Source organism: Miscanthus floridulus, chromosome 2, assembly GCF_019320115.1.
Source record: "Miscanthus floridulus cultivar M001 chromosome 2, ASM1932011v1, whole genome shotgun sequence".
NCBI lineage: Eukaryota > Viridiplantae > Streptophyta > Magnoliopsida > Poales > Poaceae > Miscanthus > Miscanthus floridulus.
This window is the reverse complement of record NC_089581.1, coordinates 166,341,947-166,482,943: the sequence shown is the minus strand read 5'-3', so window position 1 is coordinate 166,482,943 and position 140,997 is coordinate 166,341,947. Positions and strand designations below refer to the sequence as shown.

Below are 140,997 nucleotides of genomic sequence, written 5' to 3'. Positions count from 1 at the left end.
TTTGAAATAAAGAGCATTTAGCTACCCTTATGTTAAGTCTATTCTAAAGCTACAAAAATTACAGTGAACACATAATAATACTATGAAGCTACTGTAAAATTTTCAAAGCTAAAGCTATCACCATTTTGTCACAAAAATTCCTACAATAATTAACCTTATAATATTAAGCACTCTCAAATAATTTAATAGCTCCTGATATCGACAAGTATATATATGAACTAAATACACTAACAAATAGAGCATAATTTTAGAAATTTAACAAAATTGGTTTCATAATTTTTGGATACCTACATGATTTTATATGATTTATCAAAGATCAGCTAAAAAATACAAATGAAAAACTATTTCTATTCTCCACGAAAAAGCTAAACTGATTTCGGGCCAACGTGGCCCACACGCGACACAGCATGCGCGCGCAAGCGCATGGCGGCCCGCGTTGTGGCCCACGCGGCACCGGCCCACGCACGCAAGGCAGCCTACGGCGAGGAAGCCTGCACGCGCTGGTACATTAGCAAAAATGCCCCTAGACTATGAGCAAAACATCCCGTAGTCCACATTACTATTTCTATAGACAACGACTTTGCAATGAAACCCTTGAAACTTTCTCCTCTTACAACGGCAAGGTCCTCGACCATCCCCGCATGTGCCAGCGTGGTGAGCCATGGCACTAGCCCTTACACCGGCCACACGAGACCCACGCTGACCTATCTACGAGGCCGACGCTCACCTAGGGTTTGATGTGGGATGATGGGCGGTGGTTGCATGAGCCGGGACACCGTAGAAGGACCTCTCCACGATGGTGGGCACCTTACGGCAATGGCAACGATGTTCTGGTGAGTCATAGCAACAACAAGGTGGTAGGGGTAGCGGGTGAGCAATAATAACTCACCAGTGACCTTATCGAGAAGCCGGCTCGGCCGGAGATGACCTAAGCGAGGCTGACCATGTGCGCGTTGTGAGGTGAATGACGGACCACAAAGGCATGGCACTAGAGCTGTGACTAGCGTGCGCACGACGAAGAGGTAGCCAAGACGAGCAAGTGGTGCAGAGGAATTGGCACGGGTGAAGTTGTGGAGGCTGGCCACGATGTGGGCGGTGATGGGCCTTAATGGCACGGTGGTGGGCAAAGCTCCAAAATTGGGTTCAGCCGAGCCACAATCAAGGTGGGGTGGGGTCAGCTGGAGAGGGGGCGTGAAGGCGGAGACGCGAGCACAAGGAATTGATGAGAGGTGCTCGCTCTCTGACTCACCGTGATGCGACACGACGGCGGTGGAAATAGAGGGAGAAAGAAGGAAAGAGAGAGATGGTGCAACAAGTGGGCTTGGCTCGTCCACGCCTTGGCGGGACACGAGTGGTAGGACCAGGAGGCCCACGCGCTGGTGCTAGCCTGATAGGTGCGCGTGCCCTACTAGCGTGGCCCGCGCGGCCACTATGCCTTAAATGACAAGGCAACGGTGGCTCACCCACGTGCGCACGGTAGAGGCGACATGCACAGGGCTGGCAACAGCACAGAGATGCAGCGGACTAGCGCGGACGCGACGACGATGCGACGATAGCGGCAGCGTCATGACGCGAGGAGTAGTGCTAACGCGATAGCAGCGCAGCGTGGGACAGGGCAGGTGGCAGCAGCGGCGGCTCCACACGGAGGGCCAGCGGTAGCCGAGCCATGGCTTGGCCAGAGGCGCCCACGGCCGGCCGCGCATGGCAGTGCGTGCAAGCGTATGCGAACGCATGACCAACGCGGTGACACTGAGCGCCCAAGCACGATGATCACAGCCACGCGACCAACCAGCCCAAAACCGGTAACGCGCATGAATTTTAAAACGCTCAACACGACCAAACGGTTGCTCTTAAACCTAAACCATCTTCACCATGCTCAAGATGGCACGTGAGACTACCAAATCGAGCTATTATACTACACCACTTCTTAACCCAATCCCTCACAATAAATTGCTAAACATAGCAGTGTCTAACTGTTGACAGACTTAAAAATTTCTAAGTTTTTGAGCTGAATTTGGTTTCCATTTGCGATTTCTAAGCTAGTGAAAATATTAGCTAGTAATATCATTTTTTGATCACAAGTATTTTATTATCATCTACAAAGTTTATACTTTAAACTTTATTTGAGTACCACATACATGTTCTATAGCATTTTTGTTTAATAAAAATTGGTTTTAAACCCTAAGTGATATAACATGACTATTGAATCAACTTTTGTTTTGTATTTTTGTTGATCGTTTTGAGTTATAGAAATTGATCTACACACTTTATTCCATGCATTAACACATAAACATGATGCTCATGACATATTTTAGTAAATAATTTATGGTGTAACACCGAGGGTGTTATAAGCTACATCATCCACTAACATGCATTTAGTTGTCCACGTTAGCGTGGTACACCATCCGCTAACATGAACTATGATATTATTTGTTTATACAAGTAAATATAAGTAGTACTACCTCCGTTCTGAAAAGAATGCAATTATGAGTTACGTGCCACGAAAAGTAATTCACATTTGACCAAGCTTTTAGTGAATAATATTCACATTTATGGCTTTCAATTAATTTATTAAAAAAATACATTTCATAATTAATCTGATGATATTTATTTCGTATCATAAATATGAAAACTTTTTTTTATCTATAATTAGTCATACTTAAGGTAGTAAAACATGACACTGTGCTAGAATTGCATTCTTTTAGGGAGAGAGGTAATATAATTTTATTTAAAATCATCTACTATTCTTGCAGCAACACATTGGATCATCTTAATCCCATGGAAAAACAAGAAGATCCCATGGAGTATACTCTGTCTACAAAAAAAACTTGAATAGGATGTCAGATCAACTCATGTGATCTCTGTGTATCCTCTCTTATTGATAGAACAATTTTGGGTCGCGCCTAGAAAAGACCTTCGCGAGGCAGATGGCTAGCGCACCTGTTCTCCTTTGGTAAGTGAGAAAGCCAAGACAGAGAATACTGATTTTGAAGATCGGATTGAAGATTCCGTTGGAGGGATTCACGGCCCAAAATTGTTCTATAAATAAGAGAGAATACATAGAGATCACATGAGTTGCTCTGACATCCTATTCAAGTTTTTTGTGTAGACAGAGTATACTCCATGGGATCTTCTTGTTTTTCCATGGGATTAAGATGTCGACGGACTCCCTCCATTCTAAAAGGAATGTGGATCCAGCGTAGCACTAAATTGAACCATTATGAATTTGATCAACTTTATATATAAAAAATATACCAAATTAGTGAGATCAGATTTATTATGAAATATACCTTTTATATATTTTATGTCATAAATGTTACTCCATTTGTTCTAATTTATAAGTCGTTTTGGCTTTTTAAGATTCTAAGTGCATAATAAAAACTATGTATCTAGGAAACTAAAACATTTTATAATTTGGAACGGAGGGAGTAATATTATTTTTTTATAAATTTTATTAACTTTAGATAATTTGATTAAAGGTAGGTGCAGAACCGTATTCTTTTGTCCTACAACTAAAAAGAAAGAAAGTAAGACCACCGTTTCGTGCGACAATCGTCGCTCTGTCGGTCCGCCCCTCCCCTTGCGATACCCTGCCGCTCACCCATGACCGCGAGTCCACCGACGCGCAAGCGAGGAAACAAAGGAAAGGAAAGGCAACACAATCACCGCAAGGAATTTGGCTCTCATCCAATCCGCCATCCATTCCCTCCGATCAGGCTCCATCCCCTCCCGTGATCCCGCTCAATCATGCTCCCTCATGCGCACGCCCACACAGCCGCCTCCTCTCGCACCTATCCTCACCCTCATGCTTGCGCTCGCCAGGAGGAAGGGGCGTAGGGCACAAATATGCTCGGAGGCGACAGCGTGCGGGCGTGGCTTTGGGCGTTCGGCGGTGTGCGTGGGCGCGATGGCCGGCATGCGAGCTACGGCAGGCAATGGCTCTCCTCCACTCCTCCGAGATCCCGGTAGGTAGCGGGCGGTGGGCGGCCACCGATGAGTGGCTGCGTTGCACTGTGTGCCTGCACTTGTCCACGGGCCCGCGCTCAGGGCATCAGGCGGAACCTGAGTGGTGGACGGCAGCAGCCGCGTGCGGTGCCCCTGGCCCCTGCTGCCAGCGGTCGACTGTTGGCCTACCCCTGCTGTGGGGGTTTTCTTTTCCTTTTTTTGGGGGATTTTTGTCTTTTTTGGTCAATCAGTGAATCTGAATTATCACTTTGTGACTGGTGATGGGTGGGGAAGGAGATGAAGCCGTTTGTTGATCTCATCCAAACGCATCTCCTTTCCCTTTCCTGTTTGTTGATCTGCTAGGGTTTCACTCGCATCTCCATTGTTCCTTGTAGATCTTGGAGCTACCGATCCGTAAGCTTGGACGCTGATACCGCTACCCTTGTCCTGCCGCGAGCAACACCGATGCTGCCGGTGATATGACACCACCATCTCTACCCTCTGCTTGTGGCAGAATCGCCTAATCTAATGCCTCACAGCAGTGCTTGTCTTCCATTAGACACTAAGCACTCGAGGGAGAACACTAAATTACTCAGTTCCGTCGGGCACACCCTAGGGGAGAACACTAAATTATAACAACAGAATGTAATTATATTATAAGAGTTATGAATAACTTAAGTTACAGCGGAATATAAACATGTTATCAGAATTACAGTGGAACTAAATATCTATTCATGACATGTTGAAGTATTGATATATATAAAAATTATGACAATAGATTATAAACTTTCATTTATAAAAAACATTTGGTGAGAGTTGTAAATAAAAACTACGATCGCAGCGTAAAGGAAATCCTCTCTGAGCCCACCAAGAGGTATCCACACACAAGGGTCAGCTCTAGCATCCACCTATCACCTGCAACAGGGGGAATAAAACCCTGAGTACTCAATTGTACTCAGCAAGACTTACCCGACAGAAGAAAAGAAAAAGACTCCAAGGATATGCAAGGCTATCTGGCTTGCGGGTTTATTGCATTTGCAGGAAGCATTACTAAACGTGCGTCCTTATATTCGATTTTTATTAATAGCCGCATTGGCTCATTAACTAACCATTCTACGTAAGCACAAGTGCTACTTTCAAGCAGGTGGTAAGCAATCAGATTTCCTTTGTCCATCTTCCATCTTTCAGTTCTTACTACGATGCTAAACCGTAGACAAGCCATACCAAATTTCCCGGTGATTCGTGAATCAATGCCCTTAGCTGGGTACCCCAAAAATACATGCCCCGCTTATACCCCAGGCACAAGCAGGACCAACCCATCACTCTCCTGTCCCAAGTGTCCATATCCCTGTCCAAACTGGGACTCCAAGCCCTCGCCCCTGAGTCCTGGACTCAGTGCGGTGCAAGGACCTCCTCTACCAAAATAAAATCCTAACAGTTGGTCCAGAAAGAGCCGGATCCGCGATAAGAGAGTAACAAGTCTTCCAAGCGCCCATACACAAGTATGTGCTCGGGATAATAAGTTTTAGACCTGCCTAGAGCCTTATGCAACGATCGGTCCTTAACCGACCAGACAGGGAAAGCAGTGTAACCAAGCCATGCCCCGCATCCATGGCAACACAACCTCTTACACCCACCAATATCCAAATCATATCCCTGCTCGGTCACCATTTTCCTTTCCACCATTTATATTTTCCTAGTGATAGTAATATATTTCCTATCTCTCGCGAGTGACAGGCAATCACTAGAATTCTACCGGAGTCCTATAGCATAGTATTCTACACGATCCTGTCATACTAGTAAGACTCATACAACAAAGATATATATGCACATGGGTTTCATTCAACTCCTTAAAACTTAATACACAAATATAATTTAAACTGCAGAAAAGTAGGGGTTATGCACCGGGGCTTGCCTGGGTAAGATATATTAAAAAGTTAGTGTCTACATCTTCAGATCATCCACCATCAACTGGATAGAAGCCCATTGCATCATCTCCTAAAGAGAATACCCTTACACCATATTCGGATTCCCAATCATCCTTCGATCAATCTGTTGATCCATCATCGTGCCTATATGATATGCATGCGATGCAATGCAAAGATGTAATTAGGCAACTATAACCGTGCCTCATAAAATATGACATACGCCACTCGAGTTAACGGGCTAGTTCTAACGATGGCCGTACTTAGGCTACATATACACATTGTCGGATAAGGCGTTATTTCCCAACGATTAATTTAGTTATATAAACCCAAGTTGCTTCTTTATTTCATTTTGTCAATTTAATCTTTATTCGAAATAGAGCATTATTATTTATTTAGCAACTAATTATTCTAGAGCTATAAAAATTATGGTGAGCAGCTAATATTGCTAGGAACCTACTGTAAAGATTTCAGATCCAATACTATTACTAATTTATCACAGGAGTTCCTACGAGTTTATATTTTGCAATATTAAGTATCTTGGATTAATTATATAGCTCCCAAAAATATTATCGAACTATGTGAACAAAATATACTAATAGTTAGATCCTGATTTTAGAGACTCAACAAAACTAGTTTCATAATTTTTGAACAACTACACAAATATATATTGATTTTACAATTTTATTCCCGAACTAAATTAGCTACTTGTTTTAGAAAACCAAGGGACAAGTAGGCACCAATCGGCCCAGTGGAGACCGGCGGTACCAGGCCGGCCTAGCTGGCGAGCGCAACCGGCGGCCTAGGCGGCTGAGCGGCCAGCCCACGTGCGGAAGCAAGCTGGCCCAGCGGGGCGCGGCCGGCGGCCCAGCGCGCGGCAGTGGCGCGGACGGCCTAGGGGCGCAGTGACGCGGCCCAAGCGGGGACAAGGCGCGGCACATATGCGAAATGGCCACTGAACTTTCCTTAAATTATGACAAGGTCCAACTACTATTTCGTACACCCACTGACAAGTTCATCTACCCCCCTAGCTTCCACCTAAATCATGTTTTCTCATCTTCTCTTTCTTTCCCCAAAAGCAGAGGACGACCAGGGCAGTAGTAGACGCGGCGGCTCGGGCGCACTGCGCTGGAACAGCGGGGCAACACGGGGCTAAGGGGCGTGCACTGGCAGGAGGGCTCCCCGGGACGGTGTGGCGAGGATGATGTGGAGCCACGCACAGACGTTAGCGGGGCAACCTGGTGCAGCAGCGCTCGCATGCGGTCACGCGGGAAGGGGCGCGGACACGTTCTTTGATTTAGAGTTATTGTCGTAACGTGTATATATATACATATATATATATTTATATAATGGTTTACTACTTTAGTCAACTTGCAACGTCTAGGCTGTTACCACTTTTGTTCCCAGACAATTACTACAACTATAGTACGTCGCTGGCAGTTGTAAATTACCGAGAAGGAAAGATACAAAGTAGTAGGCGCAATCAGTCTCGCACGCTCTCTGCGACTTTTAACACGTGGAGGTTTGCAACCTGCCTACTCCTGTAGTGAACAAAACCACATTGTCGAAAGGCGACGGACGCCTAGAATGGCCGATGCGAGAGTGGTCAAAACAAAGACGGCAAGCTCGCGAGTTACAGTGCGTATCGTATTTTGTTTATAAAAATTGTTTTTCATGTTGAATCCATTAAACACGCCGTTCCCTATTTAGTTGCTAGAATCATCGTTCGACATTCCTAAATATTCCTACGCATGGCGTAATTTAACTTGGCATTGATTCGAGTCCATAAAACTAAGTCACACATGATTCACTTATCGCCTTAAGCACATTTAAATTAAAAATTCTGAGGAACTCGTTTTGAAAATCTGACTTAGGCCTAAATCATGATACTAAACGAGCTCGTAACACCAGGGGTGTTACAACCAACCCCCCTTAAAAAGAATCTCGTCCCAAGATTTGAAGCAAAATTCAGAAGGGGAAAACACGATTACATTTCGTAGATCAGGGATTACATAAAAGATTACATGACTTTGAATACTAAACCACACGGGGATTTAGGGATATATGGTTAAGAGCAACTTGATACAACCGAGACCTACTCCAGAAGTCAGGTTAGATGAGGGCAATGGAGAAACAATAGGAAGATGATTGTCCAAAACATGGCATAGCACCAACAGATCCAAAAATAGTTGACTGAGAAGTAAAACATCATGAACCCTAAGATTGACTACCAAAAAGGGAACTCAAACTTCTTCGACGAACTAGATCCTTCCTTCTTCTCAGATCACACAATCACCTTAGATTGATGAACCTAGCTTCACAACGTCGACTCGATTTCGTAGCTCTGCTGTGAATGTGAGAGGAATGGGGATGAAGAAGAAGAGCAAGGACCAAGGGGATTTTATAGAGGTGAACGGAGGTGGGGCGCAATACACTGGAAGTAGTTGCGGCGGGGATGGGAGACACAGACGGTGCATGCTGTGGAGATAAGGTTGGAGACATGGTGCGCTTCCTGTGCGAGCAACAGAGGGGCAAATAAAGGAGAGGAGAGGGGGGAAGTCCGCTCGACGAGGCAGGCGTGCGAGCGATCGTGTCCACAAAAAGAAGGAAATGGGGGGGTCTGGTACGAGGGATGAGGCATGAGAGTCGAGAGCCGACCGGATGCTGGGAAAAGGAGAAACACATAGTGCACAAAGACGGCGAGCATTGCACGATGCCGCGGCCACATGAAAACGGGGTGCTACAGATCCCGACACAGGCGGCGTTCGCAGGGCACGTAGTGAAATGACCCAGCATACACAGCGTGGTCAACTAAGCACAGGGCTTGGGATAAGACGTCCACTCAGACTTTTTAATTACTCCTGACTATCCACTGCTAACTTTCCTTACTAGTCTTTTTTTGCTTTCCTTTACTCGACCACATCCGTCTTTCACATAAACCAAACCATGTCATACTTTCTTTCTCCAAAACCATCTCTTGTTTACCCTGAGAGAACACTTCTGTATCAACCCATTGTGGATTTCCCGTTTGAACACCAGAACATTTCCAAGGAGAAAATTTTTAAAACCAAACGGTACGGCGGTGTAACCTAGTACAGGTACTTGGTCAACAACCTTGATACCAGCGTGTGCCGAGCAGCGTCACCATGTGACAACTGTTCCACAGGGATCCCTTAGTGTTGTCACAGCACCATAAGCTATTAACCAGGCAACTCCTACCAACTTACACGCCATGAAGGTGGTGGGGTCATAGACCACAGAGTAAGGGGAGTATTGCAAGGGAAAATTCAAACAACAAAGGTTCCCTTCACAACAAGGGACAAGGAATTCAAATCCAACAGTGGATTTGTTTTAAAGTGATTCAAATGTTCTGTTAGGACATCCACAATTAGTCGACATAGTGTCCTATATTATCCAATCATGGCTGATCTACTGGTATCTGAATGTCAACTTCTCTTGCAATCTGCTTAATATCGCCCCAAAAACTCTTAAGCACATCTAACGAACTTAAGGTAGATGAACGCAGTAAACACAATGAACTAAATAAAATGCATGTTTCAATGGTCTTATATGGGTACATCCTATAGGCATTTAGGCTCTCATTGACGATACAACATTTACCTTCCCTACTGGCAAACGATCTCAACAACTATGGATGAACAACAACGACAAGAATACAATACCGGAGGACAGCAATGAAAAACACTACCACTATGGGTACATCATCCTAAGGCACTAATCTACATCTTCTTGGGGCAATGGCTGAGTGAGAGGAATCAAGGGCTCTTCTTCTGACACTTCCGAGGGTGGGGGTGCTGGCGGTGCTGCAACACTAGTTCTTCTTCTTTCTAGTAGGTGGATAGGGATCCCTTCCAAGACCGGGGCATCCTACCTTTCAGCAACCAACGCCCTCCGCTCGACCCTGGTGAGAAGATAGGCCACCCGCAACTGATGGACATGCCGATCTTTAGCCTCCTTTAGAGCTTCCTCCATGGCAGCCTCCTGGCTCTCAGCAGCTACAGCGTTGGCATGCGCTTCGACGAGCTACACCTATAGCATCCGGTTGAAGATCTCGGCTTCCTTGGCTCAATGGAGGTAGCTCCTCAGTTCCAAGGCTTGCTAGCCATACTGCTCATCTAGAGTAAGCAGGTACATGGTCAAGTGCACCATGGTTGGACTGTCTTCTTGCACATCCCGCTCTTACAAAGCCTCCATACGAGCCCTAAATGCCCACTGATTCCTGTCCAAAGGTGGAAAGAACCGCATGGGGGTATGGGCAATGGGCTCCTCATAGATCTGACAGAGATACCGCAAGGCTTTGTGAGCCACAACCTAGTAGGTATCGGTGAAGCTAAACCCGATTGCGGTCATACTCTAGGCTTTAGTGAGGTCGGGGAACTCTTCACTCTTCTCGATGTAGATGGCAACCTCACACCGCTCAGTGCCATGCTCCTCATACTCATGGCCCTCATACTCAGGACGATCTTTGACTCTAAGCTTTTGTAGGGTGGCATGCAGGATTCTGGGAAAACCCTCAACGTTTAGGTAGTAAGTACTAACCTAGGCTCCTACCATCTCTGGCGGTGGTTGCAAGGAAGGCTAAGTGAAAAGCTGGCTCAAAGGAAAAGCTAAGCGAGCTAAAGTGCACCGAGTGGTGATACCAATAGCTAAATCAGGCTCTGCTTATAAAGGCAGAGCGTTTAGTGGTCTTGGCGCGGTCCACCAGGGTTCCCGCGCGAGATCACTACGGTGAATCGACCAAATTCTGCACGTTCGAGGTGAGCGATGTGCGATGCCACTACTGACTAGTATGACTGCAGGGCAAGGGTTCGACAAGAGCGCAGAAAAGGGGTACGGAGAGATGTGGGTCACGACCAACATGAACCACGAGCAAACGTGGAGCACGAAGCCGTAGCGCAGACCTAGCTCTAGAACAGGAACGAAGCAGTCGTGCACAATCCGACACGCGTGACACCTATGGGTAGCGTATCTGCAAGCAATACTGCACTAAGATGCACAAACAGGATATGCATGAATGCATGTCCTATACGTCCTTCCATTGTTGCCAACATATAGGGCAACCGTTCTCAGCTTTATGGCACATCGTTCTCTCCCTGTAGCTAGTCGATACTATCGAACTATGCTCGAGTCAGTGTACCTGCAGAAAACTTGATTAAGCCTATCTAAGTCAGCAGAGTGCCATCTATCCTGGATACATAACCATAGTAATACGGCTACTTATATAACTTTGCATAAAGACGCCCTAACTTTTTGAAAAAATGAGTTGTCAAATTTTAGTTTAGAAAAAGTTTTAGAAGCTTTATTTCCTCAATTGTGCTCTGATACCACCTGTGGCAGAACCGCCTAATCTAATACCTCATAGGAGTGCTTGTCTTCCATTAGACACTAAGCACTCGAGGGAGAACACTAAATTACTCGGTTTCATCGGGCACACCCTAGGGAAGAACCCAAAAATCCATATTTTTGCCATCAGGATCACAAATGAGAGAATAAAGCTTACATCATTCTTAACCATTTTCTTACATCACTTTACATGTACATCAAAGTATAACATTTATTATAACAGCGGAATATAATTATATTATAAGAATTATGAATAACTTAAGTTATAGCAGAATATAAACATGCTATTAGAATTACAGTGAAACTAAATATCTATTCATGACATGTTGAAGTATTGATATATATAAAAATTATGACAACAGATTATAAACTTTCATTTATAAAAATATTTGGTGAGAGTTGTAAATAAAAACTACGATCGCGGCGTAAAGGAAAACCTCTCTAAGCCCACCAGAGGTATCCACACACAAGGGTCAGCTCTAGCATCCACCTGTCACCTGCAACAGGGGGAATAAAACCCTGAGTACTCAATTATACTTAGCAAGACTTACCCGACAGAAAAAAAGAAAAGACTTCAAGGATATGCAAGGCTATCTGGCTTGTGGGTTTATTGCATTTGCAGGAAGCATTACTAAAAATGCATCCTTATATTCAATTTTTATTAATAGCCACATTGGTTCAATAACTAACCATTCTATGTAAGCACATGTGCTACTTTCAAGCAGGTGGTAAGCAAACAAATTTTCTTTGTCCATCTTCCATCTTTCAGTTCTTACTACGATGCTAAACCATAGACAAACCATACTGGATTTCCTGGCAATTCGTGAATCAATGCCCCTAGCTAGGTACCCCGAAAACACATGCCCCACTTGTACCCTAGGCACAAGCAGGACCAACCCATCACTCTCCTGTCCCAGGTGTCTAGGTCCCCGTCCAAACTGGGACTCCAAGCCCCCGCCCCTGAGTCCCGGACTCAGTGCGGTGCAAGGACCTCCTCCACCAAAATAAAATCCTAAGAGTCGGTCTGAAAAGAGCCGGATCCACGATAAGAGAACAACAAGTCTTCCAAGCGCCCATACACAAGTATGTGCTTGGGAGTCTGTGACCTGCCTAGAGCCTTATGCAATGATCGGTCCTTAACTGACCAGACAGGGAAAGCAGTGTAACCAAGCCATACCCCGCATCCATGGCGACACAACCTTTTACACCCACCAATACCCAAATCATATTCCTTCCTGGTCACCATTTTTCTTTCCACCATTTATATTTTCCAAGTGATAGTAATATATTTCCTATCTCTCGCGAGTGACAGGCAATCACTCGACTTCTACCGGAGTCTTGTAGCATAGCATTCTACACGATCCTGTCATACTAGTAAGACTCATAGGATAAAGATATATATGCAAGTGGGTTTCATTCAACTCCTTAAAACTTAATGCACAAATATAATTTAAACTGCAAAAAAGTAGGGGTTATGCACCGGGGCTTGTCTAGGTAAGATATATTAAAAAGTTAGTGTCTACATCTTCAGATCATCCACCATCAACTGGATAGAAGCCCATTGCATCATCTCCTGGAGAGAATACCCTTACACCATCTTCGGATTCCCAATCATCCTTCGATCGATCCGTTGATCCATCATCGTGCCTATATGATATGCTTGCGATGCAATGCAAAGATGTAATTAGGCAACTGTAACCGTGACTCATAAAATACAACATACGCCGCTCGAGTTATTAGGCTAGTTCTAATGATGGCTGTACTTAGGCTACATATACACATTGTCGGATAAGGCGTTATTTCCCAACGATTAATTTAGTTATATAAACCCAAGTTGCTTCTTTATTTCATTTTGTCAATTTAATCTTTATTCGAAATAGAGCATTATTATTTATTTAGCTACTAATTATTCTAGAGCTACAAAAATTATGGTGAGCAGCTAATATTGCTAGGAACCTACTGTAAAGATTTCAGATCCAATACTATTACCAATTTATCACGTGAGTTCCTACAAGTTTATATTTTGTAATATTAAGTATCTTAGATTAATTATATAGCTCCCAAAAATTATGACAATAGATTATAAACTTTCATTTATAAAAAAACATTTGGTGAGAGTTGTAAATAAAAACTACGATCGCAGCGTAAAGGAAATCCTCTCTGAGCCCACCAAGAGGTATCCACACACAAGGGTCAGCTCTAGCATCCACCTATCACCTGCAACAGGGGGAATAAAACCCTGAGTACTCAATTGTACTCAGCAAGACTTACCCGACAGAAGAAAAGAAAAAGACTCCAAGGATATGCAAGGCTATCTGGCTTGTGGGTTTATTGCATTTGCAGGAAGCATTACTAAACGTGCGTCCTTATATTCGATTTTTATTAATAGCCGCATTGGCTCATTAACTAACCATTCTACATAAGCACATGTGCTACTTTCAAGCAGGTGGTAAGCAATCAGATTTTCTTTGTCCATCTTCCATCTTTTAGTTCTTACTACGATGCTAAATCGTAGACAAGCCATACCAAATTTCCCGGTGATTCGTGAATCAATGCCCTTAGCTGGGTACCCCAAAAATACATGCCCCGCTTGTACCCTAGGCACAAGCAGGACCAACCCATCACTCTCCTGTCCCAAGTGTCCATATCCCTATCCAAACTAGGACTCCAAGCCCTCGCCCCTGAGTCCTGGACTCAGTGCGGTGCAAGGACCTCCTCTACCAAAATAAAATCCTAACAGTCGGTCCGGAAAGAGCCAGATCCGCGATAAGAGAGTAACAAGTCTTCCAAGCGCCCATACACAAGTATGTGCTCGGGATAATAAGTTTTAGACCTGCCTAGAGCCTTATGCAACGATCGGTCCTTAACCGACCAGACAGGGAAAGCAGTGTAACCAAGCCATGCCCCGCATCTACGGCAACACAACCTCTTACACCCACCAATATCCAAATCATATCCCTGCTCGGTCACCATTTTCCTTTCCACCATTTATATTTTCCTAGTGATAGTAATATATTTCCTATCTCTCGCGAGTGACAGGCAATCACTAGAATTCTGCCGGATTCCTATAGCATAGTATTCTACACGATCCTGTCATACTAGTAAGACTCATACGACAAAGATATATATGCACATGGGTTTCATTCAACTCCTTAAAACTTAATACACAAATATAATTTAAACTGCAGAAAAGTAGGGGTTATGCACCGGGGCTTGCCTGGGTAAGATATATTAAAAAGTTAGTGTCTACATCTTCAGATCATCCACCATCAACTGGATAGAAGCCCATTGCATCATCTCCTAAAGAGAATACCCTTACACCATCTTCGGATTCCCAATCATCCTTCGATCAATCCGTTGATCCATCATCGTGCCTATATGATATGCATGCGATGCAATGCAAAGATGTAATTAGGCAACTATAACCGTGACTCATAAAATATGACGTACGCCACTCGAGTTAACGGGCTAGTTCTAACGATGGCCGTACTTAGGCTACATATACACATTGTCGGATAAGGCGTTATTTCCCAACGATTAATTTAGTTATATAAACCCAAGTTGCTTCTTTATTTCATTTTGTCAATTTAATCTTTATTCGAAATAGAGCATTATTATTTATTTAGCAACTAATTATTCTAGAGCTACAAAAATTATGGTGAGCAGCTAATATTGCTAGGAACCTACTGTAAAGATTTCAGATCCAATACTATTACTAATTTATCACGGGAGTTCCTACGAGTTTATATTTTGCAATATTAAGTATCTTGGATTAATTATATAGCTCCCAAAAATATTATCGAACTATGTGAACAAAATATACTAATAGTTAGATCCTGATTTTAGAGACTCAACAAAACTAGTTTCATAATTTTTGAACAACTACACAAATATATATTGATTTTACAATTTTATTCCCGAACTAAATTAGCTACTTGTTTTAGAAAACCAAGGGACAAGTAGGCACCAATCGGCCCAGTGGAGACCGGCGGTACCAGGCCGGCCTAGCTGGCGAGCGCAACCGGCGGCCTAGGCGGCTGAGCGGCCAGCCCACGTGCGGAAGCAAGCTGGCCCAGCGGGGCGCGGCCGGCGGCCCAGCGCGCGGCAGTGGCGCGGACGGCCTAGGGGCGCAGTGACGCGGCCCAAGCGGGGACAAGGCGCGGCACATATGCGAAATGGCCACTGAACTTTCCTTAAATTATGACAAGGTCCAACTACTATTTCGTACACCCACTGACAAGTTCATCTACCCCCCTAGCTTCCACCTAAATCATGTTTTCTCATCTTCTCTTTCTTTCCCCAAAAGCAGAGGACGACCAGGGCAGTAGTAGACGCGGCGGCTCGGGCGCACTGCGCTGGAACAGCGGGGCAACACGGGGCTAAGGGGCGTGCACTGGCAGGAGGGCTCCCCGGGACGGTGTGGCGAGGATGATGCGGAGCCACGCACAGACGTTAGCGGGGCAACCTGGTGCAGCAGCGCTCGCATGCGGTCACGCGGGAAGGGGCGCGGACACGTTCTTTGATTTAGAGTTATTGTCGTAACGTGTATATATATACATATATATATATTTATATAATGGTTTACTACTTTAGTCAACTTGCAACGTCTAGGCTGTTACCACTTTTGTTCCCAGACAATTACTACAACTATAGTACGTCGCTGGCAGTTGTAAATTACCGAGAAGGAAAGATACAAAGTAGTAGGCGCAATCAGTCTCGCACGCTCTCTGCGACTTTTAACACGTGGAGGTTTGCAACCTGCCTACTCCTGTAGTGAACAAAACCACATTGTCGAAAGGCGACGGACGCCTAGAATGGCCGATGCGAGAGTGGTCAAAACAAAGACGGCAAGCTCGCGAGTTACAGTGCGTATCGTATTTTGTTTATAAAAATTGTTTTTCATGTTGAATCCATTAAACACGCCGTTCCCTATTTAGTTGCTAGAATCATCGTTCGACATTCCTAAATATTCCTACGCATGGCGTAATTTAACTTGGCATTGATTCGAGTCCATAAAACTAAGTCACACATGATTCACTTATCGCCTTAAGCACATTTAAATTAAAAATTCTGAGGAACTCGTTTTGAAAATCTGACTTAGGCCTAAATCATGATGCTAAACGAGCTCGTAACACCAGGGGTGTTACAACCAACCCCCCTTAAAAAGAATCTCGTCCCAAGATTTGAAGCAAAATTCAGAAGGGGAAAACACGATTACATTTCGTAGATCAGGGATTACATAAAAGATTACATGACTTTGAATACTAAACCACACGGGGATTTAGGGATACATGGTTAAGAGCAACTTGATACAACCGAGACCTACTCCAGAAGTCAGGTTAGATGAGGGCAATGGAGAAACAATAGGAAGATGATTGTCCAAAACATGGCATAGCACCAACAGATCCAAAAATAGTTGACTGAGAAGTAAAACATCATGAACCCTAAGATTGACTACCAAAAAGGGAACTCAAACTTCTTCGACGAACTGGATCCTTCCTTCTTCTCAGATCACACAATCACCTTAGATTGATGAACCTAGCTTCACAACGTCGACTCGATTTCGTAGCTCTGCTGTGAATGTGAGAGGAATGGGGATGAAGAAGAAGAGCAAGGACCAAGGGGATTTTATAGAGGTGAACGGAGGTGGGGCGCAACACACTGGAAGCAGATGCGGCGGGGATGGGAGACACAGACGGTGCATGCTGTGGAGATAAGGTTGGAGACATGGTGCGCTTCCTGTGCGAGCAACAGAGGGGCAAATAAAGGAGAGGAGAGGGGGGAAGTCCGCTCGACGAGGCAGGCGTGCGAGCGATCGTGTCCACAAAAAGAAGGAAATGGGGGGGGGTCTGGTACGAGGGATGAGGCATGAGAGTCGAGAGCCGACCGGATGCTGGGAAAAGGAGAAACGCATAGTGCACAAAGACGGCGAGCATTGCACGATGCCGCGGCCACATGAAAACGGGGTGCTACAGATCCCGACACAGGCGGCGTTCGCAGGGCACGTAGTGAAATGACCCAGCATACACAGCGCGGTCAACTAAGCACAGGGCTTGGGATAAGACGTCCACTCAGACTTTTTAATTACTCCTGACTATCCACTGCTAACTTTCCTTACTAGTCTTTTTTTGCTTTCCTTTACTCGACCACATCCGTCTTTCACATAAACCAAACCATGTCATACTTTCTTTCTCCAAAACCATCTCTTGTTTACCCTGAGAGAACACTTCTGTATCAACCCATTGTGGATTTCCCGTTTGAACACCAGAACATTTCCAAGGAGAAAATTTTTAAAACCAAACGGTACGGCGGTGTAACCTAGTACAGGTACTTGGTCAACAACCTCGATACCAGCGTGTGCCGAGCAGCGTCACCATGTGACAACTGTTCCACAGGGATCCCTTAGTGTTGTCACATCACCATAAGCTATTAACCAGGCAACTCCTACCAACTTACACGCCATGAAGGCGGTGGGGTCATAGACCACAGAGTAAGGGGAGTATTGCAAGGGAAAATTCAAACAACAAAGGTTCCCTTCACAACAAGGGACAAGGAATTCAAATCCAACAGTGGATTTGTTTTAAAGTGATTCAAATGTTCTGTTAGGACATCCACAATTAGTCGACATAGTGTCCTATATTATCCAATCATGGCTGATCTACTGGTATCTGAATGTCAACTTCTCTTGCAATCTGCTTAATATCGCCCCAAAAACTCTTAAGCACATCTAACGAACTTAAGGTAGATGAACGCAGTAAACACAATGAACTAAATAAAATGCATGTTTCAATGGTCTTATATGGGTACATCCTATAGGCATTTAGGCTCTCATTGACGATACAACATTTACCTTCCCTACTGGCGAACGATCTCAACAACTACGGACGAACAACAACGACAAGAATACAATACCGGAGGACAGCAATGAAAAACACTACCACTATGGGTACATCATCCTAAGGCACTAATCTACATCTTCTCGGGGCAATGGCTGAGTGAGAGGAATCAAGGGCTCTTCTTCTGACACTTCCGAGGGTGGGGGTGCTGGCGGTGCTGCAACACTAGTTCTTCTTCTTTCTAGTAGGTGGATAGGGATCCCTTCCAAGACCGGGGCATCCTACCTTTCAGCAACCAACGCCCTCCGCTCGACCCTGGTGAGAAGATAGGCCACCCGCAACTGATGGACATGCCGATCTTTAGCCTCCTTTAGAGCTTCCTCCATGGCAGCCTCCTGGCTCTCAGCAGCTACAGCGTTGGCATGCGCTTCGACGAGCTACACCTATAGCATCCGGTTGAAGATCTCGGCTTCCTTGGCTCAATGGAGGTAGCTCCTCAGTTCCAAGGCTTGCTAGCCATACTGCTCATCTAGAGTAAGCAGGTACATGGTCAAGTGCACCATGGTTGGACTGTCTTCTTGCACATCCCGCTCTTACAAAGCCTCCATACGAGCCCTAAATGCCCACTGATTCCTGTCCAAAGGTGGAAAGAACCGCATGGGGGTATGGGCAATGGGCTCCTCATAGATCTGACAGAGGTACCGCAAGGCTTTGTGAGCCACAACCTAGTAGGTATCGGTGAAGCTAAACCCGATTGCGGTCATACTCTAGGCTTTAGTGAGGTCGGGGAACTCTTCACTCTTCTCGATGTAGACGGCAACCTCACACCGCTCAGTGCCATGCTCCTCATACTCATGGCCCTCATACTCAGGACGATCTTTGACTCTAAGCTTTTGTAGGGTGGCATGCAGGATTCTAGGAAAACCCTCAACGTTTAGGTAGTAAGTACTAACCCAGGCTCCTACCATCTCTGGCGGTGGTTGCAAGGAAGGCTAAGCGAAAAGCTGGCTCAAAGGAAAAGCTAAGCGAGCTAAAGTGCACCGAGTGGTGATACCAATAGCTAAATCAGGCTCTGCTTATAAAGGCGGAGCGTTTAGTGGTCTTGGCGCGGTCCACCAGGGTTCCCGCGCGAGATCACTATGGCGAATCGACCAAATTCTGCAAGTTCGAGGTGAGCGATGTGCGATGCCACTACTGACTAGTATGACTGCAGGGCAAGGGTTCGACAAGAGCGCAGAAAAGGGGTACGGAGAGATGTGGGTCACGACCAACATGAACCACGAGCAAACGTGGAGCACGAAGCCGTAGCGCAGACCTAGCTCTAGAACAGGAATGAAGCAGTCGTGCACAATCCGACACGCGTGACACCTATGGGTAGCGTATCTGCAAGCAATACTGCACTAAGATGCACAAACAGGATATGCATGAATGCATGTCCTATACGTCCTTCCATTGTTGCCAACATATAGGGCAACCGTTCTCAGCTTTATGGCACATCGTTCTCTCCCTGTAGCTAGTCGATACTATCGAACTATGCTCGAGTCAGTGTACCTGCAGAAAACTTGATTAAGCCTATCTAAGTCAGCAGAGTGCCATCTATCCTGGATACATAACCATAGTAATACGGCTACTTATATAACTTTGCATAAAGACGCCCTAACTTTTTGAAAAAATGGGTTGTCAAATTTTAGTTTAGAAAAAGTTTTAGAAGCTTTATTTCCTCAATTGTGCTCTGATACCACCTGTGGCAGAACCGCCTAATCTAATACCTCATAGGAGTGCTTGTCTTCCATTAGACACTAAGCACTCGAGGAAGAACACTAAATTACTCGGTTTCATCGGGCACACCCTAGGGAAGAACCCAAAAATCCACATTTTTGCCATCAGGATCACAAATGAGAGAATAAAGCTTACATCATTCTTAACCATTTTCTTACATCACTTTACATGTACATCAAAGTATAGCATTTATTATAACAGCGGAATATAATTATATTATAAGAATTATGAATAACTTAAGTTATAGCAGAATATAAACATGCTATTAGAATTACAGTGAAACTAAATATCTATTCATGACATGTTGAAGTATTGATATATATAAAAATTATGACAACAGATTATAAACTTTCATTTATAAAAATATTTGGTGAGAGTTGTAAATAAAAACTACGATCGCGGCGTAAAGGAAAACCTCTCTAAGCCCACCAGAGGTATCCACACACAAGGGTCAGCTCTAGCATCCACCTGTCACCTGCAACAGGGGGAATAAAACCCTGAGTACTCAATTATACTTAGCCAGACTTACCCGACAGAAAAAAAGAAAAGACTTCAAGGATATGCAAGGCTATCTGGCTTGTGGGTTTATTGCATTTGCAGGAAGCATTACTAAAAATGCATCCTTATATTCAATTTTTATTAATAGCCACATTGGTTCAATAACTAACCATTCTATGTAAGCACATGTGCTACTTTCAAGCAGGTGGTAAGCAAACAAATTTTCTTTGTCCATCTTTCATCTTTCAGTTCTTACTACGATGCTAAACCATAGACAAACCGTACTGGATTTCCTGGCAATTCGTGAATCAATGCCCCTAGCTAGGTACCCCGAAAACACATGCCCCACTTGTACCCTAGGCACAAGCAGGACCAACCCATCACTCTCCTGTCCCAGGTGTCTAGGTCCCCGTCCAAACTGGGACTCCAAGCCCCCGCCCCTGAGTCCCGGACTCAGTGCGGTGCAAGGACCTCCTCCACCAAAATAAAATCCTAAGAGTCGGTCTGAAAAGAGCCGGATCCACGATAAGAGAACAACAAGTCTTCCAAGCGCCCATACACAAGTATGTGCTTGGGAGTCTGTGACCTGCCTAGAGCCTTATGCAATGATCGGTCCTTAACTGACCAGACAGGGAAAGCAGTGTAACCAAGCCATGCCCCGCATCCATGGCGACACAACCTTTTACACCCACCAATACCCAAATCATATTCCTTCCCGGTCACCATTTTTCTTTCCACCATTTATATTTTCCAAGTGATAGTAATATATTTCCTATCTCTCGCGAGTGACAGGCAATCACTCGACTTCTACCGGAGTCTTGTAGCATAGCATTCTACACGATCCTGTCATACTAGTAAGACTCATAGGATAAAGATATATATGCAAGTGGGTTTCATTCAACTCCTTAAAACTTAATGCACAAATATAATTTAAACTGCAAAAAAGTAGGGGTTATGCACCGGGGCTTGTCTAGGTAAGATATATTAAAAAGTTAGTGTCTACATCTTCAGATCATCCACCATCAACTGGATAGAAGCCCATTGCATCATCTCCTGGAGAGAATACCCTTACACCATCTTCGGATTCCCAATCATCCTTCGATCGATCCGTTGATCCATCATCGTGCCTATATGATATGCTTGTGATGCAATGCAAAGATGTAATTAGGCAACTGTAACCGTGACTCATAAAATACAACGTATGCCGCTCGAGTTAATGGGCTAGTTCTAATGATGGCTGTACTTAGGCTACATATACACATTGTCGGATAAGGCGTTATTTCCCAACGATTAATTTAGTTATATAAACCCAAGTTGCTTCTTTATTTCATTTTGTCAATTTAATCTTTATTCGAAATAGAGCATTATTATTTATTTAGCTACTAATTATTCTAGAGCTACAAAAATTATGGTGAGCAGCTAATATTGCTAGGAACCTACTGTAAAGATTTCAGATCCAATACTATTACCAATTTATCACGTGAGTTCCTACAAGTTTATATTTTGCAATATTAAGTATCTTAGATTAATTATATAGCTCCCAAAAATATTATCGAACTATGTGAACAAAATATACTAATGGGTAGATCCTAATTTTAGAGACTCAACAAAACTGGTTTCATAATTTTTGGACAACTACACAAATATATATTGATTTTACAATTTTATTCCCGAACTAAATTAGCTACTTGTTTTAGAAAACCAAGGGACCAGCAGGCACCAATCGGCCTAGTGGAGCCCGGCGGTACCAGGCCGGCCCAGCTGGCGAGCGCAACCGGCGGCCCAGGCGGCTGAGCGGCCAACCCACGTGCGGAAGTAGGCCGGCCCAGCGGGGCACGGCCGGCGGCTCAGCGGGCTGCAGTGGCGCGGATGTCCCAGGGGCGCAGTGACGTGGCCCAAGCAGGGACAAGGCGCGACACATATGCGAAATGGCCACTGAACTTTCCTTAAATTATGACAAGGTCCAACTACTATTTCGTACACCCACTGACAAGTTCATCTACCCCCTGGCTTCCTCCTAAATCATGTTTTCTCACCTTCTCTTTCTTTCCCTAAAAGCAGAGGACGACCGGGGCAACAGTAGCCGCGGTGGCTTGGGCGCGCTGCGCTGGAATGGCAGGGCAGCGCGGGGCCAAGGGGCGCGCACTGGCAGGAGGGCTCCCCGGGATGGCATGGCGAGGATGATACGGAGCCGCGCACGGACGTCAGCGGGGCGACCTGGTGCAGCGACGCTCGCGCGCGGTCACACGGGGAGGGGCGTGGACACCGGCGAGGCGCTGCGGCCCGACAACAGCGGCGCAGGCGCGATGTGAACGCGGGAAGTAGGCCACTGCGACGCGGCATTGCCACGGCGATTCCCAGCGTGGATGGGGAGGCAGTGCGAGGAGCGAAGTGGAGACGCGCACGGACGCCAAGGTACCGAGCGGGCTCGGCACGGTGCGGTGGAGGACTTCACGCACGCGCCCGCGAGGATCGGCGACGGACGGCAGGGAGGCGCTTCGTAGCTCGAGAGAGCACGCGCGCGGGAGAGAGCCGCGGGTCACGGTGCGCCTGGCCACGGCGGTGGACCAAGGCAGAGGGGGAAGGAGAGGGATGGCACCGTGGGTCTCGCGCGTGGTAGTGGAGCGGGTCGTGGGGCGGCATGGTGAGCTGCGGTGGTGAGGAGCAGCAGGGCGCGAGGCAGCGTCGTGGGGGGAGCAGGAGCTGGACCGTGGCTCCAGCGTGGGAAGAGGTGCGGCCCGTGCGCTCGCGTAGGTGGAGGGCTGGCATCGATGGGGAGAGAGGAGGCAAGCCTAGGCCAGCCGGATGTGGATGAGGGCACGCTACAGCGCAGCGGTCCGGCTGGGAGGCAAACGAGGAAAGGAAAAGCCAGTGGAAAGGACGAGCAAGAGCTGGGCTCCTCGCTGCAGAAAAAGAAAGGGGGAGGGAGAAACGACACTGCCGACATGGAGGTGACCCGGCTTGACTTTGCTTGGCACGATGTGACTGAATGACAGCAAATGTGCAGGCGCAGACACTTTAGTGGCACGGCTCGGACAGAGGCAGACAGCGTTGCAGCGGAGAAAAGGCACGCAAGAGAGGAGCAGGTCAATGAGCACAGTCTTGCAGGGAGCACGGATAGGGACGTGCTATAGCTGCACTAGCGCCATGGTTACACGTTCTTTGATTTAGAGTTATTGTCGTAATGTGTGTATATATATACATATATATTTATATAACGGTTTACTACTTTAGTCAACTTGCAACGTCTAGGCTGTTACCACTTTTGTTCACAGACAATTACTACAACTATAGTACGTCGCTGGCAGCTGTAAATTACCGAGAAGGAAAGATAAAAAGTAGTAGGCGCAGTCAGTCTCGCACGCTCTCTGCGACTTTTAACACGTGGAGGTTTGCAACCTGCCTACTCCTGTAGTGAACAAAACCACACTGTCGAAAGGCAACGGACGCCTGGAATGGCCGATGCGAGAACGGCCAAAACGAAGACGGCAAGCTCGCGAGTTACAGTGCGTATCGTATTTTGTTTATAAAAATTATTTTTCGTGTTGAATCCATTAAACACGCCGTTCCCTATTTAGTTGCTAGAATCATCGTTCGACATTCCTAAATATTCCTACGCATGGCGTAATTTAACTTGGCGTTGATTCGAGTCCACAAAACTAAGTCACACATGATTTGCTTATCGCCTCAAGCACATTTAAATTAAAAATTCTGAGAAAATCATTTTGAAAATCTGACTTAGGCCTAAATCGTGGTGCTAAACGAGCTCGTAACACCAGGGGTGTTACACTGCTCTAGCTAAGGTTTCTCCCTCTCTTCTCTTCTCACATCGTTTCTTGTTTGATCTGGTAGCATCTCTGTTTTTGCCATATTACCATTGTTATGGTTAGGATGGCATGGAGCTACTGTATGCACATCACCATAGAACTGGTGTTCATGGATGTCGAAATGTTTCTATTATTTCTGCTCATGCTTCACAGTAAGGAATAGATGTGTAGGCATTGATTTAGTTTGTTTGCCTCCTGTCACTCCTTTTGCATTGTCTTGTCCCTGGTCAGCTATAAGCAAAAGTTGACATGTGATACTGAATATGACGTTCTATCCGATTTGCATGAGCAATTTGGATGGGCATTTTTGTAAAATTCTCATGCATATGCTTGAAACATGTGGTCGCTCACCATTTGAGCATGTATGGCCCACTGTTTTTTATCCATGATGTCAGATCAATATATTTGCAATATAATGAGTTATATCACTGGTTCCACTTGCCATGCTGTTTCTTCTAAAATTTTGTACTAATGATGAAGTTCACAGTGTCAGCACATGTGCAATATTTAAATCTGCTATAATTGATTACGTGCACACAACAATTATGAAAATTGTGAATATTTAAGTTTGTGGAATTTTCTAACCTACATGTGCACTGGGTATGTGTTATGTACCGGAAGCTAGCATATCTGAAATTGTTTATGATTCTTGTTAGAAGTTCGTTCTGGCTTATGTGATAGGACCACTGAATCTTTAAGATTTAAAATTCCCAAATTCTCATGGATATTGTTGCCTTGATATTCCAATATCTAACTTACATGATTTCTTTCCTGTAGATTCAACCTGACTAGAGGCAGGCCATATCCTTGAAGAAGGCAATCTCTCTTATACAACTAAAACATTTGTAAGGGAATCGTCGACCCGGCGTCGCACACTCGCTCGCTCGCATGCCCGCCCAGTCCTTCATCGGTTCCTTCGTCAGATCTTCGTAAGGGCACCCAGCAAGTATGTCCACCCCTTCTCTTCTCTTTACTTCTCTTTTATACGGATCTTGTTGGAAAGCACTAACCAGTTTCAATTTGACTTACCTGTGATAAATTTTGAAAAACTAGATGTGCCGCCTGTGTCCTATATCATTTCAGAAACTGCGGCATAACGGGAGCACCATTTCTTTTCTCCAATTCAGTTCTGCGCTGTAACAACAGCTTCCCTGTCTTGTCTGAATGCCTGCTTCAGTTTTTAAGCCCTGTCTAACGTTTCAGATCAGAGCATCAGCAGCCCATTATCAACTTTGTAAATATTTGGAACTGAATTTTGTAATACTGAGTCATTGTTAATATGCTGTTAGTTGATGATTTATTGCTGCTACTTACTGCTTCTGTGGTCAGGTCTGGGTAAATGAGATTGATTAAAAATTTGTAATTAAAAATGAGATTGATCCATAATTAATGAAAAATTTATCAATTGCTGCTTTCATCAATTCCTCATGTTTATTTTCCTTGGATTACTGTCAAAAGGCAATCGTTTGTGCATGCTTAATTCATGTGACTGAGACAAGTAGTTTTTGTACTGATTTTTTCCCCATTATTGTCATCCACCGAATTCAACATTCCATATTTTGTGAAAAAACCTTAGTAATCTATACTACATGTTTAGGCTATTGATCATATTATCAATTCAGCTGCCAAGTCAAACTATATGTCAGCTGGTCAGATATCTGTTCCTATTGCTTTTAGAGGACCAAATGGAGCTGCTGCTGGAGTTGGTGCTCAACACTCACAGGTTTGTCAGATGGAATTGCTCATATAGTTATGTACTTATGTGTCTGATTATCATCCTTCTACTTCCTAATTTTTAATTTTTATGTTATTGCCATCCTTTTAGGTGGCTTGCAACAGAAATAGTAAGTTCTTTTTTATTCGTCACACATTTGTTTCATAGTTGATTCATTAGTAATGATTTTACCAGTGCAGTTTTTTTATTCGTCACACTGTAGATGAGCTCAGGGAAGTATTTGCGATACTGCCTCATGGTTTTATTTTATTGATTTGATTGATCATGCTGTTAGGAGAATGTTTCAGAGTACAACCAAAATAAATTTTGTAGACAAAAGATTTTGATTTCCAGTAAATCGAGTAAGCAATTGTGAACTTAAAAAGGTTTAATTGTGCATGGTTTCAATTTGAATCATTTGGATCAACCGTATCAAGGTTTTTGTACTAAAGTAACTGTTCTGATAATTCATGTTACCTGAATGAGAGACTAGGACAGAAACTCTGAAACATAGTGAAACTTTCAGTAGTCACTTGGTAGGTTCTGATGATTTTTTAGTAGCTTGGCCCTGTAGTTGCAGACACTTTACTATTCTTCTTGAGTGCTTGGCATATATTGTAAATAAATTGGTATATGCACAGGCTGATAGCATGCTTTTCTTAGCAATGTGTCATTCCACATTTTCTGAATTTATACATGACATGTACTATGAAAATGTGAACATGCTATCTTGGAAGGATAATTGTGAATGCAGTTTGAAATCAAGATTCATTTTTTATATGTGCACTTTGAATACATTGATGACAATCTATGTGGCCTATTGGTCTGGGTGATCCGTTCATGACCATCTTTTTCATTGTGTATACTCCAGCTTTATTCGTAGTGTTATTCAGTTTGTTCAGGTTGCATATTATCGGCCTATTTAACTTTTTTTGGTAATAATGAGATTTATTGGACATATTATTTCACAGGCACAACATTGCTAAAAGTGACAGGTAGTGTTATGGACACGCCAAGGTCAACCGGTGATCGGGTACCTTTGGAGACCTTACAAATACAACACTTAAAATAGAACATATGATGGCCATTCTGTTTGCAAATAAAATATGATTGAAGCCTGTTTTGCTGATTCATATGTTTATTTGTAGAACATGTGATTAATGAAATGTTTGGACAAGAGCAAATGACCATTAACCAAAGATGCATGTATAATTTCTTAGTTATATCGTAGAAAACTTGTGGCCATCATATACTCATGGTTGTAATTTGGAAGCTATGTCTTAGCGAAAGGCAAAGCATTGATACTTCTTCGTTTGGTTGTTTCCTACTTATATCTTCATCAATTGGTTGAAGATTTAGGAGTTCTAAGAACTATTTGATGAAGTGTCATAACAAGATTTACTTATATTTTTTTGACACTGCTGTACAGGCAGGCATGCTATGTGGGGCTGCGCTTAAGACACTAAGTTTGCTCATGGTCATTTGGAAAGCTGATTGGGAGGCTGAAGTAAGTGGACCACTCTAGAATGAACACTTATAGGAAACTTCATAGGAAGCGGAGTTGAGCCGATATTGATTGTTTCCAAGTAAAATCGTCTGTAGAATGAGCTTGTGAGGGACATCTACAATCACCCAACTATATTATTTTCTTGCTTATCCGCCAGTTCCTAGGATGACATCCGGTTATTCCACATGCTAAAGTTAATATTGGTGTTCATGACTTATTTTATGTATATGAACGGACGCCCTAAAACATACGGAGAGGAATCGTCAACACGGCGGTTTCACACGCTCGTTCGTACATCGCTCGGCTGGCGTTTCCCTCACTCGCACGCGCGTGCGGTGGACCTGGCCCGCGCAATAATCACTGCGCACCCTCCACTGCGCCAGAATGCATACAAGAGCAAGGAAACTACTCTATCAATAAATCAAATATTATAAAAAGCGAAATTGTTTTCATCCAACGGTTGTGATTGTCCTTGCATGTAAAAGAACCGAGCATGATTATCTACCACATTGGTTGAGATTTTCTTTTTTCCCTTTCATTTTATGTAAAAGAACTGAACGTGATTACGTACCTTGCATGCGTGTGAGCCAATCTTGCATGTAAGAGCAAGAAGGAAACTTCGTATCCATGATTAGTTGATTGCCCCTCATTGCTGTTGTTATCAGAAGGCAGTGCCTGTGTAGTGCATCATTTGTGGCCGGCTTGCCACAGATCACGTCCGTAGTCCACAAATAAGGGCAATAACAAAGCATCGGTCTTCCATGTGGTGCCGCGCTGCCGTGCCCATTCGTCATCTCGCACGTGCGATCGGAACTTGGACGACGCCGCGACGACAGGAGCGCTGCGGCTGCGGGCACGGCCACCGGCATCTGCGACTTGTGAGCTACCACCAGCGACCAGTGTTTGCTACCTGTGAGTGGCCGAAACCTGAGCCACCGAGCAGCGGTGGAATAGACTAGCGGGCAGGTACATTTATTTCATCGTCTCCAACTACAGTTAGTAAAATAATAAGCTAATCAAAATCAAGCAATCACTCAATCAACCTGCTGCCCTTAATCACGGTTCCTTTCTTCAGCTTCTTCGCTGTGATCTTAATCTGTTTCTTATTAAGCAAATTAGATTCTATCACGATGCCGCCGGTGTTGAAATCTGTAACTGAAGGAGGCACCGATGATAGGGAAGCAGCTACTGGTGGAGAACTGACCCAGGAAGCAATTCAATCGACAAGGCCCAAGAGGAAGGTCCAGCCCAACAGCAGGTACTTCAGCCCAAGTTGGACAAAGCCATAGGAGAGACGTTATCTGGAAGAAGGGGGAGAGCAGAGGGGGAAAAACGGGAGAGAACGAACTGGCCGGCTGTGTCTGGATTGATGGCGAGCGCTGCTCGATGTATCCCTAAACCCACTCACTTGTCATGTGGATCCAATCTAAACTAGTGAAATTACTAGTCATGTCGTAACAATTGGTATCGGAGGTCACTCGATTCCGCGGGCGTCCGGCGGCGGCGATCTCGTTCTCGCTTCCAGGTGCGTCTCCGTTCTTGGTTTGTTTGTCTCGATCTGGACTCATGATCCCTGACGGTAGGCTCTCCTCTATGATTTGCTTTCGTAGCATTGATCGCGAGGATCCATAGGTCCATGCCGAGGTTGAATTGGTCAGCATTCGTTCCCTGAACGAGCACACAGATTTCCTTGAGTTAGCCCTATTCGAGTGTTTCCTGTTTCTAGATCCATTCTGGCGGTAGTCCTAGATTACTTGCTTCACCCTCAGTATCAAACTCGAGACCAGAAGTGCATCATCCAGATGGAATCTCAACTCAGTGACCTGACCCAGATGCTGAAGGAGTTGCAAGTTTAGAACACTTCAATTCAGCGCACACTCAACGATAATCTCACGGTACTTTAGGATGTGGGCGTGTGGCGTCCGCAGATCGATGCCAAGGTTGACGAGCTTCATCACTCGGTCGTCAATCTGTAGCACAAGGTGGACCAGCTTGTGGAACAACCTCCACCAACCTTGACAACTTCTCGCGTCTACGACATGGAGACCATTGACCTCACGAAGTCCACGGCTCATCGTCAGCATACAGCTCCTTCTAGGGCCACACAACAGCCTATTGGCGTCGGCGTCGAAACCAGTCACCAGGGCATTGGCAATGGGGTGGTCACCACCTTCATGCCTACCCCGGTTGAAGGTGCGCATAATTTCCCTCATCCGTATGTTGGTTCATCCGAATCTCAGTTACACTTTGACATGACCAAAGCTATACCTCAGATTGAGTTTCCTAAGTTTGATGGCAAAAACCCAAAGCTCTGGCAAAAATAATGTGAATCCTATTTTGATGTTTATGCCATTCATCCTAACATGTGGGTCAAGCTAGCCATCATGAATTTTGTGGGTTCTGCGGCCTTTTGGTCCCAATCGTAGAAACCATTCTTCAGCGTGCTACTTGGCCTGAACTATGTGCCACCATTTGTCAACGCTTTGAACGAGATCAGCAAAGCCACTTAAACCATCAATTCTTTAGGCTCAAACAAACCCCCACAATTTCCTTATATATTGAGCAATTTGATGATCTTATCCACCAAATACTTGCTCATGACCCTAATTTCAGCCCTCATGTCATCATTAGTCATTTCATTGATGGGTTGCAAGATAATATTCGTTCTGTAGTACTTGTACATTGTCCTACTAGTTTGGATGCTGCTTGTTCTCTTGCTCTGTTATAGGAAGAGGTGTTGCTGGATATTCCTTCCAAGGATGGCAAACGACAAGATGGGGGATCATCTATTCAAAGTTCTTATGCAAGAGTGTCTTATTCACCAATGTCTCCTCCAAGAGCTCTGGCTGCAACACATACACCTGGCGCTCCAAAACCTGTTGAGCCAGCTAAACCATCAGGGTTGGAAGATAAACTTCAGAACATCAAATCCTATAGAAGAGCCAAAGGATTGTGTTTCAAATGTGGTGATAAGTGGAATCCAGCACATAAATGTGCTACTACTGTTGCTCTAAATCTTGTGGAAGAGTTATGGTAGCTCTTACCTAAAGAAGATGCCATTTCTCAGAGTGAGCCTGATAAGCTTAGTTCTGACTCCAGTGAAGATTTGATGGAATTGTCTTTGTCTGCTGTGCAAGGTACTGATTGTCATCAAACTATCCGGCTAGCAGGCACTCTGTCTCAACATGCTGTAGTACTCTTAGTGGATTCTAGTAGTACTAGTAACTTCATCAGTCACACTTTGGCTAGTTGTCTTCCCAATTGGACTCCATTGCTTGATCCTATTCAAATCAGAGTGGCTAATAGTACCTTATTACAGTGCACTCATGAGTTGGTTAATTGTCCAGTGATCATCCAGGGTCATAATTTTGTGGTCAATCTGAAGATATTACCCTTACAGTGTTATGACATCATATTTGGTATGGATTGGTTGATCAAACACAGTCCTATGGAAATTCATTGGAGAAACAAGTGGCTTTCCTTCAATCATGCTGGTCAGAAGATTCAGTTGACTGGATTGCAGCCCAATTTGCAACAATGTCCCACTATTACTGCATCTGAAGTTATGGAGCTGTGTTCAAATGATCAACTGTGGTGTATTTTGGAAATGTTCCAATTAGAGCCTCAGTCTATATCTAGCAGTTGGCCTGCTGACCTCCATGCCTTAATAACTCAGTATGAAGAGTTGTTTGCTAAACCTATGGGCTTGCCACCAAAATGACACATCAATCACACAATTCCATTAGTTCCTAGAGCTCAACCTTTTCGGTTAAGGCCCTATCGTTGTAATCTAGCACAGAAGGATGAAATAGAAAAGCAAGTTCAAGAACTGTTGCAGAATGGTTTAATTCGGGAGAGTAACAGTCCTTTTACTTCTCCAGTGCTGCTAGTTAAGAAGAAAACTAGAGATTGGCGCATGTGTGTGGACTACAGAAAACTGAATGCCTTGACAGTCAAAAACAAGTTTCCTTTACCTGTAATTGATGAAATTCTAGATGAATTGACTAGAGCCAAGTGGTTCATTAGTCTGGATATGACAGCTGGGTATCATCAGATACTGATGGAAGAATCTGATCAATATAAGACAGTGTTTCAGACGCACCACGGCCATTACGAGTATACAGTTATGCCATATGGAGTCACAGGGGGCCAGCCACATTTCAACAGACCATGAATTATATCTTGGCACCATTACTCAGGAAAGGTGTAGTTGTCTTTATTGATGACATATTGGTCTATGCATCTACTTGGGATAGTCATCTCTAGATCCTTCACAAAGTGTTTCAGCTTTTGCAGCAGCATGGCATTCGAATAAAACTGTCCAAATGCTCATTTGCCCAGCAACAGCTCAAGTATTTGGGACACATTATTAGTGGTGATGGTGTTGCTACAGATCCCAAGAAAATCCAAGATGTTCAACAATGGCCTGTGCCTACAAATGTGAAAGATGTCAGAGGTTTTCTAGGATTGGCTGGGTATTACAGGAAATTTGTGCAACATTTTGGTGCTATTGCAAAGCCATTGACTGACCTGTTAAAAAAGGGCACTGTTTTTGTGTGGTCTTCTATCCATCAAACTGCCTTTGATCAGCTCAAGCAAGCCTTAACTACTGCTCCTGTTCTTCAATTGCCAGACTTCTCTAAGGTGTTTACTATAGAGACCAATGCTTCAGCTAAAGGAATTGGGGCTGTCTTACAGCAAGAGGGTCACCCTATAGCATATATCAGTAAAGCTTTGGGACCTAAAAATCAAGGTTTATCAACATATGAGAAGGAATGTTTGGCTATCTTGATGGCTGTAGATCATTGGAGATCTTATCTTCAACATGCCCCATTTCATATCAAAATTGATCAGAAGAGTCTTGAGAATCTCACTGATCAAAGATTGACCACACCTTGGCAGTTGAAGGCTTATACTAAATTGCTAGGACTGAATTATAAAATCATTTATAAGAAAGGTTCAGAGAATTCTGTAGCTGATGCTCTTTCTAGATTACCATCAGCCACTCACCATGTGCCCCAAGACTTCTATGCTCTGTCCACCTCTCAACCTGTCTGGGTTCAACAGTTAACTGCAACTTATGGGACTCACCCTGCCACTTCTAAGCTGTTGACCTCACTAGTTATTTCTTCTCCTCAAGGTCATTTTTCTTTGGACAGTGGCATTATTAAGTACAAATCTAAGATCTAGGTTGCTAGCAGTCTGCAGTTGCAACAACAGATTATTTTAGCCTTACATTCTTTAGCTATTGGGGGTCACTCAGGGTTTCTGGTTACATACATGAAGATCAAGAAGATGTTTGCTTGGCCCGGCCTCAAATCAATGGTGAAGGCTTTCATATCTCAGTGTTTAGTCTGTCAACAAGCTAAATCTGAAAGAGTCAAATATCCTAGACTTCTTCAGCTTCTTCCTGTGCCTTCACATGCTTGGCAAGTGGTGAGTCTAGATTTTGTGGAAGGTTTACCTCTATCTAAAGGTTGCAACAACATTCTTGTAGTGGTGGACAAGTTTTCCAAATATGCCCACTTTATTGCCTTGACTCATCCTTTCACTGCACTGCAAATAGCTAAGGTCTATTTAGATCATATCTATCGATTGCATGGATTGCCAACTGCTCTAATCTCGGATAGGGACAAAATCTTTACTAGTGCTATCTGGAAGGAACTTTTTCATCTATCTCAAACTGAGTTATAGATGAGCACTGCTTATCATCTGCAAATGGATGGGCAAACTGAGCGTGTCAATCAATGCTTAGAAGGCTATTTGAGATGTGATGTTCATGCTTGTCCCACTAAATGGAAGGATTGGTTACCTTTGGCTGAATTTTGGTAGAACACCAGCTATCATTCATCCTTGAATCGTACCCCTTTTGAAGTATTGTATGGACATGAGCCTAAGCATTTTGGTATAGATCATATTCAGGATTGTGCTATTCCTGATTTAGAGAAATGGCTGTCTGATCGTCGGTTGATGGAGCAAGTTTTGCAGCAGCACCTGATCCGAGTCCAACAACACCAGAAACATTAGGCTGATAAAAACCGTACTGAAAGGAGCTATGCTGTTGGTCAGTCAGTGTTCGTTAAGCTACAGCCTTACATTCAAACTTCTTTGGCTCATCGTCACAATCAGAAATTATCCTTTAGATATTTTGGTCCATTCAAGATTCTCCAGAAAATTGGCAATGTGGCTTATAAGTTGGACTTACCAGCAACATCAAGTGTGCATCCTGTCTTTCATGTATCTCAGCTCAAGCTCGCTGTCACTTCTCCTGATCAGGTCTGTACTGAGATACCTGAAACCCTTGTTGCATTTCAATATCCATTGAAAATCTTGCAACGCTGTCGTCATCATCATAACAACACTATCATTGATCAAATTTTGGTGCAATGGTCGATGTGGCCTGCTCATCTGGCTACCTGGGAGGATGAACAAGCGTTGAAGCTGATCTTTCCGGCGGCCCCGGCTTGGGGACAAGCCGGTTCTCAATGAGGGAGGAATGTCACGATGCCGCCAGTGTTGAAATCTGTAACTGAAGGAGGCACCGATGATAGGGAAGCAGCTACTGGTGGAGAACTGACCCAGGAAGCAATTCAATCGACAAGGCCCAAGAGGAAGGTCCAGCCCAACAGCAGGTACTTCGGCCCAAGTTGGACGAAGCCGTAGGAGAGACGTTATCTGGAAGAAGGGGGAGAGCAGAGGGGGGAAACGGGAGAGAACGAACTGGCCGGCTGTGTCCAGATTGATGGCGAGCGCCGCTCGATGTATCCCTAAACCCACTCACTTGCCGTGTGGATCCATTCTAAACCAGTGAAATTACTAGTCGTGTCGTAACAGATTCAAGCATAGGCAATAGATTATACGCTGCTAGCTGCCGGTGATCGCCAATAGAAACATACAGCAAAAGTGCACAAGTCATGGGATATGTAAATTGAACTGATTTAGGTTTTAGACATCTAGAAAGACATTGGGTTATTGGAAAAAAAAATTGTGCAACGCTGGATTATTTTATTTTAAGTGTAGTATTTTTTTTGCAGCATTGTATTATTGGTATGGTATATAATCTTTTAATTTTACATTACACAAGCTAGGCTTGTCTATTTTATATTATGATGTTTGTTTGTCCTATTTACCTTAATCTATTCGTGCATGGAGTTGTGTACCAACGTATTTTATTTATAGAGGTTTAAAAAATTAAACAATGAACCACCCTACTTATAAATCCTGGCTATGCCACTGCTGCTGAATGCTTAGATCGATTTGAGAACCAGCTGCTCTGCTCGTAGTTGGTTCTGTTACAGTAATCTGTGACCTAAGGCACTGTAGCTAGATGGCAGAGATGCTTGAGCTTCACCTTCAGGTTGGATAACTTTTAGGAACAAGCTGCTTAGGATGCTATCAAATATTCATGCAAGTGCCTGATAGTGTTTCATCATCCAGCTCTTTGATAGTGATTACCGAAAAATTGTTGCGACTGTTTTTTTCATTGAATATGAGTTGCTAACTTGCTATGCTAATGCTACAATTTATTTTCTTTGATCCCTGAGCTGGTATATTTTTTAGTTGTACATAGATAGAGGGTCAGGGGAACAAGTTACCACGTGCCTTAGTGCCACCCTCCCTCTCTATTGTTCATGATCCGGCAACGCCTTACTGGCTTGGGTCCTGCTGCGCGGGGAGTGCCGCCGGCCAGCATGCCAAATAGCCTAAGTGACATTATCATGCTTGGCTCTCTCTCTATGGCTAGGGGGCGCATCATTTTCCTAATAGCCCAATTAGCCAGAACGCCTCGTCCTGTCTACCATGATCTCATCTCTATCTATGCCCCGATCAACTGTGAAGTCACCAAAAGCAACCGAAGATCGAATGGGATGAGAACTTAACCTTGCTTTTTTGAACTTATCGTCGCTACCTATGTCTTGACGGAAGGCTCTGTGTGTTAGTGTAATCTAGAGAGATCGCGGGGGAAAATGCATTAATTTCAAAATTGATCACCATTCGGCTGTTTACGTCACCCTGTGCACATTTTCTTCCTTGTTTCATGCAGATTAGTGATTTTTCAGTCAGTTCAGTCCCGCTTATTAGGTGGTTTCACTGTTTGGAAGTTTCTCTGCTGCAGTTTGGTGTTGCTGTGTTATTACTGTTAACTTATGTTTTAGTCTGGAAGTTTCTCTGTTGCATCACAGGGTCGTTGTTCCACCCCACCTTCAAGTTTGTCACTGCACCATCATCGATTCAAGGCCGCTCTTTCCATCTCGTGCCTCGAACTACAGGTGAGTTCATCATCCTTCTCTATTCTCGGTTCGCATCAAGAATATGAAATGACTTCATGATCCAACTATTAGTATACAAAGGAAATTCTAGAAAAAATTTAATTCCTAAAGAAGTGCAGTAGACATGAAGTAATACAATGGGTTCTTACAATATGAACTTGATGTTTCAGTTTCTCATCAAAATTTGGAGTTATATTATAATTATCTATATTTTTTAAAGATTTGTGTAATATTGATGTTCCAAACATCACAATTATAGTATCTTTTTATATAACAGTATAACACGCCCATACATATATTATCGTGATATTATGTGTAACCATTGCAACGCACGGGCATCAAATTTGCGGTCATGTATGCTAACAAATTAACAATATAGGTGTTGTAGTTATTTCAAAGGCCTCATGTGACATCATCAAGATAACAGGACAGAAGCACAGAGCACGCGGACAACTTTAAATCTTTAATTGCTTGCGGATCTCCATAGAATAATAGTATATTATGTTCAGACTTACTAATGTCATCCTATATATTTTTTATGATTTTGGTTTCTCAGTTGCCGATATGGGTTTTGGCTGTCGGTCGCTCAAAAGAAAGAGGGTGTACGCTGATCCGTTGCCTGCAATCACCGATACACACATCTATAGCTAACTACGTTACATTTATCTTATAATTGGTTGAGGCAATCATTTTCTGTCAACATAGGTTTACTTGTGTGTTTTATCATTTTGATTGACACGGACGGGATTGTAGATAGTTGAATTCCATAAAGTGGGAATGGAACACATATCTTCCATATGGGATGTGAGTGCCATGGTTCTTTGGAAAGGCAACGTACACCATGGTGATACATATTTGCGTGTAATTTTGAAGGATGAGCAGGTGCATTTTGAGCTCATCTTTTTGGACCATGTCTACTTTTTTTTCTACAGACCATTATTATCTATCTATTGGATCTATTATTCTTACAGGGAACCAAAATGGAAGCGGTTGCGTACGGCGACCAAACCATGAGGTTCGACCATTTGCTTCGTGTAGAAGAATGTTATGACTTTATGAGAGTTGGCTTCGCGCGCTACTCATGTTGGTTCTTTGGGCTACATCTTCCGTTTATGTGCCGACTACTTTGTGGTTTTATCTCCACAAAGTATGGCTAATGCACCACCGAGAGAGCTATGGATTTATCAGTGTCCTCGTACCTTTATGGAATTCGAGGATTTATACGCTTAAGCTGAGTACTTTTTTGCAGGTATACCTCATACACCTATATTTAAAAATACATAGGTAACTATTCATGCTCCTATTCCATCAATAACTATTGTTTGTGTTTGTAGATGTCATTAGTATAGTTGTGCATGTGTCTAATATTCGAGGAAGGGATGACGTGCGGATGCGACCGTACAGATATGTGGTGCTGATGAATGAAAGGTACTTAGATTGAAAATTTTATCATTGCTCCATGCTATTAATTTTTTATTGTTTGATGCTAATCAATTTTGTAACTCGTAGGTACCACTGCATCATAATAACCGTCAAGTATACACATATGCCGTCACTTATCGGAATGGCGGCGAGCAGCATCAGAGTTGCGCATTTTAGCTGGTCTCCATGTACAAATGAATAGAAAGAGAGGTATTGTATCACTTATGTCCTCATATGTATTGACTAAATAAAGTATTAGTTATTATATTTTTTTGCTTGTGCATGATAGGTGTAGTGACCACTACTGACGATTTCAACTAATTGGTATTCAGTCCTATTTGTAATCAGACGCATGATTTTCAAAGTGAGGTTTTTTTGGGTAATTCATTGATTTAATTTATTGACTATAACACTGACCCAAAAGTTTTTTATTTGTTTATAGGCCTACGCAATCGTCTGTTTGTTGATAAAGCCAGACGTCACTGAGTTCAAGAATTTGCTAAGGACACTGTGTCGCGTCTCATAGATTTAGAGAACTAAATAATATTGAAATTTGACACACTTGTGACATGCACTTTGAATAGATGATGAATATGAATTTAGTTTAATATAATAGTCATTTTGTGCATTTTCATTGATCAAACAGGTTCAAAATATGTAGAATGAGTAATGTTTGTCTGACATATTTGATTGTTTTATTTAGTTTGTAATATCGGAGACTTCTTGTCGATATAAAACATTATTTTAGTCGTATCACGGAAATGTCTATATAGTAGGGTTTGTGAGCCTACGGTGACGTGCTCTTAGTGACTGTTAATTTCATGAACTTTGCTTTTTGGATTAAATATCAGTTTAATGTCTTACATTATTGTTATCTTATCGTGCGATCCGTGTGTTTTTAGTACAAAAGTTTAGTTGTCCCGTAGCAACGTACGGACACGCTACTGGATAAAAGTAGCAACATAATCATTCATGGTCATCTTGGAATTTGACGTTTCCATCGTATTTAAAAAAAGAAATTTTTTACAATAATTGGGGAAAAATTCGATGGCTGACATCGACCGAGAGCGGCCAATCCGACGGCAACAAAGGTAGGAGGCAACGGGAGGCAATGGGACGGAGGCAACGGAAGGCGATTGCTATGTCTATGATCGGTGGGCCATATGCGCAAAAATCGTCTTCCATTGCCTCCGCAAATGTGGGAATTAGGACTGGGCGGTAATTCCATTCTCGTAGTTTTTTTTTGATAAAGGGTAAAACGGTAACTATATAAATGCAAAAATAATATTTTGAGTAGTATAGTTAGGATGGATAATACAATTAGTATAGTTAATTAAATGAATATGTCGTTTACTTCTTCTAGCTTCCACCGCCGCCGTCCTGCGAGCCGCCGCCGCCTCCGATGGGAGGAGGCCGGGTGCAGGGCAACGGGCCACCCCTACCCCTTGTTCCTCCTCGCCGTCATCCTCTCGGGCGTCGCCCTCCTCCTCGCCGTACTCCGCTCGGGCGCCGCCCTCGGCGTTCGTCCATGGTGGAGCAAGAGGAGGCAGGAGAGGATTGGGGCCATGAAACCTAGATCCAAGCGCGCCATGGTAACAACGCTGCTTGACAGGGAGGCTTCCACGCCGTCGCCGCTGCCAGCCTGCCACCATGAGATTATGCACAGCGACCCTGATCCAGATCCAGTTGCATCAAATTGGTCCAAAGGGACAAAAAAATGTAGAAAAGGTTAGAAAAATTGAGCTATCCTATTGTGAATTTGTATTAGAAATCATGAAATGGGTACGTCCATTCACAGGCACAGATTGATTTCATCTACTTTTAGTTACCATCATCTATTAAATTTTTATGTATGATATTGGACATCTTTAGGGCTAGAATATATTGTTATTTTGCCACATAATTATGTATTGTTTCTATATAGTTGCCACATTATTATGTGGCAAGAGATTGTTAAGTTTAAATACATCAAAGAGGATTCTATCTGTACTGTGAAACACAGACAGTCAGATTCTCCCATTTGGGCTGACTTACTCAAGGTCAGGAAAATTTACTTGCAGGTAGGAAGTTAAAAATCATGAATGGGCAAAAGACACTCTTTTGGAAAGATATTTGGCTGTATGATCAACCTTTGTGTGTGCTTTTTCCTGATTTATTTGCCATGTGTCAACAGCTTGATATTGCTGTATCTCAAGTTAAATTCAATCCCCAGTCATTAACTTTCTCTAGGTGGCTGGTAGATGAATGGAGAGTGAATTGGGAGAAAATTCTTTTAGATGTTGCCAATGTTCAACTTTGTGAAGGTGCTGATATAACTACCTGGAAATTTGTGTGTCATGGGAATTTTACTGTTAAATCTGTTTACAATGCTCTAACTGTTAATGATACTGGTCTCTATCATAAAAAAGTGTGGAAAGGGAAAATCCCTGCTAAGATTAAAATCTTTCTGTGGATGATCTTAAACAATGCCATTCTGACTAAGGACAACATGATAAAGAGAAATTGGCAGGGTGATCCCTCATGCTACTTCTGTAATCAAACTGAAACTGCCAATCATCTTTTATTCCAATGTAGTGTTGCAAAAGCAGTTTGGGCAATCATTGCCATTAGTTTGGGGGTTAACAATGATCCTAGATCTCTGGAACAATGCTGGGTTTAGTGTGAACATTGGCTTCCTTTTGGTAAAAAAGGCTATCTGGAAAACTCGTAATAAAATGTATTTCAAAGACATATGTTCAGGATCCTGCCTATATAGTATGCTATGCATGTGCCCTCATGAGTGACTCGGCAGGTCTCTATCTGAATGATGATAAAGAAGCATTGGTGGCTGGCGTTAATACGATGCTGAAGATTGCTATGCAGCTGACAAAGAAGCAGCAGAAATCTGATGATCAGAAGTTATTGGAAGACAACGGTGGGAGCAGTGGTGCAACCTGAAGGGTAAAAAGCTAATCTGTGCCGAGGCTTTTTTTCATGGCATCGACCTTCTTTTGTGAAGTAGTTGATCTACGCTTTTCACGACTCGAGAGATGACTACAAAGATAGCGAACGTTAGAGCTCCAAGATGCTTATGTTATCCTTTAATTAGCAACGGCTTCTGAACTTGTAGGATAAGTACTGTTCCCCCACAGCATATCCATGGTCTCACCAGCTTTGGATTGTTGTTTAGTCAAAAATCAAAACATGACCTTTGTTTTTTTTTTGAAATCTTTGCTTTTTTATATTAATAATAAGAAGAAAGGGAGTCTAAGAAGAGTATAAGACTTATACAAGCCCATTGGGGCAGGGTTAAATACATGGACCATGCCAAGTAAACAAAAAGGAAAACGACCACCAACTTATACATGCAAATGCCACTGCTGTATTAGCTTCCATACTCCACAAGATGGTCTCATCCCTTGTATCTTGCATAATGACATTGAAATTAGGAGAGGTCACCTCACAGAAGCATCCATTACTGTGCTTCCATAACCACCAAGCAACCAAAATTACTAATGAGTTGAAGCCTTTGCAGTAGGGTCCTTTTGCAGTATTGCTTTACACTTAGCACGAAGGTTGAAGCCACCACTCAGTTAAAATAACATCATCTGGCCGTGGTGTTTGTTTCTGAAATGTGAAATGATACCAAGGTCTTCTTGAAACTGAAAATCCCTGTTCTTTATCACTACATTACGTTTGAAATCTGAAACCGCGTGCTTAATCCAAGTAACATTGAAGTTGAAGATAGATGTGTTACCTTGACAGGAAGGAAGTTAAAATACAAGAAGAGCATGTGATTATTTGCACCTACTTCTCGCACCACCGGACTTGATACTCAGAGATTTTTTCTGTTATTATCATTAAACTCTATTCCTCCACCGACGGAAATACATCTGATCATATATCATAGCAAGTATTGACGTAAAAATCTATTGGCGTAAAATCTATATATAGCATTCCTCATTAAAAAACATCAAATGAGTTCAGTACAACAATGCGATTCTAGATCCTGAACTACGCCTTTGAGGTGAATAACTTACACAATGATCAGAAACTACCGATGAAATCTTTTTGGCTCTACAGCATCTAATGTTCCTCGACACCCTACGTAGCCTCATCTTTTGGTCGTCAAATAAAAACTGGGAAAATTTCAGCAACCAAAATTTATCCTCAAACTGCCTTCTTGTAGTATATGCGTAATGCATCTTTCCGACCTGTTTCTATGGATTCTGGTACTCACAACTCGTCATGAGATTCAGGTTCTGAATCGCTAGTGTTGGCTGATGCAGACTGATCCTCTTAGATTCCTGAGACGTTTCGGTGTATTCACCCTCGTTGGGTGCAGATTTCGAAGAGGTGGTTTTCTCCTTGCTAGCAGGTTCTTCCTCCTTTGCTGTTGTCTTCTCAACCTTGGGTTTTGGTTTTGGAATCCTATTGACACTTGAGACCTGCACAATGAAAGAGCACACATTATACTTACTACCATGAGTAGTATGCATAACTTTTTATAGGGCGCTCTACCAAATTACTAACCTTATCTTGCAAGTCCAGAACTTTCTCATAAACTTCTTCAGATATGAAAACTGGTGGGCTATAGATAGGGGTACTGCAAAATTTTCAACGGGAGTTAGCCACCTTTTACAAGACAATAAAAAAAAGCAAGCTGACTCGAAAGGTATACTTTTCCTGCAGGTTTTCCTTCTCCTCCAACCAAGCTTTCACTTTCTCTGCTTCACTTACAACCTAGAACCAGAGCATTACACGACCAACAAAATGAGCATTACACATAATCACAAAGTCAACTTCATTAAGCTCACAGGTTTACCTCATCTACTCTCTTTTTGGGGAGCCATGGTTTGTTTGTGTCCCAGTTCTTGACAATCTGAAAAACCAAACGTGCACTGAATTAGAACAGAATAACACATCAACCATGCATTACATCGGTCGAACAGTTATACTGAGCAGTTCACAACATGGATAAAATGGATGTAAAACAACGGTTTTGTCCCCTGCTGTGGAATTCAGTGTATAGTAAATTTAGCCTTTTTCCTGCTTCCACGAAATTTTTGATCAATCCTTTTTCGTGCAAGAAGATACCTGGTGGTCTGACACGTCCTCCTCATCACTCCAGTCCTGACACCCATTCAAGCATCTACGGATCTCATGGCTCCAGCAGTTGCAGCACCACGCCAATAGGTCGTCGATGCCACCGACAGGATTTAGGCACGGAGAGACATTGTTCTTGCAGTTGCGGCACAGATACTTATTGCATCGGCCGTCGTCAGGGCAGAATTCATGATTGCACACCTGAAATATAATGGATCATATAAAAGAGCCAATGCATCTATCCCTCGTGGAACCAGACCAAACACTCATTAGCACTTGAAAAAAAATTGCATAGAAATATGCATGCATGAGCTATGGACTCGATTGCATAGAAACAAACAGGCATAGGTGTTTCCAATTCAACTACAAACGGATCTCTAAAAATTTGTCATTCCACAGACATACCTCGTTGGGTGACCTGGGCCTTTTGATAGGAAGATCACATCCTCCGTTCACGCAAGCATTGCGACGACCGTGATTCCAGTTCCAGCAGTTGCAGCAGCTGAAGCCGTCTCTCCCTCTCGGGGAGAGGCATGGAGAGACTCCATTCACGCAGTTCACGCAGTCAGGGGCCAAGCACCTTTCGGCGCTCTTCTTCAGAGCCGTGGATTTTCCCGTCTTCATCTTCTTTTCAGCCGATGATTTTCCTGGATTCATCTCTAGACGGCGTGGATGTGGCCGGCGATGCGGTGAAGGCGGAGATCAGCGGCGGCGGCGTGTCGAGCTCCGGCCGGCGGTGGGCTAGGGCTAGGGCTAAGGCTACGGCTCCGAGCGGCCCCTTTAGGGTTCTAAGGTGACGGCGCGGTGCTCTGGGCATACTGTTTATAGGGGCGGGCGCGGGGAACCTCGGGGGCCACGATCGAGGGGATCGAGCGGCGGTGGCTATGCCCGGTTGATGCGGCGCAGCGGGGCACGTTCGATGGAGGGGAGGGGTAGTTGGCTTTGGCCCAGAGGCATATCGCCGGGAGTTGGGGAGAAGTTGCCGCTCTGTGTTCGTCTCCAGGGAAGGAGGCGACATGGTGCGTGAAGCCGCTGACACGCGGGCCCTGCAAGGCAGCGACAGGGGCGCGGGCACAGGGCGCTGGGCCACGTCGCCTGTTGTTGCGGGGCTTGGCTGTTGTTGCTGAGGACTACGGTTGGTTTGCTGGGCCGGGTAGTGGGCTGTGGCCCAGAACGAAAATAGAGGGGAGTGCGAGAGCGGTGGAGAAGGAAGTCAGCTACATGCCTGGTTTAGTCCCACCTCGCTTGCATATCATTTAAAAGCACAGCTTAAAAGCGCAGGCAAACTAGCCAGTTCGAACACATGTACTACACTGCCTATGCTCTTAAACGCTTGTTACCTGTGCTAATTGGGCCGGCGCTGCCTGGTTGGGCTCCCTTGGAGGTCGAGCTTGACCTAGCCGTGGCTGGCCCTTAGCACCAATTTTTTTTCAAACCTTTTTTTGCAATTGAAGTCCCTCTTGAAAACCTTTTTTTTCAAACCATTTATTTTGTAATTGAATTTTTTTTGTATCCTCCATTACTGATTTGTAATATAAAGCCGGACCTTAAAATAAAGAAACTCGGATTCACACATAAAAAACACGTGGATAGAGTGATCGGTTCAACCTACAAGTGCACTCGGATGACACATCAGAGTGATCGGTTCACTTCCTATCATGTTAGGTTAACGGTCTATCAGTCCACTGATCAAACGAGCCGCGAGAATGTAGGTTCAGTACTTGTCATCCTACGAGCACTAGTCTAGCTACTCAGAGGAGACATGAGAGTGATCGGTTGACTTTGTTATCGTTCTATTAGTCTGTTAGTCCACTCGGACGACACGTGATATTGACGGATTAGTTTGTATCATGTTAAGGCTAGTGGTTCACTCTGTCGAGACATGAGAGTGATTGACCTAGCCGTTGCCTGGCCCTTAGCACAATTTTTTTCTTCAAACCATCCATTTTGCAATTGAAGTCCCTCTTGAAAACCTTTTTTTTCAAACCATTTATTTTGTAATTGAATTTTTTTTTGTATCTTCCAGTACTAATTTGTAATATAAAGCCGGACCTTAAAATAAAGAAACTCGGATTCACACATAAAAAACACGTGGATAGAGTGATCGGTTCAACCTATAAGTGCACTCGGATGACACATAAGAGTGATCGGTTCACTTCCTATCATGTTAGGTTAACAGTCTATCAGTACACTGATCAAACGAGCTACAAGAATGTAGGTTCAGTACTTGTCGTCCTACGAGCACTAGTCTAGCTACTCAGAGGAGACATGAGAGTGATCGGTTGACTTTGTTATCGTGCTATTAGCCTGTTAGTCCACTCGGACGACACGTGATAGTGACGGATTAATTTGTATCATGTTAAGGCTAGTGGTTCACTCTGTCGAGACATGAGAGTGATTGACCTAGCCGTTGCCTGCCCCTTAGCACAATTTTTTTTCAAACCATCCATTTTGCAATTGAAGTCCCTCTTGAAAACCTTTTTTTCAAACCATTTATTTTGTAATTGAATTTTTTTTGTATCCTCCATTACTGATTTGTAATATAAAGCCGGACCTTAAAATAAAGAAACTCGGATTCACACATAAAATACACGTGGATAGAGTGATCGGTTCAACCTACAAGTGCACTCGGATGACACATAAGAGTGATCGGTTCACTTCCTTTCATGTTAGGTTAACGGTCTATCAGTCCACTGATCAAACGAGCCGCGAGAATGTAGGTTCAGTACCATTTATTTTGTAATTGATTTTTTTTGTTAAGGCTAGTGGTTCACTCTGTCGAGACATGAGAGTGATTGATTCACTTCCATTCACTTTAGGCCTTTTACTCCACTCAGTCAGTACGTGCAAACTACAATGGTTTGCAAAAAAAAAATTAAAATCAATGGTTTGCAACAAAAAAAAATTGGTGCCATGGGCCAGCGACAGCTAGGTCAGGTTCGACCACAAATAGGGCCCTACCAGGCTGCGCCGGCCCAATTAGCCCGTTATATAGCTGACTCCCCGGTCAAGCCCGAGCGCGTGGCCCAAGGCCCACTATGCCCTCGCGCCCAGTTGCGCCGCTCGGCTGCCAAACATGGGGGTAACTGGAAACAGGGTTTGAAGCCACGATCTCCGCGCGTAATTATAGGATCGTAGCCGCCACGTTCCCAGCGTAGTTGCTCTTTCTCTACATCCTTGATTTCTGTCTCGATTTCTCCGGCGAACAACGACAACATCACCCGGAATCGGCACTGGCACCATGGACACGGCAGGAGATGGAGAGCAGTCCCCACGTACTCCGATCAACATGGGTACAGGTGAATGATACATCCCTCCTTCAGTTTAATGAGCACAGGGTTTTTGTACGGCCAAGCTTCACCAGTGCGTCGTGCACGTTGGCCATGGTCGGGACGAGCTGCCCGCTCAGGTTCTTGGCCTCCTCGAACACCTCATTCCCCACGGCCACGCCGTGGATCCGCGTCGCCGGGTAGTACGCCGCCACGTTTCTCTGCACCCACCGTGGCGCAGTCGATACTTCCGCGACTATAGCTGCGTCGCGGGGTAGTACGCCGCCACGTTTCTTGCACCACCAAAGCCATGTCAGGCAGGTCATTCCCCAACCGGCCGTAGCTCACGCCCACCATGCCGGCATCTACATTGTACACAGTAAAAAACAGTTAGCATAGCGCTAGATTGGACCTGGAAAAATAAACAACAGTCTGAGCTGAACGCGGTTACCTGCAGGGGATATACTTTCTTTTTCTCTTAACAGGAGGGGTCAGCACGCTGCTTTGGGAAATAACATTAGGAACATCACCATGAGTCCTGCTCTAGGAACGCACACCTCCAGCAGCATCTCCAATTATTTTAGTCTTCTTTTGTGGCCTTCCCTCCTCTAGTACCTGCAAGTTCTAATAGGTTATTAAGCATGAATTTTTTTCAGTTTACAACATAAGCAATGGTTCAGTTCACATCACTTTGATAGTATATTGGTACTTGCCTCTTTGCCTTTCTCCATAATGCTTCTCTCCATAATCAGTACAAAATTAAAAAAATGCCTGCATCAGTACAAAATTGTAAGAGTAGCCGGTAGCCACCTTGCCTTGTCTTAGTTTCAAATCTTTTGAGAGGTCAGAATGAAGCTTATACTAAAAGATTTCTTATGCACAAAATCTGATGTAGATGGCAATCATAGAAGGAGTACTACTACAGGGAAGCGAGATCTGACCAGCAACAAGGTAATCTCAGTATCCAGTTTTAGTTCTTGTGTATGTTGCCTATTCATTTTTACCAACTTATCATCACCAACTGGCTGCTGCAGAAAGTTGATATGCATGTAACACACTCGCCTACGAGACTATTTAACGTCATAGCAGCCTTAAAGGCATCGCAACCACACATTGACGCTATTGAGGCTATGGGATTTGGGGGTCTGATTCGAATGCCAAATATTAGTCTTAGGAAAGGCATGATACAGGACATTGCAGACACATACCAAGTTAGCAACCGAGGATTCAATTTATGTGGTCAAGTAGTTACTATTCATCCAGATGATGTCCAAAATATAATGGCACTCCGGATTACAGGCATTGATGTAGATGAATATATAAATGAAAATATGAAGAGTAAAGATGGAAGTAGGCAGAGTGAATTATTCAATAGGTATGCCAATGATAAACACAAGCTCGACCTAACATGGCTGGAAAAGATGCTTGATAAAGAACGACCTGCGGATGATGACTTTAAAAGAGGCTTCGTCTTGTTCATGATTGGTTGCATCCTAGCATCACCTACAGGGAACGACATCCATTGGAGCTATATCGAAGTTGTTCGAGATGTATCAAAGATTCCGCAATTCAATTGGGGTCAATTTACTCTAAACCACTTGTTGAACTCATGCCTTAGTTACAAGAATAAGAAAGAAAGAACCATAAAGGGAAATTTGGTTCTGCTACAGGTCAGTTCTATATGGTACGATCAAAACCTATAAACATTGTTTATTTTTGGTCTTACATATTTTCTTCGTTTTGTTTATAGTGTTGGTACTGGGAGCGCGTCAGAGTGCCCAGCCATTATCAGATCGACTACACCAAAAGGACATACCAACCACCGTTGATGGTGTTTTGGGATAAACAGAATGCCGAACGTCGAACGACTGCTTATAATAATGATGGGATATATGGAGGAACTATAAGTTTCCAAACATAGCACCATTATGGGGTTGTTCTTACGCGTACAATTAATCTAACTATCTAGATTGTTTGCAGCTTCATGTGCCCCTTGTTTCCCACACCACCCAACAAAAAAAAGAAGCAACAGAAGCGCCAATGTCACAAGCGCGACAAGCAAAATGTGCACACGACGGTCAAAGCAACCAAGAAGTAAGTATGACATCTTTTTATGAGTTGTACATCACTTGTGTGCTTATTCATTTTTTCCTATTTTGGTAGGTGCAAAGCCTTCCACATTGGAAGAGAGAAACCAAAATGGAGCTTGCAATAGAGGTGGAAAGCAAATTTCTTGATATGAGCTACAAACTTGATCGGCAATTTGTGGAACAGAAGAAGGAGTTTGCTAAATTTACAATCGACAGAAGCCTGGAAGATAGGATCAGTAAGCTCGAAGCTAAGGTAGAGGATTATCATGAACGAATGAGTATGGAGATCCAGGTAACCAGCGTGGTAGTACTCATTTTAGTTACTCCCATGCTTCAATCTCTAACAATGTCTCGAAAAGCAGGAAATCCGAAAGCTAGTGCAGATTCTAATTGAGCAAACTACTTGTACAACTGCACATGTTCAGCCACATATGCCGTCATCTGCACAAGTTCACCCACACATGCCTACATCTGCACATTTTCAGGTATTGCATCTTCACAAAGTTCAGTTATCAGTAGTTCCTGTCTGATGCTAGAATTGATACTTTCGAATCTAACAAAACAACACCAATTGTAGGAACCGCCGCTCAAACGTTTCCACCAGGCGCAGGATAGAATAAACGCTGAACCACCCACTGCAAGAAATGATACGATGGAAAATACCATGGAGCAGCAAGGCGACCCCCCTACAACGCATATCAAACCAAGAGAGCCAATTATCAACCAAGATTACGCTACCGCTCCAATTGACTTAGAAGCTGCCTTGTTCGTAATACAAAGTTACGAGGACGCTCGGGTTGTAGACATAGATGGCATTATTCTTACAGCAGGACAACTTCGCCGAAATGTCTCGGAGGAATTTATAACAGACGAGGTAATATTGTTTCAGATCCATGTCGTCAGTGTAAACATGTGCACACCTACTATGTACTAACTCAACCCTTTGCAGGTCATAAATGCCTATGTCCATTTGAGCAATGTTGAGACTGATTCAACCTCATTTATAACAACGTTCGAGGTCCAAAGGTTGGTAGACTCAAATTGGAAGCAAGGCGATACTTTCAAGAAGGAAATTTCTGAGAAATGTAAAGGAAGGCATTTGGTACGTAATATTGATTTTGTTTTGTCACATTTTCTGGGTTGCTATCTCGTGATTTACTATGAATTTTAGAAACGTCACCTGTCTGGATTCAATTCATGCATTCAATAGTTTGTCAATACTTAACTTTCCAGGTATTCGTGCCAATGCATATTAACGGCAACCATTGGGGTCTCTTGGTGCTAAACTTTATAAAGAAAGAGGTACAGATCCTTGAATCTCTAGGAACACGAGACGAAGACCTAGAGAAGGCATTGGTAAGTACAGATCCTCTGTGCATCATGTCCCAACTATTGTGTGTACATCTCTAAAAACATGTTCCCTATAGGTGAAAGCCATACAGTCTTGCATCGACTTTTCTGTCAACAATGACTTGGTTAAATTTGAAAAACCATTTAACATGCGCGACTGGGAAATAGTTCCCTATGTGGAAGGCATACCGAGACAAGAAAACAGGTAATCTTTTTCCTTTTGTATATTAATGTTGTAATTCAGTTACTAATGTTTATGCTACCTTGCAGTTTTTCATGTGCTGCGTTTGTAATACAATATATTCTGGCATGGGATGGAGAAAAAATGGCTCATGATTTCACAAGTGTGAGTCTTAGAATTATTGTGAATTCCAAATTTGTACAGAATGAAATGAAAACTGCTATGTGACGACATGCACTACATTTCTCTTGTACAGGAGGCAATGGAGAGTTTTTGCTACAAGATATGCACGAGGCTGCTACATTCTGATCGCAATAAAAATCGCTTGGAATCATACAAAAAACCTATCACGGTATATGCTTTTATTGCATTTTGAAATCTTTCGGTTGAGACAGCTTGTTTCAGACTGCACAAAATAATCGGGTTTAACATTTTCTGCTGATGATACTTAGAAGGAAGCGTACTTGGCGGCAAATCCGGATGAACGAGAGGGGAATGGACAGGATGAAGAAGCAGACGATGTTCAGATAATACCGCCACCAACGGGAACTCCAACCACCGATGCGGCTAGCAACAAAGGAACTCCAGCATCCTCTGCGCCGCCCAGCATGAAAGAAAGCAATGCAAGGAAAGAAGGGGAAGCAAATACAATATCGGGATCGGTAATAACGAAAAGAGGACGAGGACGACCACGAAAGATTCAGGATGAAGAAAATTCAGCAACTGGAGGATCTGCAAAAGTTACAGGACCTGCAGCTAGGAAAGGAGGACGACCCCCAAAGAGAAATGTTGACACTGCTCCTCGTACTGTCGTAGATGATTTCCGTATCGAATCTATCACTAAGCGAATTAAACGGAATACGCATCCAGGAAAATATCTAACCAGCCCATATAAGCCTAGTTAGAACTATGTGCTGTCTATTTTGTAATCTGTAATAAGGTTTAGTTCCGCACCAAGCATGGCTATAAATTTGCCGATGCACTCCTGCTGAAAGCAACAGCTTGTCTCCCAACCACATGTCTTATCAAGACATACACAAACAGTTACTACTAACTACTTCCAAAATCAGGCACAATACCAAACAGTTACTACTAACTACTTCCAAAATCAAGACATACACAACCAAACAATTTTACCCATGAAAAATATCAGTGAACTCACCAATGCCCTTGATGTCAAGAGCTCCAGATGCCACCTCCGGCTCCGGGGAAGATCTCACGGTGGCACAGCTCCCCACGACCACCGCCGGATTCGCCCAGCTCGTCGACTCCAGAGCTCGATTCGCCCGCTTCGGGGCCCCGTTGATTTGCCCGCATGAGCTCGGATTGGAGGTGGTGCTTCTGATTCCCGCTGGTCGGAGGCGGAGGCACGAGGGCATGTGGGTTTCTCTGGTGTGGATACGGGGCTGCGTGGGCGTCAGGTTCATCATTGGGGAGGCGGCAGCGGCGCGCACCAGGGCAGGGAAGGGGACGCAGCCCCACGGGGCGAAGGCGAGGAGCAGCGGCGGCGAAGCAGCATAGCAGGAGGAGGGGACGGCAGGAGGGCCTCCGCGATGGCGGCAGCCTAGGCCTGGCAGCCAGTGGGCATGGGATCTGGGAAGTGCATCTAAGGGGGGGCGGTGGATGCGGGGAGGGAGAAGCTCAGTCGCGCCGGCGATGGCGGATCAGACGAGGGCGTCTAGCTCGGTCAACTGAGGAACGGGAGTTCGAACAAGGTAATGACCACCCAGCCCCACGTGGCAGTGGAAAGGAGAGAGGGAGGGCTGCGGTTGGTTTGCTGGGCCGGGTAGTGGGCTGTGGCCCAGAACGAAAATAGAGGGGAGTGCGAGAGCGGTGGAGAAGGAAGTCAGCTACATGCCTGGTTTAGTCCCACCTCGCTTGCATATCATTTAAAAGCACAGCTTAAAAGCGCAGGCAAACTAGCCAGTTCGAACACCTGTACTACACTGCCTATGCTCTTAAACGCTTGTTACCTGTGCTAATTGGGCCGGCGCTGCCTGGTTGGGCTCCCTCGGAGGTCGAGCCTGGTTGGGCTCCCTTGGAGGTTGAGCTTGACCTAGCCGTGGCTGGCCCTTAGCACCAATTTTTTTTTCAAACCATCCATTTTGCAATTGAAGTCCCTCTTGAAAACCTTTTTTTTCAAACCATTTATTTTGTAATTGAATTTTTTTTTATCCTCCATTACTGATTTGTAATATAAAGCCGGACCTTAAAATAAAGAAACTCGGATTCACACATAAAAAACACGTGGATAGAGTGATCGGTTCAACCTACAAGTGCACTCGGATGACACATCAGAGTGATCGGTTCACTTCCTATCATGTTAGGTTAACGGTCTATCAGTCCACTGATCAAATGAGCCGCGAGAATGTAGGTTCAGTACTTGTCGTCCTATGAGCACTAGTCTAGCTACTCAGAGGAGACATGAGAGTGATCGGTTGACTTTGTTATCGTTCTATTAGTCTGTTAGTCCACTCGGACGACACGTGATATTGACGGATTAGTTTGTATCATGTTAAGGCTAGTGGTTCACTCTGTCGAGACATGAGAGTGATTGACCTAGCCGTTGCCTGCCCCTTAGCACAATTTTTTTTTCAAACCATCCATTTTGCAATTGAAGTCCCTCTTGAAAACCTTTTTTTTCAAACCATTTATTTTGTAATTGAATTTTTTTTTGTATCTTCCAGTACTGATTTGTAATATAAAGCCGGACCTTAAAATAAAGAAACTCGGATTCACACATAAAAAACACGTGGATAGAGTGATCGGTTCAACCTATAAGTGCACTCGGATGACACATAAGAGTGATCGGTTCACTTCCTATCATGTTAGGTTAACGGTCTATCAGTCCACTGATCAAACGAGCCACGAGAATGTAGGTTCACTTCCTATCATGTTAAGGCTAGTGGTTCACTCTGTCGAGATATGAGAGTGATTGACCTAGCCGTTGCCTGCCCTTAGCACCATTTTTTTTCAAACCATCCATTTTGAAATCGAAGTATTCCAATATTTAGTTAGAGGTTTAGTATTTCAAAATGACCAAAATGGGAACTTGAGATAAATTTAAAAATTTTAAATTGAGGGATGTTGCATTCATGCCTTTGCATAAATTTGTATTGTTGTCAAAATTGAATTTATAAAATTCTACGTAAGTTCGAATCAAATTTTTTATCTATTTATAAAATAATTAGATTTTGTTAAATTTTATTTCAAAATCAAGTTCAAAGCTGTATTTCAAAATCAATTTTATTGGAGACGCGGGCCCATCAGCAATAACAGGCGACGTGGCCCAGCACCCTGTGCCCGCGCCCCTACCGCTGACCTGCGGGGCCCGCGTGTCAGCGGGTCCACGCACAGTGTCGCCTCCTTCCCTGGAGATGGACACAGAGCGGTTCTCCCCTACTCCCCTCTATTTTGCCTCTGGGCCAAAGCTCACTACCCCTACCCTCCTTCGAACGTGCCCCGCCGCGCCGCATCAACCGGGCGTAGCCACCGCCGCCCGATCCCCTCGAACGTGCCCCCCGAGGTTCCCCGCGCCCGCCCCTTATAAAGAGTAGGCTCAGAGCTCTGCGCCGCCATTTTTCATCCCTAAAGGGACCGCCAGTAGACCTAGCTTTAGCCCGCGCACCGCCGCCGCCGCTGCCAGGAGGTCGACCCTCCGCCGCCGCCGCTGATCTCCGCCTTCACCGTGTCGCCGGCCACGAGAACCCTTCCACGACCTTCATTGCGAGGTGAGCAATCTGTTGATTGACATTCTTTCAATTTCATGTAATGGGATTGTCCAGAACATTGTGTTACATGTCAACTCACTAACTGCAATTATAGTTATGCCATAATCTTTGTGGCCTAACACTTAACGGTGCTTAAACTTGTAACATACCATGATTTATTCTATATTAGAATTACTTAATCATATCTCTTCCAGTATGTGAGTTACCTTTGATACTTCTCAGTTATAATGATTTCATTCTAGCAGTTGGAAATTCATTCATTTCTACTTGTTCTCATGTTACTTCTGTAATTTTCAAATAGCAATTGTATTTCAGCATGAGTAATCTAACTTTCATTGAACCCTGTTTGTAAGTGCTTAATTCTACACGAATCCTTGAGTCATACATTTTTCTTAGGATATATCCGTGACCTGTACTAGCTAATATAGAATTGAGCGTGAGAATATTTTCTAGTGGATAGCTTTTGGTCCTTTTATCTTTATATATATGTGTGAGAAATCCTTGTTTGATCTCAACTGACAACTTCAATTTTCTTTAGACCTTGCAATCCAATCCGTATAGTACAGGCATTAAGCATTTAAGCAACTGAAGCCAATAGTTGATTGGATTGTTTAATAAATGTTTGCATAGTATATTGTACTATTGCAAGATTGGCTGGTTCCTAGCCTGTGCAGAACAGTAGAGCAATTGTGAGTCTGGGCTCACTAGCAAGCTTCCTTATGATTACTTGATCCCTCAAGCATCATTTGTCCTTTGATGTGGTTTTTTGCTTAACAAATACTGGTACCTTTTTTGCTTCCTAATGTCTGTTGAACAATCCATGAAATGTTTTGTTGAAATTTCCAGAAACATTTGATTTTGTTCAAATTTCAAACAAGCTACTATAAGGAGAAAGCTGCTGAAAGGATATGGTGGTGACAGTTAAGGTTGTCCGGCAGTACAGTATGAGAGTTAAACGGGAATGTACACAGGCTTTTGATTGCCAACATTCTTTTTCTCATTGTCGTTGACTGCTTGTAGAGTTAACAGTAAGAACTTCACCTGTACCTGTAGTATGTAGTGTGTCAAGGAAGGGCAGATATAGTCCAACTAGACAACTGTCTCCTTTACTACCTCTTATATATGGGATAATTTTATGAATTGCATTCTTGAGTGCTGTGTTTTTCATGTGAAAATGATTTGATTGACTAGTTGCTCAGAACTTACTGCATTGTAAATGTGCAAGTGCAAAGATTGCTTGGATATCTGAAATCGTAAGATTCTAATTATATTTTATTCTCCAATTTACGGCATTTTGACTGGGTGTTACTTTATAAATTCGTAGGTGTCATGGAACAAGTTCGGAGGTCCCTGCAAGAGTTCGAGGAGAAGGCTACCGAACTTAAGAAGGTCCACAACAATGAGTATTTGAAGATCAAGCTTGACCGTACCAAAGCTGACATCAAGAAGATGAAACTGCAACATCAAACTGACACGGACATATCATTTGATCGTGACCAACTGGACAAAGCGGAAAAGGAAGAGCTTGCTGCCTTTGCCAAAAGAATTGAAAAAGAACAGGTTGCCCAGCTGAAGAAAGCGCTAAATGATCAGCGTGATCTCTTTGCCCATATGATATCAAAAGAACGTGCTATTGCAGATGAAGTCTTACAAAAGACCCATCAAGAATATGATGAGAACATGAAGACACAACAACAAATAATTGATTCCTTGAGTAATCAGGCAAGGTCACAATTGGAAGGGTTGCAGAATGACTGCTCAAAGTTGAAGGGTCTGACTGACAACTTGAATGTCGAGGTAACCACGGTACTCTTTTAATTTAAAATTTTTACTATATAGACAGTGATCTTAAACCCTCTATTGTTAGGACTTTAAGGTACCAGATGATATGATTTGTATGCCACGTTGGTACTTCGACATGGCAGTGGACAACTACTGTGCACCGGTATATATAATTTTCGTACATTTTTTTGTGTAAGAACTCGTTGTGCTCAAATAATTCTTATTCGTGTAATCCCTACATGCAGTATTTGGCTATGAGATTTAAGGTTTTCAAATTGGAGGAGCTTTATTCTGATCTAGAGAAGTACGACATTCGAGCAGATTTGAGAGGCTTTGCAATTAAAGGTAGATCTGTTAAGTTCCACAAATTCATGAGGGCTTTGACCTATAATGGGCACATATTTGACTCAGAGGTATACTACCTCAATCCTGCTCCTTGGAGTAAGCCATCAACTGACCTTGTAAAGATAGTCGGAGAAGATGACGTGAACCAAATGGTGCGTGCTCATGCTGAACAGGGGACTAAGATTTGTCTTTTGTACCTAGTGAGCAGATATGAAGACCAAGACCCGGATGTGAGTATTGGTTCCTCTTGACAAATATTGCTCCTTAGAGTAAGCCATCAACTGACCTTGTAAAGTACTGATGCTCTAACATCTAATGGACTATAATGCAGGATGTGCCAATGGAATCATCTGATGAGTCCGATGATGAAGCTGACGGAACGTCCAATACGAACGTGGTACTGAATAGTACTGAGGGCATAAGGTGAGATATTCGATCTATTTTCAAAGATATACTAGTTAAAACTTTAGAATCGGTCATGTCCATATAGCAGTATGCAAAGTACAGTAACCTTCCATGCAAGTTTTGACATAGCTATGTCCTATGTGTTGCCGCTCTGGTGCTGACATTTAAGAAAGCGATCTCTTAGCATAATCGCAAGACATTTAGTTACTTGTCATGTCGGATACTTGTCATTTATGTAAAGATTGCTTGAAACCAATGAATTAAGAATCCATTGATGATTCATCTTTAAGCTGCACTCAATGTGTGACAAGAAGCTGAAATTTTAATTTATGCAGACAATCTGGAGATGATGGACAGCTACCTGGAGCTAGAGACAACCCTTGAGGCAGACCTGAAGGCACTATACCACAGCCCATCTTTAGCGTCGCATGGGAGTCGTTAAAAGTAGCCATCTATTTGACTAGTGGATTTTAGTTTAAAGCGAAGTACTAGATAAAAAAGGAGCATTTGAGTTTGTACTATCTAGTCTACAGTACATATGTCTATTACAAATAAAATCAGTAGTAGTTGTCCATTGTGGCCATGCAGATCTGGTTTGTACTATCTATTCTATATGTATAGTACATCTGTCTATTACAGTTGTGTTCGTTTATTCAAAGATTGCATAAGGAGATGAAAGACTCCTTTCTCTATGCACTTTTCATTTTTTCTTATACAAATGTTTACTATTCATAGGGGATGGATGGAGTGAGGACTTTGCTTGGTGTGCTCACTATTCATGTTGATATTGTCCTTTCACCCCAGAAACCTTTGTATGATGGAACTGAGGAGTTTCAGTTAGTTCAGAGGAGGAGGAGCTCTGTCGATACCCTACCGTGCTGTGGCAGGGCGGTTGGAGGTGGCGGCGGCGGCGCTTGGGTTTAGGGTACTACATATTTAACACAAGAAAATGTTTTTGAAGCATAGTTGTGTTCTCGTTAAACTCCAAAGTATTTCGTTTCTGGAAGTGGGAGCAAATTTTTTTCTCAGAGATCTCCCTCTGTCCAGTGTACATGAGTTTCTTAGTCCGTTAGTACATGAGTTTCTTAGAGTTATCTGAATTTTGCAGGAATATTGCGGTTGTCGGGATAGCTCTTGAGCAGGAAGATGTCAAAAAGATGCTAACTTGACTAGTTCTATGAGTCAACAGTTCCTTTTAACTTCTCCAGATAACTACTCCTAGATGTGGCAAACTACTATTGGCATCTTTTAGACAAGTGACGATAAAAGCGATGCATGGATTAAATTCCTGAGCCATCGGTTCAGTTGCAAATCGTAGTAGCTGATTTGGTGCCCTGACGACCTTACCTAAATATACTAAGGCCACAGGGTGCTTATGAGCCGTTTTGGGCTGTTATTCTGTTTTCCCTCCACGGTGGACTCCAGCGTGGCCCTTCTGCGGCGCTTTGCGAGGCAGCGGCGCCAGGACCGACTCTTGCGTGATCCCCAGGAGGCGGGCGCTCGATGTTCTTGTATGATCAGCATAGCCCTGGATTATGCCATCACCAGGACCATTATCATGATACCTGTGCACATGCAAAATTCTTCGAGCGAGCTTTTGTATCATTGCTGTATCAGCTGGAGAGTTATCTGAAAGAGCACTTATTGCAGCAGATCGTAGCCTAAGGATCGAATTGATTGAAAGGCGAGAGGAAAATTCATCATTGCAAAGAGGGAGGATACATAAGAACAGAAGAGGCAGAAATAAGAGGGAGTTACTTTATTAATCCATCCAAATCTTCCATAGTAAAAGCACATTCTCTGCATAATCCGTCAGTTATAAAACAATCAGCTCAACTAACTATACTAAAATTGGAGTTCCAAAGTGTAAAATCTCTGGACTGCCACCTACAGATATTTTGCACGTCCTAGGCAGCACAAAGCTTCTCGAATCCCGTGGTCGAACACTTCCCTGTAATGAGCTTTCCATGCCATATCATGTGTTGCATAAATGATCGCCACCTCAATATGTCACAACCCGTGAAGCATTGAACAATGACCACAACCCAGGAAAGGATAAGAAATAAAGCAATAAGTGCTCGTCCTGAGACCTGATCAGCTTCATCCTGTCCTAGATTATAAACCATGCAAACCAATTATTCAAGCCCAAGTAGAAGAGTGGATTAGTACAGCAGAAAATAAAACCTTAGGATAGTATAATGAAATCCGCATACTCTTAAGAGTTGCTCCTAGATTCTATTGATTAACTATTTTTCAGTACATTTATTGGAAGCAAAAGCTGCTCAAAGCAAGAGTAGTTATCATGTTTGTGGTACCATTCACTCAAAAAATCCATATGGAAACCTCAAGATAAATGTGCTCACAAGTTATTCCCCCTTTATTTGCGTAGTTGTGTATGTATGAAGCTCATGTGACTGTAAACTACCAGCAAACAAAAACTTCCTGTAAAAGATTATGTCCAAAGTTAAGAAATAAATGGCTCATAATGGCAACCAACATACCAAACAAGCAGATGCATCAAATTGAGGTGCTTTTAAGGAATAAGCAGTATAGGCAGCAAACAGCAAGGGTATGGGTTTCACATGACAAGGAAAGCAAATGTGCTAAACAGTGTAGTGTTTACACAAGACTAGGCCATTTTAGTTACCTTTGGCAAATCATATATCCGGCACATCCTCAGGGAGCATTGTTTCCTACAAATGAAGAGGAACATTACCGATAAGTACACATGCCTCACAGACAGCCAGTTTTCAGCTTTGATGAACATTACACTTAGCTTACCTCTTCTCTCTTGGAGCATGTTCGCCGATTGTGACCCTCACCCTTACACAGGGTACATTTCTTCTTAGATTTATCTGAAACTGACTTCAACTTTTTCTTCGGGGCCCCTCTGCCAGGCACATGTATGGGATCAAAGACATCTGCAGAATCAACATCCAGGGCTTGCGGCAGCACAGGACCAAACCTCTTGCCTCCGTTCTCTCCTCCATTTGGAGGGATCATAGCAGCTTCCTCATGAAGAACGCGTTTGAGCCGCCCATATGCTTCAAGTGATTGAGATGCTACGAAGGATGCCGTTTGACTGATATTGTGTAGCTCATGGTACCTCTGTAGGCTATCGGAATAGTCATACATGGCGCTCTTCCTTATAGGAGGAAATCCACGCTTGGCCCCCCTCGTCCACCTTTCCAAAACACAGCAGTCTGGAAGCTTGTGTTCTCCTCGACGACCCAATACAAAGAAGATGTGTGAGCATGGGGTTCCAAGGGATTGTAACTTTAGACAAGAACAAGAAATTTCCTTCAGCTTGCGTTCAACAACGCATATCTCACATTTCACATAGTATTGTTTGTCTCCTTTATCAACCTTTCCAACAATATACTCAACAATATCATAGCCATCTACAGTCTCAATCCAATAACACTTGTCGGCTGCTTTTACGCTGTACTGCACATCGGCAAAATAAACACTTGGTGTGAACAAATTCGCAGCCTCTTTCTCAATAGTTGAAGCATCTGGTTGTAAGCATGGCTTAGAACTTGCTTGAAAGTCCAGATACGCTTCATTACTGCGCAACTTTGAAAGACAGTGGTCAACGTGCTGTATCAACTCTAACAGTGTCATTTTCCGATCTAGATTAAACTGAACCCTAGAGTGTAGGCTCTCACTACGCTGGTTGCTCCTCAGTCCTAAGTAGCACTTACCAGCATGATATGCCGCACACCAGATTTCCCTCATCTCATACATCTGGTACAACCACGAGTCCTTATCTGTAACTTTCTCCTTTGCCAAGAATGCTATCCATTTCCTCTCAATCTTTTCTATGGAGCAACGATCATACAGAAAACCCCTAACCTTATCCTTCAGATCCTGGGTGTGAAGATTACGCGCAATGCACACCTCAATATGCCATACGCATAGCCTATGCGATGAATTCGGCCACACAATACTGATTGCTTTCTGCATAGCACGGTCTCCATCGGTGATCACAGAAACCGGATGCTTCTGAATCATGGCATCACAGAATGACCTAAGCAGCCACACATATGACTCAGTATCCTCGTGAGAAAGAATTCCACAGGCAAAAAGAACCGTGCTTTTATGGTGATTCACCCCAACAAAAGGAACAAGGGTCAGGTTGTATCGATTCGTTTTGTACGTGCCATCAAACACGATGACATCACCAAACGCTCTATAATCCATCTGACATTGAAAGTCACACCAGAGCAGTCCCGTCAGGTGCCCTCTCCCATCAGTCTTGTACTAGAAAAAGAAATCAGGATCTCTACGTTTTGATTCTGTCATGTAACTGATGATTGTTCGAGCATCACCACCAGAAAGTGTCTCCGCCTTGTTGCGATGGCAGAAATTGTAAAGGTCCCTTGATGTAAATCCAACCTTATCATACCCATTGTACCGCCTAACCATAATATCCATTATCTGGTGTTTGCGGATCCCAGAAATTTGCAGCTGCACAATCTCTGCTTTCTGATCATCGCTGATTCTTCTATGTGAACGCAGAAAGCAAGCAAGGTCTGGTTCCATCATCGGATGGTTGTGCTCGTCGATGAAATCCTTCACACACCACTGCTCTGTGTTCGGATCCTGTGCAATCACAAGTTGAGCACGGCATCCACAACGAGTGATATTCCGCGGCCTCCGCTTCTTGATCTCCCTCCTCACCTCCTTCTCTGCGCGGAAACCTTCACAGCTGCAAACAAACTTCCGAAGGGTCCTCTCATTATGGCCGTTGTCCCACTCGCAGTATTCCTTTCTCACACTAAATCCTTTCTCATAAGCGTAGTTGTTATAAAACTCAAATCCGTCGTCCTCACTGCCAAACATCTTCATAACAATTTCACTGTACTCCAGCAAAGAATCATCATCCGACATTTCCTCCTGAAAAATGAAGCTTTCATTAGGATGCACAGGTTTTCATTATTGAAATTCACTTTGCACTTGAAGTTTCAAATTCTCATTGTCTCTTGAATATTCAATCCACACGATCTACTGCCACTAGTAATATAATCCTAGATCATTAGGTGCTGCCTGTTTAGAAAATTGACACATTGACCCTAAACCCTAGACTCAATAGCATACCATAGCTATGTAATGAACTTAATTACAATCAAAAGACCTGCATATAGTACCAATTGCAGGGTAAAGATACTATGGAAGGGACCATGTAGCTCTTAAGTATGATATTAATTCATATAATATGCCAACTCGCCAATCAAAACCAGCTAGTGGGAGATGATCAAAGTGTATCCTGATGGCAGCATGTCTGACGGGGCACATGTAGCTGAATCCAATTAGTTGGAAACACCATACAGGTTGTCACGTGGACACGATTTAATTTATGCAGAACACCTTTAGCCCCACGCAAGGTCACACACACATGTTCACTCACTTGCAACCAAGTGAGATCAGTCTTTTGTTTAAGCTTACACTTGATCAAGGGACTGAATCAACAGTACTGCCTATCTACTAAAAAATTAGCCAAGTAGGCCTTGCCTACTACACAGATGGCTGGAATCACATGGATTATCTTAGCATATATCATTACATTAACAAGCTCCCACATGCTTCACTTATTTTTAATCTGTCACCCTGTTTGTGCATAAAGTTTGAAAAGGCTTATGTGAATCATGTGGACCAAGTAATCTGTACAGCAGATCAACCAGGGACAGTGATGACTGATGAGGCCTCATGGTCTGATACTGAAAAGATCCTCAAGAGGATGGTCAAGTTCAGGAATGATTGCGATATGTGGGGTTATAAAAAGTAGCATTTCACACCACATCACTGACATGATTTGGCCATCACTAGTAAAATCCCTTAACTGACAATCTCTACAGCATGATGAAAGTGTCTTAGAACACTTCTGTAACAAACTTCATAAATATCTCAAATTGGTTTATGCTATCACCACATGTTGTCAGTCGTCACAGCTTGTAAATCACTGAACAGAGTAAAATTTTGATTCCTGAATGAAAGTAGATCATACCTATGACACTTTCAAGGATATACATAGGGCCGAGGACAGAGCTATACTGAGGGACCTTTCAAACAGAGCTTGCAACGAGCCCAAGACAGTAATTGTAGCGTTATTTAGAGGTGTCTGTGCGGATGACTAGTGAAGCTTTACATGAACAAAGAGGCATATGAAAACTATGCAGATTAACACCAAAACAATTTTGGAATCAGAATGAACACAAACCAAATTGATTCGAGGTTTCATCATGTGATCGGATTACAGGGGAGTTGGTACCTCGAGGCTGGCCTCGGACTGGAGGGCGGCGAGGGCGCGCGGGAATCCGGCGGACTCGACGAAGGCGGCGATGGAGGCGACCACCGCGGCCCTCGCGCTGGGGGCGGGGGCAGCGGCGCGGCTGGGCCGCCGTCGCGACGAGTCTCCAGCGGCGGCTAGAGGGAGGGAGAGAGCAGAGGGCGCGCGGGAATCCGGCGGACTCGACGAAGGCGGCGATGGAGGCGACCACCGCGGCCCTCGCGCTGGGGGCGGGGGCAGCGGCGCGGCTGGGCCGCCGTCGCGACGAGTCTCCAGCGGCGGCTAGAGGGAGGGAGAGAGTAGGGCAGCGGTCGCTAGGTAAGAGCAGGTCAGTGAGGGCGATGGCAGGCCGGCGCGGCGCCGTGCGAGGGCGGCGGCGGCGGCGGGGGCGGCTGTGCAGGGTCGGGACTGGGCGATGCCGAGTGCGAGGGCGAGTCGGTACGACGGCGTCGGGTGCGGATCGGGGAGAGGGCGCGGTGAGCAGTGATATGCACGTGAAATGACCAACATACCCTTTATGATGATAATTAATATTTTATAGAGGCAATGGGAGGCAATGCGAGGCAATTTCAAGTACCGTAAAAGGGCTCTTAAAAAAAAGTCCAAGGAATTAATGAATCTATATAAAATTTCTGACATGCCGTCCCATTTAAACTCTCATTGGACATGATGATCGGCGGTTGCCTAAACCGCAGATGATGCCCAGAAGTTCTAACATGTATTACACTCAAGATTCTGAAAAGCCAAAACTACAAAATTACTGTATTAGAGCTTATTTAGTTTCTTTTCTTAAAATTTAGTCCCTATCGGACACATACATGGAGTATCAAATATAGACTAAAAAAATAATTAATTGCACAGATTACGTCTAATTTACGAGAGGAATTTTTTAAGCCTAATTAGTCCATGATTTGACAATGTGGTGATACAGTAAACATGTGCTAACGACGGATTACTTAGGCTTAATAAATTCGTCTCACGGATTTCTGTAATTTATTTTATTATTACTATCCAAACACTCGATGTGACACCCCATACGACATTCGATGTGACACCCTAAACTTTATTCCCCTTATTTAAACACTCTTAGTTTGCTCGCTAGCTACGCTGCTGCAAGAGCCAACACACGGTAAGAGCATGTTTGGAATGTGGATTTTCCCCTCAATTCGTAAGTTTCTCGTATAAAATTGAATTGATTTCTATAGAATTTCTATGCGATTTTCATAAAATTTCTACGTTTTAAATAGACCTTAAAACTTATTTTAGACATGCTTTTTCATAAGAACTTCCTCAGTCAATTCTGCGAGTAGTTGGCTTTTGATTGGACGCCATGATTCTGAGTTCGCCCCTAAAACCATCCACCATCCTAATCCAAGGGCATATATAAAATAAAAGGAAAAACAAAAACAAAAAGAAGGCGGTGGTAGGCCCCACCTGGCAGGCCACGCCTCGTTCAGCGGTGGCTCCACGCGTCGCTGGCCGGCTGGTCCCACTCCCCCACTTCGACCCGGGGGCGCCCTCTCTCTGTCTCTGGAACCCTTCCTGTTCCTGGAACCCAGACCTCTCAACCCTTCCTCCCCGACCCTCGAGCCCCGAAGGACGCAGAGTGTCCAGAAGCATCCCCCAACCCGGTTCGCGGCGATCGCGCGGAAGCTGGCGGCTGGCGACGCGGGAGAGGGAGAGGCGGCGAGGGTAGCTGGAGATGGACGCGGCGGAGAAGCTGCGGTGGCCCTTCTCGGACGGCAGCGTCACCGATTTCCTGGACGCCCGCAGCCTCCACGGCTCCCCCGTAAGGCCCCTCAGAGCAGCAAACCCTTGAAATTTCTCCTAGCTCTTTAGGCGGCATTTGTGCTTTGCTTTGGGATCGAATTGGCCGATTCGTCAGGGTTCGTGCCGGCGAATCGATGGGGCAGGAGTGATTGGCGGGGCGGTTTTGGATGAGTTAGTGGGTGCTGGGTTTCATTTCCGGATCGGTGCTTTTGATTAGGTTGAAACTCACAAGGGTTTGTGGACATGGAGGAACCAGCTGCTGTTCGAGTGCTTTCGATGCGGCAGCCTGATACCAGTAGTTGGATTAAAATAGCGGTTTGCTATGTACCTTATCTGTCTTTAGGAATTCATATTCGGGCAACTTCTGAAATGCAGCAGCATCAAGTTGACTTTAGAATTCTTGCTCTTTATGCGGTGCAAATCTGAAACAACCTGCTGAATGTTTAAGGGGAAAGTGAAACACTACAAAAGAACACAGATTGATCAATTCTTAGCGACTGTGAGATCTTTAGGTAATTGTGAAATGATATGGCCTTTTATACATATTATATATGCATGGAGCAAAGGATTCATACAGTGATGTTATTTCTCACAAAAAAATACCCTATGTTCTGTGTGCAGAGTGTGCACACTGCTCCTTACAAGCTAATATGTGGCATGCTCTTCGCAGTAGATCTTTTCGTCTCAACTTACATATGTATGGTGACTTATGGACCAGTTATAAATACATGGGCATCAATAATTATTTATTTCTTCAGGAAACTGTATTTATAGGAATAAAAGAAGGCAACAAGCATCATGTAAGCCTATGAAGAAATTGATCCAACACCTGAAGCATGTCATCTGTGTTAGAAAGAGAGCAATGAAAACGAACACCAGTTTGTCTATTTACAATCCCCCACTATCCACATTCTTCTTTACTTATTAGTTACCAGGCAAAGAGGTCTGGTCCAGCATCACCATCAACTGAAACATTCACGACAAAGGGCTTTCTTTTATTGGAATTTGATTTTATATAGGTCAGCAACTGCTTTCCTGGCAGCATTACTTGGTTAGATATTACTCCCTCCATTCCAAATTATAAGTCATTTTGGCTTTTCTAGATACATAACTTTTGCTATGTATCTAGATATACACTATGTCTAGATACATACCTTTTACTATGTATCTAGAAAAGACAGACCGACTTAATTTGAAATGGAGGGAGCATATCTTGAATTATAAGGACACTTAATTGTATTTTTTTTTGACAGAGGTTAAATGTATCGTTTGTACTGTTCTTCTTTGCTCCTGCATTCTGTAATTGTGCATATCTTACTTATGGTTTAAGCCAAAGCATAATGCAAGTGCAACTAATATTTTCTCCTTTGCAGGACATTAAGAAAAAAGTACAGTTCCATTCTTCTCTAGTGCAAAAGCTTGCTTTGGAAAAGGAGATGGAGGTATCTAACTAACATTTTCATTCAGTGTCTTATCATGTGCATTCATATATATGAATGAATCTCTTGTTGGCGTGCTGGAATTTATGTGTGCTGTTGAGTAAAAAGCTGAAGCCACTTCCTCTTTGCTTGCATTTTACGATGATTCTTTCTTTTGTGGTATTGAACAGGGTCACGCAGGTTGCGTGAATGCTATCGCATGGAACTCAAGTGGTTCGCTTCTTGTATCAGGATCAGATGACACTAGAGTAAGCCTAGATTGGTTAGCTAATATGATTATTTTTTTCACGATCTTTTTTATTTATTTGGATTCTCACTTCTCTATCTGAACTATAGTACCTGAGAGTGGCTTTGAGAGATTTATGAACTTCTTTTGTCTTTTGCATCTATATGCTTTGGTCAGAAGGACTAAGTTTGTAAGTCATAAGGTTAAATGGTAATATCTATTGATATAGGTAGTGCACGGTAGTCTTTTCTTTTATATGTGACAGGACAGACCATTGTGGTTAATTGTATCGTGGATCTGATCTTTGAAAGGTGGCATGTTAGTGTGTTTATGTTTTTACAAACATAAGAAGTTATATCTTGATTTTCATTTGGGTATCTGGATTTTAAGCTGTGGACCAAAGGAATAAAAAGTTTTTTCTTTAGGAACGAGACCATCTTCTTGTGAAAAGAGACTTTGCTTCAGTAGCCCTTAGATATTTCCTATGTGATTTGCTTTAATATTTTATGGTATGACCTCGAAGTAGGAGAAGATTCTTGACAAATGTTTAGTATTGGTGACTACTTGTTCTGCAGATTAACATCTGGAATTATAATAACCGAGAGCTGGTGCATGACATTGACACTGGCCATTCTGCAAATATCTTTTGCACAAAGTTTGTCCCGGAAACATGTGATGAAGTAGTAGTCTCTGGAGCAGGAGATGCAGAGGTACTCCTACCTCCTACCTCTTTCTTTTCTTTTTAATAATTTTGTATTCCCTGTTATATTGGGTCTTTCTTCAACTCAGTTACTAATTCTTTTCCAGGTTCGTGTTTTCAATATGTCTCGATTAAGTGGCAGAAGGCCTAGAGAAATTTCTATGGAACCAACAGCGGTTTACCAGTGTCACTCGAGAAGGGTCAAGAAACTAGCTGTAAGTTAGCATGCTGAGGGGCCATTATTTCGTATTTGAAATTCTAGAGCATGACAAAATTTGCATTTAATTTTGACAAAATTCTGAAAGAAGTCCTGGATGAACGGCTTTTTGGAAAACTTGAACTTATTCTTTAGGAGAACAGCTGACAGCCTGACATATTGCACCGCTCTAAATTTGTTCTCCGTATCTGAATGTTTAGACATTGATGTGTTGCATTTTCTGTCTTATCATTTGAGATGTGTTCTGCTCACCCTTGCACTTATATTTTCTACTTTTTTGAGCCTCTGCATCATTCGGTAACACTTTTGTTTGTTGCCACATGTAGGTTGAAGTTGGCAATCCTAACGTAGTGTGGAGTGCAAGCGAGGATGGTACTCTGAGACAACATGATTTTCGGGAGTGTAGTTCCTGTCCTCGTGCAGGATCTGCTAACCAGGAATGCCGTAATGTGCTTGTGAGCATTCTGTACTTCTTTCCTTGCTGTGTTCTACTTGTGGTTGCTTCACTACATTCTTGACATGGAGCATGTCATTTTAGTCTGCCCAGCTTATGCTGTTCAATTTTTGTCAATAACTTTTCCCTTGTTTTAGATATTTCGAAATATAATAACGGCAATCCAAATTATACTTTGGGGGTATTTTGTTTTTTTATTTGAAATGTTATGTTTGTAATTTACTTTAGTTTTTTTAGAACTTCTGGAGGTATCTGGATCTGCTTATTAATTGATTTATACCAGTAGTCCATTTTTTCTCCTTCTGGATTCTATTTTGCTTGAAGAATGAAGATAAATGCTTGCTAATAATATTAGCTGATCTAGTTATGGACGTGGTTCTGATTTTATTTTCTGCACTACACATTTTTGGCAGCTTGATCTACGGTGTGGAGCAAAGAAATCTTTAGCTGATCTACCCAAACATCCATTGGCACTGAAGTCTTGTGACATTAGCTCTGTTTGTCCCCATCAAATCCTTGTTGGCGGGAGGTAACCTAGCTTCTTGTCATCAACAGTCAGTACATAATGAGCCTTCTGTGTTTTTATACCTGACTAATGACTAGGACTTCTCTGCTACATGATGTTCATGCAGTGATGCATTTGCTAGGCTGTACGATAGGAGAATGCTTCCACCATTGAGCTCGTGTCAAACCAAAAGGAAGCCGCCGCCATGCGTTAAAATGTTCTGCCCATTGCATCTTGCTGACAGTGTGAGTTCATTCTTTCATTTGATTGTTATGCTGTGTTGTTTCAGTTGCTTATGATGAAGTTGGCGACCATTGTAGCTTTGCTTGTATGAAGTCAATAATTGTAAATCCTTTATGTATGTGCTACAAAAGTTATCATGCGAGAGGGAAACATGGTAAAGTTAAATTCTTTTTTTCTGATTCCTCCCTTGAACCAGAGAGCATTTGTAAAATGGTGTGGTCAGTTTCAATAGTTCTGTTAGCCTTATTATGGTAAAATTTCCTCCATACCATTAAACTACTGTGATGATTGCCAAAATACAATCCAAAGTTGTGTCACTGCCAAAACATCTGCTGGATGCCGGACCCACTGGTCATAGACACAACGATGCTATTTTGGTGATGTCATAACTCATAACTTTGGATGGTATTTTGGCAACTGGGTTTCGACTTCATGCCATAATGGCAATGAGTCTTAAGTTTTAACTGTCTTATTTTATACTCCCCCGTTCCAAATTATAAGTTGTTTTGGCTTTTCTAGATACATACCTTTTGCTATGTATCTGGACACAGTGTATATTTGGATAGCAAAAGTGATGTACTTAGAAAAGCCAGAACGACTTATAATTTGGAACCGAGGGAGTAGAAAATACTAGTTCTAGTGCTTTTATGCTTGTTAGCAGTACGCCACTTCAATGAGTTTTTAGTTTCACATTTGTTATACCCTTAACTATAGTTGTGTTCTTCTCGTTGACTTTCTGCCCCCGCTTTGTTAGCAGAAGAAGACATATTTGCACCTTACACATGTTGCATTCAGCCCAAATGGGAAGGAGGTTCTTTTAAGTTACAGTGGTGAACATGTTTATCTGTTTGATGTTGACCCAGGTATTATGAAATAACTCACTTTGTGCCTTTTTGTCACATCTACTATACACTTCTAGTCTATGTGCCACTGTTTCAATTCAATGACATATACAATATGACATGTTTATAATGTTATCTGCTCAGATAATATGAGTTCAGTTAGATACACAGCAGACTATGTACGGGAGCAATTATTTGTACCCCCTTTTCACAAAGTACCAGCAAAAGAATATGCAAAAGAAAAGAAGGCTTCAGTAAATACAACTTCAAGAAATTTGTCTAGGGTGAGAAAAATGACATCACCATGTAATATCTGTATCTTGGTCTGCGACACATTGAACCCCTGTGCCTTTCTTGGCGCCCGCTTCAGGTAGATATGTGCAAGAAATTTATGCAAGTCGCAACCAGATCTCTGGAGACAGACAAGAACTTAATGCGTGGGATTGAAGCATGCAGTGAAGTTCTTGAATCAATAAAACCTGATATTGATGATGACATGAGGCATGAGTTTTTGTGTACTCGAGCAGCATTGTACCTAAAGGTTTGTCTGCTTTCTTTATCATTTGTGAGAGCTCTGTTCCACATTAAAAGTAGGGATCATAGAATTTGATCTACAGAGGAAGTGGAAAAATGATGTTTACATGGCGATTCGAGATTGCAATAGAGCGCGGAAGATTGATGCCACATCATATCAGGCACACTTACATATGGCTGAGGCACTATTGCAGGTACGCATCAGTAAATCACTCAGAGTAACATATGGATTTACTGTGAAATAGTCTGGTACTTCTGTATTTATACGGAATAGCCTTCCTTGAGTATGTTCTTTTAGAATGTTAAGTTTCACACTAGCATGAAGGGTTTGATAAATTTATAAGTTTTTATGTTCTCCTATTCCTTCTCAGGGAAATATGGTCATAAACAATCTCTTACTTTAGGGGCCTTAATTATCCCAATAAGCTGTCCTTTTTTGTTTAATTATGTCATCTGCTTTTGGTTTTGTTAGTCCTGTATTGAATATAGTTGGTTTTAAAATTGTTGACGTTGGAACTTGCTAATGGAATTCAAATCCTCGTTTAAATGAGCTTGCGAAATAGGATGACAATAACCGTCCATCTCATAAATAACTGCCATGCCTTGTGTAGTTAGGAAGACTGAAGGAGGCATCTGAGTATGCAGAGGCAGCAAATAGTCTTCTTCCGCCTCATTGGCAATTGAGGGAGCAGGTGGATGATTTCAAGCAACGCGTCGCTTCAGGTGAGTACATGCACAATAACAGCATAAACTATTTATTTTGTTGTGTAGCTTTAGCTTATGTGCTGATTATTTTGGAGATTATGTGCATTCTAAATGGCCAAGAAGATGCTTTCCTCGTGTCTAATGAACGGTGCTTATTAATCTTCCATATATGGTAGCCGTTTCCATGAATATATTTAGGCTGTGCACTGATAAACAGATGAACTTAGAATTTACTTCTTGTGAACATGCATTTGCACTTTTGTTCATCTGTCCGTTATTCTTCTTTCTACTTTCATGCCTTGGGTGTTGAAGTCGAGGAATTGAAATTTTAAACATGTTGCTCTTCTATATTTTCTTGGATTTCTTTTGTGCAAGCAGCTGAGCTTGAGAAGAACAGAACAGATCAAAATGGGAACTCCAAAGCTGATACTCATGGAAAATTACGCTCATTGAGTGATATATTATTTAGACCCGATGTTGGTGGTTCCTCACAGGAGGGACGAGAAGACTCAGATTATGATGATGAAATGGAATTGGACTACGAGACATCGGTATCTGGTGATGAAAGCCGAGAGAATGATCAAGGTGTCTTCCGGGGTAGTTTAAGTTTCCGATTTCATCAAAGAGAGGATCAAACCAATGAACACACTGATGAGAATGGGTCAATCGAGTCTGCTCAAAACGACGACTCTGCTTTTCAGGTATTCTTTTTTCCTTTATTCTTACAGTTTCTTTCTATACCTAATAACGTGTATGTATTTAATGCTGTTGGCCTGTTGCATTGATTTTCACAAATTGTTCAAATTGTGCAATGCAGTCAGATGTTGCCATTGATATGAAACAAAGATATGTTGCACACTGCAATGTAGGGACAGATATAAAACAAGCCAGCTTTCTTGGTGAGCAAGGTTAGGCTATTTTTTGTTGCATTGTTGTATTTTTTTCATCTGCGGATTTTATAATAACAGAAACCTTTCATGTAAGAGTAAGAGAGAATTGTTCTGTGTTGTACTCCCTCCGTCCCAAAATAAGTGCTCATCTCGTACGTCAAGGAGTCAATTAATCTTAAGTTTGACTAGATTTGCAGAAAATAGTATCAACATTTGTATTTCTAAATAGGTTTACTATGAAAATATATGACGTGATTATTTGGTACCATGAACATTAATAATTTTTTTTGTATATATTTAGTCAAGCTTAAGACTTAAGATGAGCACTTATTTTGGGATGGAGGAAGTAGCCTTTAGTCAAATACTGTTGTTTTGAAGGCAATAAAAAGATCTGGAGTCTGGAGTCTGGACTTACAGTAGTACCTAAAATTTACTGTGCATAACTGCCTCCATTGACTCTGCCTTATGAGTTTCATGAAATAAACATAGCTCGGGTCAATAAAAATAGTAAACGTTCATTCTGTGTTAACATATTGAAATGACCAATCTTCCTGTGAAACAACCTAATTGGATTTAAAATTTGTTGGTTAAGGTGAGCTTGTCCGTGTGGTTCTTGACTCTCTTGTGCTTTATTCCTCTTACAACAGGGGAGTTCATTGCCAGTGGAAGTGATGATGGTAGATGGTTCATATGGGAGAAGAGAACAGGAAGGCTTATTAAAATGCTTGCAGGGGATGGAGCTGGTAATTATATTTCAACTTCCTTTTCTGATACCTTTTTAATACTGCTTCTCATGTGTTTTACGTTTTCCATAGTCGTGAACTGCATACAGTCTCATCCCTTTGATTGTGCCGTTGCAACAAGCGGAATCGATAACACGATAAAGGTATATAATCTATATTTCTAGTTGCAATTGATTATAGAATACAGCGATGTTTCCCACATTCCATTAAATAACTTCTATGTTCATATATTCAACAACTGTATCTCTGACATGTTGGCCCTGGTCCTTCATACTTACAATGAGTGAATGGTTGTGACATGTCATTGTTCAGTGGTACTCCCCCCCCGTTCCAAATTATAAGACGTTTTGGCTTTTGTAGATACATTGTTTTATTATGTATATAGACATAGTGTATATCTAAGTGCATAGCAAACGCTATGTATCTAGAGCCAAAACGTCTTATAATAGGTTCACATATTCTACTGAAGCACTTAATGGCTCTGTTTTTATTTTGTTATTAGCTATGGACACCTGATGCAAATGCTACATCTATGGTTGCTGATCCAGAACCTGATGTATTAAGTGCCATAGAGAATAATCAGCGGAAGTTATGTCGGAACCGTCAAATTGTACTGTAAGACATCCAAGCTTTACTATGCACTTGATACCTTACCGTGATTGCTGTTCTTCAATCAAATTATCAAAAGTAATATTTGACATGATTCCACCATTTTCTTCCGGTGCTCAGACTATCTTTGAAATTAGGTCAACAATAGATTTTTTTTATTATACATTACCACATACACCTTGTATGTTTGCTTCTGGCTTACTCAACTTTCGTGGTTTTCATGAATCTTGCAACAATTCAATTTGATTCTAGAAGGAGAAAGAATAGCCAAATTGAATTATATAAACACAATGTACTCTCCTTGGCTGATGTTACTCACCCTGCCATGACTTGGGTCTAATGTAAATATGTAATGACATTAACTCAGCACAGTGTGTTTGTATTATCTTTTAGTTCTGATTTGGAAAAGACTACATGCTATATGCAGGCCCTTTGAATTTTTGGAACGATTTCGGATGCATGAGTTTTCAGAAGGTTTCGAGTGTGCCCAGAGCTGATTTACTATCGCTGGGGTTGCTGAGGTACTTGTATTCACATAAAAGTTTAAGGCATCCAAAGGAATCAGTTTGCTAAAGTGAGCTGAACACAATTACACCTTTTGTTTTAGCTCTTCCAGGAAAAGGGTTATAGTTGGAAGAATGGTATCATCCAAGCTACAAGCAGCCTATGTTTGAATTAGTGAAATGGCAAGGCCTTGTTGCGGTTATAGAGTGTAGACGCACCTGGATAGATAAGCAGGTGTGCCGGTGCTGAAACTATTACTTGAGATGTCAATAAACACTGGAATTATGTTGTGGTTTGGGGTGGTATAATGATTCATACGCGTGTGTAATGCTGTGTGGATTCATTCCCTTGTACAGATTGTAGATAGGTGAAACTCTGCAATAAGTGAATCACAGATGTACATGTGCAGTATTCTTGTCTCTGCGTGCCGCAGTTAGGTCATGCTAGTTTGTGGTTGACGTTTGGGGTATATTTTCCCTTGAAGACTTAATGGATGTGGTGTAGAAACTGCGTTATTGTATAGCACTGTTACTTTGTTATATATGTTTTGTCTATTTTCTTGGGTTTAGGTAAGGTGTTTTTCCTTTTGTTTGTGCTGCGTACGTTAAGGTTAGGAATATCCTGCTTTTGACGTATGATGAATAATCAATGCATGAGACCTTTAGAGATGACCTTTGTGTGGAGATATGATGTCAAATTTGAGTGATTGGACGTTCGTACAATTTTCCAAATGTATTGGTCACATGAAAATCGAATTTGCTATAAAAGTTGCTTTTAAAAACATAATGTTTTTCACTCTTTGATGTAAAAGTTGGTTGGTAGAGCTGTCTAATGATATATTATGTCTTTTGTAAATGATGAAGAATATTCTTGTATGGAATGGTGTGTTCGAAAACCACAGCAGCTCGGTCTGTTCATTTGAACTTATTGGTTTGACTTATCAGTCATGATATAGTGTTTTTTTTCTCACAGTAAAATGGCATTTGGCTTATCAGCTTAAAAAAAACCCATAGCATCACGTGTTGTGTGTTGTATACCACTCAGGGAGTAGGGGACGGGACCGTGTGGTCCTTCCTTGCCGGTCCTATCTGGAAGGCTCTAGGTAACCTCTAGCAATACTTGAGCGATACCAATACGCTTGCAGCTAATGCCCCGCTACTTCTAATAGGTTCAGCAACGAACGCCCGGCCACTTGCCCACTACCTTCTGCCGGTGGCATGTCGGCGCGGCGAGGCCAGCCGGCGGATTAGACCTCATTAACCATCATTAGATAATTCCCGGTTTCCTTTGGACCAAACAAAACCCTCGTCAACTTGTGTCTCTCAACTTGCACGCCTGCCGCTGCAAAAAAAAAAAAAAAAAAATAGGTTCATCGACGCAAGAGTCAAGACAAAGAATGATATGGTAATCTCAGCATTACGTGCATGCGGGCACCCATCACTATCAATTCATCAGAAGAAGTCGAAATTTGCCACTAAGCTAGTTTAGTTAACGTGAAGCACTAGCTCGCGTCTAACAACTCTCCCCGAACTCCAATAAAAATTTCATTCCCATTTAATAAGATGTCACCTTAACAAAAACGATACTTACAATTAGGGATGAAAACGGTACGGATATTTTTCGATCGTATTTGAAACCGAATCCGTTTAGAGGAGTTGAGATCTGTTCGTATCTGAGTCCGGATATCCAACATCTGATACCGTATCCGTATCCGAATACTCAAATCGCATATTTATGATGTCGATATCCAATCGTATCATATCCGATATAGTTGACACTATCCGTATTCGAATCTGAATCCGGACAAAAATATGAAAACAAATGTAATATCGGTGATATCCGTCCATATCCGATCCGTTTTTATCCCTACTTACAATTATAGCCTCTACTTTCAGCTTATTTCAGCTTATTTTCTCTCACAGAACACTATTAGATAAATCGACCGAAATCAGTCGAAAGTGGATCAGCCGAACAGAAGGTATTGCCCTAGTCACATTCGGATGGGCTGGCCGGTCAGCCTGTTCGTTTGGCTATGGCTTGTCGTAAACGATCGTAAATTTTCAGCCGAAACAGTATTTTTCTCTCACACAAACTAGCCAATATTACTTCTTCACAAACCAGCAACGAACCAGCCAACCGACAGACTGATTGCCACATCGGATCAACGTGGGCCCCATACCTTCCTATCGGCTGTCGCGGTCGCGTCATGTAGAGGGGTCAAACATGGACCCCAGTACCCCTCTACCTCCGCCCCCGCGTTCGCTCGCAATTTACACGGGATGCCATCGCCTCGTTTGCTTTAGGCCCACAGGCCAGCGTGCAGCCAGCAAGGTCGACCACCCTCCTCTCGCCGCACGGCACCACGTGGATCTGACAGGCGGACGGTAGCTTCTCGTATCGTGAAGGCCGGCCCACGTTTGCCCGGCCGTCCAACGATGTCCAACCACCCAGCTGCAATTATTCCTCAGAGGAAAGGGTTTGGGCCTCGATGCCGTCCTATTCACGGTCTTGCCACTCACAAGGACGTCTTGTTTGATTATTTTATTTTTTCATGAGGTGATTTTTTGCGCTGGCCCCTTGTAAGTTATGCTATTCATGTGGCTCGTTTTTTAGTCCATGGCCGACCTGCCCACCGTGGCTGTCATGGGCGGACCCAGCACTAGGGCAGCCTAAGCCATGGCCCTAGTCGTGGCCCATGTAACAAGAGAGCAAGTCTTTAGCTTTTGGCTCATCAAGCAGCCCAGCACAAAGCAGGCCAAGCAACAGAGTAGGGCAACAGAGCACTAGAGCGGATCGGGGCTTGCCTTCTCGCTCCGTAGCTTGCTCGCTTCATGAGACTCGTGACTGCCACCACCGCCCATCACCCGTCGCCCCCTCCAGCCCTCCGCTCCGCGCTTCGGTTCCATGGCCTCGCCCCCTCTGCTCTGCGCTTTGCGGCGGCGCCGGCGCGGCTCCTTCCTCAGACCGACGCGGCGGCACCGCCCGCCCGCCCGCTGCCCGCTGAGACGCTGCTGGCTGCCCGACTCCTTCCTTGCATGCGAGTAGAGCAACTGAGCAAGCTTTCCTTGTTAGATTTAGAATTGAAACTGATTTTGATTCCAAATTTCCAGTTTTCAATTTCGCTGCGCCGTCGCTCGCCGACTAGAGCCCTGCGCTGGCAGAGCAGGAACTCTGGAATAGGAAGAGTGAAGGGATTTCTTCTCTTTATTTCAATTCTCTGCCGATTTTGATTCTAACTTTTAGGTTTACAATTTCAATTTTGTCATTTCTATGTAGAGTTTGAACTTTTGATTCTAATTAGAATATAATTTTATAGATTTTTTTAATTTGTTTAGAAGATGAAGAGGACTAGAACTTTAGTATCATGTTGCTCTCGACCAGTATAACACATATATATAGTCATATAGACTATGGTATAGTGATTGGTAATGAACGACAGAGCTAGCCTTAGTGTAGTCATGAAAGCATGTTGTATATTTTTTTTACAACGACGGCTTCAATTGATCTGCAAGCTCCTATGGTTTTGATAGAAAGAAAAAAAAACTTGATCCTAATCTTGATTATGGAAAAGAACTGGAGCAAATATAGAAAAACTTAGTTCGTCTTATATGAAGACATAATACATGAGCATGTACAAGATCTTTTTTGAAATTTAGAATTTGCTAGTTCAGTTTTGTTGGATCAAAATTCTCATGCTTGAAACAAATCGGCTGGTATCATTCACAGCAGCTGTTCAGTTGTTTAGACACAAAAAAAACTGTTAATACCGTAGATGTTTGCAGGCCAAGCACCGTCTAGAAAGACAGCCGAACAGGTCAAAAAGGTAAAACTACAAAATCTGAAGGCGTAGACTGCAAAATCCAACCACAAGGAAGAGTAGGTCACTTTACAACTATGTGTTTTATGTAATTTCAACCCATTAATTTTTTTGAACCATATGATTAAGATTCAACAGCCTTCACCTTTCTTCTACCACCTGCCTACATAGATCATAGATTATAATTTTTTTTTCTATAGAAGGGCAAATTTTTTTTTTCTATAGAAGGGCAAATTACAGATCCGTTGCCGCCGCCGTCGCCACCGCCACTGCCACGACGGACACCAGGCGAGCTCGGTGGTCACCGGTGAGAAAGAGAGGAAGATAGATAAAAAAAAATTATATGTTTTTTTTACTAAAAACACACTTGTTATATAGCCTTTCTCCTGAATAAAATATTACCGGAAATCTTTACCGGCCATGGCGGTGAGAGGGGGACAAAAGAGGGCAGCTTCCGCAAGATCTTGAGATGTGTGAGGACTGCACAAGACACCGCATCAGGCACCAGCAGCACCACCACCTTTAATTCCTGCCTCCTGCGTCCAGCCACCCTCCCCAGGACATCCACCCCACAAGTTTGCCAACACCATCGTCTCACCATCCCGGAGGAGCGACGAGAAATCAAGCGACCCGAGCCGCAAGCTACCAGTCGAGCGCGCGGCCTGGGTTCGATCCGGCAGCCGATCGATCGCATGCGGCACCTACTGATGCTCCACGCATCCGTCCCCTGAGATCTCGATCGATTGCTCCATGGGGAGCGGCAAGGCGTCGTCCCCGCCAGGCGCCCCCGCTGCCGGCGGGAGCGGCTCGCCGCCGGGCGGCGCCGTCGTCTGCTGCATGTGCGGCGACCGGGGCCTCCTGCCCGAGCTCTTCCGCTGCTCCGCCTGCTCCGTCCGCTCCCAGCACACGTACGTGCATCCATCCACCCTCCGGTCTCGTCTCTCTAATCAATCAATTTTATTTATCTTAAAATGCGCGTTCGTCGTCGCTCATGTCCGTACGTGCGGCCGATCCGATCCCTAATTCGACCTGCGCTTGCAGTAGCATCGATTACTGTACTTATGAATATATTAAAATTCCATCGATCTCTTTTATTTGCTTGTGACCGTGCGCATCGGGGATTTGTTCACTTTATTTGCGCGCTTTTATTTGTGAATCGAATCGGGGCCAGATACATGTGCGCTAGGCGCTAGCTAGCTGCTTTGGTTTTATTTCTTGCCCACATATAATACTAGTCCTATTCCTGATAGTTTTAGGAAATTTCTCCAATGAACGCAAAGATGCGTGGTTCTCATGCGCATTCTTGAAGAAGAAAAGCTGTTGAATTCGGAATATAATCTTGAAGAACCACACCATCTATGCTGCTTTGAATCTAGAATGCCCACCACACGATCGAACTGATAGTTCATGAGTTGATGTCAGCCTGCACAACCTTTTTTCTGGACAACACGTGAACCTGCAGAAACTGCTCATTCTCGCCGGCCCCAAGCAGAACTCCAAAAATAAAACCATCTATATCGTTTGTGTACGTGCATCTGATCTCCATCTACCGGGCCGAGACGATCCTTTTCGTCGCCTGTCCTTTTAATTTGCTCCGGACACTTTCCGCACGTCGCCAAATTGTCAAACGAAACGGGGCCTATGCACATTCGCTCGACGTTGATTTTTAAGCCGTGCTATATACATAGCTGATTTTTCTTTCCTTTCAGTTCAAAAAAATATATATCTGATTTTTAGCCGAATCCAACAGCGCCACTGTCTGCGGCTCTTAATTAGTTCACGTGAACGTACGTACACGCCAGTATATCTATCTATCTACACACACACACGAGCATCTGGCTAATGTTCTACTGTTCACGTATGTGTACGTGATCGTGTATCAGATACTGCACGGATCGGTACCCGAAGGTGGAGTCGTACGGCACCTGCAACTGGTGCCTCAGGGTGGATGGGGGCGTGGCTTCTACTTCTAACTCGCCGAGATCCGTCGGCAAAGCGGCTGCCCGGTCGGCTCCTCACGGCGGTGACACGACCGGCAGCGGTAGCGGAAGATCGCCGAAGGTTACCGCTCGCGGCGACTTTGCATCTTCCAACCTGAGCAAGCCTATCAAGAAGCAGCAGCAGCATGCGCAGCGTCTCTTGCTGCGGCGGTCGGCGTCGGACCTTGGCAGCCGCGTCGTTCGTACCGACCACGACGCGCCTCCGCCGTCTCCCGGCGTCGCGCGTGGCAGGCCGAGGGTCCGGAGGTACAAGCTCCTGGAAGAGGTGATCACTAGCTAGCTAACTAGCCGGCCATACCCCGCGGTGTGGTATCGACGTCGTCGTCGATGACAAGATCGAGTGCATGCGTGTGCGTGTATTAGGTGTATAATACGTGCGTGTGTGTATCTATAGCTATATATATGTAGGCGTAGACACGGCATCTTGTGGTGCTGCCATGCATGCATGGAAATCAAGCAGTGTATGTACTACGTGCTGATCGAGATCTCCCAGGTGTTAATCAGGGTGCTCGCGTCGTGTTGTACATGTACATGAGGAATAATATACTTGCTAATGCGCAGCTCGATCTTGCTATATATCGCTTTTATCGATGATCGATCCCTACTCTCGGTTAGTCAACCAACTAACTGATTAATTTATACAGGGGAGAGAGCTCTGCGTGTCATCTAATTTTGCGATGTACACTGATTTTAAGCTCAAAGGTAACTGAAGAGAACGCTTTTGTTATTTCATGCATGTATAATTACTGTATACTTGTGTGAGCCTCCATGAACACCTCCCACTCATCTTCTTGCTTGTGATTGATCTAAAGTGAGATTGGGAGGGATCTAATGCATTTGCTTTATTGATTTGCATCTAGCGACACTAGTTCATCGGTTGAGCCTTGTTTTTTCTTGTTACTCTCAGTGGTTGCCACCACCTAGGTGACTAAATGGAGTGGAGATCGTTGAGGGGCAGCTGGTGATTGTTGCTGTCTCGGATCAAGCAATTGTAAGGGGCTCTTGTGCTCATCCCTGCGGGGGGATAGCGAAGCAGAGCAACTCTAGTGGAATTCTCGTGGCTAATCGGAAGGCTCCTTGAGCTTGATTCTTGCAGCACCCAAGTTGTGGGCCGGTCTAGCTAGCTTGAGTAGATAGATAATTAGTCAGCGTGTATTTGCGGGTCTAGCTTGAGTAGCTAGTTAGCGCGTGAATCATCTCTTTGAGACTCGCCACAATGAGGACGTTTAGGCTATGCCGACAAGCAACCGAACCTTGGGGATAAATCTTGTGTCAATCTCTTGCCTAGTTCGGTATAAGCTACAACACTGGCTCATTTCATCATATCTTGTGCTTGTGTGTGGTAGTTGCTTATAGTATAGCTCTCTAGCTTAGTTGTAGTGTTATTTGCAGAGTAGCTTGTTAGTTGCTCTCTTGTTTAGTTCGCTAGAGTAGTTAGTCAGCTAGTAGCTATTGTGTGGCAAAGTGCTCTAGCGTAGAAATCATTTGCTACTAGACTGGTTTAGAGAGCTTGCTTGGGTGAATTAGAGATATGCTAAGTAGTGGTTATTAGGACTTGCTATTTTATTAATTGTAGCACGCTTCTGGAGACGCTCGTCTTCCACCAGACACTAAGCGCCCCGAGAGCTAGCTACATCGGACGGTTTTCGTTGAGCACACCACAAGGGAGAACTCGAATAATCCACGTTTTCCCTCTAGGATCCAATAATGAGAACGAGTTTACAATACTTAGTCCATTTCATACAACAAGAGTTCTTAAAAATACATTATTACAATACTAAGTTCAGAGTGCGGAATTTAAACAGTGGAATTACAATAAACATCTAACGGTATAATACAAGGATCTGTCTGTGCCCACCAGAAGAATCCTTCACACAACAGTTACTCTTCAAACTACACCTGCAACAGGGGTAAATAAATTCTGAGTACACAATATCTTCGCAAGACTTACCCGACTAGTGGGAATAATTTTCCGACTCCAAAGGATATGATAAGCTTTATGATTTTCTGGGTGTCCTTTTTGCGGAAAGCAATACTAGTAGTGAATTCTTATGTATGTTTCTTATTAGCAGTCATGATTAGTTCATTATCTAACCATTCTATGTAAGCACATGTTCTACTTTCAAGCAAGAGTTGAGCAAAGAGATCTATTTCACCATCTTTCATCTTCCAGTTCTTACTACGGTGCTAGATTGTAGACAAGTCGTAGCAGATTACTCGACGATTCATGAATCAATGTGCCTAGCTGGGTACCCTGAAACACACGCTCTGCTTGTACCCCAAGCACAAGTAGGGCCAACCCATCATTCTCCTATCAAGGGGTTCAGGTCCTCGTCCAAACTTGGACTCGAAGCCCCCACACCTGAGTCCTGGACTCAGTGTGGTGCTTAGACCTCCACCATCCCCGCCTCTAACTAGTCGGTCCAGAAAGAGCCAGAACCCACAACAAGAGACAACGAGACTTCCCTGCTCCATAAACAAGTATGTGCTCAGGATAATAAGTCTGTGACCTGACTAGAATCCAATGCAACGGCTAATCTTTAACCGACACGGACAGGGAAAACAGTGTAACCAAGCTATGCCCCGTTGGCCGCGGAACACAACCTCTTACACCCACCAATACCCATACCATATCCCTACCCGGTCTCCATTTCTTTTCACTATTTTATCATGAGAGTGATAATAATAATCACCTATTGTGAGTAACGACAGGTTACTCACGCTATCGAAAAATCGAAGCATAGCAGCTACTCGACCTAAGCTAGTAGGACTCATAGGTAGGTATATCTATGTATGTAGTTTCAATATAAATCCTATAACGTAAATACACATCATATATATATTTCTAGTGATTATTCAAAATAAGGGTTATGTACTGGGGCTTGCCTTGGGCAGGCGTGGTGTCAGCTCAGTCAGTCAGTGACGGCTCCAGGACCTCCTCCTACACGAGAATCTCCTCCTCGTACTCTTCAATCACCTTCTCGAACTCATGATCTCCGATGGTCACGATCTACACCAACTCGTTCTCTATATGCATGCGATGATGATGCAAACACTTAGCATTAAGGAAACAACAACTCTTAAAATAAGAATACACATGGTAAACTACTAAGGTAGCTCTAGTGACTAGGATACTAAGCTAACTACCATCTTCATCAAGTAAAGTATTGGGTTCAACTAACAAACACCTAACTTTACAAATAAAGAATATATCTTTATTTCTACTAATGATTTAATGTATATTTAAAATAAAGAGCATTTAACTACACTTATGTTAAGTCTATTCTACAACTACCAAAATTATAGTGAGCACATAATAATACAATGAAGCTACTGTAAAAATTTTAAAGCTAAAGCTATCACCATTCTACCATAAAAATTCCTACAATTATTTAACCTAATCATATTAAGCACTCTCAAATGATTCAATAGCCACTTGTATCAACAAATATGTATATGAACTAACTATACTAACAGATAGAGCATAATTTTAGAAACCTAATAAAATTGGTTTCACAATTTTTGGACATCTACAGAATTTTCTATAATTTTTCATAGATTAGCTCAAAACTAAATTAGAAAAACATTTGCTAATTCGTTGGAAAAAAGAAAAAACAATTTTCGCGCGGCCCATCTACGTGGCCCACATGCGCGTAGCGTGCGCACGTGCGGCCCATAGGCACAGCCCACGCGAAGCAGGCCCACACGCGAGGCGGCCAGCGGCGGGAGAGTCCCGCGCGCATCAGCGTTTTTTTTGCAAAAGAGACCTTGCAATTCCCCCAATTCGCATCCAAGGACCAACACTATTTTACTTACTCACAGACCCTCTCATTTAACCCCCCCGGCTTTCTCTAATTTACCCACGCGCATGAGGCGGCTCAGTGCGCGGCGGCGCGGCGAGTGGTGGCCTAGCACGGCTGCGCCAGCCCCCTAGGCCGCCATTGGCCCGATGGTCGGACCGGCCTCTATCCCTGGTTCAACCAGCTACACCTAACGGCAGCGCAGGGCAGTGGGACGCGGTGGAGCCGGCCACGACAATACGTGGCCATCCGTGTCGGTGGCACGACCGCCCCGGCGAACTCAAGCATCAACGAACCCATCTAGCTAGCGAGTGAGCATTAACAGGCTACCGTGAGCCTAGCTGCGATGACCGTTGGTGAAGAGAGTGGCGGAGAGGAGCTGGCCACGTGCAGCCGAGCCATTCGACGCGCACAGCGGCGGCACGGTCGCGTTAGCGGCGGGGTGGAGCTAGCAGCGACTAAGCCGAGGCACGCATGATGAAGTGGAAGGCAAGGCACACCTACTGGCATGGGCATTGGGTTCAGGTGGAGGGATGGGAGGTCTACCCTCGGTCATGGCCATGGCATGGCCTTAATGGCACATAGGTGGGAAGACACCAAATTGGTGCCTGGCCGGGCCATCATCAAGGCGGTGCGAGGTCGGGCGACGAGGAGACATGAGTGAAAGCTCTAGTTTGGTTTTGGTGAATTGATGAAACCCTAAGTGCTAACCTAGTTTATCAAGTGATCATGAGATAGGTAGTACATTTCAAGTGGTGAAGCAAATGAAGATCATAACATGATGATGATACCATGATGATGATCAAGTGCTTGGACTTGGAAAGAAGAAAGAGAAAAACAAAAAGCTCAAGGCAAAGGTATAAACTATAGGAGCTATTTTATTTTGGTGATCAAGACACTTAGAGAGTGTGATCATATTTAGGTTTGATAGCTGTACTATTAAGAGGGGTGAAACTCGTATCGGAATGCGGTTCTCAAAGTGCCACTAGATGCTCTAACTCATTGCATATGCATTTATGATCTAGTGGAGTGCTAACACCCTTGAAAATGTTTGTGAAAATATGCTAACACATGTGCACAAGGTGATATATTTGGTGGTTGGCACATTTGAGCAAGGATGAAGAAGATAGAGTCAAAAAAGAGTTAGTTGCGTTGGTTACAGAGTGACCAGACACGTCCGGTATGGTGACTGGACACGTCCGGTATTTGGCGACGAACTCCGTGACCGGACGCGTCTGGTCGCCACATCGGACGCGTCTGGTGTGAATCAGAAAAAGCAGTATACGACAGGACAGTCGATCGGACGCTGGCAGCGTCCGGTCCGGTATCACCGGACGCGTCCGGTCGGGCAAGGATGCTTACTGTACTCCACCAGACGCTGTGGCTCAGCGTCCGGTCATTTGTGTTTGTGCATCCGGTGTGAGCGTCCGGTCGTTGGCAGATTAAGTAGCAACGGCTATGTTGGTTTGAACTGGACACGTGGCAGTCTGGGGGCTACCGGACACGTCCGATATGCCGACCGGACACATCCGGTATTCATGACCGGTGCGTCCGGTGCTGCGTCCGGTCAGTTGGACCGAAGCGTCTGGTCACCCCGCGTTATGCCCAGTGAAGGGGTATAACGACTCTATTTCGTGGGGGCTTCTATTTAAGCCCCATGGCCGGTTGAAGCTCACACCTTTGGCCATTTTCATTGACATAGCAACCTTGTGAGCTTAGCCAAAGCCTTCCCACTCATCTCCATCATTGATTCATCATCTTTGTGAGATTGGGAGAGAATTCAAGTGCATTACTTGAGTGTTTGCATCTAGAGGCACTTGGTGTTTGTGTTTCGCTATGGATTTCGCTTGTTACTCTTGGTGGTTGCCGCCACCTAGATGGCTTGGAGCAGCGAGGATCATTGAGCGGAGGTTGGTGATTGTCTCCGGCTCCGATCGTGGTGATTGTGAGGGGTTCTTGACCTTTCCCCGGTGGAGCGCCAAAAGGTACTCTAGTGGATTGCTCGTGGCTTGTGTGATCCTCATCTTGTATTGGTTGTGCGGCACCCTATTGAGGGTTTGGCGTGTGAAGCCAATTAGCGCGTGAACCTCCAAGTGAGTGAATCGCCACAACGAGGATTAGCTTGTCGGCAAGCAAGTGAACCTCAGTAAAAAATCATTGTGTTCATCCTTTGATTCCGAGGTGATTGGTCTTCATTGATATTGATTCTTGTGATTGATTGGTTCACTTCTCGATATGGCGGTATAACTATCTTGCTTACTCTCTTTATATTACCGTAAACTAGTTGTCAAGCTCTTTAGTGTAGCTAGTTGTGAGAGCTTATTAGTTTGGTTAGTGTGGCTCTTTAGTTAGTATTTGAGAGCACACTAACTTAGTGTAGTGACATAGCTATTGTGTGGATACATACTATATAAACTAGAATTATGGTAGGTGGCTTGCAATTTTAGTAGGCTAGTGCAACACTTGTTTCGCCTCATAATTATCTAATCGGTTTGCTAAGTGTTGTTGTAGAAATTTTTATTAGGCTATTCACCCCCCTCTAGTCATTAGGACCTTTCAAGTGGTATCAGAGCCGAGGTCACCGTTATTTGAGGCTTAACAACCTTCGGTGTTAAAATGGCTCAAATCAATAACACCAAGAAGCCACCCCAATTTGATGGCTCCAACTATCTCTATTGGAAGGCCAAGATGACAACTTATATCAAGTCAATCAATAGGAAGGTTTGGAAGGTGGTAGAAACAAAAATTGAGATTGAAGATCCGGAGAATCCCACCGCAGCCGAAGAAGTACTTCTCCAAAATAATGACATTGCTCTAAGTGCTATTCATGATGCAATTGATGAAAGAACATTTGAACAAGTCAAAAATATTGAGATGGCTCATGAGGCATGGAAGAAGTTGGAAGAATCATTTGAGGGCACTCAAGCCGTAAAGAGTGCTAAGGCATATATTCTCAAAGAAAAGTTTGCAAGCTTCAAGATGAAGGATGATGAGAGTGTGCCGGAGATGTTCCATAGGCTTCAAGTGCTTATCAATGATCTCAAAGCACTTGGAGAAGAGGTGAAGGACAAGGACTTCTCCCCCAAGTTCTTGAGATGCTTGCCTTCAAGATTTGGTACATTGGTCACCATTCTAGTGAGAAGCAGTTTGGACACCATGACACCAAACCAAGTATTGGGAGATATAATGATCGATGATACTTATAGAGATGATGATAAGAAGGAAGAAAAGAAGGAGAAGAAAGATGACAAGAAGGATGACAAGAAGAAGAGCATGGCATTCAAAGCCACATCATCCAAGGGCAAAGCTAAGCAAGAAACATCAAGTGAAGAAGATGAATCTTGGGATGATGATGATGATGATGAGAAGATGGCTCTATTTGTCAAGAGATTTGGCAAGTTCATGGTGAAGAAGGGCTACCGTACTAGAAGGAAGAAGTCTTCATCCAAAAACAAAGAAGAGTCAAGAAGGTTCTTCAAGTGTGGAAGCAAAGATCGTCTTGTTGCTCAATACCCATACAATAGTGACAATGATGATGACAACAAGAAGAACAAGAAGAAGGACAAGAAGGAAAAGAAAGAGAAGAAGGATAAGATGGCCTTCAAGAAGAAGGGTGGTTCATATGTAGTCACTTGGGATAGTGATGCTTCCTCAAGTGATGATGATGATGATAGTGATGATCACAAGACCACCAAGAAGAAGGTTCTTGCAAGCATTGCCATCAATGAGAAGCCTTCTCTCTTCGAATCTTCATCATGCTTCATGGCTAAGGCCACTAAGGTACAATCTTGTGATGATGAAAGTGATGAAGAACATGATGATGAAAATGAACATGAAAATGAAAATGATAGTGATAGTGATAATGATGAACCCACTAAAGATGAATTATTTGATATGCTAGAAGATGTTAGAGAACACTTTGATATCAAGAGAAGGGAATGCAAAAGCTTGCGTAAGGAACTAAAGGCCCTTAAACAAGCCTTTGATGAGCTCAATGCATCTCTTGAGAGGCTAGAGGAAGCCAATGAGAAGCTTGGCAAAGCTCACAAAAAGCTTGAAAAGGCACATTCATCTTTGCTTGATGAGCAAAATAAAAAGAAGCATGTTGAAACTTGCAATGTAGGTTTAACTTGTGATATAATTGATAAATCACTATCTATGCCTATCATTGTTGCTCCTACTAACCCTTCTTATAGCACTTCCACTTCTACCTCATCTAGTAGTGATGGTTTCACTTGTGATGCCTCACTAGTGGTTGAGAATGAGAACCTCAAGAAGGAGGTCACTAAGCTCACTCACACCTTAGCTAAGGCTTATGGTGGTGAGGACCGCTTGCTTATGTGCTTGGGTAGCCAAAGAGCTTCTCTCTATAAAGAGGGATTGGGCTATACCCCCAAGAAAGGCAAAGCGGACCTTTGCTCCTTATAAGACTAGTTTTGTGAAGAACAATGGTCGATTTTGCACTAGTTGCAAGCAAGTTGGTCACAAAGAGCAAGAATGCAAAAACAAGAGCAAAAATGCTAATGTATCATCCATTAAGCTTGATTCATGCTATATGCTTACTAGGGGTACAAATGATGTAAATGCTAAGTTTATTGGTAAACCATGGATGGGCTCAAAGAAGAAAGCCATTTGGGTACCAAAGAGCCTAGTGACTAACCTTTAAAGACCCAAGCAAGTTTGGATACCTAAAAAGAATTGATCTTCTTTTGTAGGTCGATTACAAAGCCGAAGGAAGGCATTAAGTTCTTGATAGTGGTGCACTCAACACATGACCGGTGATGCAAGAATGTTCAACTCAATCAACACCAATAGCAATGATGGTTATGATAGTATCACATTTGGTGATAATGGCAAAGGCAAGGTCAAAGGGCTTGGTAAGATTGCAATATCTAATGACATGAGCATATCTAATGTGTTGCTAGTAGAAAGCTTGAACTTCAATTTGCTATCCGTGGCTCAATTGTGTGATCTTGGATTCAAATACATATTTGGGGTAGATGATGTAGAGATCATAAGTGTAGATGGCTCTAACTTGATCTTCAAAGGCTTTAGATATGAGAATCTATACTTGGTTGATTTCAATGCTAGTGAAGCTAGATTATCTATATGCTTGTTCACTAAGTCTAGCATGGGTTGGTTATGGCATAGAAGGCTTGGTCATGTTGAAATGAAATAATTGAATAGATTGATTAAGCATGACTTAGTTAAAGGCTTGAACGATGTTGTGTTTGAAAAGGATAAGCTTTGTAGCTCTTGTCAAGCCGGCAAACAAGTTGGAAACACCCATCCTAAGAAAAGCATGATGAGCACTAGTAAAATATTTGAGTTATTGCACATGGATTTGTTTGGGCCAACACAATACACTAGTATCGGTGGAAACAAATATGGCTTTGTGATAGTGGATGATTACACTAGATACACATGGGTATTCTTTTTAGTGGACAAAAGTGATGTGTTTGCAATATTCAAATCATTTGTCAAGGGCATTCACAATGAGTTTGAAACAACCATCAAGAGAGTTAGAAGTGACAATGGTAGTGAGTTCAAGAACACTAGAATTGATGAGTTGTGTGATAAATTTGGAATTAGACGTCAATTCTTGGCCAAGTACACTCCTCAATCAAATGGCCTTATTGAGAGGAAGAATAGAACACTCATTGATATGACAAGGTCTATGCTTAGTGAGTACAATGCGAGTTAATCTTTTTGGGCCGAAGCTATCAACACGGCTTGCTATTGTAGCAACCACCTCTATTGTCACCGATTGAAAGAGAAGACACCATATAAGCTCTTGAATGGTAGAAAGCCCAACATTGCATATTTTTGGGTCTTTGGTTGCAAATGTTATATCTTGAAGAAAGGCACAAGATTGGGCAAGTTTGACAAGAAATGTGATGAAGGATTCCTACTTGGTTATTCCACTACAAGCAAAGCATATAGAGTTTGGAATTTAGATAGTGGTACTCTTGAGGAAGTTCATGATGTTGAATTTGACGAAACCAAGGGTTCACAAGTAGAGAATGATAACTTAGAAGATGTTAGAGGCATTCAACTTTCAAATGTCATGAAGAACATGGATATTGGTGAATTGAGGCCTAGGCAAGTGAATGATGATGAAGATGATCAAGTGCAAGTGCTCTGTAACTCAAATATGCAAGATGATACAAATCAAGTTAGTACAAGTGGCTCTCATGACAATGAACAAGATCAAGTGGCTAGTACATCATCTCAACCCAATGATCAAGCAAGTGCAAGCAATCAAGTTCCAATGCTCCAACCAACCAATATTACAAGAGATCATCCTTTGGACACTATCATTGGTGATATTTCAAGAGGTGTACAAACAAGATCAAGATTGGCATCATTTTGTGAGTATTTCTCATTTGTGTCATCCATTGAACCAAAGAAGATAGATGAAGCTTTGAAGGATGTTGATTGGGTGAATGCTATGCATGAAGAATTAAATAACTTCACAAGAAATCAAGTATAGGAATTACTAGAGAGACCAAAGGGACACAATGTGATTGGAACCAAATGGGCCTTTAGAAACAAGCAAGATCAAGATGGGATAGTAGTAAGGAACAAAGCAAGATTAGTAGCACAAGGATATACACAAGTTGAAGGTCTTGACTTTGGAGAAACATATGCCCCAGTTGCTAGATTGGAAGCAATTAGAATCTTGCTAGCCTATGCTTGTGCCCACAACATCAAGCTCTATCAAATGGATGTTAAGAGTGCATTTCTCAATGGCTACATCAATGAAGAAGTATATGTTGAGCAACCTCCCGGTTTTAAAGATGACAAGAAGCTCAACCATGTGTACAAGTTGAAGAAGGCATTGTATGGCTTGAAGCAAGCACCTAGAGCATTGTATGAGAGATTGAGGGATTTCCTACTCTCTAAGGGCTCCTTTGGGAGACCCAATCCACGGGGGTTTCCCCTCGTTTTCCCCGGGCCAGGCCCCCGCGTGGATTTTGGCCACGGGGAGAAGCCCCCTTGTATTTGGAAGCCCATCACCCGGGAGAGGTCGACCCGAGCCCCATACTTTCCACGGGGTGGCTCGTCCCGCACCCACGGGTCCGGGCGGCTCTTCCCCGACCCGAGCGAGGGCGACGAAGAGGAAGCACCGCCGCCGCCGTCCTCCCGCCACCGAGCTCACTCCCCATCGCCGCCACCGAGCTCACCCCCCATCGCCGCCACCACCACCGAGCTCACCGCGCCCCCCCACCGCCCCCCCGGTCCCCGCCGCCGCCGAGCTCGCCCCCGCCGGCTTCTTCCTTATCTCCGTCGCCGGCCTCGCGACTGCCACCACCACCGTCCGAGCTTAAAGATCTACTCCAGGTTAGCTCCAAGAACCCGTCCAAGTTCCTCACCTAGATCTAGTTCGAATTGAAGTGTGCACGATGGATGCACTAGCCAGATCCAAAGCGCAATACCATTTAAATTGCATACTCGCACAGACAGGCCTATAGCTGTTTGTGCTTTGTGAAGTCTGAAGTGATACTCTTGCATCTCTACGGCAAGGTAAACAGCAGCGACGGGATAGTATTCATTAATTTAATTTACATATGTAAAGCAGAGTGAAGAACTGGTCTATAGAGACTCAAATATACATTAGTTATTCATTATCGCTACATAAATGTACATGCTTTCAGGAAAACAGAAAACAGTATGCAAACATTCAAAATCGTTACAAAAAGTACAGATGCTTGACATGTTGTGTGGATTGTAGGAAAACAATAGATGCTGGACCCTTGTCTCCAAACTAGTTCATCAAGAATGAAACCACTGTTGCTGCATGACCTTTGTGCTCTCAGAATGTTCTCCCTGCAATCTCTTTGTGCAACTGTATCCTTTAGATACACCTGTGAATAGGCTTGTAAACTAATTAAAATTGTTGGTCAATAAAAATTTGGGATGAGCATGTCAAGCTCATTAGAAATAATTCCAACATCAGTAAGGTTGTCATTGACAACAGAGAATCTCAACAGCAGTGGGGATGATCAAAGGTTACATGAAACTTTTAGAAAAAAAGAATAAATCAATTTTATATCACCTAATGGAGGAGATGAACTATCTGGCTATTGGGTGTATTTCTGATGGGAGTTCATATTGCCCACACCAAAAAAAAACTACATAATAATAAGATTGATCTTGGCATAATAGGACCATTTAAATTGCATACTATTTCTGGATCATCGTTTCTATGTGTAATCTACAGTTAATAACGAGTAAACGAGGCTAGGCTAGCTAGACTCAAAGTGGAGCTGGATCTGGATCTGTTAAATTATCCTAGAAAAATCAAGGATCTACCATTTTTTGCTATAATGTACTGGTTGACCAGTGAATGAATGTTGTTCTATTTATTGCTGTAATACCAACAGATTTACCTATAGTTAAAATTAGATATTTGCTTGTCATCTTAGTTTGCTTCATCTACAATTCTCAGTTGACAAATTGTTTTTAGGGTGAAGACAAGAAGTGACCCAGCAAGTTCCACTTCCTTGCTTAGCAGCTTAGGTACTTTTGTTTGTCTCTGTTACTTATTCCTCTCCCTTGTTCATTTGAGCTGTGATTCCATGAATTTGCTGCTTTGGTTATATGTTTCAATTTTGGTAATATTTGGACGACATCTGGTAATATTTGTCAACAAAGCAGAGGATCTGGTAATATTTTGATGACATTTGTGAATTATGGTTAAAAGAAAAACATTGGCAAAGACCTGCTGCTAGTTGCTAGTTGCTAGAAGGCAAAAGAAAAACATCTGGTATGCTCATTCCAGTACCAGCCCACATTGTTAGAGTATATATCACAACTAAGGATAGATAGATTTAGTTAGGATTAAGACCCCGTTTATCTACTTGACCCCAAATCCTATGAATATGCCAAGTCAATGCAAATAATATATCAACCCTCCTGTTCCTGTCCCATCTACTTTGATCCTGAACCTATGAGAGAGAGAGGGGTGAGAAAAAGGAAAGCAAGGGGCCGGGCAGGGGCAGGGGCACAGGCACAGGCAGCTCACCTGAGCTAGAGAGGAAAGGGGTCAAAGACTGGAACAGCCTAGGGGCATGTGGGGGGGCTCTTGCTTTCCTACCGGTACCCAGTGCCTGCACACATCATTTTTGCAGATTCTTTTGTGTTTTCTTTTGCCCTCCCTTTTTTGATTAAGATGGATGACAGGATGACTGGATGAGCGAGCCATGTTTGCCTTCTTGGTTGCTCAAATCTTTGTTCATTACTGTACTTGATATGTTCATCAGGAACAGGCTAAATGCTGGATGAACAGCTAACATTTATCAAAATTTCATTATATTGGTATAAAAAACCCCTCATTTCTGTACAGAGAAAAACATAATAGCAGACCAGACAAAGATGATGAAAGCAAGAATTTCACTAGGACATACAAAGAACCAAAACAAGAAATAAATGAGTAGGAAAATGCCTAACACAAGAATCACATTTTGCTACAGAGATGTATTGCAGGGAACTCTTCTTTTATGTATTGCAGTTCATAGAACTCTTCTTTTCTGTTTGGCACATCAGTTATAATTCTTGTTTTTAGTTATATTATATCCTATTTAATAATATTATCCCTATATAATAGATAATGGGTTCTTGGGAGGAGGATGTTAGGCAGTTCATGTTAGATGAGGAAGAATTGGACGATGAACTTTTCTTTGTTATTGTCCCTGCTGTCATGTCATGTCTCTATGATGAAAAGATGCCAGAACACACGTCATCTCTTCCTGGTGCCACAAAGGTCAAAGAAATCCTAGAAGGCCACGAAAATTGGTGCAAGTCAGAGTTTAGAATGGAGGTTGAGATCTTTAGAGCTATAGCAAATCTTCTCAGAGCAGAAAACTTATTACGCGACACACGCGGTGTTAAGATTGAGGAGCAATTAGGAATGTTTTTGTTCATGCTCTCCCATAATGCTAGCATTGAAACGCTGAAGAAAGCATTCCAACACAGCGGTGAGACAATTCATAGGAAAGTCAATGAGGTCTTTGATATAATTCCAACATTGACTCATAGATTCATCAAGCTTCCAAATCCAAACCAAACACATGCCAAGATTTTATCAAACCCTCGGTTCATGCCGTTCTTCCAGGTTAGTCATATATGCTGCTTGCCCTTGTATCATTCTAAACACACTATTCCAACAATCTTAGGTTCCTTTTTACGTGCAGAACTGCATTGGCGCCATTGATGGGACACATATCCCTATTACTATCAATGAAGATAAGGCCCCTCCTTTTAGAAACAGAAAAGGGACATTGTCCCAGAATGTTATGTTCGCTTGTGACTTTGATCTCAAATTCACTTTCATCTCTTGTGGGTGGGAAGGATCTGCGTCTGATGCAGGAGTCCTACGTTCTGCTCTTACGAAGGGTTTTCATGTACCGCTAGGGAAATTCTACCTTGTAGATGGCAGATATGCTAACACTCCATCATTCATAGCACCGTACCGAGGAGTTAGGTACCACCTTGGCGAGTTTAGAAGGCGTGGATCATCGCAGAGAAATGAGTATGCAAACTACAAGGAGTTGTTTAATCATCGGCATGCACAACTTCGGAATCATATTGAAAGGGCATTTGGGGTGTTGAAAAAATGGTTTCCAATTCTGAAAGTGGGAACACACTATCCAATTGAGACTCAGATCAAGATTCCTGCAGCAGCAGCGGTATTTCACAATATAATTAGAGCGCACAGTGGGCAAGATAATTGGCTAGATCACCAACCACAATATATCAATCCAACCACTTTTGTTGATATGCCGGAGGGGGATAACAGTTATCCAAGCGAGATAGAATCGAGTGATGGTAACACATTACGAGATCAAATCGCGCAAGCGATGTGGGCTGCCTATAATAATTAGATGGTAATTTAGAGCATTGTTCATCATTTTCAGCATTTTACCTTACATTTATATTTCTATAATTTTAGCTTATATTTATCTTTCACCATTTTTTAGCAATGTCAACGTCCCAGGGTACAAGGGCTGCATGGACCTACACGTATGAGAAAGGGCTGGTGGATGTAATAAAAGAGCATGTCAATATCCCAATGTATAGGGCACAAAATGGCTGGACAGCAGATGGTTGGAGAAATATTGCTAAACGTTTCAATGAAACCTTCCCTTTAGCTCATTTTTCAAAACAACAAAGGCAAGAGAAGGAGAAGGAGTTGAAAGGAAACTATAGGACAGTTAGAGATGCCAGAAAAGAGAGTGGTGTTGGTTGGAATGAGACATTAAGCATGATAATTGCCGAACCAAAGAAATGGGAAGACCTAATTGAGGTTAGTCACTTTCTGTCAATTATATAGTACTGTGTTTTCACTATTTTAAGAAGCTAACCAAAATGTTGCTTTGTTGCATTTAATAGAAGTATCCCAAAGTCAGTAAGTTCCAAAAGAAGCCACTTCCTCTTTATGAACACCTGGCATCATTGTATGCAGGTAATTTTCCTTTGTTTGCTCATGAATACATTAAGTTTTTGTTGTGCTGGACACTACTTAGCCTATAGCGTAAGGCTTCTCAGTGACATTTGCTCAAACTTCAAACTTCATATTACCATCATCCAAATTCCATTGGGTTCCTTTTAGAATCCTGCTTCTTCCCGTTGCTGTCATCACATCTCAATTAACATAGGAGTTTATGCTACTAGCTGGTACTAATTGTTTATGCGCGGCGGCGTCACTACCTAATTTTGATTTTGTATAAGCATATAGTACTTTGATGACTCAAGCTTAATTTGGTTCGACTAGGAGGTATATAAAAATCTATATATGCATATACATACACCGGTGGTTGGTGCAAGCTGCTGCAATCATGCATCTATTGATGATGCAAGATCGATGCTAGCATCAGCGGCTTCGAGCTAGCTAATGAACAGCTAGCTTCACGCCTTCGCTTAAGCTATAGCTAGCTTATGGTCGTCTCGGCCGGCACTGCTACAATTGGCACTGCAGGGAGCAAGTACGAGAACTAGCCGCTGCTATATGTCACAACGAACTCCTTGTTGATAGCTGCAGCTAGTACATGGAGAGCTTGGGCACATGCAGGCAGGTCACACTGGTAGATGCGTATGGCTGATTCGGTGACTGAAATGGTGGCCATGAGGGACTAGCCGTCATGGGCACTGCCTGAGGGGTTGTGATGAGCGGGGAATTATTGACTCCCTGAATAGCTTGAACCATGTTAGCCCGCTGCATCTGGTCCACCTTTTGCATCTTTTGTTGACGGCCTGCAGCAGCAGCCTTTAGTTGTACCGCCTCTTTCTGGCCAAAACTGACCCTGATAGATATCATTTTCATGTAGTCGATCTGACAAACCAAAATATTAAATTAGGCCGGAAGCAAGTGAGGCTGAATCCATCAAATCCAAACCAAAATAAGATGTGGATTATATATAGAAGACTCCCAGCTGCGTAGCATTTCTTTCTTGCAAGTGGGCATAATGTTAATCAGCAGAAGCATGTAAACAAATGCAGAACACTGGAAACTAGCCTGAAATCTGAAACTGAAGCACATTGTGTCCGTGGTACTGGATTGGTGTAAGTGAGGAGGAGATTAGTATGGCTCACCATGTCTGTGGCTTTCTCGAATGTGGCCTCCTCGAAACCAGCTACATATTGGTTGAGGCCCTCCAGAGGTGATCTGTCCTTGTGCAGAGCCCTGCATAATCCAGCCCTGCATAATTCCTGAACACGATGTTGTTCCTTCTCTTCAAGCATGTCAAAGAATAAAATGATGGATTTACAGTTTTGTATAATGGCTAGTGGCGCCCTGTTACGCCTTGACCAAATCTTCGCCGCTGCCCGAACCGACTTTAGCCGTCCAGCAAGAGTTGCAGCCGCATCGGAGGACGTTTGAGCCTGATGCCAATCCGGCAGTGTAGATCTACAGTGTCATTTCGTTTTCCCCCTTTTTGCTTTCTTTTTTTCTTATATCCACCACTGATCTAGGCAAGCCACAACATAGTCATATTTAGAATCCACCACTGCATCAAGCTACTGGTTTCAATTGGATCAACAGCTAACATATCATTATGAAATCAGTGAAACCAAAGTCTTACTACTGCACCTATAATTGAGCCCCATCAGTCTTTAGAATCCTAACACCTATAGGTAATTTTCCTTTGTTTCCTCATTAATACAATTTTTGTGGTGCTGTATTCATGAGCTAGCTGTATCGTAAATCTGAATTGATAAACATGTGCCTATGGTGCTGAATAACTTTGAATAATACCTAAGAGTGCATCTGTGATGTGTATTGATAGGAAGTATAGCCACTGGAGATTTGAATTTTACATCAACCGAGCCACCTAACATGACAGCACAACCTCCAATTGAAAGAAGTCACTCTGAGCAAAGTACACAGAACACGGCTGCTGGCTCTGATTCTATTGGCATCAATTTTGGTACAAATCCTTTTTCTCAAATTGAGGGCCCAGAAGTGCAATCTGCACCACCCTATCTCAATCTAGAGGAGGGAGCAAGTGCTAGTGGAAAAAAACGCAAGCAAAGTCAAATGTCAGCTAAACTCGGCGAATTCATAGACTTGAGAAAGATCCAAATGGAGAAAAATCAGGAAAAACTAGATGAGAAGAAGAAAAAAGAAGATGACTATTCTGTAGAAAAGTGCATTGCTGTCGTGGATACCATAGAAGACCTAACTATTGAGCAGAAGGCAGATGCTAATGAGCTCTTTCAATCTGAGATGAATCGACAGATATTTATGATGACAAAAAATCTAGCTGTTCGACTAGTTTGGCTAAAGAAAAAAATTTCACAGGTATGTTTGCTTGTTGTCTTAGTGTTCTTCTCTTGTAGCATTAGATCATCTAAACTAAACTTGTATTCTGAGATGATTCTTGCCTCATTAATTGCAGATGTCCCAGTGACTAACTGGTGGAGAAGTATGATTCTGTTTCAAAGGTAAACCCACGTTTGAGTACACTACTGTCTATATTTCCTGTTTCAGTGTGGCCAGTGAAAGATGCAAGCTTTAATCTATTATGAAACTGCAGTGTACTTGCAGTGCAATTATATCTTGTTGGATTTCATTAGACTGACTTGTAGTGGTGATCGCTTCTCTAGCCGTTTGTATCTATTAAATTTCACTGACTTGTAGTGGTGGCCAGCAAGTACATAGTGGTCACTGGCTCCTAGCTTTCAGCTTGTGTTTTTGTTTTTGTCACAGGAATTACTAGCTCCTGCAACATACATGTTTAACTGATTCCACAAACAACGCACTGATATGAAACACTCTTCGCATATGATTCTGAAATTTCCATTGACAGTATTCAGTTACTGTAGTAGATATTTGGTGAAGGAAATGTAGTTTTCTAGTCCTATAGACATACTGAACATATGTAATTGAGCACAAAAAAGTTACTCAAAGAAATGAGCATATGAACTTTGTATACTGAAACTAACTTGATGCTTGTTTGTCCTAACTGCAGATGTCCTAGTGAACATAATTGTTGCAGAAGTATTAGTTCATCTCAGGTTATGTGAGTTGCAAACAAAGTTATCTGTTTCAGTTGATGATTCATGAATGATCCGATGTAATAGTGGCTATTACTAGTAGAGTTTATTCTCTGGATCTTAATAAAAATAGGAATATCTTTCTATTATTTAGTGCTGCCATTTTGAATAGAAGGTGCAATAACAATTTCAAGACAATTACAAGCTGCTATCTGGATGTTACCTTGTGTACTGCCTTTTAGTTTGGTTCTTGAGATACATTTATGCTCGAGTTGAAGGTATTTGGCGCCAGGTTCTGGAAGAATTTTTTGTGTTATAATTGCATCTTTGTCCATTTTTTACTTTATTATGGCATTGAATTATTGAATATGTATTGAATTTTGTTGATTTTTCTCAATTTTTGGGCTTGTTTACCTTGCTCCTGTACTCTCTTTTCCTTTTTTTGTTTCTTTTTTAATTGAATTTGAACGGCAAAGGATGGTTTTTTCAAAATCCAAGGCAGCCGTCGATTCTAACAGCCACCCTGGGCTTGCCTCCCATGTGCTTGCTTCCAAACAGCGCCAGAGAACAGGACTCATCTCCCCTGGCGTGGAGGGGGATGTGACCGTCCACAAAAATCCCCCTAGGGGCTGCTATTCCCTAGGCTGAGCTGCCCCGAGCTCCCAAAGGAAGCCTAAAGGGTTCACCATGGGCAAGGTTGACACCACTCTTTTCATCAAGAAGATTGGAAAAGATCTATTTGTGTTGCAAATATATATTGATAATATCATATTTGGATCAACCAATCAAGAATTTTATGATGAGTTTAGAAAGATGATGGCTAATGAGTTTGAAATGTACATGATCAGAGAGTTGAGTTACTTCCTTGGTCTTCAAATCAAGCAATTGAAGAATGGTACTTTTATGAGTCAAGGCAAGTACATCAAGGATATGATCAAGAAGTTTGGCATGAGTGATAGCAAAAGTCATTAGCACACCAATAGGAACCAATGGCAACTTGAATAGTGATACAAGTGGAAATATGGTGGATTAAAAGTTGTATCGGTCTATGATTGGAAGCCTACTCTATGTAACCGCATCAAGGCCGGATGTCATGTTTAGTGTATGCATGTGTGCAAGATTTCAAGCCTCGCCAAGAGAAAGTCATTTGAAGACTACAAAGAGGATATTGAGGTACTTGAAGCATACACCAAATATTGGTTTGTGGTATCCCAAAGGAGCAAAGTTTGAGCTAGTTGGTTACTCCAAGTCAGATTATATGGGATGCAAGGTTGAAAGGAAGAGCACCTCGGGCACATGTCAATTGTTGGGAAGATCACTTGTTTCATGGTCATCAAAGAAGCAAAATAGTGTTGCATTATCAACCGCCGAAGCCAAATATATATCCGCCGGTAGTTGTTATGCATAAGTACATTGGATGAAGGCCACTTTGAGTGACTTTGGAATCAAGTTCAAGAAAGTGCCATTGCTATGTGACAATGAGAGTGCAATCAAGTTGACCAACAATTTAGTTCAACATGCAAGAACAAAGCACATTGATGTCCGCCACCATTTCATAAGAGATCACCAACAAAAAGGGGACATTTGCATTGAGAGTGTAGGCACCGAAGATCAACTTGCTGACATATTCACCAAGCCATTGGATGAGAAAAGGTTTTGCAAGCTAAGGAATGAGTTGAACATATTGGATTTCTCAAATATGTGTTGATGCACCCCCACTCATATGACATGCCTCTCCTTCGAGCAATCCAAGGTAAAAGTTGATTGGCATGACATACATCTTTGCTAAGGACATGATTAGTGCATCTAGTCACATTTTCAATTTTATTAGGACCTTTCTAGTGGTTCTATTTTATTAGGCTCATTCATGAAAATCAAATGAATTTGATATTTATATGATATCACTATTGCTTCTATGCTTGATTTGATCTAGTGATAGCATATGACATGTTTATGGGCTTGTAAACCTAGTGTTTGATTTAGAAAATGAGCTCTAAGTATTTAACTCAACATGGTACAAGATAACCCTTATTTGGAGGTGTGAAGAAGCTTGTCCTTGGATCAAATCGAGTTAAATATCTTTGGCAAATGATCTAGACTAGACCAAATTTGGGAAAATGATCCTCACCCCATTGATTGACATTGATAATCTCGACTCTATAAGTAATACTATCTATATTTTGAACCTTTGTGGTTATTGATGACAAAGGGGGAGAGAAACAAAGATAGTAGTAAAAATAGTGAAAAAGGGGGAGAAGTATCATAAAGGGAGAGAAACATAAAGATATCTTGATATATGACATAGGGGGAGAGATATGACAAAGGAAAGGGATCAACTAAAATTTTGAGCACACAAGTAGGGGGAGCAAGCTCATGAACTTGTATGATGCATTTGAATGTGCATTTCATATGTTTGCTTGCATGGCACAAGTATTAAATTTTAAACATCCATGCTTGTGTGATGTGTGTTAGTTGTAAGATTGAATAATGAAATGAAATCACTAGATAACTTTCATTTCCAAGTATTGTTTCCAAGTGGTATTGAGCTAACCATGGTGCTAAGGATGGTATATTGGTGCACTCTGATTGGTATCACGCTTCAAAGGTCCATCTTTTATACCTTAGCATCATTTGGTAGATATTGACTCCTATATTTCCTATCTAAGCATATGAGCAAGCTACTATCCAAAGTCTTAGCACATATGTAGGGGGAGCAATTGCTACCATTTGGGGTTCATGAAACTTGTCCATATCCTTTTACACATGGTAAATATGCTTGGGCAAGCAACATGGATTCAATTGAATTTCAATTCATATCTTTGTGAAAGAGTTGTCATCAATTACCAAAAAGGAAGAGATTGAAAGCTCTAGTTTGGTTTTGGTGAATTGATGAAACCCTAAGTGCTAACCTAGTTTATCAAGTGACCATGAGATAGGTAGCATATTCCAAGTGGTGAAGCAAATGAAGATCATAACATGATGATGATACCATGATGATGATCAAGTGCTTGGACTTGGAAAGAAGAAAGAGAAAAACAAAAAGCTCAAGGCAAAGGTATAAACCATAGGAGCTATTTTGTTTTGGTGATCAAGACACTTAGAGAGTGTGATCACATTTAGGTTTGATAGCCGTACTATTAAGAGGGGTGAAACTCGTATCGGAATGCGGTTATCAAAGTGCCACTAGATGCTCTAACTCATTGCATATGCATTTATGATCTAGTGGAGTGCTAACACCCTTAAAAATGTTTGTGAAAATATGCTAACACATGTGCACAAGGTGATACACTTGGTGGTTGGCATATTTGAGCAAGGGTGAAGAAGATAGAGTCAAAAAGAAGTTAGTCGCGCTGGTTACAGAGTGACCGGACGTGTCCAGTATGGTGACCAGACACGTCCGGTATTTGGCAACGAACTCCACGACCGGACGCGTCTAGTCACCACACTGGACGCGTCCGGTGTGAATCAAAAAAGCAGTATATGATAGGACAGTCGATCAGACGCTGGCAGCGTCTGGTCCGATATCACCGGACGCATCCGGTCGGGCAAGGATGCTTACTATACTCCACCGGACGCTGCGGCTCAGCGTCCGGTCATTTGTGTTTGTGCGTCTGGTGTGAGCATCCGGTCATCGACAGATTAAGTAGCAACGGCTATGTTGGTTTGAACTAGACACATGGCAGTCTGGGGGCTACCGGACACGTTCGGTATGCCGACCGGACGCGTCCGGTATTCACGACCGGTGCGTCCGGTGCTACGTCCGGTCAATTGGACCAGAGCGTCCGGTCACCCCGCGTTATGCCCAGTGAAGGGGTATAACGACTCTATTTCGTGGGGGCTTCTATTTATGCCCCATGGCCGGTTGAAGCTCACACCTTTGGCTATTTTTATTGACATAGCAACCTTGTGAGCTTAGCCAAAGTCCTCCCACTCATCTTTATCATTGATTCATCATCTTTGTGAGATTGGGAGAGAATCCAAGTGCATTGCTTGAGTGTTTGCATCTAGAGACACTTGGTGTTCGTGTTTCGCTGCAGATTTCGCTTGTTACTCTTGGTGGTTGCCGCCACCTAGACAGCTTAGAGTAGCGAGGATCGTTGAGCGAAGGTTGGTGATTGTCTCCGGCTCCGATCGTGGTGATTGTGAGGGGTTCTGGACCTTTCCTCGGTGGAGCACCAAAAGGTACTCTAGTGGATTGCTCATGGCTTGTGTGATCCTCATCTTGTGTTGGTTGTGCGGCACCCTATTGAGGGTTTGGCGTGTGAAGCCAATTAGCGCGTGAACCTCCAAGTGAGTGAATCGCCACAACGAGGAGTAGCTTGCCGACAAGCAAGTGAACCTTGGTAAAAAATCATTGTGTTCATCCTTTGATTTCGAGGTGATTGGTCTTCATTGATATTGATTCTTGTGATTGATTGGTTCACTCCTCGACACGGCGGTATAACTATCTTGCTTACTCTCTTTACATTACCGCAAACTAGTTGTCAAGCTCTTTAGTGTAACTAGTTGTGAGAGCTTATTAGTTTGGTTAGTGTGGCTCTTTAGTTAGCATTTGAGAGCACACTAACTTAGTGTAGTGACATAGCTATTGTGTGGATACATACTATATAAACTAGAATTATGGTAGGTGGCTTGCAATTTTAGTAGGCTAGTGCAAAACTTGCTTCGCCTCATAATTTTGTAATCGGTTTGCTAAGTGTTGTTGTAGAAATTTTTATTAGGCTATTCACCCCCCTCTAGCTATTAGGACCTTTTAGTGAGGGCGAAGGTGCGCAGGGGCCGACTTGAATAGAGGTGACCTATCTCTGGCGCACTCGTGGGTGCAAGACGATGGATGTGGCAGAGAGATAGGAGGTAGAGCGAGGATGGTGGAACAGCTAGGGATCTGCTGTGACACGCCTTGGTGGGACGTGGTTGACATAACACAGTGACCTAGTCTAGCCACTAGCGAACGAGCACGCGCGTGTTCATGTCGGCCTAGCCCATGTGCCGCAGTGCCATCAATGGCATGACGATGGTGGGTGCAACCATGTGCATAGAATCAAACCGGGTTAGGGCATAGAGCATTGCGGCGCAGACCCGAGCACAGGGGTGATGGCAGCTGCAGTAGGCATGTCGCGAGGCACGACAGACTTGGTAGCATGGCAGCACGTAGGGCGGGCGGCAGCAGCGGCGGCCTCACATGGCAGTGCCCATGACTATTCTCACGGCACATGGTTAGCCTAGCATGGCAACACACGTGCGCGCATGAGGCGCACCGACGCGGCGACGTCAACCACTGACGCGCGGTGACCGCACCCATGCGGGGGAAGCAAACCGAAAACGTGTTGTGCTCGGATTTTAAAGCTTCCACCGCGACCAAACCGTTACTCCTAAACATAAATAGTCCTCACTACACTCAAGATGGTATATGAGGCTACTTAATCAAGCTATAACACTACATCGCTCTTTAACCCAATTCCTCAAAATAGTTTGCTAAACATAGCAGTTTTGAGTTGAACTCTATTTCAAATTGCATTTCTAAGCTGTTGGAAATATTAGCTAGCACGGTTATTTTTCAATAGCAAGTATTTCATCTTCTACAAAGTTCACACTCCAAACTTTATTTAAGCCCCATATATAAGTTCTATAGTAATTTTACTCAATAAAAATTGCTTTACAACCATACTTGATAATTGTACGAATCGTGGAGTAACTTTTCATTTTGCATTCTTATTGATCGTTTTAGTTGAAATACTTCACCTATTCGTTTCATCACGTGCATTACCCCATAAGTATGATGCTCATGACGTGTTTTAGTAAATGATTTAGGGTATAACACCGAGGGTGCTACATTAATCACCTTGCACTAGTGTTTATGAAGTTTGTAGGAAATTCTTATAGGCTCTTCACCCCGCCCTCTCTAGCCATCTAGATCATATCAATATGAATCACTCTAAGTTACTTAAGAAGATTTGTTTAGCTCAAAACCCTAGCCCCAAATGTGCTAGAGGCTGCCATGATCGCTGCAGCAATCAAAGGGCTCACACAACTAGACAATGTGCCTCATATTTCATAAGAAATCCTCTGCATTCCATCAATGAGTTGTTTAAAATAATGAATGAGTATGCCAAGTTTGACATAGACTAGAGAAGATAAAAAGCGGTGTGAAACCAGTTTTGTCAATCATATAAGCAACAACGTCAACAACCTACATAGTTAAATGACAAGTGAAATGTGCGTCCCTTCCACACAATCAACAACCTTGAGGAAGAGAAAAATCAAGAAGCTCAAGATTCTCGAGACCAGTCGTAAGATCAATTTAGGGCACCATTTTGTGAAGGTTGGGGTGGTTGTGAATCTCGCAATAGTCATGGACACGACATCTGATTGTGCTATGTATGCAGTGAAAACACAGGTCACACCACCAAGATAGACTTCACAGTAGGAAGAAGTGTTGAAGCATGTGTTCCCCACAACTCTTCGTAGCAAGATCCAACCATTAGATCAGCTTTCTCCCTAATATACCACTCTCTCGGGCCAAACATCATGCATTCGACGATGATTGCCTCTAATTTTGTAGGTTGTTCGAGATAGTGGAGACCACCATTCCATCAGACAAAACATCATAGAAAACAAGTTGCAAGGGACAATGGAAATAATGGTGGATTTGGAATACAACAACTAATGACTCTTGGCTTGTTGATAAGCATCACAAACTGAAGTATTATTGTACTCAATTATACAAGGAAGATTAAAATTTCTAATGATTATTTGTGTGATAAATGCACTAGGATGACCTAGGCGGATTATGCCATCTTTCAAAAAGATGGTCTATTGACTCCATAACCTTGCTTTTATAGGTGATGCATGAATAGGATATAGCCATTTCTAGCAATCTCCCCTAAGTAGAGTCCTCATCATATCCTGATCATGTAAAAAAAGAAATCAAGATGAAAAACTAGAAATACATTATTATCTGAAGCAAGGCGGTCGATAGTAACATGTTTTTTTTCTTAGCTTTAGAAACATGAAGAACATTATTAAGATGAAGATTGCAACTAGGGGTATGAATAATAGACCGACCAATATGCCTAATCCTCATACCTACACTACTAGTTGTGTGAATCTAATATGTGCCATTGTACTTTTTCATGAACTAAAAGCTTTTTAGTTCTCTAGTGATGTGGTCAATGGCACCACTATCGGTGTACCAGTTGTTGTCCATATCATAGGAGTTTGTGGCTATTGCCATGTTTCTTTGATTTGGAACATAAGTCTCATCGTACCTATGTTAGCATCTATTTGTCATGTGCCTAATATTGTAGTACACCTGACATAGTGTTCTTGACTAGGTGTTTCTTGTATTGTCCCTTTGGTTGGTGTTATGTATCCGAGGATCTATTTATCTATGGCATACCATTCTTCATATACACTGGGTTCGAGAATTTGGAGACCTTGTTGCCCACCTTGTTGTTTTTTTTGCGACAGTGCCTAGGCACATTTTTCATTAATAGGGGGTAGAAACAGCACACAGAGGCCTAACAGCAGTAACCAATAGGTTACCAAAGTGTTGACAACAGAAACTAAAAATAAAATAAAATGAACTAACTAAAAGTTACTATATTATAGATAAACTGTCAGTGACCTCAAACGTCTATAGCCTGCCTGTAGCCACAGAAAAGCCTCATCGCCGATGGACTGAGTAAGCTCCAATGGCGAAGACAACAACCCCTGAATGTCCAAGAATTCCTCTCTTTCCAAATGGACCAGCTTATAAGCATCATAAGGGAGTCAAAACCTCTCCTGGCATCCTTTGGAACGACCTTCCTTGAACAAAGCTACCAAAGCAATAACTCATCATTTTGGTAGTTCATCAGATGCAGCAACTGAAGCTTCATTAGGATGCATGACCACACTTCCTTGCTAAAAACGCACCCAAGTAGCAGGTGATCCATTGTTTCAAGTTCTTGGTCACAAAGGGCGCAACTGTCATCGTCCTACAGTCCGTACTTCTTATGCCTCGTGGTTGCCTATCAATCTCCTATGTAGAATTAACCAAAAGAAGAACTTTTCTTTAGGCGACACGCTCATCTTCCAAATTTCTTATTGAGCCAATGAACATGGCCCCATAAGGCGACATGACTAAAAGGTTCTTGTTTGGTTTTGGTAATTGAGTGACAACCTAGGTGGACTAATGTGTGGTTAAGTGATTTACACAGGAGATTAGTCCACACAGAACACTTGTGTGAGCAACTCATGCAATAGAGGTGAAATGGCTTGGATATGTTGCATAGCTCACACATATGATGATAGAGTTTATTGCATATGAGACATAACATTAAGTCATGTGACTAAGGTGGAGAAGATCAAGACAAGACTTGGCTTGATGGACTGGTTGCAAGTGTAAAGGGCAAGTGAAGGCTTTGGAGCAATGGACCACATGGCGGTGAAGCTTGAGCAAGACTTGGCGTCGATGGATGAAAGCAACGGTGAAAAGCAAGTGAGATCAAGATCGATGAACCAACAAGGTCACGTGATAATATGAAGTGGATCATATCATTTGTGATATGGTTGGTGCATGTGTTGCATCAACAATGGAGGAGATGGAATAGAATGTGCAAGGCAAAGGTATAACCTATAGGGCATTTTATTTTACCAGTCATAGGTGTGTAGAGAAGTTTATGATCAGGTTTAGGATAGATGGCCACACTATTAAGAGGGGCAAACTTGTTTGCATATTGGTTATCTAGTGCCACTCGGGTGATCTAACTTTGCATTGTTGCTAGGATCAAGTGGCGTGGTAAATTAAGTGACTAATCCTTTGGAAAACATTTGTGAAAAGCTAACACAGAAGCACAAGATGGTGGAACACTTGGAGTGTTCGCACATTTGCAAAGGTGGTGAAAAAGGTAAAGAAAAGGAGGCATAACCGGGCTCGGGGTGCTGCCTCAAGGGCACTGCCATGCCTTGTCCGGTGCACCGCCACCCCTGTGGCGGTGACCAGTTGAGGAGGCCGAGAGGGAGGTGTTTTGGTGGGGCACTGCCACCCTGTCCGGTGGCTCTGCCACCCCTAGGGAGGTGCCCACCTGACCCCAACTAATCAACAACAAAGTGAGCGCGGGCACCGGTGCGTCCAATGTACACGACCATGGTGAGGGCGGTGCACCGCCTGGTCACCACCACTGGTGGGGCGGTGCCACCGCCATTTTTTAGCCAAGAGCGAGGGAGCTAGAGCTGGGCACCGCCACGGGCACCGCCACCCCTAGGGCGATGCACCACCACTTTTTCCAGAGACATGTGTTTTTAGGGGGCTGGCCGGGTGGTCACCGTAGCTTGTCCGGTGCCCCAGTTGGATGACCGTTGGAGGGGCACCGCCACCCCTATCCAGTGCCACCACCGCTGTGACCAGTGACCTCGTAGAATGTGTTCCAAGGCTCCAACGGCTCTATTTGGCTTGTGGGTTATAAATAGAGGTGGAGCTCGGGCTTGGCTGAGGTTGAGCACCTTGGGAATGTGTTGCCCTTATGTGTGCTTGGTTTGAGAAGCCTCTAACTCACTTGTGCTTGCAAGAAGTGCAAATCCATTGTGAGTGAGTGATTCTAGTGCGTTGCATTATGAGATTTCATCGAGTGGCACTAGGTGTTCGAGTTGCAAGCCGGTGGTGATTTTTCCTCTTGGAGGTTGCCACCTCATAGATGGCTTCGTGGCGAGTTCTTCGTCGTGAAGCACGCAAGAAGATTGTGCAGTGCTCTAGAGAAGAATTTGTGAGGGGTATCATGCTCACCCCACGGGAGCCACAAAGAGCAACACTAGTAGAGCGTGCCATTGAGCTACCCTCACTTGTGGGTAGGTTCTTGCGGTGCCCGATGTGTGGGCTTGGTGTGGTGCCAATTAGCTACCAAACCACCAAGTGAACAGTCGACACAATGGAAACTAGCGTGTTGGAAAGCATGTGAACCTCGGGACAAAAATTACCGTGTCATTCTTGTCTTCCCATTGGTTTGCATCCCCTTTTACACAAGCTTGTATTTACTTTCATATACATTGTGCTTGTGTAGTTGCTCTTGTAATTAGTTAGCTTGTATAGCTTGCTAGTTACCTTCTTGCTCGTGTAGCATAGAAGTAGCTCCCTTGCGTGACTAATTTGGTTTGAGTAACCTTGTTAGTCATATTGCTTAGTTTGTGTATCTAAGTAATTTGCACTCTCTAATTCGGCATTAGTTGCCTTGTTATTGAACATTGCTAGTGAGCTTAAGTGGCTTTGTGCTTTTGCTTACTAGATTGTGTAGGAGCTCCCTGAGTTGTGTGAAGTACTAGTTGCGTAGGTTTGTTTGATCTTGCAAGCTAGATGGTTAGGTGAGATCTAGCTAGCCCAACACCTTTATTGCCTAATTAGGATCTTTTAAGGTGCTTGAGGACTTAGATGGAGGGGTATAATCTGTAACACCCTTGGTGTTACACTGTATAGTCTTTTACTAAAATACTGCATGGGCATTATATTTATGTGTAAATGTGTGTAATATAGGGTGCAAAGCAATGTACGTAACTTGAAACATTCATCAGAAACATGAAACGGATGTTATATCTCATGTCGCATTGTATCACTTAGGGTTTAAATGAATTTTTATTGAACGGAAATACTATAGAATGCATATACGACAATGAAATACTATAGAATGCATAAAGTTTATAGTATAAGCTTCGTAGGTGACAATGAAATACTTATGGTCAAGAACGGGATTCACTAGCTAGCTTACTTAATAGCTTGGAAATCGTATTTGACTTGAAACCGATCAAGATGTAGTCAAATTTCTTAAATTAGAAAATGGGTTGACGAGGCTAAGTTTAGGAATTTTTGTAGGCGAATTGGATTAAGAAGTAGTGTAATTTCAGGGCTGGTTTTAGTAGCTTGATATGCCATCTCGAGCGTAAAATAGGTGGTTTAGCAACTAGATCAATGAGATGGATTTTTGGGATGCTTTCAAAAGCGTGCAAGGCACGTTCCTGGCCGGCTTCAGTGTTTGGACACGGTCACCAAGCCTCGGGTCGGCTCAGCGCCATAGCACTGTCTTGTCCAAGCGCGCACATGCGCTCCGCCGCGCTCACCCGCACCGTTGTTGCCGCGCCCTGGCAAGCGACTCACACATGCATGCGCACGTTGCGCCAGGCGGCCTGGCCACTCGGCCACCACCACCGTCGTTGCGAAGACAGATTGTTCTGAGGGTTTATCTGCAAAGTATATGACTGTAGGAATAGTACCATAGGTCTCAAGGTGATTCACCGGAAGGTCAGGAACATTTTCGCAAAACTGTCGTAGCGTGCGGGCCTCCCCGTTGCGCGTCTGAGCCACGACTGCGTGGGCTACGCTAGTGGGTCGCGTAGGCGCATGCGCTGCGCGGGAGTGGGCCGAGCCGCTCATGCGATGGGCCGCGCGGGTGGATTCGGTTTTTCATTTCTGGTGAATTAATAAATGTTTATTCAATTTAGTTTGGAGCCAAACTTTGAAAATTTATAGTAAATTCTATAGATGTCTAAAAATAGTGAAACCAAATTTGTTAGGTTCGTAAAAATGCTATCTATCTATTGGTGTAGTTAGTTTACAGTTAGCTATGATAATGATAGATTCATAAATTCAAATTAGAAAGCTTAGTATTATTTAGCTTAATATTTGTAGGAATTTTTGTGGCAAATTGATGATAGCTGTAGCTATGAAATTTTTACAGTAGGCTCAATAGATTATTATGTACTTACTGTAATTTTTGTAGCCCTAGAGTAGGTTGATAAATAGAGTAGCTAATACTCCTTGTTTTATCATATAAGAGTAAATTGGTATTAAGAGTAAGAATGCCTTTAGTTGCTAAGATAGTACATGCCATGTTTCATACCTGGTTAGTGGGTATGATAGATAACATAGCGTCTTAGTCGGTAGAACTAGCTTAGTAGCTTGACAGGTGTATTCGTATTTTAAGAGTTGCGGTTGCCGTATTACTAAGTGTTGCATCATCATTTCATGCATGTAGATAACGAGTTGGTAGAGTTCGTGCCTACGGACGAATAGGACTACGAGGAGGTTATTGAGGAGTACGAGGAGAAGATTCTCGTATAGGAGGGAGCCCCAGAGCTATTCGTTGCTGACTTTGTTGACACACCGCCTGTCCAAGGCAAAGCCCTAGTGCATAACCCATATTTTTGAATGATCAGTGAATATATATATGATGTGCATTTACGTTACAGGTATTTTATGGAAACTACATGCATAGATATACTTACCTATGAGTCCTACTAGTATAGGTCGAGTAGCTGTTATGCTTAGAATATCGATAGCGTGAGTAACCTATCGTTACTCACAATAGGTGATAATTATGATCGCTCATGATAAAATGGTGGAAAGAAAAAATGGTGATCGGGCAGGGTTATGGTATAGGTATTGGTGGGTGTAAGAGGTTGTGTCCTGTGGCCAGCAGGGCATAGCTTGGTTACACTTTTTCTCTGTCTGTATCGGTTAAGGACCAACCATTGCATTGGGTTCTAGGTAAGTCATAGATTTATTATCCCGAGCACATACTTGGGTATGGGCGTAAGGAAGGCTTGTTTCTCTCTTGTCGTGGGTTCCGGCTCTTTTCAGATCAACTGATTGGAGGCAGTGATGGTGGAGGTCTAAGCATCGTACTGAGTCCGGGACTCAGGAGCGGGGGCTTAGAGTCCAAGTTTGGATGGGGACGTGGACCCTATGATAGGAGAGTGATGGGCTGGTCCTACTTGTGCCTAGGGTTCAAGCGGGGCATGTGTTTTGGGGTACCCAGCTGGGGGCATTGATTCACGAATCACCGATGTTCCGGTACGACTTGTCTATAGTCTAGCACCGTAGTAAGAACTAAAAGATGAAAGGTGATGAAATTAAACTGATTGCTCAACCCTTGCTTGAAAGTAGAACATGTGTTTACATAGAATGGCTAGATTATAAATTAATTATGACTACTAATAATAACATAAATAAGGATTAACTACTAGAATTGCTTTCTACAAAAAGAAACCTAGCAAACCATAAAGCTTATCATATCCCTTGGAGTCGGGAAATTATTCCCACTAGTCGGATAAGTCTTGCGAGTATATTGTGTACTTAGGGTTTATTTACCCCTGTTGCAGGTTCCACTTGAGGAGTACCAGTTGTGTGAAGGATTCTTCTGGTGGGCATAGACGGATCCTTGTTCATTATCGATAGATGTTTATTATCATTCTGCTGTTTAATATTCCGCACACTGAATTTGGTAATGTAATAATACATTTCTAAGAACTCTGGATGTATGAAATGGACTAAGTATTGTAACTCATTCTCATTATTGGATCCTTGGGGAAAATATGGATCTTTCGAGCTCTCCCTTGGGGTGTGCCCGACGGAACTCGCCTGATGTAGCTCGCTCTCAAGGTGCTTAGTGTCAATGGAAGACAAGCACCTTCGTAAGCGCGTTATCTAGGGTGGTTCAGCCACATAATTTTGGCTAGACCAATAGTTTTAATTCCATATTTATTTCGGTTAGTTAGTGCAACTATTTTTTAGAAAGTACTATTCACCTTCCTCTAGTCCGCCATCTTGACCCTATAGCGACCGAGTAAGCTTGATCTTTGGACCATTTCTAGCGCACCACGGCTGATACCCCCATCATTTAGCTAAAGGGACTCTAGCAAGTCTCAAAGGAGCATGTACTCCATCAAGACCTAAACGGTGATCGCACCATTGATATCGCACACCTAGCTGTGATTCTGGATTGCTAAAGCAACCATTCGCTTCCTCCACAATCGTGGCACGATAATAAAGACGGACGGTGCAATTTGTTCAATGGAGCATCCATCAAGCCATCTATCAGTCCAAAACTCTAGAACGCCATAGATAGACCATCATCGATGAGTGTCCTTGTCGCCTGAAAGAGAGCCGTCACTGCCCTCTCTGAAGATGATGGTAGGTAAATCCATGTCCTATGGGCATCAGTTTTGCGCAGCCACTCCCATCTTAGCCTTAGGCCCAGCCAAAAACGCCGCAAGTCTAGGACACCCAATCCGTTAGGCTCATCTTTTGGCCTGCCACAACTTCCTAGTCTACATGACATTTACCCTCGCTTACTGAGTTCAATTCACTCCAAAGGCCCTCCACAGCTTATCAATTGATTCGGTCGCGTAAGGCAAAATGTTGACCACAATGTACATATGAACTGGAACTGCAGATAGCGTCGATTTCACCAGAGTTGCTCTTCTTGCTGTGTTCATCAATTTTCCCTTCCAAGTTGGAATTCTACTTGCGACTGCATCCACCTTAAGCGTCGAAGCGTCAACATTACACCAAGGTAATGACATGGGAAATCTCCCACTCCACATGCTAGCAAATGAGTGGCAAGTTGAATTTGCTCCTCCGAGCACCCAATGGGTGTTGCAACACTCTTGTCTAAGTTGGTTTGAGAGTCCTGAAGTCGAGGCTAAAATCTCTAGGATTGCCTTGGTCACCGAAAGGTCCATCTCATTTGGCGCAAGGAAAAGAACCATATCATCAACATAGAGTGGTGTTTAACACTTAATCGCACCGCAACGCAGCGATGTGGAGAGCCCCTGTCCGTCCACCCACATGATTAGGGCATTGAGCACTTCCATTACAGGACAAATAACATTCTTTGCCATGGTCTTCCATTAAGCAGTATCCTTGTACTAGCCGTGGATAGCAGCAGCGAGGTCTAGTCCCGGCACCTTGCACTAAAACCCAAGTGTGCTAGCGAAGCCAACAAAAATGGCCTAGAGACCGAATCGAAAGCCTTTGCAACGTCGATCTTCAGGACTAGGCAACTGTCCCTTTTGGCGTGCAGGGCCTTACATGTCAATTGAATGGATAAAAAATTGCCGTGTATGGAGTGCCCCTTAATGAATGCACTTTGATTCTGCTGCACCAACTCGTTCAACACCTTGGCGAACCGTCTTGCCAAGCATTTGGTGATCAATTTATTGAAGCTATGCATAAGGCTTATGGGCCTTTAGCCCTTATTTCTTGGGCATCGTTCTTCTTGCGCAATAGGATCATGAATGCATCATTAAGGTGAAAATTGCGTCCATCCAGTCCCCAAAACACGTTGAAGGCGTTGAGCACATCCACCTTAATGATAGGCCATGCTAGCTTGTAAAACAGGGGGCACTATCAATGTGCTAGTGAGATGGGCGAGGATTTGTGCCTGCTACATTGTATGGTTGCTCTTTGACAACTTCTTAGAGATAGAGATGGCGAAGAGAGGATTTATGGCATTAGAGGAGGTGGCCATTGTGGCTAGCCTCTAGTTTTTCTTTTTTAATGGCTTTGATACTATGTAAAAACTCAGAAGTGTGGAAGCTTTAGTTGAAACGCCGCGACTTCCTCTTAGCCCATAGTTGCATGTTATATAGACGAGGAATAGCCCCTCGCGTGACATATATAGGATGCTCGAACAACTAGGGTGTAACCTTCTCTTTCAGCTATAACCTTCTCATATCAACGCTACAATACGTAGGCACGTGTTAAATGAAGAATATCAGGGCTGTCTCTAGGTGTAGGACAGGTGGTGTGACCGCTAGGGGCCCAAGCCGCTAGGGGCCCATGAGTATATATGTATGTTGTAGATATATATAGCTATTATAATAAAGTATTGAAGACTTATATATTTAGCACGACAGTCCAAGAGAGCTTTGAAGGTTAGTGTTTTTTCTATTTCTAGTGGATACTGTTCTTAAAGATTTTTCATTAAGAAGTGCCCGAAGATGGTTTTTCACACAGCACTGAAGTATTATGCTTTATTTGAGTGAATCATAATAGTTATTTTATTGTTCTTTTAGTTCTTTAGTTATACTATCGTTATCTTTTATGAACTAAAAAACATACGTTGCAAATTAATTTTTTTGTACTATATATTTTAATCGTCTTATTAAATGCTTAATTTAATGGGCTCTTACGATCGTGCTCGCCCAAGGTCCTCTAAAAGAGACGGCCCTGAGGAACATGCTAGAAGAAGAATCCTGCACGGCCAGCTGCTAGTTTCTAGCCAAACTGACAGCCGACAAATGTTACTCACTCATGCTGACCAACGACACAATGGCACAGACGGACAGGTCAACTCATCTCCGTTCACTTGATGCCAAATGACGGACAGTAAATATGTGCTAATGGCGGATTAATTAGGCTTAATAAATTCATCTCGTAAATTAGTCTCCATCTATGTAATTAGTTTTATAATTAACTCATATTTAGTTCTCCTAAATAACATCCGAACGTCCGATATGACATGGACTAAAATTTAGTGCATGGAACCAAACACCCCCTAATTCTGTGGTCTGCTCTGGTGGTGCCAAATCCTGATGCTCCACCGATGTGACGTAGCTCGATCATCGCCACTAAGACTCTCCTTCACTGGAGCTCGTGCACCTTGTTGGCATGTTGCGATTTGTTTATGCAAATATCCTACGTTGACACTGACAGAAGCTATCTTAGTGGACCTGATTATATATATGCTTCTATGCGGCAGCTCCTACTTAGTACTGCCTTTTCAGTAGGATAGTACTATATGAGCATATGTGTAGTGTGGTCAGAAAGTAGGTAAAGCCTAACCTACCATAGTAAACGGTGACAATTATTAATCGTCCTTTTGAGCTTAATTCAGGAAAATGACATCTAGTTTGACTTTTGAGTAGCAAAATCATTTTCTTGAGCCTTGACCTCTTGCTGTATAGTCAGTTTGTCACTTGCACTAGCTTAATCCATTGCAGCGGTGAATACAGATGCCCATGCCTGCATGGCTGCATGACATGATTCTTCAGAATCCAATCCTAACGCTCAGTACTTGACTACCTTAAGAAAAAATAATCAATGTTCAGCACTCTACCAGTTTTCCTAAAGCAAGATGCAGCATTCCTTAATTGGGTGAATTACGTGTAACTCCACGATGACGCTTTGAAAGTTTGGCGCCTTGACCCTTCATCTCTAAGAGCTGTTTGACAAATGGAGGATCATCATTTTGCTCTTGCAGTTGTTTAAGCTCCTTGCATTTCTCAACCTTTGCATGGATTCTGCACTGAACCGTGGAATCACTTTTTAAGAAGGTGAACTGGATGACATTCAACGAACCAGAGCAGCAGAATCTTATCCTGGCCTGTAGGCAACCATGATTCTGCTATCCTTACTTCTGAAAACATATACCTGTCAGGATTTCACAAAGGATGGGTTGGATGTGGTGCCTTTTGTGGATAGATTCACCCTGTCAGTTCATGTATGATCACCATGTGCTGTTAAGATAAGATTCAGTGACTGCATTTGATGGTTGATACAATACAAAGGTGCTGAACAGAGCGTTCAAAATTGCACAAATATCTCGTCGCTTAACGTGCACAGGAGCTATGATACATCATGTGCCCAACAACCTGGAGAGTGATGAGCTGCAGAGAGCCAGATCATGGCAGCACCTGCTGTGGATCTGGGCCGAGCGATGTTATAAAAGATTTGGCCTGAAACCAAAGCTGTTTTTCCCAGTGCTCTTCCTAGATGGTCCTCCTGCTAGGAAAGTAATTGACTGCAGGCTGCGGCAGTGATGAAAATACAGTGGTAAAAATCCAAGTACTTGCGTCCAGCATGTAGAATACCTCCTGTCCAGATCAACACCTTTGGACGTCTTCGCCAAGAATGGATGTGAAAGCAATATTAGACTTTGCATTTGGTTTCTCTACATTTGAGTGTGCTCTTTCCCCTCTACATTTTTCTAGTGTTCGAGCTGAAAATTTTGTAAGGATTGGTTGTATGCGGATGCAGGGACCGGATATTTTCCATTTTCTGAAAAAAGGATCAACACCTGTTCATATAACTAGGTACAGACTTTGCAGATGAAAGAAACCCGTGGACGCGAAACTGTGACGAATGAACTGAAGCCTGAAACGGCAAGGGGGCATAAGATCATGGTGTCCTGTGTCATCTTCAGCGATGGCAAAAGATTGCAATGATAGAAGAGAGGACCCCAGCAACGCAGCATTGTGCATGCATATCCTCCAGCAGCAGCAGCACAGCGGCACAGGTGGTGTGCTTAACATATGCAGAGCTGATTCCAACTCATTCTTTTGAGGTAGGCAGGCATTCCTCCGCATCAGTGACTATCTATCTATCTAGCCACAGAGATGCCTTTGCTTTCCTGCTCTGTTCGTGCACTGTGCAGCATTCACTTGTGCCCTTTTGCGCTCAGCACTCGAGCCTTTCCATGACCACAGAAAACCAGTTGGATGGATCCGTCCGTCACCTTGAAGAGGACTAGAGGGAGGCTGTGGAAGCTGGCTCTGGTTGGAATGGATCCATCACCTTGGATTGGATGTGCATTGGCATTGGCCCCAGCAGGGACTGAACACTGATAATAACTGGAGATCATGGCAGTACAGTTCTTTGCCTTTGCAAAGAGAGGCCGGGCCCCCACCGGGGTTTGAATGGCACGCCTTTGACCGTCTCACAGTTGCCACAACCAACACCAGACTGCTCTCTTCAAAATTGAGTTGTTATTAGTTGAGGAGACCTGATCCACCTGATTATTAAGGCTTCAGTTTTGAAGCTTAAGCTCGAAAGATTTGGTTTTTGCACGGTAAGGGTAATGCAGCCTTCAGTTTTGAGGACATGCATCATACTAGACGACTGTGGAGTACGTAGGATACAGTAAAAGCTGATAGCTGGTGAAAAAGTTTTCACTTGGTAGTGCTGCTAGTTCAGAATTGGCGAGTAGGGATGAAAGGCAAAATGCATCTGCAAGTTGCAACTTTGGCCTCTGCAAGGTAAGGGCAACGCAGCCTTCCCTCTTCTTTACCTCTCCTATCACTGGTCAGTGTGATGCGGGTTCGTGTCCCAACAAGTCCATGGTTCTTGGGGTTTGAAATGATAAGCAAGATTCCCCCTTTTTTTGACTTTGATGAATGTTAGAAAAGAAAAGTATGCTATAGCAGAAAAAAAATGTTTAAACAGCATCTCTTGCTCCAAGTAACTCATGGCATCTGCACAGGCAGCTAGCAGTAAAATACTAATACAATATCTGCCATATGATCAACTGCTTGGCTGTCAATCAGGTTTGTGCTGCTGCAAAGATAGATAGATAATACAAAACAATGAACAGACCTGCATTTGAAATGATTAAATGAAAGAAAGCAAAAAAAAAAAGATAACATAACAGAGAGGGTGGGATCAAAGAATCGATTCAGGCTTGTCCTGTCGTGCTACATTGCTAACTAGACCCCTTGTTTGCTTCTCCTCAACCCCTTGTGCCTGTTCGTGTAGTGGCTGTCACCTGCGCGCACAAGCAGCATGCAGCGCCCTGCCGCAGCCCGCAGCCGCGCTGTAGATCTGCGCTCGCTGCGAAACATTGATGCCTGCAATCTGCTTCGTGCCTTTACAAATCTCTCAGGCTCAGAGCGAGAGGAGGAGCCCCTCAAGGCCTCAATCATGTGCGCGTACCCACCTGCGATGCAACTGGCTGGCTTCACATGCATGGTGATTCGTGAACCGCGAGCACGAGCACGGCCCCATTGCTTCGCGCCACGGAACGGAAACTCACCTGCCGCTTTGCTAGGACAGCGATGGCGGCTGGCTCGGCTGTGCCTGTGCCGTGCATGTTCGCCGAGGAGACCGGAACTGGATTGGTAGGGGCGGTCCAGATCCGGAGATGCCCCCGGTTGAGTTGTCCTCTCCGAGTCCGACGATTGGCCGCTGGAATGGACGGGAGCACCTCGCAACTTGTAGATTGGCACGTTCATGTTCAACAGTTCAAGTCCTGGACCCCGGGAGGCGGGAGAGCAGTGCAAACACTCCACTGGTTAGAGAGAGAGAGAGAGAGAAAGAAGTGAGCTGTTGATCAACAGCAAAGTGCTTGACTGATGAGGCAATGCGGCTCCAAATACTTTTCATAAGAACGAATTGTTTAGCTTTCACCTTGTAAGAACGAATGCTGACCTACTAGATAAATGATTAGCGTAAAGTTCAGCACAAGATTTCTACATTTGTGGCATTTAAATTTTAAACGGGCCGTCTCCACCTTAATACAATGAAATGACGCGCTCTCTCCTGCTTGTTTTCAGAAAAAAATATCTGTGGCATTTGTTGATTGATGAGAACATCAACAAGATTCAGGGGAAAAAAATTCTCAAGTACGGAGTGCTATGCCTGTTCAGGAGCAAAGTCATTTTTTTTAATTTTTTTATATGAGTGAACTAACTAGGTTCAAAAACTGATTCCTCACAGCTACAACTAGGTTCAATATAATCAATCACCTCACCTAGAAGCCAGAAACATTGCACGTAGCAGAAGCCGTTGACTGATCTCGCCGGCGGTTCAGATTACAGAATATGTTCTCGCAATCCAGCTTCCACAAATACAAAGCCGCTTTGCTTTTCCTTTTTTTTTCTCTATAAAGCAAAGCAAGATATCCTCTCTGCTGATGTTTCGACAAAAGATGCGCTGGCACCGGCGGCAGTGCATTTCATTTCACCATGCAAGAACTTTGACATTTGGCTGCAGTAGATGATTGATTCCTCCCCGCCCGGGCCGGCACGAACATCAGGGTCAAGACTCAAGAGCTCAAGTGCTTGCTTTCCCTCTCTCTCTCTCTCTCTCTCTCTGATTTAGTGGAGCACTTCTCTTTCTAGCGCTCTTCTGATGCATGTGGACACGCTGCCCATGCGTAATCTTGGATATTTAGAAACATGGCCCTGCTACCTCAATCAACAAAGGGTGAGAAAAAGGTGATGTGACAAAACAATAAAACCACACCCCAAGATTAAACTAAAAAAAAATCAAAGGTGTTGACACTTTATAAAGTAACCCTAGAAATCCAATCTCTTCACTGTTCGCATATTGCCCTGTTCCCCATGGTTGATAAGCCCTGGCTGAAAATACCGTTGGCTGATTTGTTGTGAGAGAAAAATACTGTTCGTTGGTTGAAGAAGTACGGCTTATAAGCCAAGCGAACAGAGCATCATATGATTGCAAGTCCTATTCTCCGCGGGCCCACGCACGCAGCAGCAGGAAGAAGCTGTTAGGAGTTAAGCTCGTGCTTTCTTCATATATGCAGTTCGGTTGAACCATGAAGTCTGCCTGAATGATGAATAATTAAAAACCGCTAACGCCTGCCTCTGCAGATTTGGGAACACATGCTTCCCTGCCTGAAATGGCGCCGAACTTTCAGAGGAGATAATCGGTTGGCCACATCACATACATGTACACACCCCGTTGATCCACGTCTCCGTGCTGATGGCCGTTGAAAAGTCGTCACCTCACTTTTTTTTCCAGATTTGGAGCGGTTAAAACAGGCGAGCAGCAAGCACCACGGTGAATCTTCTTTTCTGTCATCATTTCCATCCTTTTTACCAAACATAATGTGCCTGAGAAAGGCGTGGTTTAGACCGTATGAGAAGGCGAAAAGCACGGAGCACAGCAATCATCATAGATTGTAAGAGGGAGGATGCACTTTGCCATGAATAATTCCCCCTGGTTAGCACAGTAATGCAATTTGCCATGAACCTTGTTTTTTTTTTTTATGAACTGGATGGATATATTTGACGACTGAACTGAACAAGAACAAACAGCACTCCTGTCTGTATGTAGCAGTGGCCCTTGCCCTGATGTAGAGTAATAAAGCCTTGCACATACCGAGCGTTGCTGTTCCACATGGCGCATAGTAGTTGCAACTTTCCCGCGAGGTGAATCCGTCACAGTTGAGTTTCCTTTACCCCTCACCCACCATGGTACTCCTGCATCTTCTCGAACAAAACAACCAACCAAAGGCTTGCACATCGCCTCAAGAACAGCATGGCCGGCGGCCCGGCCGCTTTGCATGTAGTCGAAGCATGAGGTCCACTAGATCTGCCGGCCGGATTTCCAGATCTCTTTTTCCTTCCCGGAGGCGGAGTTGGAACAGCAGCCCAGCCAATTATTTGACATGATGCGCGCGGCCTCAAGAACTGATCGAACAGCGACGGATCCCAACCGCTAGCGCTAGGCCTCCAGGCACCACCATCACGCGATAACTCAGTCCGGTCTCGGACGATCGGAACGGATAGAGATGGAGATCTCCTGTTCTTCTAGGCAGATCGCAATCAGTAGCGTTCGGACGATTGCTGGGGCGAGGCGAGGCGATCGGTGTCCGTAGCTATAATAATTCGACTGCGCCTTCAATCATCGGCGAAGAACAGGAAGAGTACAACGAGACAGCGGGGTGGTCAAGGAGGCCAATGAGTTTGTTGGTGAAGACCTTTCACCAGCAGCAGATTTCACTGTCCTTCTGAATCTCTCGTCCTCACGCTCGCTTGGCGTCTACTGCCTGCAGTACTACCCCGTTTCATCACTCACTCACTCACTCGTGAAGACTGAAGAGCGGGAGGCAGTCAAACGATGGATCGATGGATCTCCCCCCATCGCCATCGACCGGTCATCACTCCCTCATCATTTGCCATCTCCCCCGTCGTCGTCTTTTCCTTCTTCTGGTCCGGATCCACCACCACCACCAGGGGCTTCCTTGTAGGACCGGTCGCCATCCAAGCTTTTTTTTTTTGCCAGAATAGTGGCCGGTACGGCCATCAGGCAGCCAAAGGAAGCTGGGACGAAAGAGAAAGGCCGTGGTGGCAGCTATTCCTTCCGCTCATGGAGCGTGATATTTGCATTGGGGGGCCAAAACCCAATCCCCATCATCAAGTCATCATCATCATATAATCGCTAACCTGCTGGAGTTGATGGGGACGGCTTAGTAGCAAGACCCAGCCGTCGCTATCGCTTATCGCCGGCCGACTGTGGACGGTGAACACGTCGGCGAGAAACTAGGGCTGTCAAGACAAATGGACGCCAGGCGAGGCAATCGTCACTTGATGGACCAGGGCCTAAACCATGACCCTTTGCTGTTGCTGACCTTTCAGTAAGGAGGGATGGTAGAGCTTTCAGGCTGTGACTGTAGGTCCTCCAGTAATGATAGCAACAGCCAAAGCTCCGGATTCAGATGAGATATCGAAAAGACAGGCGCAGGGACTTTTCAAGACATCAACACAGATCAGATCACAAAACTTGAGACAAGGAACATTGGAATTGGAATTTAACAATATATAGTAGCTCAGATCAGGAGGTTTTTCTCATCTCATCATAGTTCCAAAATGCGAATAATGAAGCAGAAAATATGCAGCAGCAACAACAGCAGATGGGGAAGTTGTAATGAATCTAATCTGATATAACAAGCTTCATTTCGAAAAATTGAGAGAAAACATGGTGGTTGCACCGGCACAGAAAGATGGTCCTCAAACCGGAGCCTCCAGAGCAGCAAACAAAACTGAGGCAGCCATGAGGCACCCTCGAAGAAGCCTGCTCTCCTGTGCTTATGGTCTTGCCGTAGAACACTTTGCATACACTGATGAACTCCTACTAGAACAACATCAATTGAACACCCTGCCCGCCGCTCCAGTACAGTGCTTGCAAATCCTTCTATAAGAAATTGAAGAGATAAAAATGTACCATATCTGCAGCTCAACAACTTACATATATTCCGTTAAATGATCTGCACTCAGCCAGCATATCAAGTGCAGCAGCATGATACTCCCAGGCACCCACTCATACCCGGCCTCCTCCGCAGAAGCAGCTTCACAGGATCTTCACAAATGGTGGCACATCTTCCCTTGGACCATCGAGTGACCGATACATGTATAAGATGTCCACACTTTCATTCCTTTCATTCTCATCAGGCTGCCCATTTATCAACTCCACCACCATTCGTGGTAGCCCCTGAGCCACCTCCTTGCACCCTTGCAGGGTCAGGTTGCAGCCTGACATCCAGACGAACCGCATGTTATAGAAATGGTGCATCCCAGAGAGGAGGCCAGCATCGCCGAAAGGGCAATCCCTTATCTCAAGCTTCTCTAGCTTTGAACAGCCCTGGAGGATGTATTGCAGCGCCATATCGCTGTTTCCAGCGAACGCTACAGAGAGCGTCCGCAGGGACTTGCCATACCTGCCAATGTACTCAAATGCCCTGTCAGTAAGTTGCCCGGACGTGGATAACCTGGTAAGCTTGCTGCAATTCTGAACAATGGCACCGAATCCTTCATCCATAGGCTCCCCAGTCTCATGGTCCGGCTGGTGCCGTCCCATTATACATAACCGGAACACTTTGAGCTCCGGGCAGTTGCGCGACATGGCCACAACAGCAGCGTTGGTCATTGTCTGGCAAAAATATAATATCGAGCGGAGAGCAGGGCAGCCCCGTGAGATGGCAGTAAGGCCAACCTCTGATACCAACTCGTCGGCATCCTCACGTGCATTCAATGGGAGCACACGAAGAGACTGGAGCTTCTTGCAAGAATTTCCCACGGACTCGAGCCCTTCGTCGCGCACCGAGTCAAGTACCTAGAAAATAAGTCTTCGTCAGCAAAACAGAGCACAAAAACAAGTCGAGGAAGCAATCTAGTACAGTTTAGTACCCATAGTGTCTCAAGGTTGTAGCATTGCCCAATGAACACGAGAATCTGATTAGGGGTGACCGCGGTGTAGCTTAAGTCAAGGCTCTTCAAGTGGGCGCACACCACGGCGATGGTCGGCAGGTACTCTTGCGCGAGCTCACGGAAGCCGGAGAGAGAAACAAGCGTGCGCGCCCGCCCAGCGGACACGAATGCATTGACAACCTCCCCGAATCCTGTCCCCTCCTCGCCGCCTTCCGCCGGGCGGAACGACCCGGTGCCCAGGTGCGACAAGCTGGGCGCGAGCGCCATGAGGCGGCGCAGCTGGCCGAGCGAGACGTGCAGGTTGACCCCCAGGCGGCTGAGGCGCGGGGACCGCGCCACGAGCGCCTCGAGCGCGGCGAAGGCCACGGGCGGCTCGTAGCACTCGAAGGAGAGCGACTCGAGGTTGGTGGGCTCCGGCGGGAACGCGGCCACCCAGTCCACGGCCTCCTGCTGCTCCTCGGCCGTGTCGCACTCCACCACGTCGAGCACTCGCAGGCCCCTGTCGTGTCGGGAGAATAGAATCCATCAAGTTCGAGTCGCAGTCTAGAACAGGTGAACAACGCACGCATCGAAATGGAGGAAGAGGAAGAGATACCTGCAATGGGAGGCGATGGAGGCGAGCCCGCGCGAGGTGAAGCCGTCGCAGAGGTGCAGGGTGAGGTCGCGGAATGACGCCGGGAGGGAGCGGGAGAGGAGGTCGAGGTCAGCGTCCGTGACGGGGATGCGCTTGAGGTAGAGCGAGGCGAGCGCGGGGAAAACCCCGGCGGCGACGGCGGCAGCCCAGGGTCGGAAGGCGGAGGCGTCCCATCCGTGCGGGAGGAGGTTGAAGTCCGCGAAGCGCGGGCGGCCCTTGAGGAGGAGGCTCCGCGCGTTGGGGAAGCGGCGCGCGGTGCGGGCGGCCGAGGCGGCGAGGAGGTTGCGGACGGCGACGGACTCGCGGGTGGCGGACTCGGCGCGGTGCCAGGAGCGGCAGACGAGGGAGGCGGCGCTCCGGTCCCGCGGGGCGTCCAGGAACTGGAGCACCGTGTCGAGCACGTTGTCGAGCACCTGGTCCGCGGGCGGCGACGCGCTGGTGGGGCGCTTGGGCGGCGGCTTGGCCTCGTCCTCCTCTGACATCGCCCGCGGGCTGGCTCCCCCCGACGACGTCGCGGCGCGGGCTGAGGCGGCCGAGCGGGAGACGAAGGAAGAGGAGGAGCTGGAGGGAGGGAGGGAGGGAGGGGGAGCAGCGGCTGCGCAGTGGAGCTGGGTGGTGGGGTGCGGGGGGTGGGTGAGGTGTACTTGTGTTCGCCTGAGTCCAGTCAGTCGACGCAGCCGCCCGCCCGCCGCTTGTGCATTCTGCTGCTCAGCGGTAGATCTCCCTCTCTCTGGCTTTTCTTTTCTCCCTTTGCCATGCCAGGGAGGCGGTAGATCTGGGTATCTGTCCCTTTTCAGGTGCCAGGTAAAAAATCGCCCGTAAAAATCCAGTTCCGTTTTCCGTTTTCCCGGATCTGTTTATTTATTTATTCACGTGATCGCATTTTCACTGACGAGGATTAGTAGTGGTGTTGGTGGCCTCATCGGGCCACAGCCACTTGCGTTATGCTGACGAGGCCGCTCACGTTGTCGGGAATTGCCGCCTAGTTTAGCACTGGAGGGTGGAGCCGTTGACTTTGCTTGGAGGACACATTTCTAATCCTGTGCTCCAGAATTTCGACAGTGCTCCGTAGACAAATTTTTATCTGCCATTTGATTTTGAATCCATAAACCCAAAGAGGTCTGTTATTACTAAAGGGAACATATTAGGGGTAAACCAGAAATCTGTGGAAACTTGGAAACTTCTAATCAGATGCACTTGATGCTGATCCAATGGATAGGGTGAGAGGTGGGACGATTTTACACCTAAACCCTCCCACATGTCGGCCTTTTTCGGAAAACCCCCTAGCGATCCGCAGCACCGTGCGCCAGGTTTCGTTTTCTCCCCGTCGCGAGCGAGCCGCGACTGCGCTGCCAGGAATCCATCGCCACCGCCAGGCTTCGTTTTCTCCCAACCCCGTGCTCGTCGCCCCAGCCCCTAGGACGGCGCCACGCCCCTGGTTCGCCCGGCCTCAGCGAGTCATCCCAGACCGCCGCCGTGGCCATGGGCCCCTGGTTCACCAGGCGCAAATCTCTCGTCGCCGCCCCTTGCCCTCCGTCGGCCATGTGAGGGCGCCGCCGCCCGTGGGCCCTTCGCCGGCCTATGAGGGCTCCTCCGCTCGTGGCCCTCCGCCTCCTGGTGAGGGCGCCGGCACCCCTTCGCGCGATTTGCCGCCGCCTTGTGTGCTCTGCCTGGTCGTTTCCCCTTTTCAGTATGAATCAACAGACTTACAGTTTTGCTTACTTAAGTTCCTCTGATGTCAAGCAGGTGAATGCATTTCTTCTGGCTCCAAAGGATGTGCCTCAACGCCGGCCTGTCCAGAAACCGAGGCTCCAAATGCTAGGTCGTTGGCATGAGAATGTTGATGAATGGATCAGCACAGCCATTGCCAAGTGGGATGTTGAGGATTTTGAGCTTGTTGTTGATGGCTACTGCCTGTACTATGACCTGAAGCAGCTGGATTGAGAGGAGATGATATCAGCTTCGGATTGAGAGGAGATGCCATCAGCTTCGGATTGTCAGTTTTGCTTCTCCATGGAACCAACTTGTATGTGATTTTCCGCGGCTTATAAAATCGTCAAAGGCGATGCCATGAGAAGTTTGAGTCCTAAGGTATTTGTTTTTGATACAGACATGGATGTATCTGGTGGTGCCTGTTTGCTTGTATGTAGGGGAGAGGGTGCTGAGGTTCTTCAGGTCTGGCAGTTATTCTGTTAGGAGATGGTGAATAAGCAGTGGCAGATGATGAATGCGATTGAAGACGCATTTAGAAAGCTGTCCAATTTGCATGTGTTTTTACACCACAGCAATGCTGTAATCTGTAGCCTGGTGTGGTGTTGATTGTAATCCATCTTTTGAACATGAATGATCAAAAGAACCTAGTGTTGGACCCTAATCCATCTTTTTGAATTTGAATGATATGTATCACGCATGTATGTTAGGTATCTCATTGTCGTCATAAAAAATTGCATAACTGGTCTAAAAAGGTTTCCAAGTGCAATAAAATATAGAAAATGTAGAGACAGACTTAAGAACGAGAAAATTAATGAACTGTTTCAGAGTTAAGCTTACTAATTCACTATAGCATCATGCCATCATGAATGATCAAAACCTACATCCAGATCAAAATGTTAGCAATGGACGAAGACACAAATAGATTAAATTTCAGCAAGCAGAGCAATAGAAGCTTGGAAGATCAGCTTGATTATCATAACATAGTACATTGAATATGATCAAAATGATCAAAAGTGTTTACACGAACTTGAAATACCAGCCAACAACATTGTTTGGGCAAGTGCGTGCATCATGATCCCCTACTTGCTTATATTTTCCACACGTCCGTTTACTTTTACCTTTGCTTATAGCCTTCATCTCCTTGCTCTTCTTAATTATTTTGCATCTCCCTTTGGACTTGATATCATTTGGTGGATATATATCGACTTGATTTGGAATTTTACTACCAAGGAAAGATTCATACTCATCCTGTTTATTAACTCTCGTAGCAGGTGTGATCTTTTGAAGAGGTTCTACTAGGTTGGATAAACTAGAAAATAAAAAGTCCATCCCTTGTTCAGAGTTCTTGGCCATCTAGATGAGATCTTCAAACTGGTTCCGTGAATCTGAAATCTTTTTTTGCATTGCCACCTCTGTAGGATCTTCAGGCTTTTCATCTAGCAGGTTACCTTCTTCATCAAAGAATAGTTCCCTGTAAAATTGAATATTTGATCAAGACTATTGTACAAAACAGCCATAGAAAAAAATCATACAATACAAACCTTTTACATCTTTTCTCCCATCTCTTCATAATATAAATTGATGGTACCTCATTTTGCTTCTCGGCTCTAAGCACTTGTATTATATGACGGCACGGGATGCCATAGGACTCATATAATTTACAGGAGCACCTACCAAACATGTCAGACTTGTTCAACTGAACCACTCGCTCTTTTCCAGATAGACTGCTGATGGTGATAATTTTTATATCTTCACACTCTGTAATGCCATGAATAATGCAATGGTCTCTTGCAGCTATGATTTGTTTCTGAAATTTACTAAAAACTTCATGTGTATATATCACACTACATTGCTTCTCCATGGACCATGGTGTCATCAATTTAGGAGTCTTGTGAAGACTTGCATTGTCGGCCTTTAACTCCTCTTGGCGCTGGCACTCCAAAGCTATGTCAAACCTCAGCCAAAACTCAACAAAGGTCAATTTTCGATGAAAGAAACGATTAAAAAAAGAATTTGCACTCTCCGATCGTGACGCAGTCCTAAGGATTCCTGCTAGAGGTATGTTCACAAATTATGCCGGAATCCATGATTGACGCATGGCAAACTTTGTGTGTAGGGGACCTTGACACCTAAGAGGGGGTGAATTAGGCAACTTAAAAATCTACTTCTAAATTATGGCCTCTTTTGCTAACCTTAGCAAAACTTATGGAAAAGATAAACTATCTAAATGTGTGTCTATGGTTTTGCTAGTGTATTTCTATCTCTACCACAAAAAGAGTAATACAATCAATGTAAATGCGGAAACTAAAGAGCAAGGTAGAGATATGCAAACTCCCATCGATGACTCCGGTATTTTTACTGAGGTATCGATAAGCACGCAAGCTTCCCCCTAGTCCTCGTTAGAGCCCCTCGCAAGGGCCAAGCTCCTGGTTGGGTAACCCCATGGATAGCCTCAGGCCTTTCCCACACGCAAGTAGGTCTCCAATGTGTCTTTCGGTAAGCCTCTCCCGAATGCTCTTCGCCGTCTTTACTATCAAGCTTCCGACCGAAATATCGCGGGCCTTGTTCCCTCTAGTACACGATGGCGGCCACACCACAAACGCGGTCGATATGATCTCGCAAGACTACAAGCTCCTTCGATGTACAACAATGCTGTGTACAAGCATCGAGTGGTAAGAGGTATGCAAACCTCACTAAACACTAGGCCTAAACCTAGAGCAAACGCATAAGCGGTGGTCTAATCAACCTAAGCACTTTGCAAAGCACCTACGCTAATCACCTAATGAATCACTAAGCACTATGCAAGTGGAGATCACTAAAATGATGTATCAACACGCTTGATATGTTTCCTCAGCTCCACACGCTTCAAATGGTTGGTTGGGATCTATTTATAAGCCCCACTGAGAATGTAGCCGTTGGGAACGAAATTCCACTTTTCTGCTACTGACCGGACGTTCAGGCCATCCTAATCGAACGTGTCAGGTCATCCCGACCGTTTGAGCAGCGATCAACTGATCGTACGCTGCCAGCGTCTGGTCACATGCCACCTTCGTTGCTCTAGAACCTTTCTATACTCGATCGGACGCTGCAGTCCTACGTCCGGTCGATTTGCTACCAGCGTCCGGTAGCGCCTACTATTGCTGAGCCTCTTGATCGGAGCGTCCAGTCGCTTTTTGTCAACATCCAATCAAGCGTCCGGTCACCTCTGTGAGCTCATTTCTTCACGATCTTGCGTCCGGCTTAGTTCCTATCTTCGTGGTTGGACTTTGCTTGATATCTTGGGTCTTCTTTTGTGCTTCTAAGGTCTTGCTTATGGTGTTGATCATTGGATCATCACGTCATCTTCGTGCAAGTCATGTCTTGCACCCTATTGAACTACAAAACAATCACTTGCAAATTCATTAGTCCAATTTGGTTGTGTTGGTTATCAAACGCTAAAATCCAAAGTAAATGGGTCTAGGATCCATTTTCCTTACAATCTCCCCCTTTTTGGTGATTGATGACAACACGACCAAAGCTAGCAAATAATATAATTTTAAAATTTGAAAACTACCTACTTGCTGGGATGCAATGCAAGGGGCAAGGTTATATGATGCTAAAAGATACTACTTGTAAAACTAAAGAATAGCATATAAAAACTTATCTTACCCTTGCAAATGTCCCCATGTGGCATTATGGATTTAGGCCTCGCTTTCTACAAATTTTCCCATTATATAGACTAATCCATAATCCACTATTCTCCCTTTCTCGGACCATTATCACTTGTAAATTATTATGATCTAGCTTTTTGGTTCTACAAAATAATGCTTGCTTTTGGTCCTCTAAATTCTCTCCCTTTGGAATCAAACACCGAAAAGGAAGACATTAGTAGCATAAGGGAGGGTCAAACTTTGTGATCCTTTGTGTATAGAGTGGAATATGTCACAAAATTTGACTCTCTTAACATTATATAGATTAAGCTCCCCCTAAATATATGCATACATATGGTAGAAGGCAAAGCATATGCATAATTGGCAAATTATTGCTCAAGGGAATTTAATCTATATAATGCATAGAGAAAGCATATAAATATCAAAGTGAAATCAACATGATGATATCGGTTTAGAAATACCACATGTGGAAACCAATTTGATTTCTACCACTTACAATAGGTGGTGGATATTTGAAGTACGATGTTTAATTCCGGGGACTCTATTTTCCTTGCAATAAGACTACTACACACATGATAAGCTTGAAAAGGTGTTAGTCTCAAAGCATCCAACTTGTAGAGTAACCTCCCCCTAAATTTGTGCAAACAAGTATGGAATACTTGTAGGAAACATGCACATTGATTTTAGAATAAAAAATACCACTTGAAAGATGACATCACATGAATGTGAGAGTCATTTTCGAAGGCGATATTTGGGAGAAATTATCTATAATTTGGATTTTGGCACATATTAGATGAACAATTGAAAGATAAGCTATGTGCCGTGCTCCTAAATAATTTTTAAAATATGTAGGTTTGCTCCAAGGGTTAAGAATGAAACTGAGCAAGTCTACCATAAGATATACCTAGTGTATGCATGGCAAAAAATAAAAGCATGCAAATACAAACCTAGGCATGAAAAGTAACTAGATGCTTAAGGATGCCACCAGCAGGAATTAAATCTAGTAACACTTGAAGAAAATTGAATCTAGTTGCCTAACATGGGAAGAGGAATTTGGGTCTATAGTATTCACTAACCCACTTGGCAATGATCTTGTCCATCATGATGCACCCCATGAAATACACCCATACTTTTCCAAGTCTCAAAATTCCCCGAAGTCCATCGGACTTCTCACTTCTCTTTCAAGATCCAAACCTTCTTGGTGCTCTTCATGTTGAAAATGATTTTCTTTGGCACTCAAAAGTGTTTGACCCCATTGTTGGCTTGCTTGTTCACCTTGATGGTCACCACCTTGTCATTTTTCTTCTTCTTTAACAAGTATGGTGTGGAGGCCTTCTTGTCCACCTTGTTGGTGTAGGTGTTGGAGAGCTTGCTTGTATGCTTTTTCTCTTTCATCTTTGCCTCTCCCCCATTCTTCACCTTGCACTCATAGGACTTGTGATCTTCCTTATGGCACACATAGCAAACCTCGGTTTGTCCTTCATCAAGCTTCTTCACTCCCTTGACGGTGTTATCTTGATGAAGTTAGGCTTACTTTGCCTTGCCTTTCACTTGAGTCAAGCCCTTGGTGAGGCAAGCTACTTCTTGCTTGAGTTGCTCATTCTCCTTTGCAACCTCTTGTGTGCATGTATCTACAACAACTTTCTCAACACAAACTTGGTTGCACAAAGATGAGTTTAAACATAAATCATTACAAGAAGTAGAGGTATCCTTTGTAGATATGTTAAAGATAGAACTTTAATTTTTAGATGCCTTGGTGGGGGTTGTATTAACGGCTTCAAGATTAGCAACTTTATTAGTTAGCTCATCACAATGTTTGCACATGGTTTCTATTTTAGCAAGCAAACTTTTATAAGCATCTTGTGAGCTAGCTAACTTTTCTTTTAATTTTTCATTTTTCTTTACAAGTTGCTCATCATTGATTGTGCATGCATTTGTTGTTGCACTAGCCTCAAGTTGCTCAATTTTAGTAGACAGTTCAATATTGAGATTAGCAAAAGTCTCATATTGTTCAAGAAAAGTTTTATATGCTTCTTGTGAACTATCTAGCTTTTCTTTTATTTTTTCGAGCTTCTTTTGTTGACTAGTGCAAACTTTAGCATAATTAAGATTTTGTTGCACAATTTCATCGTAAGAAGGCATTTCATCATCACTATCACTCTCACTAGAGGATGAGCTTTCATTACCTCGTGCCATAAGGCACACACAAGAAGAGCTTGATGATGAGTGCTTGCGCCCTAGCCTCTTGTGATGGTCTTCTTCTTCATTTAAAGAATCGTCCCATGTCCTTATTGATGTGAGGGCTTGGTTCTTGCATGCCTTCTTCTTTGTCTTGGGTGTGGGCTTATTTGGACAAACTTCCACAAAGTGCCCCAACTCGCCACATCCATAGCATCCTCTCTTTTTTTGCTCATTTCTTTAATTTGTGAAGATGATATCTTGAATTTGGATGGGCACACCCTTGGCATTGAGCCTTTGGATCATCTTCTCCACCTTGTTGATAAGTTTGATTGATTCTTCATCAAGGTCGGAGGTGGAGGAGGAAGATTGATCATCATCACTTGAATCTTCATTATCCTCATCTTCTTCTTCATCTTTACTTGAGGAGCTTGAGCTTGAGCTTGTCTCAACTTGCTTGCCCTTCATCTTATTTTTCTTGCTACATGCGAGAGCTTTGCCTTTGCTTGATGAAGAGGCTTCTTCTTGACCCATCTTGTGTGACATTTCAAATGCCACTATCTTGCCAATGACTATGGCTAGGGTCATGGTGCTCAAGTCCTCCATGTTGTGAAGGATGGTGATGATGCTTGCATATTTCTTTTGTGGAAGCACGGAGATGATCTTCCTCACGATGTCTGCATCATCTAGCTTTGTTAATCCTATTGAATGGAGCTCATTGACAATTAGATTCAGACGAGAATACATATCACAAACAAACTCATCATCATTCATTGTAAAGGAATCATAATTTTATTTAGCTAGACAATGTTTTTGCTCACGAACATTAGATGTGCCGTCATAGAGCTCTTGAAGTTTTAACCAAATTTCATGTGCCATATTTAAAGTGAACACTTGGTTAAACACTCCATGCTAAATAATTCAAACAAGCAATTCTTAGCTCTAGCATTGAAATGCATTTCCTTTTCTTCACTCTTTGTGGGTTTATCAGGATTCTTAATGGGTTTCATCCTGTCATTCTAGCTTTATAATAGGGGAAGTTAGTGCCATCAAACTGTGAAGGCCTAGAGGTATCCATCCCAATCACTCTAAATAGCGTTGGCTCAATGGCGGTTAAGCCAAAGGTCCAAATTGAGTCAACCTAGCTCTAATACCACTTGTAGGGGACCGTGACGCCTAAGAGGGGGTGAATTAGGCAACTTAAAAATCTACGTCTAAATTATGGCCTCTTTTGCTAACCTTAGTAAAACCTATGCAAAAGATAAACTATATAAATGTGTGCCAATGGTTTTACTAGTGTGTTTCTATCTCTACCACAAAAGGAGTAATACAATCAATGTAAATGCGGAAGCTAAAGAGCAAGGTAGAGATATGCAAACTCCTGTCGATGACTCTGGTATTTTTACCAAGATATCGAGAAGCACGTAAGCTTCCCCTAGTCCTCGTTGGAGCCCCTCGCAAGGGCCAAGCTCCCGGTCGGGTAACTCTGTGAATAGCCTCAGGCCTTCCCCACGCACAAGTGGGTCTCCGACATGCCTCCGGCAAGCCTCTCCCGGATGCTCTCTGCCGTCTTCACTATCAAGCTTCCAGCCAAATCGCCGTGGCCTTGTTCCCTCCGGTACACGGTGGCAGCCACACCACAAACGCGGTTGGTGTGATCTCACAAGACTACAAGCCCCTTCAATGTACAACAATGGTGCGCGCAAGCACCGAGTGGTAAGAGGTATGCAAACCTCACTAAACACTAGGCCTAAACCTAGAGCAAGCGCATACATAGTGGTCTAATCAATCTAAGCACTTCGCAAAGCACCTACGCTAATCACCTAATGAATCACTAAGCACTATGCAAGTGGAGATCACTAAAAGGCTGTATCAACACCCTTGATATGTTTCCTTAGCTCCACACGCTTCAAATGACCGGTTAGGGGGTCTATTTATAAGCTCTACTGAGAAAGTAGCCATTGGGGACGAAATCTCGCTTTTCTGCTACTGACCGGATGCTCAGGTCGTCCTGATCGGATGCGTCCGGTCGTCCCAACCGTTTGAGCCACGATCAACTGATCGGACGTTGCCAGCGTCCGGTCGCAATTTTGCTGCTCTGGAACCTTTCTATACTCGATCGGACGTTGTAATCCTATGTCCGATCGATTTGCTGCCAGCGTCCGGTCGCACTTGCTGTTGCTGATCCTCTTGATCGGAGCGTCCGGTCGCTTTTCACTAACGTCCGGTCCAGCGTCCATTCACCTCTGTGATCTCGTTTCTTCGGGATCTTGCATCCGGTTTGGTTCCTATCTTCGTGCTTGGACTTTGCTTGATATCTTGGGTCTTCTCTTGTGCTTCTAAGGTCTTGCTTATGGTGTTGATCATCGGATCATCGTGTCACCTTCGTCAAAGTCACATCTTGCACCCTATTGAACTACAAAACAATCACTTGCAAATTCATTAGTCCAATTTGGTTATGTTGGTCATCAAACGCTAAAATCCAAAGTAAATAGGCCTAGGGTCCATTTTCCTTACATTGTGGAAAACCAATCATTTCCCATGAGTGCAAAATCTATTATGATAGAATTCCATTGTGACTCAAAATCATCCAAGTCTCGGAGCCCCAAACACAAGTGTGTAGTCTATCCCAGAACCGTTCATCCTCTCTTATAGAGGGCTCGACCTTCTTAGGTACCTTTTCCATAATATGCCACATGCAAAGTCTATGAGTTGTAACCGGTAGAATCTGAGCAATAGCAGCCTTCATGCTCGCATCTTCATCTGTTATGATTAGATGAGGTGCTACTCCACGCATAGCCTTCAAAAAGGTGTTAAACAACCATTCATATGACTCGATCTTTTCATTTGCCAAGAATGCGGCCCCTAGGAAAACACTTTGCAAGTGATGATTGACTCCAGTAAATGGCACAAAAATCATGTTATACTGGTTAGTGGTGTATGTTGAATCTATAAAAACCACATCACCAAAAACACTATAGTTTTTCCTGCATAAGGCATGTGCCCAAAACACACGAAAAAGCCATCCTTGTTTGTCCACCATAAAGTCATAAAAGAAGGCAGAATTTACTTCCTTCTTTCGCTCAAGTTGTGCCACAATCATTTATGCATCTGCATCCTTGATTTTGCTCCTGAGGTCACGGTAATAGTTTTACAAATCCCTCAGCGTGCACCCAACATTCTGAAACCCACCCTCACTGACATGGAGAAGTCTATATGCCTGTGAGGTGTCAATGCTAGCCTTATGACAACTGAACAAGGTACTCTTTGCCCTCTCACTAACATTATGGTTGGATCTTAGCAAATGCCTCTTATCTGGTGACACAAAACCATGATTGTGCTCCTCAACCATTGAAGCTATCCGATACTTCTTGTCAGTGCCAAGCTTGAAAACAATATGTGCCTTACAACCACATCTGGTTTCCATCACATTATGTGTCTTTCTCTTTTTTCCGAATTTGTCAATATCATTTTTTTTGTTTTCCTTTCTGTACCCTTCCCTTGAATAATAATATCGCTTGAATAATATTTCATCATTTTGCTTCTTGTGCTGACCAACACGAACAGAGAAACTAGCTTCATGTGCATACGATTTGTAAAATTTCTCTAGATCTATAAGTGTATCAAACATCATTCCAACCACAGGCTTCAACTGATCTATGGCAGCGGCCTCAAAACTTCTTCCTGTAAGTCCTGCGATGGCGGGATCAACAACGACGGTTTCAGAGAGGGCGTGGTTTTCCTGTCCATGGCTGCTGCATCTCTTGCTGTTGGCTATCGCCGTTGTTCCGCATCGTCGCGCCATCCGAGTACATTCTCTGGCAATCAGATTGGCAGAAATTGCAATCAAATGAAAAGGAAACCGGACCACAAAAAAAACAAAAAGAAAGATCACTAAAAAGAACTTACACACGCCGGAGCAGCGCTAGACCTCGCAGATGGCAGTGCGCACGCAAAAACGATATGGCCAAGCACACCAGGCCGGGCGCACGTCGAAGCCCAGGCACTGCTGCTGGCCAATCCACAACAGGTTGAACTGGCCGGATCGCCTGCACGCAAGGAAGGGATCAGGCCGGGCGCACGGGCGGCGCCTGCACGCGAGAAACAGATCAGGCCGGGCGCACTGCCGGCGCCTACATGCGAGGAACGAATCAGTTCGCATGCACTGGTGGCAAAAAGTTTCACACGGGCGGCGCAGCACGCGAGGAATGGATCAGCGGCGCCTGCACGCGAGGAAAGTTGTGGCGGCGCATCTCCCTTCCGCGGCGGGATCACTGCAAGCGAGGAACCGACCGGTGCCCATGCATGCAGATTGCTAGGGGCTTTTCTAAAAAAAATGCCGGCAGGTGGGAGGGTTTAGGCGTAAAATCACTCTCACCCTATTCATTGGATCAGCATTGAGTGGATCTGATTAGAAGTTTCCAAATTTTCACAAGTTCCCTGGTTTGCACCTGATATGTTCCCATTACGAAAACCTGAACAAGATCGCTTAATTATCTCCGAACATTTGCAAACGACACATGGCAGGTCTGCCGGTCGAGATCAGCCGACGAAGAAAGCAAGGTGCTGAAGAATAAACCAGTTCTTGCCGAAGATAACCATGGAGGCTGTAATCGTTGGTGTTGAACAATGTCGGCTGGATCAGCTCGAGCACTGGCATAAAAGCAAGCAGAGTCCAAAACCCAGCGCAAAAACTATGCCCCCACTGTTGCCGAGTCCACATGCAAGGGGGGCTTAGTTTACAAGGCAGCGGTAGGAAAGAGCGGGAGATCGGCCAAGGGACTGCTCGTTTGTTTTTGTTTCTTCCCACATCTTTTATTGCTCTTGGTCGGCCTTTCGGGCAGGGATGGCTGTCAGTCAAGGCATTGGGGTTCTTAGCGCCACGCATTTGTTTAACCTCCCCCTCCCTCCTTGCTTAATAAAATCGTAAACATTTCATTTCCTGTTACAAAACACGGGGCACAGCTCATAATGTCCCGGCTCCGGCTGTCCATGCTGCCTGCGCTCTCTCTTCTGTGCAGATACTATACTAGTACTGTATTTATTTTCGCCATCCGTCCGTCGATGGAGCTTTGCTCGATGTCCACGCTGCATTTGTATTCGTATGCGATGCAGAGATGCTCGATTTGAACGGTAACGGAGAACCCTAAATGGCTAAACCCATGTTCAGAGCAGCACTGAAACCTGATCATGGGATTTTTTTTATTTTTAACACTTTTTTAAACTATTTTTAATTCTAGCATTGTTTTTTTTTTCAAAAGTAACACTTTTGAACACGTCTGTTTGCTTGGCGCGGCAAATTCATGTTGTTGCGCCATGTATGGCGGCGCGGCATAGGGCAGTCAACGGCCGCGGCGACTGCTGACGTGGCGGGGCCGACACGCCATGCATCATGGTGCAGCGAGGCTTTACTTACCTGTTGCGGCGCTGGCTCCCTCCCTTTGTCTCCCCGACTCAAGGTGAGGCCGCTCGCGGCGCCCGCGCCATTGTCTCCCAGCTCCCCCATGGTCGGCCGCCGACTTTCCCACCCTTGCCGGCCTCCTCCCTACCTTTCCCGAAGCTCCTCCTCGGCCTTGTCAAGGTAATGAAGCTCCTCCTCGGCCTCCTCGGTGGATCGAAGGATTTGAATGAGTAGTTAGGGTATGGAGAAAAATATGAGTTCGTTAGAACGTTGGATTAAAGGATTAAGATTAGGATTGTCAGTATTAAGGTTAATTGGTTAGTTAGAATTATGATTACCATGTATTCTAGGGTCAATTTTTATATGAATTTTGCTTGTTTGAGTTTGCATCTCAACTTTTATATGTGAATAAATATATGGACACACTGTTGATGTACCAAATTTTATTTTTTAGTGACCAAAGTATAGTTTTTATATAATTTGCATGTTTACATCTAAGATAGAGTTTGCACCAAAGTGTAGGTTATATTTTATGTTGTAATGCAAATAGTTCTCATTGACATTAATTTGTGTTGTTTTGAGTTTTGTTTGTTAAATTACAACCATTTTGTTAGATGCAAGACATGTGTCGGGTTCATAAACCCAGGGTCCCTAATGGACCCGCTTTCCAGCAAAAGCTCGGCCCAGCAGACGACATTACAAACGATGCGCAACTCCTGGGCCGACCCATATACCTAACGACAGGCCGAAGAGTGGTCCAGTCTCCGACCGGAAGGCCTGGCTAAAGAGGGGACGACCCTCGCTTCTGACTCCGACCCACTTCTCCGACCGGAAGGCCTGGCCAAGGAGGGGACGACGCTCGCTTTCAACTCCGACCTGCTTCTCCAACCGGGAATACCCCAAACCTCTACTTATGGCTCTTCTCCGACCGGCGCGGTCGGAGCCAACTGGGAACGACCGGTCGAGGACGCCCGCTCGGTGAGGACCCAAAAAATCAGGCGGAGCAGATAAGATAAAGCGCTCAAGTCAACCATAATACCGAGGACCGTACCCTGCACACCTGCAGGACGGTACTGTCAGGCCATGCCAAAAGGGTACTTTGCAGCCTTCCAGACATGTCAGAACACAAACAGTTTTATAGGCGCCGACATTTGTCCTGCAGTATGGTAGGCGCCGACATTTGTCATACCAGAAGAACACGATGGAGCCTGCCACATGCATCTAGGCGTCAACAGTATTGTGGGCGCCGACAAACTGTCTTGTACCCGATGGCATGGGCAACATGACTAGGGCACACACACTCTCTCTCGAACTTGTAAGGCTGTCCCCTTCATCTATAAAAGGGGATGCACTCTCTCCCAACGATGACGGTCAATTCCGACTCTCTCTGCTAGCTTTAGACATTCTGAGCACTCGAACAACTCCACGGCTCTAGAACTCTAAAGCTATATAGAGCATACGTTCCAATACTTAGCGCACAGAGGAGCTCCCGTCACTCTTGGCCCTTCAGTCCAGAGTCCGACCGGACCTCTAACACCCCCATCTTATTCCCACTCGTTTGTAACCCCACAGCAAACTTCGAGCACCTGGGCTTAGGAATAAAGTCACCGACTGACTCAAACTGGACGTAGGGCACGTTGCCTAAACCAGTATAAATCCTGTGTCATTGAGTGCTAGGCCACATCTGATCACAACGTATGGCAAAACGATAAATATTTACTTGTTGGTCATTTTTCGCACCGACAGTTGGCGCCGTTCGTGGGGAAGACGTCATATATTCACACTTTTGGTCATTGGATGGCCCACCTTTCCACCATCTTTGGCATGGCGGGCTCAAGCGATACGACTCGTTTCGACTCGTTGAAGTTTCCCACGCTCCCACCTATAGGGATGTGGGTTCCTCCCATCTTCGAGCCGTCCCAAACCTTCCTCTTTGGAAGTCTGGACTTCATCGCCGACTAGCTCAGCGTGCTTCACCTTCGTGAGGAGGCACTAGTCCCGGCGCCCGTCAGAGGAGGAGCGCCCTCTGTTGGCTCTGGGCCACCCGGCAACCTCAACGACGAGACACCTGCGCTTCGCTTCGAGCCCACGCTGGACTCAAACCCCACTATGAGTAACATATATATTGTTCTTTACTTGCTATTTACTATCTTTTGCCGACTCTCCAGAGGGACCCCGTTGTCCCCACCACAAACGACATGCAACTGGTTCCCTACAGCCTCGCGTCCCCCGCGGACGCGTACACACGGGGGCTCCGAAAGATGCGGATGTCGCCCCCTCTCACATATGAATTCATGGGGATGGCGGGCTACACTCCCGCCTCTTTCCATGACCTCATGGATAACAAGGTTGAAAGTGACGGCTCTAGCATCAGCGACGTCGTGGCGCCTAGCCACCATCTATCTCGAGAGTGTGCTATGGCGGATGCTCCAGGACAGTCGCTGGTGGTAGCAGAGTCTCTACAGACTCACACCCCTAGTCCCTCGTGTAGAGGCCCTCACGCGCGCAGGAGCATGGTGAAGAGTTACGACAAAGGTGGCAGAGCCAGCCACCACTTGTGCTGGTGCGCTTGGCGCAGCACGCTATGCCATGCATGCGCAACTCGACGAGCGGCACCCAGGGTCACACCCGCTAGGTCTAGCACAACATCATGGATGGGGGGAATGATCGCCCATAGTTTGTTCGAGCTGGCCAGAACATTGCCGCTATGGCAATGCTTCTGCGTGGCCTTCTAGAGCTTGTCGACCCCTAGGAGCAGGCGATCCACCGGAACCTTTGGGCGCTGATGGAAATCACCGTCGTTCAACAGGCGGAGAGTTCCGCGTTGCGACACCGACTCGCAGCCTCTGTCCCCACCGGGGGAATGGGGGTGCACCAGTCAAACCGCTCTATCTGTTCACCACTACAGTCGTTGAGCGTGGAACAGGAGGACATAGCTGCACCATGGCCTGACCCGGTGCCTGCTCCACATCGAACGCCTATGCACGAACAGCTTGGGCCAAACCGAGATGCTCGTAGCGTCATTAACAATCAGCGTCAAGCCCGGTGTGATGATGACATCCATCAAGGGGCGGTGAGAGCAGACGGCATAGGCCCCGGTTGGACCATCAAGGGGAGTGGGGAAACACACCCTAGGCATGGTCGCCGATTAGACGACCGGAGTCCTAGCCTAGACGGCCCAGGACCATGGGCCTTTGGTCGTTGCATCCAAAAAGCATTGTTCCCACAGCGCTTCCGACCACCTACCAATATTGCCAAATACACTAGGGAAACAAATCCTGGTATATGGCTCGAAGACTTTTGGCTCGCCTATCGAGCCAGGGGGGCAGATGATGACCACTTCATCATTCAATACCTCCCCATCTACATGGGGGAACATGTTCAAGCATGGCTCGAATTCCTCCAGCCTGACAGCATCTGCAACTGGGCAGATCTTAGGAGAATCTTCATCGGAAATTTCTAGAGGGCGTATGTCTGTCCTGGGAATTCTTAGGACCTTAAGAGCTGCCAGTAGGAGGCCAGGAGCCCAATGAGTCCCTATGGGATTACATCAACAGATTCTTGTAACACCCCAGGTGTTTGCCACCAGTTAAGCAATGGGTTGAGCTCAAACATGGCATAAGTGATGGTGAAGATGCCAAGGTCCAACCTATAGAAATGAGCCCCAACCTAAACTCGGATATTGCACCCTTGCTTTACATATAGCCCCTTTTCAAGATATATGCTTGGCTGGTGTTATTGGAATATCTTCATGTGTCTCACATCGATATCCATCTATATTGATCACTGGAAAAGTTTCATGAAGTTTGGAATAAAAAGTCACATGAAATGATAAGTCATATCTTTGCATGAATTCCTTTATCAAGTGGATGGAAACCTATGACGTCAACCAAACCTTGCAACCATGCTCAAACAACTCTAATTGAACTCTACAACAAAAGTCATGAAGGGTTTGTGTTGAGCACATGTCAAGAAAAGGCCTCAATTGGTCAAAAACTCTAATTCTAGGGTTAACAAGATGCTGCTTTGACCAAAGTAAAAGAATGGTTTATATTCAAGATACGAGGTTTGACCTTAAACAAAAGTTGTAGTATAGGTTGTGTACTACAAACTTTATTTAAGGACCTAAGTCTAAATCTATCTCTAAGCTTGACAATCAAAGGTCACAAGATTGATTCTGTTGCAGTCTGCAACACTTAGAAATATTCTAAGTCTGAAATTCATCGACATCGGCGTTGGCGTCTCGCGTTCTCCAAAATTCGTTAAGCATCTCAAGTTGACCCAAAAGTGAAAGTTGGAGTTTACATCTTGGTGAAGAGCATACAAAAAGTTGGATTCAGTTTGAAGAAGTTTTGACCAGCAAAAGCGAGTTTCCGTGACTGCCGTCAAGGTGTTGACACTGTTGTTTTGGCATACATTTATCTTATAATATGTTTTGCTAATGGCTGAACCCCCTTAATGAAAAACGTAGAGCTTCATGCGGGCTTCGATCTTCGTATTCGGCCCATGTCCTGATTCGGCCTAGATCTAGCCCAAAGCGCCGCCCGCCATGCCCCGTTTGTCACCCGCCGCGTGCTCAACGTAATGGGCGCGTGGCCGCCATGCACAGAGCGCTCCCGCCATGGCTGATGTGCGTCCAAGCTCCGCGCCACGCACTGCCTCACGCCCTGCTCTTCCAAACTGAGCGCCTGAGCTACCCAGCACTCATTCTCTCGCCTTCCCGTCGCCCCTCTCGCTCCGACCGCGCGCCTGCTCGCGTGCTAGAGCGCGGCCGCCATGGCCGTCGTGGCTGAACTCCCTTGCACCGCTGTTCCTTCTCCTACAGCCCTCCTGTGTCGCCTCCGTGAATGCCTATGGCTCCACGACCGACTTCCCAAGCCCTAGGCCGAGCCGTGACCACTGTGTGCTCGCCGTCGACGAAGCTGCCGCTGCCGGCAACGCTGGCCTGGCAAGGTTCTGTTGCGGCGTCGCTGCTGGCTGTAGCTGGCCAAGGCCAGGGCCAGGCGCGGCCACGGCGGTCCACGGCCAAGCCCCATCACGCCCCTCTATGGCCGCCGACGCCCCTCCAGCCGGGCGAGTTGGCCGCTGGCCGGCAACAGAGCGTGCTCTGCATTCGTTCTGTGTTTGAGAAAGAAGGACCTTGCGCCAGAATTTGATGAAAGGGAGGGGTGTAACTGCAAAGACATAGACTTGTGTGAATAGTGCCAAAAAGGATCAATTTGTTCGTGTTTAATTGGTGTTTTCCGCAGGGACCCCGATGCAAGATTTCAATTCCTTTTTCTCTGGGTTTTATAGATTTGAATGCTCCACTTTGAAAATTCATATTAATTAGTAGAAAAATCCTAGAATAACAAATGTGGACTTTTTGGAATCCTTGTGAAATTCTCTATGTACTAGATCAATAATATTACATGTTTTAGTTTAAAGGTTTAGCTGTAAAAATAGATTTAGGAAGTTAGGTTCTTAATGCTAGTCATGTCTTGTTCTTTTTATAACTACAGTTATTTTGCTCAAATAAATGTGACATTTTTGTGGAGTACTACCAAGGTGATTGTTGTTGTCTGGTAAAAATTTCAGGAGTTTAGGATTTATATTTTTAAGAGTTATAAAAATAACAAATGCCCTGTATTGCTTTGCTTCTACTCTGAACAGTTCTGCATGTTTGAGTTAATTGGCTCAGTTAAGTTATGAATCATGACTTGGTGAAAATACATGAGTTGTGGTACTTTTCTTAAGCTTTCCAAAAAGTTAAATATCATGATTTTTGGCTAAGTAGATCTTGAGTTATACTTGCTTAAATCTCTGTGGCTGTTTCTGCCCAAACCCAGACAGGGTTTCCTTGTTCTTACTGTGGAGCCTTCTTACTAGTAGAATTAGCTTTAGGTGTTTACAACAAAGTTGTTTATAATTTGCTAAGCTTTCTAAAAAGTCTAGAATCACATTTATTGGACATGTATAACTCTATTTATAGCTGTTTAAAGTGGCATGTCCGTTTCTATCTATGTTTTTGACAGAGATGCAATTATTGGATTAATTGACCCTTCTAACTGTAGAGTCATCTTAATATGAGAATAAGAAAGTTGTAGGTAACTTCCTAAGATTTTCAAAAAGTTATGATTAATGTTTGTTGGAGGTCTAGAACTCCAGTTATGCTTCTATGATGATGCTATCCGTTTTCTATACCACTGCTGTTGGGCTGGATTTGCAGTTTTGCTTGTGCAATTATTTTCGTGGTGTAAATGATGTTTGCTATGGTGGTAGGGAATACAAAAGTTGTAGCAAATTTCATAATCTTGCTTGTGTTCAAATTGTAAGACCATAGGCCTGATAGTTTAGGAGTTACATGACTTTTAAGTCTTCTAGCAAGTTTTGATTTTATTCTGAGCAGATCTGAAATATGCTAGTGTTTGATCTAGTTAGGATTTGAATGAGTTTTTGGTGATAATAACAAAGTTGTAGATAATTCATGTATCTAGATTCTGTTAAAATTTGGTGGTATTTGACCAAGTAGTTTGTGAGTTATGCCTGTTTAAAGTTGGGTTACAGAATTGATTACTCTCTGTCTTGTTTAGACCAGTTTCTGTAAATGGGTATATTTAACTTTGTTAACTTGAGAATCATGCTAAGATGATTAAATATGAATTGTCGAAAATTTCATAAGCTTTCCAGAATGTCTTATTGCAAGTCATTTGGATTTGTGTAACTACAGTTATAGCTAAATCTTGTAGCTACTGTTTGCATGTCCAGAAATTGACAGATTCCCATTTTAGTTGTTCGCTTGTATATTGCTAAGTGTGGCTCATACCTTTGATGATGGTTGAGTTAGAGTACCT

The 140,997-nt window shown here is 43.9% G+C and overlaps 6 protein-coding genes across 10 annotated transcripts; 3 read left to right on the top strand and 3 right to left on the bottom strand.

Annotated features, from left to right (window-relative positions):
• Positions 1 to 59,588: 59,588 nt before the first annotated feature.
• LOC136537391 (protein FAR1-RELATED SEQUENCE 5-like) lies at positions 59,589 to 60,218 on the bottom strand. Its single transcript, XM_066529379.1, has one exon. The coding sequence runs from the start codon at positions 60,216 to 60,218 to the stop codon at positions 59,589 to 59,591; it is 630 nt and encodes a 209-aa protein (XP_066385476.1).
• A 2,935-nt stretch (positions 60,219 to 63,153) lies between these two features.
• LOC136535590 (protein ALTERED SEED GERMINATION 2-like) lies at positions 63,154 to 72,549 on the top strand. 5 transcript variants are annotated; one of them, XM_066527903.1, is made up of 20 exons: positions 63,154 to 63,403; positions 64,758 to 64,826; positions 64,994 to 65,071; positions 65,625 to 65,759; positions 65,857 to 65,964; positions 66,293 to 66,421; positions 66,834 to 66,949; positions 67,053 to 67,170; positions 67,923 to 68,031; positions 68,155 to 68,294; positions 68,381 to 68,551; positions 68,628 to 68,738; positions 69,156 to 69,267; positions 69,628 to 69,950; positions 70,067 to 70,148; positions 70,787 to 70,882; positions 70,955 to 71,025; positions 71,385 to 71,497; positions 71,919 to 72,012; positions 72,099 to 72,549. In XM_066527903.1, exons 1-19 carry the CDS (start codon positions 63,317 to 63,319, stop codon positions 71,986 to 71,988), a joined length of 2,238 nt encoding a protein of 745 aa, XP_066384000.1. In that variant the 5' UTR covers positions 63,154 to 63,316; the 3' UTR covers positions 71,989 to 72,012; positions 72,099 to 72,549. The 5 variants fall into 5 exon arrangements, with proteins under 5 accessions (XP_066384000.1, XP_066383999.1, XP_066383998.1 ...); XM_066527902.1 differs by having other exon boundaries at positions 63,155 to 63,403; positions 67,926 to 68,031; positions 70,067 to 70,157; XM_066527901.1 differs by having other exon boundaries at positions 63,155 to 63,403; positions 70,067 to 70,157; positions 72,108 to 72,549.
• A 3,676-nt stretch (positions 72,550 to 76,225) lies between these two features.
• LOC136540513 (uncharacterized) lies at positions 76,226 to 79,132 on the top strand. Its single transcript, XM_066532517.1, has 3 exons — positions 76,226 to 76,720; positions 77,696 to 78,514; positions 78,720 to 79,132. The coding sequence occupies exons 1-2, from the start codon at positions 76,563 to 76,565 to the stop codon at positions 78,090 to 78,092; spliced, it is 555 nt and encodes a 184-aa protein (XP_066388614.1). The 5' UTR covers positions 76,226 to 76,562; the 3' UTR covers positions 78,093 to 78,514; positions 78,720 to 79,132.
• A 10,978-nt stretch (positions 79,133 to 90,110) lies between these two features.
• LOC136540511 (uncharacterized) lies at positions 90,111 to 96,390 on the top strand. Its single transcript, XM_066532515.1, has 6 exons — positions 90,111 to 90,135; positions 92,595 to 92,920; positions 93,007 to 93,079; positions 94,902 to 95,416; positions 95,514 to 95,559; positions 96,087 to 96,390. The coding sequence occupies exons 2-5, from the start codon at positions 92,597 to 92,599 to the stop codon at positions 95,523 to 95,525; spliced, it is 924 nt and encodes a 307-aa protein (XP_066388612.1). The 5' UTR covers positions 90,111 to 90,135; positions 92,595 to 92,596; the 3' UTR covers positions 95,526 to 95,559; positions 96,087 to 96,390.
• A 20,326-nt stretch (positions 96,391 to 116,716) lies between these two features.
• Positions 116,717 to 121,823, bottom strand: LOC136540510 (transport inhibitor response 1-like protein). Its single transcript, XM_066532514.1, has 3 exons — positions 121,184 to 121,823; positions 120,568 to 121,087; positions 116,717 to 120,493 (listed from the first exon to the last, which is right to left on the bottom strand). Exons 1-3 carry the CDS (start codon positions 121,702 to 121,704, stop codon positions 119,732 to 119,734), a joined length of 1,803 nt encoding a protein of 600 aa, XP_066388611.1. The 5' UTR covers positions 121,705 to 121,823; the 3' UTR covers positions 116,717 to 119,731.
• Positions 121,824 to 131,914: 10,091 nt separating this feature from the next.
• On the bottom strand, positions 131,915 to 132,568 carry LOC136537390 (protein FAR1-RELATED SEQUENCE 5-like). The gene has a single exon (XM_066529378.1). It carries the CDS (start codon positions 132,566 to 132,568, stop codon positions 131,915 to 131,917), a length of 654 nt encoding a protein of 217 aa, XP_066385475.1.
• Between the last annotated feature and the right edge of the window lie 8,429 nt (positions 132,569 to 140,997).

Coding starts and splice junctions, on each gene's coding strand:
- LOC136537391 (XM_066529379.1), bottom strand. CDS start 60,218: ATGTCGGATGATGATTCTTTGCTGGAGTACAGTGAAATTGTTATGAAG.
- LOC136535590 (XM_066527901.1), top strand. CDS start 63,317: ATGGACGCGGCGGAGAAGCTGCGGTGGCCCTTCTCGGACGGCAGCGTC. Junction 65,965..66,292: donor GAAGGGTCAAGAAACTAGCT/GTAAGTTAGCAT, acceptor TGCCACATGTAG/GTTGAAGTTGGCAATCCTAA. Junction 70,883..70,954: donor GCTTGCAGGGGATGGAGCTG/GTAATTATATTT, acceptor CGTTTTCCATAG/TCGTGAACTGCATACAGTCT.
- LOC136540513 (XM_066532517.1), top strand. CDS start 76,563: ATGGGGAGCGGCAAGGCGTCGTCCCCGCCAGGCGCCCCCGCTGCCGGC. Junction 76,721..77,695: donor TCCGTCCGCTCCCAGCACAC/GTACGTGCATCC, acceptor ATCGTGTATCAG/ATACTGCACGGATCGGTACC.
- LOC136540511 (XM_066532515.1), top strand. CDS start 92,597: ATGTCAACGTCCCAGGGTACAAGGGCTGCATGGACCTACACGTATGAG. Junction 92,921..93,006: donor AATGGGAAGACCTAATTGAG/GTTAGTCACTTT, acceptor TGCATTTAATAG/AAGTATCCCAAAGTCAGTAA. Junction 93,080..94,901: donor CCTGGCATCATTGTATGCAG/GTAATTTTCCTT, acceptor GTGTATTGATAG/GAAGTATAGCCACTGGAGAT.
- LOC136540510 (XM_066532514.1), bottom strand. CDS start 121,704: ATGTCAGAGGAGGACGAGGCCAAGCCGCCGCCCAAGCGCCCCACCAGC. Junction 121,088..121,183: donor TCCATCGCCTCCCATTGCAG/GTATCTCTTCCT, acceptor CCGACACGACAG/GGGCCTGCGAGTGCTCGACG. Junction 120,494..120,567: donor ACAACCTTGAGACACTATGG/GTACTAAACTGT, acceptor CTTATTTTCTAG/GTACTTGACTCGGTGCGCGA.
- LOC136537390 (XM_066529378.1), bottom strand. CDS start 132,568: ATGGCGCGACGATGCGGAACAACGGCGATAGCCAACAGCAAGAGATGC.